The sequence below is a fragment of the Thalassophryne amazonica genome, chromosome 2, assembly GCF_902500255.1.
Source record: "Thalassophryne amazonica chromosome 2, fThaAma1.1, whole genome shotgun sequence".
Classification (NCBI taxonomy): domain Eukaryota; kingdom Metazoa; phylum Chordata; class Actinopteri; order Batrachoidiformes; family Batrachoididae; genus Thalassophryne; species Thalassophryne amazonica.
In genome coordinates this window covers 67,203,039-67,347,217 of record NC_047104.1, presented here as the reverse complement: position 1 = coordinate 67,347,217, position 144,179 = coordinate 67,203,039, and the positions used below count along the sequence as shown (strand labels likewise).

The 144,179-nt window shown below is 43.0% G+C and overlaps 1 protein-coding gene and 1 long non-coding RNA gene across 2 annotated transcripts; one reads left to right on the top strand and one right to left on the bottom strand.

Moving 5' to 3' along the window:
* The first annotated feature begins 43,316 nt into the window (after window positions 1-43,316).
* Window positions 43,317-133,839, top strand: LOC117525254 (proline-serine-threonine phosphatase-interacting protein 1-like). The gene is made up of 16 exons (XM_034187097.1): window positions 43,317-43,410; window positions 43,502-43,543; window positions 59,102-59,202; window positions 70,128-70,202; window positions 74,509-74,543; window positions 74,642-74,748; window positions 75,455-75,517; window positions 93,130-93,222; window positions 99,646-99,691; window positions 99,783-99,862; window positions 107,386-107,484; window positions 110,514-110,610; window positions 119,052-119,145; window positions 129,314-129,401; window positions 133,385-133,495; window positions 133,638-133,839. Exons 2-14 carry the CDS (start codon window positions 43,511-43,513, stop codon window positions 129,384-129,386), a joined length of 996 nt encoding a protein of 331 aa, XP_034042988.1. The 5' UTR covers window positions 43,317-43,410; window positions 43,502-43,510; the 3' UTR covers window positions 129,387-129,401; window positions 133,385-133,495; window positions 133,638-133,839.
* LOC117525303 lies at window positions 62,223-71,441 on the bottom strand. The gene is made up of 3 exons (XR_004565010.1): window positions 71,089-71,441; window positions 68,612-68,614; window positions 62,223-62,234 (listed from the first exon to the last, which is right to left on the bottom strand). It is a non-coding gene; the product is annotated as an uncharacterized LOC117525303 (long non-coding RNA).
* Window positions 133,840-144,179: the final 10,340 nt, after the last annotated feature.

Sequence of the window (144,179 nt, the reverse complement as noted above, 5' to 3'; positions counted from 1 at the left end):
ATGTGGAGTTGCGTCAGGAAGGGCATCCGGCGTAAAACCTGTGCCAATTCAACATGCAGATCCACCTTGGATTTGCTGTGGCGACCCAGAGTGCAAACAAGGGAGCAACCGAAGGGACTTACTATGGTCTAGTGGTTAAAGCACTGGGCTTGAGACCACAGGATCCTCGGTTCAAATCACAGCCTGACCGGAAAATCACTAAGGGCGCTTGGGCAAGGTCTTTAATCCCCTAGTTGCTCCTGGTATGTAGTTGGCACCTTGCATGGCAGCAGCCTCGCATGAGGATGAATGTGAGGCATTGATGTGTACCATTTACTGTAATGTAGTTCACCCTGGTGTGAACCAGTCTTCTCTTGCACACTTCCAACTTGTGCAAAATGCTGCTGCTCATCTTTTAACAAACACTTCCAGATGTGAGCATATTACGCCTGAAAGTGTTCATTAAAAGACAAGCAGCAGCTTGAATTATGATTGAAGCGTTATACCCCCATCACACTATAGTGTGGCCGAATGAGTGGACCGATTTTTAGTGGGGAGGACTGTTTGGTCCGTGACACTGGAAATGTCAAATGTTGAACACTTCATGGAGCGACAGCAAAGGAGATTAACCTGTTTTTCAGTATGTTGTTGTTGTTGCTATGGCATGTTTAATCTCTGTAAGGTTTTTGTATAACTTTTTGTTTGTCTCAATTAAAAAATAAATAAAAAAGACAAAGAGGAAATCTCGCCGGTATCCAGTGGAAAGTCGACACAGAAACCGGAAGTGTCAAATGTTGAACACTTCATGGAGCGACAGCACAGAAGATTAACCTGTTTTTGAGTATGTTGTTTTTGATGTGGTATGTTTATCCTCTGTCAGACTTCTGTGTAACTTTTTGTCTCAATTTTTAAAAAAGACAAAAAAGGAGATTTTGCACAAATACAGGAGATCTTGGAAGAATTCAGTGGACAGTCAACACTGAAACAGGAAATGCTAAATGTTGAGACGACACTAAAACTGGTGTTGCAGACTGAACGGCTCCCCCTTAAAAATTGGTTCCCCCCTTCCTCCACTGTGCATGCCTCATTTCTGAGCTCAGCAGCTTGTCTGAGACGGACTCTCTTCACCCAGTGCGATCAAATGGATTAATGGGATTATTAATCGTCTCATGACAAAGTAAAACCTTAAATCCTTCTGAAGTCAGTTTTAAGCAGAAACAAGGCCGTTTTAAGCAGATATGAGCCGATAATCTGTGATGCTTTGAAATAACAGAGGTGCAGTGAACGCAGCAGGAGCAGCTCGTCATGGGTGCTGTGCGCTGATCACTTCCTCCATCTTTTATTATGAAATAATCCTGAATTTATGTGGAAATATTGTTATAGAAAGCTTCAGATATCTGTCGATGAGATAGATGATGACTGGAGTAAAGTTTTACGCAGAAACGAGGCCATAATCAGTGAAATACTGCTGACAATCTGAAATGACGCATGCGTAGTGAAGCCAGGGTGGACCAATTTTTAGGGGGGACCGTTTGGTTTGCGACACCGGGAATGCTAAAGTGAGAGGCATCATGCACACTGATAGTTCATGAGGTCTGTCAGTGACTATTTAGTGTGTAAATTACATGAAGGTTTTTAGCCATGCTAATGCTCCCCAGAACTATTTTACTAAAAAAAAGTCTGAAGGACCTAAATGGCATTGTGAGATGGTGAAGCACTTCGCTTGTTCAGGTCGGCGACATAAGCATATTAAAATAAAAACATAGAAAACAATTACTTTCCAATACTACAGTTATTCCAGAAAACTGTGGACTTACTACAAAGCATACTTCATCTAACACACTGCTTGGATTGTCAGTAAGCCTCAACACAAAGGACGTTTGGAGGATACCCTATCAATCTTGTAACATTCTGTTTTGTGCAGTGATTGGACAGCTGTGCAGTGGAGTCATTTTTCCCTCTGGCTCACTGTGTACTTTTTCAAACTATTTGTAGATTTACAATAGAAAAACAACAATGCATAAGAAATCTGTATGCAAGCTCACACAATGTTATCCCTTCTTCTGCCATAATAGCTGGTTGATGTATTACAAGGTATATTGTGGACTTTCATGTGGTCCACACTACGGAAGTGGAAGGAAATTGGAAAAAGAAATTAGAGATGAGCCAATGGGCCATTTGGCCGGGTAAAAATGTACTCTTTTGCTAAGAATAGTCAAAAGCACATAGGTCAGTGGATAAAAAGCGGACCTGCAAATTTGTAGACCAAGGTTCAAATCCTGTTCATGCTACTTGTCTTTGTCTTTTGAAAAAGGCACTTAATCTGTATCATCTCACTTCAGCTGTGAAATGTGCAATAATACCTGCTACTGGCAGTAAGGGTTTACTTTTTATGTTCAAAAGAATCAAACGTACAAAGGCCTTTCTAGTCTTATTCACCTACGCCTGTATGATGTAACTCGGATGGAGGCCAAGTGCTTTAACACAAACACAATGTTTGCTTTGTAAAGTCTAAGTCACACTGTGACAAACTGAGGAATAGTATGAGTAACGGATATGAAATTTTGATATCCGCTCATATCCATTTTTACCCTGTACAAATGATTTTGTCATTACTTAAATGCATTCCTTGCCAGCTAATGTCTGATGAGTCTGTAAGAAAGTTTTGTATATGCTCAAAACTTTGAGTGGACATCAGACGAGTTTCCCCGGTAGTTGCGTGTTTGTTTACCATTTTATCCTGAACATATTTGTAGCTTGCCAGTGGATGTCCAGTAGATGTTAGTTTTATCTGTTTATTTTCTGTTCATCTTCCATTCATGTTGGGAAGCACTGCACACCCACTCATTCCATCAGAGCCCCAAATCCCCTGGACAGCTGAATTAGGCACTTTTCCCACCGGACAAATTATTTAAATCCGTTACTAATCAGTTTACTCAACTCCTCACATTGTGACTACACCCTAATATTTTGACAAAAAATAAATTTAAATTAATAAAATAAAATAGGAAAAATAAGGTAGTCAAATGACAAAGAGGAAGACATATAAGATGAGGCAGCTATGGCAATACAATTATATAGAATCACTGAAGTGGAGGATAAGGGCAGCTGAGAAGACAGCCCCTGCAAAACACTTCCAAACAAGTTGGTATGGCTAAATATGGCTAAATTCATTATTCTGAAAGGCCATGAGAGTGTTTTTTTATATGTGCACATATATTGGGTGTATTTGGCCCATCCAATGAATTTTTGAACATCACAGGTAAGTTCTGCAGCCTGATAAAGAAAAATGGAGAGGAGACACTAAAGGCTTTCATTTCAGATCAATGAGGTTTGTAGGATCTGAATAATGTAAAAACTAGATGAGAGCAGATACATAAATAGCTCAAAGATGATAATATGGCTGCATTTACTGCTGATGGCATGCAGTAGAATAATACACAGTACACAGATGGGCCATGGCACAAAGGGTGTCGGGTCAAAGCTACAGGCATGGAACTGGAAAATGTTGTTTACTGCATTTAAAAGAAGTAAAATCATAAGAAAATGTTGGTAAATGTATGGTTGTATGAAGCAACCCAAAAAGGCTCCAGGATTGTCCTTGCTCACCATCTTCTTGGTAGGTCTTACTCTCCCCCTTGCATAGGCACTGAGTGAGTAAATGGTCATCATTGATCAATATCCATTTCCTGCAGTGTCAGGTTTCAGAATAATGTCCATATTGAACCAATGTTTCAGCAGACTCCCAACACAGTTTTTTCTCTCTCAGCCGTCCACCGTTTCCGTTACTGAAGGAGAGAAAATCCCTACAAATTAGATTAAATGATGGTTTTCGGGCAAGCCATTGATCATCCATCTTGCTCTGCTGGCCTAACTGGGAGATCCTAACAGTGCAAACTGTGCATCTGAGAAGGGAATGTGCCTCTAATCTGGTTTGCAATTCCTGTTTATCTTGGACAGATCAGCAGTGATAATTCAATAGGTGGAAACTTCTGATCTCATTGGTACTCAAGACTGAAAGTCCACCCTTAAATACAATTCACATTATTCCAGAAATAGTGACGTTGCTTTTGATTTGTGACCACAACTGCCTTTTAAACTGGAAGCAAGAAACTACACTCTGTGATGTTAGAAAAATGTGTATCTCATACGTTAGCAGTGACTTATTTTATTCCACATTTGGCCGATTTTTGGCAATCTGGATTCTGACTAGGAGAAAGGTAGTTCCAAACTTACAAAGTAAGATGAGAGAAACAAGACATACATTTTACTAAAGGGCATATTTTCCTTTATAGGCTAGAAAATGGTAAATTGACTGCATTTCTGTTGTATCTTTCCATCTCAGAACAGATGTTGAAAGCACTTTGAGTCATATCAGTTTGAAAAATAGAGCAGGTCTAAAAAGTTCTCCATACTATACAATTTAACATTTCCCCAAGCACATGGCGACAGTAGTGAGAAAAAACCCTCTTCTAACAGGAAGAAACCTCAAGCAGAACCAGAATCTATGGAGAGACCGTCTCCTACAACTGGAAAAAAAATATTATTACAAAAGGCCACATTCATTCACATGCTCATTCACAGATTCAAGGATTTTAATTGTCATTTCAAAACATGTGGTACATGAGGAGGAACCAAACAAAGTACTGAGGTTCCAGTTTGGCCAGCAATACATTCAAATGGCATACAAAAACATTCACTCATCCATACACCCTCCATGCACGCCCACAATGTGAGCATGTGTGCACGCGCACACACACACACAGCAAGAGCTTCCACACAAACTGTTCTTACTTGCGGATCAGACACAGTTTGGGGTTCCGTGCCTCCCTCATCACATTTCAAAATACTGTACAAACAGGGAAGTAAATGCTGACCCTTTGGTTAACTTACGTATAACCTATTCCATCACCTGAGCCACCCTTACCCTCAGTTATGCTTTAATTTTCTGATGATGTATGGCCAAACTATAAAACTAACATCAACTGCAGTACACCATAGAGATCAATCAATCAATCAATTTTTTTATATAGCGCCAAATCACAACAAACAGTTGCCCCAAGGCGCTTTATATTGTAAGAGATGAGGAAATGCTAATTCTAGAAATTCATTCTAGCATACTGGGTAGACCTGGACATTTGGCAAGATATTGCCTTCTTGAGAGCTATTGTGTTCTCTATGTAGAGCTAATCAAAATATATCTAATGTCAAAAAGCTGAATAAAATCATGTTTCATTACTGCAAAATGTATTATCAGAATTAAATATTTGCTCTGAGAGCACAATACATGTGTTCTATCCAGCCATTTAATAAATATACAAATTAGCTTGCCTTGCAAACATTTTAATTAAATATGCTAGGCTACATAACTTGATAGTTAGCACAGCCAATGTACACATAATAACTTAAACATTACATGAAGAGAACATATTTGTATAACTCAGTCTGTTTTCCCAATCTGTTTCAATAACACAAAAAGATTTTATAAATTTGAAATATACGTGATAAGGCTAGCTAACATTATAGCCACCTTTTCCTAAACAGGTCCTTGTCCTTTGATTTGTGGTTTCTATGTCACATGAGATTCATTATCGCTCCCATTGTACAGTTGATGTCACTAACATGCATTTTAAGTACTTTTTTCAGTGTATTTCTGTCCCTTCCACAATACAAGCAAGTGAAATTTGCAGGGACATCTTATAGCGGCTGGAGAAGACCTGGGCAAGTTCTTGTTGCAATTTCCTACTGGAGTTAAGAAAGCACACCTGTGTTTCCAAACACTCCATTAAGCTCCTCAGGCCCTCTCTGATCAGTGGTGTTGCCACTGCTCTCTGATTTCTACTCTGAAAAGAAACACCTGTCTAATTTTAAATAAAACATTAATACAAAAAATACTGATGACGGATATCTGTTTTGGTGTCATACAACACAAATAATGAACATTATCTATTTGTGTAATGGAAAAAACTATTTTAATTCACTGAAAGATGGAATGCATGATTCAAGTCGGCTGATGCCTCATTAAATGCCCTTCAACCTAAGCAAATATTCTTACCTTTGCACTCACAAACATTCATTATTTGTATACTATTATGGACATGATTTACTTCTGTGACTTTAAAGGTTAGCTGCATCACAATGGCTTTGGCCATCAATGATGATTCATTTGCCAAATTCCAACAATATCTTCATGCATTATTCAAGCTGATATTGCCTCCTTAAAAAAATCAGCATGAATTCACAGATCACAACAAACTACATTGAAATGAAATTTGCTTAAAAAAAATTCCTGCCAAAATATAATGTGAGTGGCTCCTAAGAGGGGAGATGTGAGTTTCCCATTATTACCAGCCCACTGGGAAGCTTTATAGTCCTACAAACCAGCTTGTGTAAAATACATTTCTACATCAGTAAATTGAGTTATTATCCTTATGGGAATCAGAAGCCTAGAAACCATGTAAAGCATGAGTATGTCAATCAATGTACAGTCTGTGCTAAAAGCACAAATTGGGGGAGGTGGTGCTTACTTAAAAGCCTGCACTTTTACGCCTTAATCAATTTATGAGTGTATTGGTCATTCTGTTCAAGCCAATAAACTGGTGGATTACCTTGAAATACTGCTTAGCCCATTGACCTGCTCTGTTTATGATGCAACTTACCGAGGTGGGCTGTACATGCACACACTGTGTGTGCTGCCGATATTTTTAACTTGGTTAACACGGTGACTGGTACCTCGAATACCAGAGTTTCACAGAAATGGACAAATCTTCAGATTCTTCTGCAGAAGCAGACTGAAATTTGTAGGTAGGCTTGCACTGTGGTAAATATATGTCTTGGACTTCATTTATATTCATCATCCAGAAATGCCAACAGAATGTGGCTGCATGGTAGATCTGTCTGGAGCTGCCATTCTCAAAACCTGAGTGACTGTGTAAGAAGAAGACTAGTGATGGAAGACACCAAGACACCCGTGACAACTCTGAAAGAGGTACAGGCTTCTGCGGCTGTGAATGGAGCATAGTGCAATTTTTATCTGATGCATTATCAGTTACAGTTAAATCCACAAGATGCTAAACAGTGCCACAATTTTTATACCTTTATTTCTGTACATCATTATTATGGAACTAAAATGCTACAAAATAAGGGGTTTTTGTAGTGTATACATTTATACTTTATATACTTTATTCAAGGGGTTTCATAAAATTATTGCATTAACCATTTAGGAACTATAGCCATTTTTCAAAACAGACTCCTTATTTTAAAAGACCATAGTAACTGGAAAAACAAAATATATCAGTTTTACTGCCCGTTGTCTTTAGATGATCCAGGAGTGGATACATGAGTGTCTCCAAGTCACTGAACATTAACGTGGTAGAACTACTACATCTTCATCTCTGAGGTTTTGTGTTCTTATAAATACAGGTGAGGACCGTTGAACCTCATGTTTTGGGCCATGCTGGCATCTTTTATCATAATTTCCAGTTATTCTTATATATTAGTTTGAATAAAAATGTTACCACAGTAGTATACTTCTAGGCTTGTTCCCTTATGTGAAGTTGCAACATCTTGCATTCGTATGAGAATTATGAAGTCTTGTTTCTAAAAGCAAGATTCCTAGAGCCACAAAGGCCACTAGTGCTTTTGTGCACACTTGATGTACACTCAACAAAAATATAAACACAACACTTTTGGTTTTGCTCCCATTTTGAATGAGATGAACTCAAAGATCTAAAACTTTTTCCACATACACGATATCACCATTTCCCTCAAATATTGTTCACAAACCAGTCTAAATCTGTGAAAGTGAGCACTTCTCCTTTGCTGAGATAATCCATCCCACCTCACAGGTGTGCCATATCAAGATGCTGATTAGACACCATGATTAGTGCACAGGTGTGCCTTAGACTGCCCACAATAAAAGGCCACTCTGAAAGGTGCAGTTTTATCACACAGCACAATGCCACAGATGTCGCAAGATTTGAGGGCGCGTGCAATTGGCATGCTGACAGCAGGAATGTCAACCAGAGCTGTTGCTCGTGTATTGAATGTTCATTTCTCTACCATAAGCCGTCTCCAAAGGTGTTTCAGAGAATTTGGCAGTAGATCCAACCAGCCTCACAACCGCAGACCACGTGTAACCACACCAGCCCAGGACCTCCACATCCAGCATGTTCACCTCCAAGATCGTCTAAGACCAGCCACTCGGACAGCTGCTGAAACAATCGGTTTGCATAACCAAAGAATTTCTGCACAAAGTGTCAGAAACCGTCTCAGGGAAGCTCATCTGCATGCTCGTCGTCCTCATCGGGGTCTCGACCTGACTCCAGTTCGTCGTCGTAACCGACTTGAGTGGGCAAATGCTCACATTCGCTGGCATTTGGCACGTTGGAGAGGTGTTCTCTTCACGGATGAATCCCGGTTCACACTGTCCAGGGCAGATGGCAGACAGCGTGTGTGGCATCGTGTGGGTGAGCGGTTTTCTGATGTCAATGTTGTGGATCGAGTGGCCCATGGTGGCGGTGGGGTTATGGTATGGGCAGGCGTCTGTTATGGACGAAGAACACAGGTGCATTTTATTGATGGCATTTTGAATGCACAGAGATACCGTGACGAGATCCTGAGGCCCATTGTTGTGCCATACATCCAAGAACATCACCTCATGTTGCAGCAGGATAATGCACGGCCCCATGTTGCAAGGATCTGTACACAATTCTTGGAAGCTGAAAATGTCCCAGTTCTTGCATGGCCGGCATACTCACCGGACATGTCACCCACTGAGCATGTTTGGGATGCTGTGGACCGGCGTATACGACAGCGTGTACCAGTTCCTGCCAATATCCAGCAACTTCGCACAGCCATTGAAGAGGAGTGGACCAACATTCCACAGGCCACAATTGACAACCTGATCGACTCTATGCGAAGGAGATGTGTTGCACTGCATGAGGCAAATGGTGGTCACACCAGATACTGACTGGTATCCCCCCCAATAAAACAAAACTGCACCTTTCAGAGTGGCCTTTTATTGTGGGCAGTCTAAGGCACACCTGTGCACTAATCATGGTGTCTAATCAGCATCTTGATATGGCACACCTGTGAGGTGGGATGGATTATGTCAGCAAAGGAGAAGTGCTCACTATCACAGATTTAGACTGGTTTGTGAACAATATTTGAGGGAAATGGTGATATTGTGTATGTGGAAAAAGTTTTAGATCTTCGAGTTCATCTCATACAAAATGGGAGCAAAACCAAAAGTGTTGTGTTTATATTTTTGTTGAGTGTATATTGGTGTTCAATTTTCACATAGAGCACCGAAATAATCACTCTGAGATGTCAGGAGTTGAGGATGGTGTTCATGGCGCATTCTCTCCGTGCTGTCCTGAAGTGGGTGTGGGTGTGGCCAAAATAGCTGTTGAGTCCACTGAGCTTCAGAAAAAAAGAAAACAAAAAAAAATCCCCTCAGACTTTTATCTGGTTTTGTTGAGTTGTGTGCTAGCTCAAGATGACTCTGGCAAATATGTCAAGAACTGCCAGATGAGGCACACGGAGTTGTACCTCAGACTGTAACGACACAAAACAGAGTCAATGTTGGCAAGATGGGAGAACACACTAAAAGGTGAGCCTGTCTGCTTCGGTGGGAGCTACACATCGAACACTAATGAGAGAGAGTTCTGCCAGTAAGAGAGAGGGGGGATCACTTGTTCATATTCAGGTATGCACAGTTATTCTTCTGCATGTTTGCATGCAATGATAAAGTTCTCATGACGGACCAATACAACATTTTCGCATTTAATTACACAACTGTAAATCCAGTTCCTGTCTCTCTGTGGCACACACACACACATATAGTTTCAGTTGCGTTCCCTCACACTTCCCGTCTTCCTTTCCTGTCACCCCAGACTCTCACTTTCTCACACCCAGACTGACAGGAACAGACAGGTCAGGCCAGGTTATTTCAGGCCTAATTGGGAGATTGATGTTTCTCTGAAACCTTGCACCCTTGACATGCCCATCATCCTCTCTCATTCACTTCCTCCCAAACGGCAAGAGCAAGGCAAGCTGACAGCTCGCTGAGACACAGACAACTCTCCTTTTTTTGAGGACTTTTCTGCACCAATCAAACAATGACACAGATGACCCTGGAGAGATAACAGTGTTATTGTAGAGGAGGAACCACAAGCGCTCGGCAGGATCCTGACAAAAATGATTAGTGCTTGTTATCTAGTACTTACATCCATTATCTCGCTGTGATATCGTAGAGTCAAGCTTACGTTTTACTGAGGCTATAGTAACACTGAAATGAAGAGAGCATCCTTGAACGAGCTGGAAGAAAAGGGGCATCCGTCGAAGCTAATGGGCCTATTTGTGGAGAATGTCTGCTAGGGAACTGTGGGGGCAGTGGATCATGTCCCCTATCACCAGGCCTCATCGAAGCGCACTGTAACCTGAACCTGACGTCCACCACTTCTACAACACAGGCAACAAACAGCTGAAGCAGACAGGGACCAGTGGAGCCTGTCCTGTCCAGTGGTGTGCATTTAAACCCAGAGAGGTATGGAGCAGTTGCTCAATATGCTCAATATGAGGTAAAAAAGCACTTAGCATGTATTAATACACAGTAAAGAGCATGATTCAGTGCAGTAATGTTCTGTAAAGAGGGTTAAGCGAGCTTGGCCTGATGTCTACTAAGTCAAGCTGTCTGATTCAAGCTGGGATCATCTCTGACTGAGTCACCCTGAGAATGTTTCGAACTAAATTTGGTACGCTTCCTGAATCGCGACCCTTGAGCCTGGTACACTCATCAGGCACACACAGCATTGTAATCTAGATCAGCTGTTCAAGTTCACCGTGCTCAACAAACAACATAAGTACTTGTCAACCACCAGGCTCTGTGCTGACTGTAGCCTTTGATGAAGTTGAAAAATTCAAAATTAGTTATGGATGAGAATCAGAATTGTCTTTATTTATTTGACTCCGGTTTGAAGTGTACTCTCTCTGTACAAGCATTTATAAATATACACTAAACACTAAATTCACAATAACAAAATATGTGCAAATAAAATGTGCAGTAAAAAAATGTGTGCAAAGGATTGAAGTTGTACATACGTTTCCCACCTACAAAGAATGGAGAGGTCTAATTTTTATTATAGGTACACTTCAACTGTGAGAGACAGAATCTAAAACAAAAAATCAGAAAATCACATTATACAATTTTTTTTTAATTAATTTGCATTTTATTGCATTAAATAAGTATTTGATACAATAGAAAAAACCTTAATATTTGGTACAGAAACCTTTGTTTGCAATTACAGAGATCAGTTGTTCCTGTAGTTCTTGACCAAGTTTGCACACTGCAGCAGGGATTTTGGTCCACTCCTCCATACAGATCTTCTCCAGACATTTTAGGTTTTGAGTTTCAGCTCCCTCCAAAGATTTTCTGTTCCCTCGCTGGCATCTCCTGTAAATTCCATACAGAGCTGCTGCTCCTCCAACCAAAACATCTGTAAAACTCCCTGATTCAGTGAAAACTGGTGAAAAAGTTCCAAGTCCTTGCTTTGAGTAAGAGACCATGCAGCCACGCTCAGTTTACACAGTTTACAACAAGTTCACTCTCTGGCACGCCAGATTGCATGCCAGTGCGGGGATTAAATTCATGCACATGTCAAGGCACCTTTACAGAAGCTGGCTGGGATGGACTCACTCACCCATCTTCATTTTCATTGTTACCAGCACAAGGATTAATGGCAGGCTAATGCAGTTTGACAAAGGAACTTGACGAAGAAACTTGATTGACATCGAGATGATAGTGTGTTACTTTATGCATAAAAGTACATGTGTTTAATTAACCAGTACATATTTAAAAGCATAGGAGATGACCGTTAAGGAGTCGCCAAATGTCATGCAGTTCCTGTCTCTCTCTCTCTCTCTCTCTGGCACACACACACACACACACACACACACACGAGCTGCTTTCATACTGTATGGTGGGCTTATTAAAATGGCTAATTTAACGGTAGCTCATCTAGTTATAGTTAGCTTATTTTTGTGATTTAAATTTTTATTTTACATGGTGTCATTTTTCAATGATTCTTCGGTTTATGGGTTCTTCAATAGATATCAACATATAGTATCTGGGTTTGGGGTTTCAGTTAGAAAGCATATAGAATATGTATTTTGTCTTCCTAAAGTAAGCCAGCAGGGTGAACTTGAGATAGATACCTAAAACATATTACATCATAGCTTCTGTTTCTATAATAAAATAACCATATTTATAGCTTAGCCTACTAGCTATAATTTAATTTTACAACAAGTTTACAAACTACTGTAGGTATACGTATACTACAATCTTCTCCTCAGTGCCCGATTTACAGTTGTGGAGGCCCAGGAGCAAAGTGAGGTGTGGAGGCCCCTACAGTACGCGCGACCTAACATAACACATTAGTAACAGAACTTGAAAATGAAATTTTGCTTAAAAACATTTTTTATTATATACAAACACACATATCACTTACAAAACCTAAATCAAAACTCTTCTAGCCTTATGTTTAGAAAAAATTACATTTGGATAAAATTGTTTACCAGTTGGCGTAGTAATAGAACATTGGGGAATACTGACTTCTAGTTGAGATTATACTTGATGAATAAGACCAGAAGGTATTACTGTTTTGAAGCTATTACGGTGAAACTGTTACATTTGGTGTAACTTGTAAGATGTAATATTGCGAATTGGTAATGTCATCGATACAGTCGACGACACCGATTCGACGGTTTGTCATAGTAATAATTTTTGTGGAGGTGTTGTGAAAGTGTCGTGACACGGACCCACAACAGGGGGTGGTAATGAACGGACAATGGATAAGCCAAAAAGTAACAATTTAATGTTGTGAATCGCACAACGAAGTACAGACAATAACAATATGGTGGAATGTCAATTATACACAAGGTGACGTGTGGGCAGGCTCGAAGATAGAAGACGTCTGGCGAGAGAAGAGCCGGATCCCACACAGCTTCCACCACCAACGGATCTGAAGAACACCGGAGCCGCCAAGCCCTGCGCCCCAGGTGGCCACTGTCTTCAGCAGTCAGACCCGGTACTGCTGGCAGAGAACAGAAACAGTATTGATGAGTGCAAGTTCACACACTCAGTAATCCCACAGTCAGTGTTTAGTTAAGAGGGAGCACCTCCACCTTCAATCACACACTCGTGCAGCTCCTGTTTAACCACTTATCTGGTTTGGGGTGTGAGGCGAAGCCTTCGCTGATCACACCAAACGCCAATCCCACAGATAAGGAATCCGTCCCAGGAAAACGGCTGCAAAAGAGATCAGACTAATGCTCGATTAAGATTCAGCAGAGACGTTACCTGAATGGTAGCTGATTTCTCGGCGGGGAGGTGGAGTTGCAGGCCGGCCTTTATGGTGGTGGTGATGTGAATGAGTGACAGCTGGTGCTGATAACGAGTGACAGCTGTCACTCCCGGTTGCTATGACGCCCTCTCATGCTTGAAGCCCGCACTTCAAGCAGGGCGCCATCTGGTGGTGGTGGGCCAGCAGTACCTCCTCTTCAGCGGCCCACACAACAGGAGGCCCCCTATTTGTGGAGGTCCGTGGGCAACTGCCCACCATGCCCCTATGGTTAATCGGGCCCTGCTTCTCCTGTATGAATATTTAGGTTTTAGAAGCTACTCCTATAATATTATGTAGTAACTATATTTCTTGTATATGTTGTTTATTACCCTTATTGTGTAAGTATCACTTATATACATGATGTCCTTTTACTTGAGCCGCTTGGGTGGGTAGGGAGAGTTCCCATGGGATAAAAAAATCTTTTCAACCTACCATCCCTGGTTCTCAAGACCAGGCACCTAAGTGGCTCTACTCTACTCTAATCTACTCTTCTAGTCTACTCTTCTTTTTTAAATAGTTAGATATACCTTAGTATACACTAGTAGAGTTCTACCTTAGAATTGGAATGTATTATAGAAGACATACCTTACTGAATTTTCATGCATGTTTTAAGGACACATGCACAACATCTGACATGAAAACACACATGCCAAAAACTCAGAACATGGCACAATCAGGTTCATTCTAATCCAGAGAATGAGCACATGGAGGATTGTGAATGGAAAGGGTGAATGGTGGCATGCAAAATGCAGATGACAGAAGGTGTCAGTCTTCCAAAGCAGCTGTAGAGGAGAAACCAGAAAGAACCAGTGGAACAGGGGATAAGTACAGCAGTGTTGTGTCTGTAAATAAAGCATGCTTAGGATTGCACAGTGTGTCTATGTGGCGTCTGTGCCCTGTATGTGAACCCGTTCAATGAATATATGTGGCTTGGTTTGTCTGCCGTGTGTGTAAATGCACTTATCCCACTTGAATTTGAAGTGAGCTGATCCTACGTCGAGCTCCACATGCTCAAACTGAGCCCATGCAAAGAGATTAAAGGTCTGCTTTGTTTGGGATTCTGTCCAAGCGGAACCACCGAGAACAAATGTCCATCTGAAGGGCTACCATCTATAACTCCAGCATCACAGGCCACAGATACATGCCCGTCCATGATGAGATGGGCAGCTGAAATTACCAATTAGTTTACCAATTGGCTGCAGCGGATTCGATTGGTTTGTAATTAATTCTAGTTACTGGCCCGTAGAGCAGGACGGATGGCGCCATGCCTTTGTCCTACTGACACACTATCCCACAGAGCTGGGCCTCGGGAGGGTGGGGTGGGGGTAGGGGGTTAGAGGACATCAATACAGGGTCCTACCGCTACAGAACACACACATGCACATGCAGTTCTCCCACTTTTAGTCACACAATACCTCACACACTCCAACACACAAACAGACACGCAGACGGACCCCTTTGCATTGCTCGCCTGATTCCGGAGGAGACGAAACCTCAACCACCTGAGAAGGTGCTGACAACAAAGGCAACAGAGGTCTTCTGTTGAGACGCTGATCCCTGTTTGCACATGGGAGTTAAAAAAAACACCACAGTGCACCTTTCATATGTGGCAGAAATAGTTTTGTGTGTTGTTGTTGTTTCACACAGTAGGTGGTATACATGTATTTGTGCATGTAAAGCAGGTGCGTGTGTGTGCTGCATCGTATGTGTATTAGCGAGTGTGAGAGTGGTGCAGCAGCAGAGGTCACATGGCTCACTGATACCTCCCACACTGAAGGTCACGGCTTCTCCACCCTGCAGGAGGAGAGCGGGGAGGCTGAAACAGATCGATGATCCAGATAAAAATACACAGCACCTCAGCTCGTCTCCTTTATAAACACACAGACACATACATTCCAAAAAAAGAAAAGAAGTCACAAATGACTTCAACGCCACTACAAAACGATCCTGGCGTCCTTTTAATGAAAGTGATATCAAAGGGAGAGCAGTGACTGCTGGCTTTTAGGATAACGATACAGTAATGGAAGACCATTAAAAGATCATAACAGCTTAAACGATGAGGTCTCTATTGTTGCTCCAGCCTAAACCTCCAGCAATCAAATCACCATTTACATTCAATATAAGGGGGACAGGCCGGTGGCTAAAGTTACTCTTTCTTATAGCTGTGCTGGTATTGGCAGAGCGCTGCTGGGCACAGATGTGTGCAGGGTGAATGGGCATCAGTGAGACACTGGGAGTCGGTAGGAAGAGGGATGAGACAAAACCAGGTCTCAGACAGAGTGTGGCTCATGAAAGACAACGATGTGTGATTTATGGGAGCAGTGAGAGGAGTGGTAATTGGGAGTAAAGCTCCACAGTGCTATTAGTTAATGACAAGTCGACTAGAGAAAGATGTCCATGCCCGCACAACCCCCATGTTATGGATGTTGGTTAACAGTACGGAGTGGGCCGGGCCAGTGGACACACATCAGGCAATGAATGAACAGGCTGATGGAGAAAGGATCCAGTGCGCCCCAAAAAAATGACACATTGTGCATGATATTCCACCGGACTGTGTGTGCAAATGTCTGCGGAAATTACGTATGCTGTTTCTCATGAATGAATGGTCACATCTCAGGGACTTGGTCCCAAGTAGAGGCAAGATGGAGCGTGAGATTGATAGACAGATTGGGGCTGCATCTAAGGTTCTGTAGAAAATGTACTGGACCGTCATGGTGAAGAAACGGTTGAGCCAAAAGGTAAGACTCCCAATTTACCAGTCGATTTATTTACCTATCCTCACCTACGGCCATGACTTTTGGGTAATGAGTGAAAGAACAAGGTTGTGGATATGTGATAGAGGCCAGCAGGAGTCGCTGTGCATATGGTAGTCAGTAAACCTGACTCCCCAACACCAAAAGACGCTGTGGCCACAGACGCCAGGGTCTGTGGGATTTAGCCTCCTGGTTAGAGTGCCTGCCTCCTTTGCCAGAGATCAAGAGTTCACGTCCCAAGGTGGAGCGACGGAGTGGGGAGTACATACACAACGCAGAGGTTAATGATACAAGCAGCAAAAATGAGGTTCCTTTGTCAAATTTATGGGTTTACACTCAGGAACTGGCTGAACAGCTCAAATATGTGGAAGGGACTCATTGTCAAGCTGCTGCTTCTTCACAGCGAAAGGAACCAGCTGAGGTGATACAGGTATTGTAGAGGATGCCCCTGGTCATCTCCCTAGGAAGGTCTTCCAGATACATCCAAATGTTAGGAGGAACTGGGGAAGACCTAGAATATGGGGCAGAGATTATATGTTCCACCTGTCTTAGAAACACCACAGGATCCCACAGGAAGAATTAGAGGACAAAGGAGACAATGTGGGATGAGCTGCTTAGTCTGCTGCCACTGTGACTCGTCCTGGAGCAGCAGGAAATGAACAAATGAATGGTGTTTATATAGGATCAAATGCTACACTTCCATAAACGAAAGCTTTATGAACAAACAGCACTGTGGAATAGGAATCACTTGTACATAAGCATTCACAGTCTTTGCCATGAAACTCAAAATTGAGCTCAGGTGCACCCTGTTTCCACTGATCATTCTTACGATGTTTCTACAACTTAACTGGAGTCCACCTGGGATAAATTCAGTTGATTGGACATGATTTGGAAAGGCACACACCTGTTTACATATAAGGTCCCACAGTTGACAGTCCCCCTGTAGACCTCTGAGACAGGATTGTCTTGAGACACAAATTTGGGGAACGATACAAAAACATTTCTACTGCTTTGAAGGTCCCAATGAGCCAGTGGCCTCATCATCCGTAAATGGAAGCGCTTCAGATCCACCTGGACTCTTCCTAGAGCTGGCCGCCCGTCTAAACTGAGCGATTGGGGGAGAAGGGCCTTAGTCAGGGAGGTGACTAAGAGCCAGATCATCATTCTGTCAGAGCTCCAGCATTCCTCTGTGGAGAGAGGAGAAAATTCCAGAAGGAGAACCATCTCTGCAGCAATCCAGCAATCACACCTGTATGGTAGAGTGGCCAGACGGAGTTTTCCAAAAAGCACATGTAGGACTCAGACCATGAGAAACAAAATTCACTGGTCTGATGAGACAAAGATTGAACTCTTTGGTGTGAATGCCAGGTGTCATGTTTGAAGGAAACCAGGCAGTGAAGCATGGTGGTGGCAGCATCATGCTGTGGGGATGTTTTTCAGTGGCAGGAACTGAGAGACTAGTCAGGATTGAGGGAAAGATGAATACAGCAATGTACAGAGACATCCTGGATGAAAACCTGCTCCAGAGCGCTCTTGACCTCAGACTGGGGCGACGGTTCATCTTTCAGCAGGACAATGACCCAAAGCACACAGCCAAGATATCAAAGGAGTGGCTTCAGGACAACTCTGTGAATGTCCTTGAGTGGTCCAGCCAGAACCCAGACCTGAATCTGATTCAATATCTCTGGAGAGATCTGAAAATGTCTGTGCACCGACACTCCCCATCCAACCTGATGGAGCTTGAGAGGTTCTGCAAAGAGGAATGAGAAAAACTGCCCAAAGATAGGTGCATCAAGCTTGTAGTATCATATTCAAGAAGACTTGAGGCTGTAATTGCTGCCAAACTTGCATCCACAATGTACTGAGCAAATGGTGAATACTTATGTACATGTGATTTCTTAGTTTTTATTTTCAATAAATTAGCAAAAAAATGTAAAAAATAAATAAATAAATAAATAAAAATACTTTTTCCATGTTGTCATTATAGGGTGGTGTGAGAAGGCGTTCGAGGGAAAAAAAATGAATTTAATCCATTTTGGAATAAGGCTGTAACATAACAAAATGTGGAAAAAGTAAAGCGTTGTGAATACTTTCCAGGTGCACCGTATATGGACTGGGGTTTGATTCCAGGTGTGTGATCTAGGCTACCTGTCTTTGTGCTTGTGCAAAACACTTGATGTGCATTGTCTCACTCCACCCACTGTAAAGAGGAAGAAACCTGCAATGGACTGGCGTCCCATCCAAGGCAAGTTGTTAACTCTCTCTGCTTCATGCTACACTGGAGCATCTGGTATTAAAAAGTGTAGGTGACACAAAAAATGTGCACAAATAATCACTAACAATGATGACATGTTGATATTTTTAAAAATCCTGAACAATACAAGGTGAAGGATAAACAACAGCTGTCTGAAGCCTGCGCTCTATTTCAGCCCTTAGCCGTGGCCATATTGTTGCTACGTCATCACCAGAATGGCACCTGCTGATTCAAGCCCAAATCAGTTGTAAACACAGTGGAGGTTGAGCCGTTTTCAGACAATTTTTTTTTCCTAGTATGAAGCTTTTTTTTTAAGTCCAGTCTGAAGGTTTTTCTGAAGCAGCTGTGGGGGACACAGCATTTATGGTTTTGAGCCTTATTTAGATGACAGTAAACTTTGGAAGAAAAGTGACGATATTGGCAGAGGTCAGAACACAGAATGGTGATTATAAAAAAATAAATAAATAATGCAGGTGATTTCAGCATGAGTGGAGGTGATAAACTGTGTGTGTGTGTGTGTGTGTGTGTGTGTGTGTGTGTGTGTGTGTGTGTGTGTGTGTGTGTGTGTGTGTGTGTGTGAGTGTGTGTGTGTGTGTGTGTGTGTGTGTGTGTGTGCATGTGCGTGCGTGCATGTGCGTGCGTGCGTGTGCATGCATGTGCGTGCGTGCGTGTTTTGCCAGCTCTTTGGTCACAATCAACTGCTTAAAAAAATAGTTTTACTATCTGTGACATCAAAAAAAAAAACGATGAGGAAGTGTGATTTTCTTTTATTTGTTTTGTTTTCTTAGAAACAATTTCAAATCTGAAAAATGTCATGAGGGACTGAAAATATCACCTATTTTTAAAATAAATACTGTTTCCTTCTTGAATACATTTAATGTACTGTACATTAGAAACATAACACATTATTAGCGGGTGGTGAAGTCTGCACAGAGGACCATCGCATGCAGCTTACCACCCATTGGGGACATCTACATCTCAAGATGTAGAGACAAAGCCACCTGCATCCTCCAAGACTCCACCCACCCTGCGCACGGTCTGTTCACGCTCCTTCTCTCTGGAAGGAGGCTGCGCAGCATCTGGGCAAAAACATCCAGAATGAAAAACAGCTTCTACCCAAATGCTGTCAGACTGTTGAACAGTTCAACATCCACCACCAAACTGTGAACACTGCACTAACATGCACATTGTCACCTTCTTAATACTCTAACGCTGCTGCTGCTGCCGACCCTGTGCATTGTATATATATTCTATGGCCACAGGGGTGCGCATATTGTACATTGCAAAAGTTTATATTGCAAAAGTTTATACAATAGGTTAGGTTAAAAAAAATTGTCCCAGTTAACTACACCAAGACCTAGAGAAACTGCATTTCGTTCTGCCTGTAAGGGTCGAGTGACAATAAAAGTGAGTCTGAGTCCGAGTCTGATTATTAAATATTAAAACCATTCACACAAGAAGTAATTCATTAATATAGTCTTCCCTGTCCATTTCAGTGAGATCATCTGAAAACTTATCCACCTTTACAAAATGACATCTGAAAATAATTTAATTCCTTCTGTCTTGGTTGAAGAAAAGTCCATTTGTCACACAGGATGTTGGTGCCAGGTTCCAGCACCAGCTGTAACCTGTTATTGTGGCTGATGGATTGAGTCTCTGCTCTTAACGAGCCGCTTTATGCTACAAGTTAAAAGACTCACAGTGCCTCATGTGCTCATAACATGTCAGTCTGCACGCAACAACATTATCTCATGATCCAGAAAACAATAAAATAATCTGAAAAAACTCAGTTTTGTCTCCGTGTCGAGTGGAGAAGCCGTGTGTATGCGCTCATCAATATAAGTGTTCCACCTGCCATTCTGCCGGCAAAAATGAACCGTCCTGACACCGAAAACACGGTGTAGCTCCGACCCAAACCACTCGGTGGAAACGGGGCTGTCAGTAGGCTGTAAAAATCCATAAATTAATGGGAGTATTAAGATAATTGTTCCAGAGCTGATGCCACTTCTTCCTTCTTCTCCAATGTTGGTACTTGAAGGGAAGTTCCTGGTTTTTAGTGGTGCGCAGTTAAAAATCCAAATATGTATCTCTTCAAGAACTGCATACCAGGAAAGGATAAATTTCAAACTGTTGTTTAATTTTACTCTTAAATATTAATGAAAACATGGCATTACGTGTTACCTACACTTTAAGGACCAATTTGATGGGTCTCAAGGACTGTATAGGCCTTCTATTTGTTCTTCAGAACTCAGTATCACTGAGGATAGAAGGTAGAGCATGTCCATAATTTACTCAGTGACTCTCTATTTCTTTCTATATGTAACAATGGTCTTGAGTGGTCCCCAGGGCAACAGGGCTTCACAAGCAACGAACTGCCTTTTATGATCATTTTGTATGCTTAATGACACCAACATGGCCCGAAATAGGAGGTTCAGTGCTTATTACTGTTATCTATCAGAACCAAGATTTCCACAGCTGAATATGCAGTAATTTTGATCGAGTTACTTATAGAAATTTTGTGGCCCCACTCACTCACTGACTGATTTCAGTAATCCGATCCTTGCTGTGATAATCACATGGGATTCGCATCAATTCTGCATTTTACCTGGTAACCATTGAATATACCTGTTTTGACCTTTGACCACAATGGCTTGCTGTGTTTCATTAACAGATCAGCAAAGCTGCTCCACTTGAAAAGCTAAATATAACAGACTGTGATAAATTGCAGATCTTCCAAATGATGGTGACATAATACAGAAAGGAAATAGTTTATGTTGAAAATAATTTAACACTAAAATCAAGACTATAGAACCAGTCCAAAAACCTGCTTGGAGTGCGGACTGTGACAGAGTGGGTCAGGAAATATTCCTTAATGGTCATCTTGGCTGCCCAATAAAGGAACGTGCTAAAAATATTTGTCAGGTTTAAATGTCTATCAACAGAATATGGAAAAAAAAATGGATGCGTTTTCCTTTTGCTATGTATTCATTAACACTTTAGCCTCCGTCTCCTGCAGTATTCACTTGGGGGTAGGGGAAACATTTCACTGATAACAATGTTTGATAGAATTCTGCTGCTAAACAACAGACAGAATTCAATAACACATAGAGGAGTCTGAGTGATCTCCTAAGACAACCGAGTAAAGGAATGTTGCCTTCATCTGAGGAAATGAATGAGCAGCACATCTGATCTCACCGCACCTCTCAGCAGAGACAAATAAGTGAAATCGCCCAAGAGAATTAAAATCGATACAGTGACTATCTTTCACACTGAGAAAACTGCTGGTGTGATGCTGTTTGTTATTAGGACAAATAAGATCAGTCACGAGCTGAACGACCTGCATCAGAGCCGTAGACGGAAAAGTTCTCCTATATGTCAGGATATTGATGAGTGTATTTGCATCGAGTGTCTGGCAGTAATTTATGTAAGTGGCGGTCATTTGTACACAGTGAGAAGTGCCTCCTGTCTTATATTAATGTATGAAGTGGTATAAATCAACCACAGGAACAGACAGAGTTTGAAGAAAACTAATTAGGCATTTATGTTTTTGGGGTAAAGAGGTCTTTGTGTTATTCAAACAAATTCATTAATCACATTGCGAGTGTCACTTTAAATTATACTGACAGAAGTGTTATTGAGCTTATGCAGATTTTTTTTCTCCTTGTTTCTAAATGATGACAACAAAAACCTCAAACTAAAGGGTCCAAAATCTGTTAACAAACCCCCAAACTCAAATAAGCCAGCAATTACTGACAGTGGCACAAATTTTGTCAGAATCGACCCAGTGACCATGTTCTTGTGTGGTCAGCATTGCTAACTTTTTAAAGCTAAGTGAGAAACTAACTACAATTAAAACTAACTGAATATAGAGGTGACAAGTTAATGAAATTCACAACTAACTGAAAATACAGCTGTTAACAGAATATGAAACTGAAAAAAAAAAAAAAACAGAATACAAGGCTAAATTAATCTAAACCAAACTCAAAAGCTAAGAGATCTGAAATGTAACTAAAACAAATTGAATAAAGTTAAATGAATTTAAAGGTCATACAGTGCATCTGGAATGTATTGACTTTTTTTGACATTTTGTTATGTTACAGCCTGATTCTAAAATGGATGAAATTCATTTTTTAATCAAAATCCTACATATAATAATAGCCCATAATGGCAATGTGAAAAAGGTTTTGCTCAATACTTTGTTGATGCATGTTTGGCAGCAATTTCAGCCTCAAGTCTTCTTGAATATGATGCCACAAGCTTGGCGCACCTATCTTTTGAATAAGACTGACTGTAACATAACAAAATGTGGAACAAGCGAAGCGCTGTGAATACGATCCATATGCACTGTATAATTTAACACTAGGTGGGATAATTAAGCTAAAAGCAAAGTTAAAGCTAACTCAATTTAAAGTTAGCTGAAATGCTAACTAAAGAAAAAGACAAATTAAGCTAAGCTGAAAAGCTAAGTCAAATATGAACAAAGTTGCAAGATATGTGAATGTAAAACAATGTGAATAGCTAAAATGACTGCTAACAGGCTACAGTTGGAGCCTTCACTCACTTCACCTTGTACGTGCTTTAAGCCTGGATATTCCCCCCCCCCCCAAAAAAGTGTAATAAAACCACAATCAATATTTGCACTGTGTCGTGACAAGACTGAAGCACAGCCACGGTTAAATACGTTGCATGTTGAATAAGATGTCCCCATTCCAGCACCGCTGCACTGCAGCTGCTCAGCCTTGCAAAACATACGGACAGCGAGAAGAAGAAGAGGGGAGCGTGAGGGTGCTGGGAGCGCGCCTGTGGCAAATCTCCGTCAGATATTGTCTGTGTTTAGCACTCAGTTCCATCAAGAATTGATGAAGCTCTCTAGGACGCTCTTCTCACCGGCCTGGAAAAGAATCAGAGCATGGTGCATCTGCTGCCCCCGTGCATAGCTCCGCCATTTACAACACCCATCCATTAACTCCAGCCACGGGGCCCACGCCTGCACACGTCTTGTGTCCACTGAGGTGAGAGGGACAGGTAGGAAAAGAAAATGTACAAGACATATATGAAAATAAGTCAAAGGAAAAAGATGAACTAATATTTTGCTGATAAAGAAGATGGATCTTTTAATATAATATAAAAGTGAAAAAAACAACGTTGCTGAATATGCGCAGTGTCAGTGCTACAGAGCCACACGTTGGAGGCGCAACAGTCTAGTTTGGAGCCTGGGGCACCTCTCTAATGGACATTAACAGAGTGCATGCTGCAGATGTCAGTGTGTAAGCAGAAGAGAACAACAGCAGAAGGAAGAGACAAAGAGAAAAAAGAGGCGTGAGGATACACAGACAGACGCACACACACACACAACTGATCTTCTTACACTGCCTCGGCTGTCTGTAGCCTAACCACAATCCTGCTCCCTGCAGTGCTGACCGCAAAGCAGTCAACAGAGGCACACCGGGCCTTATCCTGCATGACACACTGGTCGATAATCATGCACACCACCGCATAGCACAACACCACTGTAACTGCGATACCTGGGCCTGCCCACTCGCCTCGCATAAACAAACACGGCTCGATGGAGCCATGAGAACAGAACCTCACCCAGCACTAATACACATCAGTTCTGAAATATATTAAGGTAGAAAGCTCATTTACCCATAAATAAGGGCAGGACAACACACAGTCTGACAGGTCCATAAGTATTTAGACAGTAAAACTGTTTGGACACACTTTATATTAGAGCACAGTGGAGTTGAAAGCAAACAATGCTGTATGTGCTTGTAGTGTAGACGTTAACTTTAATTCAAGGGGTTCAACAAACACATCAGTAATCATTTAGGAATTACACCCATTTGGATTTGGAGCCCCTCAATCTTCAGACCCCATAACAATCTAAATTTACAATCTAAATAATTAGATTATTGGGCATACAAATCATCACTTTTACAGCCAGTTTTCTTTATACAAATCAGGAATATATTTCCCAACTACTGAATATGTCTTGACTTAATTTATTATATTTTCTGGATTACAAATTGCATTGAAGTATTCATGGTGTTCATTTCAAATATGTTTTACATTTCCTTCTGTTGACATGTTCAAAATGGAGTAGGCACAAGTATACACTTACATATTCCTACCCCATTACATAACTCAATTTAAGAACCACTTTAACATATTTTCAACTATGTACACTATGTACAGTTATAAAACAAGGTTAAGTTTTGTTATTGAAAACAACAAACAACTTTGTCTTTCGGCTGTTCCCATTAGGGGTCGCCACAGCAGATCAATCGTTTCCATCTCACCCTGTCCTCTGTATCTTCCTCTGTCACACCAACCACCTGCATGTCCTCTCTCAGCACATCCATAAACCTCCTCTTTGGTCTCCCTCTTCTCCTCCTGCCTGGTGGCTCCATCCTCATCATCCTTCTCCCTATATACCCTGGGTCCCTCCTCTGCACATATCCAAACCATCTCGCCAATTCAAAGAACTCAAACATCATAATTCTCAGTATTAATTCAAAAGGAATAATAGGAGTATTTATTACTGTACATTTTGAAGTTAAAAAAAACTTTTCTTATTGGAAAACTTGTAATTAAAATTGATTTAATTAAAAAATGTTCATCTGTAAATTAAAACCATAACGTATCTGTTGTTGTTAAGATCATTTCTTGATTAACAAATATAAGGAACCTTGGGGTTTTATTTTTAGACAAATAAAATAGTATAAAAAGTAATGTGTACATTTTTATAGGTACTTCATAACAGAAATGGTGTGGTTGGAAAGAGCCTATAGAGACCTTCAAAATGGTGTTTAAATATTTGTTCTATGTCACATATAGAGAAAGGTATGAGCATTTGAAGGTCGGAAGATCTTGGTAATTTACGTCTGCATGCTCAAGGGAAAAACACCAGAAAGGTGTGACCGGTGTCTCATTGTTTACATTTCAGAATGATGGTACTCTGTCAAACCTAATTATTGTCTCATTTGCATGTGTGATTTGCAACGATCCACTGTAGAAACATTGTTTTCTGACAGTAGTTTAGAAGCTAAAAAACCAGTTATTTCGCCATGTCTGCTGTCTTGCTGTCTTGACACCGGTTTTGCGGATCATAAAAATATGCATGTGAAGGCTTCGATCACCACCACCAAACTTCACAGAAAAGTACATAATCACATGCATTAAATCTTCTATATTATTTGAAAACTGATCTTACTCACCTTTTAACAGCAAATGTTTTTGACACAATTTTTCAATTCAATTTTTCACAGAATTTCCTAAGTTCCAGTCATCACAGGAATACCATTTGTGGGAGTATTTCATTGACGTCATCAAATAGGGAGATTCCCGACTGTCAAAAAATAAACACACTCCTCGAAGAGCAAAATCAGCACTACTGCCTGGAAAGTCTCACAAGCCAGGTGCAGCTGATACAGCCACAACAGCGGACACCATATTTAGGTCATACGTGCATACCTAATTTTTAAGTCTGGTAGATTCATTCAGCAAATGTTGAAATGTTTCTAATGTAGAACAAGAAATAGATTTCTTAAAATATAAAGAAATATGAAACAACACTGCTATTTTCTTTGATTGCTTGATAGTTAAAAAAAATTAAAATATAAAAAAAAATCTGTTATTTAAACTTGAGACTTTTCTTGTAGTTATGGCAGTAACAATTAAAAAACGTGTAGTTTTATTTAGTAAAAATAAAAAAAGGTCGAACAATTTACAAATATAAAATGTACACTCAGCTCGACAGTGATTGATTTAACATCCTGCAGCTAAAAGTTAACTTTAGCTGATAGACTTAACGTCATGTATTATTGTCAATTACTCACTCACCTCAGACAAATTTTTATTCGTTGCTCAAACTCATTATTCTTGTGGTTATGACTCGCATACTGAGAGTTAAACTCTCATCTGTATGCTAATGGTGTTAGAATTTTTACCAGATGGACGCTTCACCCTTTAGCTCCACTTAATGTATCATTACAAGTAGAAATACACAGCTCATAACTTTTAATGTCCACAACAAAGTAAACCAATAGTAAACCACAAATATGACTTAATAAACTCCCAAAACCCAAAACAAAATAACCCCTCTTCTTCTTTGGAGATTTTTGGTGGTTTGCAAACCAACACAGCGCATTACTGCCACCAGCTGTTTGGGCGTGGAACTGAATGAATGGATTCTAATGTAGGTTATCAAAAATAACTCGGAAATGTTCACCATGTGAGTAAAAACCCGGATTTCCAGTAATTTCCAGAAACTTTCATCACTGATAATTAGTGTGTCCAATTATTTATGGCATACACTACATGCACATCCCAACTGTTTTCATTTCATCTCCATCCTGGTTGTGCACAGCGATAAAAATACAAAAAGTGTGCCACCATCCAGATACACAGCTGACTGTGTGTGTGTGTTTATAGATAGATACCCTTACCAAAAAGTAGTATATGCATATATGTTTCAAGTATACTTCTAGTTTACTTTTTATATACTTATCAGTACTATTGTTTGGTAAGGGTAGGTAGGTAGGTAGGTAGGTAGATAGATAGGTAGATAGATAGATAGATAGATAGATAGATAGATAGATAGATAGATAGATAGATAGATAGATAGATAGATAGATAGATAGATAGATAGATAGATAGATAGATAGATAGATAGATAGATAGATAGATAGATAGATAGATGTAAACCTGTGATGTCCATGGTTTTATCATCCAATAAAAAAATCTGATGGAGCATCTCAACCAAATATAATACTGCTCACTGCATCACAGTATCAAAGACAAACTGACACATGAAGCTGTTGGTGACATGAATGTCAGATCACAGGAGATGTCCATTTTATTCTGTACACATTAGGAGACTAACAGGGTATTCCTTATGTGGCGGGGGCCCTGGCATGAGGAGGTTTTCTAGGTGTGGTGTCACCTGCAGTTCCTACCCTGCATGTCTGATCTCCACTGATATCATGGTAAAAATATCCAACGGGGCAGCACGGTGGTTTAGTGGATAGCACTGGTGCCTCAGAGCAAGAAGGTCGTGGGATCGATTCCTGGCCTTTCTGTCTGGAGTTTGCATGTTCTCCCCGTGTCTGTGTGGGTTTCTTCCAGGCACTCGTGTTTCCTCCCACAATCAAAAAACATGCTTATTTAGGGTCTGCTCCTTTCTCTGCCCCTGTCCAAGGCAGCGCCTACATCTGGAGTTGGTCCCCAGGCGCTAGAGTGCCTTGATAGAGAGTAGCGACATGATGAGTAAAAAAAAAACAAACAAAAAAAAAACGGTCATGTGACTCATGGTGCCATCTTGTGTTCAAAACAGCGTTTTGCTGTTAATCTGTCTGCATGTAAATCCAGCTGTTTTATGTACCTGTACCTGGATGTGTTGCTGTATGTGGTTAAATGATTTTTTAAAATGTTGAAAACATTAAAGGTTCATTCAGTAGTTCAGTGCAGTTAGACCCAAAATGGCGCCATGTTCTGAGTTGACGCCACTCTCTCTATCAAGGCACTCTACTGGGCGCCAGACTGTGGCTGCTCACTGCTCCTAGTGGTTGGATTGTGTCTAACTGTAATTAGGATGGGTTAAATGCAGAGTTTCGTTGTATGTATATATGTGCAATGACAATAAAGTTTCTATAAAAATCAACTGTACCAAATACCCCATACAAGGGGGTGTGGGGCAGCCAGTGGGCGCTGGGGGAGGCCTCTTGCAGGGGGAGGGGCTGTACTCCCACCTATGGGGATGGGGTGCCTAGGGGTCAGGCCAGAGACCTGCTGACATATGTTTGGGATTCTCTGGTCATGCCTTTGGGTGCCCCCAACATCTCCCCAGGTACTGGCTAACAGCGTGGGAGTGGGTGCATGACATGGATGCTGGTGGTGCTGATGTTATCCTGTGGACCTATGACGGGGTGGATGAAGTTGCTGCATAGAAAACGTGATTTGTTTTAAGCCTCTTGATTATGTTCATGCAGCACTTGTAAATCATGGAGGAAACCAGGATATTCAATATGCTTTATAGTTTCACTTCAGAGCCTCTTATATAAATCTGGCAGAGTGAATTCGGTGAGAAAAACAAATGTCTTATTGTTGGTAAGTATTGCTACAGTGCCTTTGAAAAAGACAACTGTTGCTCCTTTGGTGCATCTCATACTAACAGCACTATAAGCTTCCTGGATGAGCGTGTGAAAACGTCTTCAGTATCATGTTCAGTCCGTTTTTATTTTTATTTTTGTAGAAGCATGAAATACACTTGAACGGTGTGAGTGCGGGGATCCCTTGTGTTGTTTGACATGTGTGTCTGAACAGTATTTACTTGTGGTTATCAGTCTTCTCTGGGTGCTGGTTGAGCTGCAGAGCGGCTGGTGATAATTCTCTCAGCAGAAGGCCTCACCAATCTCAGTGAGACTGAACAGAAAAACAAAAGGAATGTGGAAGAAAACCCGATGAATGTCACACAACACGTTTAGAAGCTCAACAGCCCCACCTGCAGTTTACATGTGCCAAGATTTGGCATGTAGGTGCTTAGGGCACATGCTTAGAGCATGAAACAGAAGGAGTATGGACAAAAAATACATAAATAAATAAACAATAATGTGAGGATTGAACATCAGTAAAACTGTCAACATGACTTGGTGACAGATGCTTTTCAAATTCATCAGGCTGCTGTGTGACTCAAATGGGTTTAAGATTTGATTTAAAGCCACAGTATGTAGGATTTAGTGTCATCTAGTGGTGAGGTTATAGGCTGTATTATGCTGCCACCCGTTACAGTTTTGTTTCCGTTCTCATTTTTGTTTCGTTGCTGACAGGGATTCATGCTTCCTTGCCTTTTTCTTGTGATAACAAATGTATAAGCCTCCATTTCACACATTTCAAACTTGTACACCTGCAACACTGATCGCTCTTGCTTTTTAACTCAAACTTCTGGCTCTGCAAAATGAAAAAGATGGAGAAAGTGTGTTCCTTTTGGGCTTACTCTATCAACATGACAGCCTCCATGAGGGGGCCCGCCCTCAGGTAGATATGAAGGCCTCATTCTAAACTCATGAAAACATATTGATTTGTTGGTGCAGGTAATTATATACTATAACAAATGGTTATGAATGCTATATTCCATTTTATTTCCAGTTTCATAAATAACACCAGAACTGCATGCTGTAAGTAATCATAAAATGCAAGATTGCGTTAATGGATTAATACAATGCAATTTTAATTTTTTTTGTTTGTTTGTTTGTTTGTTTTTAAGGACCTTAAGTTCATTTAGAACTCATTGGTACTCTTTGTACTGCCTTTCCTGCTATTTTTAAGACAGAATTTCTCTCATACAACATAGCTGTCCACGGTAAGTAGAGCCCTCAGGGGCCTGATTTTTGGCATCTTTTTAACATTGTTATGACTATAAAAAAGTGATCTAAAGGAGACCTCAATGAGACCTATTATATGCATCATAAGGGAACATCAGCTGTGACACTACAGCTGTATGCTGGTTTTCACGAGCACGGTGGATTAGTGGTTAGCACTGTTGCCTCACAGCAATAAGGTCATAGGTTCGATTCCCACCTGTGGCCTTTCTGTGTGGAATTTGCATGTTCTCTCCGTGTGTGGGGGGGGTTTCCTCGGGTGCTCCGGTTTCCTCTCACATTAAAGACGTGCAGGTTAGGTGAACTGGAAACGTCTCCCTTGCAAAAGAGGTCTAGATCTCAATGGGACTAAACTGATTAAATAAAGATTAAATTACATGAAGCAGCACAAATCTAACATAGATTTTTTTCTGAAGATGCAGCACATCTGGATGTTCATTCATTCATTCATTTTCAGCCACTTGTCCGGGAGCTCATTGTACACTTTCCTATCCTTGACCAAATGCTTTAACTCTTGCTGGGGGATTCCAAGACATTCCCGAGCCAAAGCCCATGACCATAGGTGAGGATAGGAGCATAAATCAACTGGTAAATAAAGAGCCTCACGTTCTGGCTCAGCTTCTTCTTCACCACGACGGTCTGGTACAACGTCTGTACAATTTCAGACGTCGCCCCAATCTGTCTATTAATCTCCCTCTCCAATTTACCCCCACTCATGTACAAGACCCCAAGGTACTTAAACTCCTCCACTTGGGGCAATAATTTCCCTCTAACCAAGAGGGGACAATCCACCATTTTCCAAGACAGGACATGGTCTCAGATTTGGAGGTGCTGATTCTCATCATCATCTCATCAGTCTGGAATGTGTTTTGCGCAGTATTGCAGTTGGCCAACTTACAGAAGTGGACCCAAACCATATTGAAATGCTGCTACTGTACAAGACTTGAAAAAGTGAGCAAAGCCGTTGTGTGTCCCACTGAATGGAAGCAGACAAACTCAAGGACACAATGGGATGTTGATAAAGCTCCAATACCAACCCAACAACTGAGTCCATGGTGGAAGAGCACTCACAGAGAGAGCTGAAGTGCCAAGTGTAACATGGAGTTGCATTTGGATTAGCACTTCAGCAAGCTGTAGAGCTTTGGATTGCCCAGTTGCTCTACAGATGTCAATCACATGACTGGAATGAACAGAAGAATAGCAGCTGTACAATTCAGGTAGAGAAAATTATATGCAATATCGCAAGGCAGCTTTGCAGATTTGGTCCACCTTCCAATAATGTGTAAGACAACCACACGTTTTTGGCTGTGGGCAGCAGCTTCAAACTGAGATGAGTTAATGTGGACGTAGTCTCTGAAAATGATGTGGACAGGAGTGTCTAGTATCAGGCACACCTTTACATCAGTCATTTGAAATCGTAAATCATAACATTAAAATGCTTTTTAGAACTTTGCTGACGACTTGAGTGTTGATGTTGTGAAGTGTAGTGCACACAATCCAAACAAAACAACCCCAATACCTATAATCAATTTGTCCAGTCACAGGCCAATTTTCACTTTGTAGCTTTTGAAGCCCAACTGAGACCACATACACATAATGCAGCATGTTTTGGCATTATTGCACGCGCGCGCACACACACACACACCATTTACTCCCACTGAACAAACAACTACACACTTACATGCATGACCCCTTACTCAGACACACTAAAAGAATCCATTTGTCCCCTTTGAACAGAAACAACAAAGCAAAGCCACTTCAGACAGAGCGGCCTGCTTCTGGACACACTGTCCACACCCCCTGTGGCTCCAACCAGAGATGTGCACGAGTTAATCTCAGTCCTCAGTCAGGTGAATTAAAAAATACTTTTTACATTACACACACAGTGCAAATGCACACTAAATGCACACATACTGTACATGTGCATGCACACCTGCAGAAACACACTTGCACAGACACAAGCGAGAAACAGTGGTAATGAGAGAGTCAGGGAAAGAAACATGCATAGGCAGGTGATAGAAGGTGAAGAGAAGGAGCAAAAAAGAAGAAGGGAGGAAGAGGGAGGTGAGAGGATGTGGGACATGATGACATGGACAGAAGGTGGATGTAGAGGTGAAAGGTTTGACAGTATGTGAGAGGAGATTTTCAGGAGCAGGAGGGTACATCTCTGGAGAAGCTGCTAGGTAAATTAACGTAACACTGAAGTTCAATGTGTAGAAGGAGGAAAAGGAAGAGCAGGACAAAGGGGAATTGTCTTTGGTACACTTTTGTTTTCTGGGGTCACCTCCAGTACACGCTAACTCCTATGTTCAAGAACACAGTTCTCTCCACAGAAATGTGCATGATGCCCGAGTGTAACAATTGCATACTTAGTGCCAGTAGTGGACATTGTTCTGCTAATCTGCTAACTGCTAATTAGCGAAGCTAACTTTTTGTTATTGGATTAGCTTTTCAGCTAACTTCAAAAACCATCAGCAGACCAATTAGTTTCAGCTAAATTTAGTTCCACAATTTTTTTTTTTTTTTTTTGCTGGCATAGCTACTAATGATGAAAAACATTTGTATTCCCCAAAATCGTTGGTTCCTGTCTGCTATGTATTTTGCAGCACTCAGGCAGCTGTGAGGAACTGAGCTCAGCTCTACCCCAGCAGAAGGGGCCTGGCTGCTACAAAAAAAGTAATTTACATTCACATCAGCATACAGTGGTCCAGATGTGAGGCAGAAGTCCTGAAAAGGAAAGCAGGTTTGACTTATGGTTTTGATTCATAAACCAAATTAATCCAGATAGTTTAACTACATTAATGTCAACTATGTCATTTTTGATCATCTTGATCCAGGGCAATCTCCAACCCAGACACTCTGATTCATCACTCAACTTCTCCACTGCAGCAATCAGAGTATCCATTGATTCTGCAAAGATCACATCATCGTCTATGAAGTCAAGGTCAGTAAACCTGTCCTCCCCAACAAAACCACCCGAATCACTGGTTCCCACAATCTACCCAACACCCAGGTATTGCACAGTGTGGGAGCCAGAACACACCTCTGAAAATGACTGTTTGCGGTGACGTTTCCCTTTTGCTGAATCTTTCACTTAGGCTACAAAGCAGGTTTTTCGACTTTTGATGTAGGTAATACAATAATGGTCCTTCAGTTTATTTCAGAATTTGAGGTTCAAATGCAAAAGAGATAAACAGAATGTGAGACCCTATTCCCACTTCATATGCATCCAAGAATGTTACAGCTTCAAACAGTGTCCATACCTTGGAAACCCTCAGAAGGGCCTGGGAGGGTGTCCATGATGAAGCAGAATATTCTGTCACTGACTACATTAATATGGACAGCAAAAGACTATTGACCATAATTATTAAATCAGACAATATTTTGTTCATAGTCTTTACATGAGTTGTTTATAAAAATTCTATTCCTACTTTCATTTACGTGATACTGTACGGTCGATTAATGACTCACAGCCACATTATGTCCCCTGAGCTGTAAGTGTCAAAAAATGCTGTGAATGCTCCAACAGAACACCAGAGTCTATCTACAGTGCACTTCAGTAATCCCACTAAGAGTCAGAATACTCCACATCTTAATTATTTAGATTAAAGTAATCAGAAAATTATGTTTGCACAGCAGTGTCTTAGTCAGGTTATTGTCATAATATTGCTGTGTCAACATAGTCATTGTGCTGAGGTCTCGTTTGAACCATGATTTGCAAGATGTTGTAAAAATTCACAAACTTTGACATATTTTAGCAATCTCTTGCATTTCCATGGAGCCTGTATTATCATCACATCCCCCAAGGATGTCATAAAATCATCAGCGTTTATTTATTTGTCTGTCTGTCCATTAGCAGGATTAGGTCCAAACTACTGCACTGATTTTGACAACATTTTCACCACAGGTAGATATTAGGCCATGGAAGATGCCATTCAAATTTGGAGGTGTTCTGGATCCAGGTCAACACTTCACTTGATATAAAGAGTTTTACCGATATTCAGCTTATAAAATAAGCAAAACAAAAGGGAAGTGACTACATATATAAAGCATAACAGGTAACACACACACACACACACACACACACACACACACACACACATATATATATATATAATTTTGAAATCAATCACAAAAATAGCCATATAGCCAAAACAGAGATGTGACATCAACAGGGATAAGTATTTATACAAAAGATGGTCTACACAGGATGCACAGAAAGGACACGGCTTACCTCCCAGTGTCCAGAGAGTCACATCAGGGAATAACGGACACACAAGGATCAAATTGATTAAGGCTACTGTAATACTGCGGATTAAGACAGCTAATAAATATTTCATTTGAAGCCAGATGCAGATCAAACGTGAGAAATGCCTCTGGCCTGCTCTCAGGGGTTAGATTGTGCTTTTTCTTTCTGCTCCGCCTCCCTCAGCTGTTGGTTTTCAGCTGTATTATGACAGCTACTACAGAGCGTCTCACTACCAACTACAGGCTGCACCCCTGTGCCGACACAGCATTAGCTCTGCATCTGTCAGCTTCCCAACAGGTTCCCAGTAATGCAGACAACAGGCAGCCAACAGGCAGTAAAGTGAGCACCACCATTCCGAGCCTCTGCTCTATCCACTCCCTCTGATCCTGCTTTCTCCTTCTATCCCTCTTTTCGTCTTTCGACTTCTCTGCTTGCTCGATTTCTCTCCTTGCTACGACTCAAACCCTTTCCCCAGCGTATCTGGTGAGATCCAGAGCCCAGTACCAGTGGTCAACAAGGGATTAGCGAGAATCGAGGATGAAGAATGTGTGAAAACCAGATCATTTGCACACACTCTGGACGCCAGACTCACTCTGTCACTCACTCGCTAACACGCATTTGCAGTTGCTCTCTCTGGCACACTGTTTGTTTTGAGCTGCATGTACATGCAAAAGAAAATACAAACGCTCACACTTTTGAAAAGTGCGTAAGAATGCAAAGGAAGATGTAGTGGCTTATAGTGGCGATGGTGACACTGGTCCTGGTAAATGGGCGGTGTGGCCGTGTGTGTAACTCTATCTGTGGAAGGGGAATACAGCAGTGGTTGGGTAATGGAAAGGTCATTTAGTCAATCCCCCAGGTAGGGGGGCTGGTCTGACACGGCTCGTTTGTCACAGTTCAATAACTGCCACTCCGGGGAGTGTGAGGGGGGCGAGAAAGAACGAAAGGCAGGAAAGAAGCTGACGCACACGTGTGTGATCCTGCTCAGACGTGGGCAGCTGATTCCCAGAGTTTACCCTCCACTGGAGGCCTCAAACGGGGTCATGGCAAAGGCCAACCAATGCAGACTCGGTCATCTCAAAGGGAACATTTTTAAGTCTGATCACTTCTCGTGACCTAGCTGAACATTTATCGTTCAGTCTAACTGGTTCAGGTTTGGTGTTCCAACTGGAAAAAAGTGAATCGTATCCTCTGTTGTTTTTTCAATATTTAACAAGAAAATGATGTAGTTTGAACCATCAGATATTTTAAAATGAAGCAATTGTGACAGACATACAGGGGAAGCCGGGGCACAGTGGAATGTTGTCAGAAATGTTGTTTTGTGGCAGCATAAACACATTATGCATAGGTTTAGGTCATTGTATTGTGGATTTAATACAGAAAGTTATTGTTTTGTGAGGCTGTGTTATTTATTTCTACCCAAGTGTAATTTACAGGTGTTTAAAATCGATTTTAAAATTTTGATTCACTGTGCCCCGTGAATTAGTGTCCGGGGCACAGTGAATCAACTTAGAATATAGTGAAAAAAACACATGATTATAAAGAATTCTTCAAAATTATGTATAAGCTATAATCCAGCGAACCAGCTAATGTGTGAGTGTCTTATATAGTGATATAAGTCCTTTAGAAACTATTATAAATACAACTGTCATAATTTCTGTTCATATGTGAAAACAGTTGTTCATATACACAAATTATAGAAATAATTCATGGAAAAATAAATGTATAAGCTTTAACAAGTAATATTTGTCATCCATTTGATACGGGCTTAGTAAATCACTTTCTTGACTGTGCCCCGATTCACTGTGCATGATAGAATAGCTGATAGTCTGGAGAAGACATAACACATGCTCATCAGTTAGACGGGGTAGTCTTCTAATGAGTAACAATTTTTTGGGCCACCTTTCCTCTGTTGTGAGAAATAAATACAAAAACACTGACATCCACAAAATTTACTTTTGATAGGAAAAAAAACTGACTTCACTTGCCACTTAGTTTAACCCTTAATGTATCCAAAAACAAAACACAAATTTATAAGGGGGATGTCTTTATGCATAAAAATATGGCATAACTGCTGCAAATATACGTATATGTAGTTTTACAGATATACCTACTGATTCACCGTGACCTGGTTTCCCCTATTTGTGGAATTTGTTATAAAATTTGATTTTTATTTTTGCTATTTGAGTTAAAACAATTTCAACTGCACTTTTTAGAAGAGGACATGTTTTACACAGTTTTTAAGAATGTTGTTGTCCATTAGGCTGCTCCTGTTTTTGTTCAGGGTCGCCACAGCGGATAGATCCGCATTGGTATTGGCACAAGTTTTATGTTGGATGCCCTTCCTGACACAACTCCAGTTTTACCTGGAGAAACACACACAGCTGCAGGTGTTCCAAAGAGGTCTCCCATCCAAGTACTAACCAGATGCCGCACTGCTTAGCTTCTGAGATCTGACGGGATCAGGTTGACACAGAGCAGACCGGCTGCACACAGTTTATAAGAATAAAGGAATATTTTTCAGCCAATTTGTCTGCAACTTAATGTGTTAAAAAAATCAGGACATTCTTAGAATGTTCCTAAGGGCCCCTTCACACATAGTGCGAATTTGGTCGATATGCACATAATGTGTGCATGAAGCAGGAATCGTGTGCAAAACGTGTAAAATCACAGCTGCCTCATACACCTGTTGCTACAACTTTTTGCGCACACCAGCAGCTGTAAGAGTGTGTGCTGTGTGAACCCATCAAACCTTCTCGCGGCAGTTGTCAGCCAAATTACAGGTGACACACATGAACATCTAACACTGCTCGCATGGCCATGTTCATTGGGACCTTCAAAGCAGCAGAAATGTTTCTGTACCCTTAACCAGATTTGTGCCTTGAGACAATCTTGTCTCAGAGGTCTACAGATAATTCCTTTGACTTCATGGTTGGTTTGTGCTCTGACATGCACTGTCAACTGTGGGACCTCATACATAGACAGATGTGTGTCTTTCCAAATCATGTCCAATTAACAGGTGGACTCCAATTAAGTTGTAGAAACATCTCAAGGATGATCACTGGAAACAGGATGCACCTGAACTAAATTTTGAGCTTCAGCGCAAAGGTTCTGGATACTTATGTACATGTGATTTATATATATATATATATATATATATATATATATATATATATATATATATATATATATATATATATATATATATATATATATATAACTTTGCAAGAAACTCAAAACAACTTTTTTCACATTGTCATTATGGGGTATTCTGTGTAGATGTTTAAGGGGAAAAAATAATTTCATCCATTTTGCAATCAGGCTGTAACATAATGAAAAGTGGAAAAAGTGACGCGCTGTGAATACTTTCTGGATGCGCCGTACTGACTCCATGGCAGTGTTAGTTTTGAGACCATATTTTCTTATTTAGTCTTAACTAAAATGTCACTTAATTTTAGTCGAATGGAATTTGAAATGTTTTTGTTTTAATCTACTTTTAGTTGACTAAATATGAGACTTTAGTCAACTATGCGTCCTGTAGATTTAATCAACTATAAATCATTGCAATTTGTTGAAATATGGAAATTAAAAAGGGAAGCAATCTATTCTAATTTTGTTAGATTTATCTGATGCCATACAAATCACACATTTTTTTTTTATTTTCATAAATTAATTTATGACTGAGCACCCTTTCTTTTCCTTCAGGTGGTGAGGGCCAAGTATTTGTAAATGCTATCAATTTGATGGAATATGGCATATTTACAGGATAAAATATAGGCCAACCAAATACAGGAAAAACTAATTCTGTAACACCTTCCCGTATCAGATTTCTTCTCTGATCAACTAATCACTCATGAGAAATGTGTTGAGGGCTGCAAATGAAAGTCATTCCATTTAAACAAGTGAACACTAAGTGAATAAAACCCTACATGATTATAAAATGAAACAAAAATAACAATAATAAAATCTTCAGGAGACAAATCCGCATGGATTCATTTCATCCCTTTGAGGTGTCCTTAGGTGTGTGACAGGATAAGGCAGCTTTGTGGGAGGACCAGAGATGGTCTCAGTGAGCAGCTGCTGACAGACACCACCCCTGTCCTCCTCACTTTGATAATCAATAATAAGCTTCTGTGCACTCATTCATGCTCCTTCGTGTCTTCACAAGTGGCCTGAGGCACAGATTTGTGTGAGACCGGGTTGGATTTAGAGATTATGGATTCATATCAGACCTCCCAAGTGAGATTTAAAAAGTGAGATTAAAAAAATTCTAGTGACTAAGTGCATTGTGTTAGGTTTGATTTTATAATAACCTGAGGGCTTTGGTGATGTCATGTTAGATGCTTGGAAAGGTCTCTGGCTCCCCCTTCTGGGCATCACATTTGCAAAACAAAGTCTTTTTAAGGTAAAGGAAAAAGTATATATATATATATATATATATACATATATGTATATATATATATATATATATATATATATATATATATATATATATATATATATATATACATATATGTATATATATATATATATATATATATATATATATATATATATATACATATATATATATATATATATATATATACCACTGCCATAAGTTTCAGCATGAACCTCTTTGATTGAGATCTGCATGTTGATTTGGCACCACATTCTAAAAAAAAATGAGCCGCTGTCTCAATGTGAAAAAGTGATGTAACAATTTTTTAAAGTTATTTCAACTTAACTAAAGTTATTTTAACTTAACTAGAGATGTCTTGCGGCATTAACTCAGTTGAAATAACTTTTTTTTTTTTAAATCTATGCAAATTGTTACATCAGTTTTTGTTGTTGAGACAGCAGTTCCTTTTTTAGAGTGCAGATGGCCTTCCACGGAGAATAGGTGGTCCTGAACCAGGAACCTCCTATTTTGAAAGCAAGTGCATAAATCACTTGGCTGCCACACTGCCAACCAAACACTGCAGTCTTGTACCCAAATTCCCTGAAAGCCTCTGTTTTAGGTTCAGCCAAATGTCTTGGAAGAGCCATAAACACCCAAAAAATTAAGATGGACTCACCATAACCCACCTATATTCAATATCTGAGCAGATCTGACCATTTTACAAAGAATCATATTGTACATATAATATCTGATACATTTCAGAAGTTTGAATGTGAACATGGAGGCCAGTAGGAGTCAAAAACGCATTCTAATCCAATTACATTTGTTCCGCATATCTGATGATGACACTGTTGCTACAGTAAGCTTCGCCGACCAAATTACTTTCAGAAAAATAAACTGTGCAAACAATGGAACTGGATTAGAATGGAAATTACTCCCTTGTGTCTGATGATTTGCGGACGTTAATGCTGGATTACGGTCGCAAATATCCGTTTTACTGGTGTCGCCGAATGAAGGCAGGGCGGACCAATTTTTAGGCGCGGACCGTTTGGTCTGCGACACCGACTCCACTAACGCATCACCAGTATTTTTACCGTTTCTGTTAAACTCAATGTGCGGACGGGTCCACGCGTCGGGACGCAGCCAACGCAGCGCGGCGGCACAGGAAAAACACCTCCGTGTTGATAACCATTTGTTAAAATCCAGTTGGCTTTTGATGGCTTTCAGTGGAGTGAGTATATGAGAAATTGTTTATCAGCTGGAGATGTTCCAACTTGTCCTCAAGGCTTCCAACAGAGGTGTTTTTCCTGTGGCAGAGCGTCGCGGCGGCTGCGAGCCGACGCTGCAATCTGCCCGCACGTCTTTCATTAAAAAAATCTCCTTTAACAGTGGAATATCCGGATAAAATGCTGAAACCGACTTCTTCTGAAACTTCTCTGTTCTCTCACGACGTCCTGGATCAACAGAGCCTGAAATGTGGAGGTTTTAAGCTTGAAACAGGCTGATGACGCTGCCTGGGAGCGCTGCGCGACGTCTCGCACCGTGAAAAGTCCTTAAAGCGACAGAATCACCTCAAAATCTCTCATCAGCTGTTAAAATTTTCACTGAAGACCAGCTTAATTTTTCGAACCATGTCCACTTCGATGTGTCTCACAGGTTTAGAAAAAATTTTGATCAAACAAAGCGCCAGTCTCTCAGCAACTTCTCAGACAAAGGAATTCCGACGAGGGGCTGGACGACTCCTCCCACAAGGAGTGCTCACAGGCGAATGACGTCACCGACAGGCGTGGAAAAACTCACGCATGCGCACGAGGGTTCAAGCATGTCTGACGTAAAAACATATGAATGAAATCCATATAGTTTTTGAAAAAAATAAAAAGGACCTATACTTTACGGACAGACCTCGTATATATATAGTGAGGCAAATAAGTATTTGATCCACTGTGGATTTTTCAAGTTTTCTGTAATTTGTATCATAGGTACACTTCAACTGTGAGAGTTGAATCTATGGAATCAATCAAATCTAAAAAAAAAAAATTAAATCACATTGTATGATTTTTAAATAATTAATCTGCATTTGATTGCATGAAATAAGTATTTGATACAATAGAAAAACAGACCTTAATATTTGGTCCAGAAACTTTTCTTTGCAGTTACAGAGGTTAGATGTTTCCTGTAGTGCTTGACCAACTTTGCACATTGCAGCAGGGATTTTGGTCCACTCCTCCATACAGATCTTCTCCAGATCTTTGAGGTTTTGAGTTTCAGCTCCCTCCAATGATTTTCTATTGAGTTCAGGTCTGGACACTGGCCAGGCCACTCCAGGAACTTGAAATGGAGCCTCTTGCATCGGTGGTCTCTCACCACTGACTTATTAGGTTTACATTTACGCTTCCGCGTTTAGTGGCGCAAAAACCAGAGGTTTGGAATGGAAATGGCATAGCTCCAAATTAGATGTGTTCCACCTTGCATGGCGTGATGCTATCTTAGAGTATAAGCATGCAAAATTGGCTACAAAGCGGGCTGGTTACTCTGATTTGATCAACAAAAACAAGCATAACTCAAAGTTTTTGTTTGACACAGTTGCAGTTCTCATTCATGGAGAGCCACCTGTTAGTCGCTCTCCCTTTTCAGCACAGGACTTCTTGAATTATTTCGAGAAGAAAATAGAAGACATTAGGTTGAGCATATCTCAGCATGCCTTGGCCCAGCCACTGCACCCTGCTGTGGAGGTGGGTGCTACCACTGAGGTGTTACCTAGATTTACAGAATTTGATAGTATCTCACTAGGCGCGCTGTCAAAACTTGTGACGTCTACAAAAAGCACAACCTGCTTATTTGATCTTACACCAACAAAACTGTTTAAGGACCTGTGGCCTACTGTGCTGGATGTTATTAATCTGTCATTAACCTCTGGATCTGTTCCTAAATGTTTCAGATCTGCAGTGATTAAACCATTATTTAAGAAATCTAATCTTGACCCTGGTGTATTAAAAAACTATAGGCCGATATCAAATCTATCATTTTGTTCTAAAATTCTGGAAAAAAGTGGTTTCACAGCAGCTTGTGGACTACCTTACTGAGAATAATCTTTTTGAGCCATTGCAGTCTGCTTTTAGAAAATATCATTCCACAGAGATGACTCTCAAAAAAGTAGTGAATGACCTTCTGCAAGCAATGGACATTGACACCACTATGGTTTTTGTGCTGTTAGATCTTAGTGCTGTGTTTGATAGAGTGGATCATCATATTTTGCTCGATAGGCTGGAGAATCATTTTGGGATTACTGGAAGTGCCCTTGCATGGTTGACGTTATACCTGTCCAGTTGTTCTCATTGCATTTTGTATAATAACAATACTGCTACCCTTAGTGACATGAAATTCGGGGTTCCACAGGGATCTATTTTAAGCCCACTGCTTTTTTCCTTTTATGTAGCACCCCTTGGGCATATACTGCGGCGTTTTGGGATTGACTTTCATTGTTATGGTGATGATACTCAATTGAACATGGTGATAACTGCTGGTAATCTCACTCACATAAAATCTTTAGAAGATTGCCTTGCAGCAGTGAGAAGCTGGATGTCGAGTAACTTCCTACTTTTAACCTATAAGACTGAAATGATGGTTCTTGGTCTGGCAAGACATCGGCATCAGTTTGACCAGTTACCGCTTAGTTTAGGTTTGTGTGTTATACATCATGTGGATAAAGTGAGGAACCTTGTGGTAATTTTTGATCCTACTTTGTCCTTTGACTTTCACATTAGAGACATTACGAGGACTGCTTTCTTCCATCTGCAAAATATAGGGAAGATTTGTCCCATCATGTCTATGGCTGATGCAGAGATTCTGATTCATGCATTTATCTCTTCTTCTATTGCATTGCTCTATTTTCTGGTTTACTGCAGTCCAGCATTAGGGGTCTTCAATTGGTTCAAAATGCTGCTGCCAGAGTTTTGACACGAAGCAGAAGGTCTGACCACATTACACCCATTCTGGCATCCCTTCATTGGCTTCCTTTCTGTCTGAGATTGGATTTTAAGGTGCTGTTACTGGCCTATAAAATTGTTCATGGACTGGCACCTCCCTACATGCCGGCTTGGGCCTTGTGTTCGCAGGGTGTAGGACTGCTGTGTGTTCCGAGGGTGAATAAAAGTCTGCGGGTCACAGAGCCTTTTCTTATTGTGCCCTGGTGCAGATATGGCAGTCGGACTCTGTGGAGATTTTTAAGTTTAGATTGAAGACCCATTTTTTTCCCCTGTTTTATCATTAGTATTTTATGTTATTGTGGGGTTTTTAAAATTCCTTTTTTTTATGTTTTTATTCTTTTATTATGCTTTTTAATCTTTTAATTCATTTTGTTCTGTTTTTCAAGTTGTGTTGTGTGAAGCACCTTGAGGCGACCATGTTGTGAATTGGCGCTTTATAAATTAATACATTTAATTTGAACTATCCCCTGAATGGGACGCCAGTCTGTCACAGGTAACTTGTCCAGCCAAACCTATAGCACTCATTAACAGCAGGGTAGCGCCTGACAGGTACTGACAGGTAGCGTAAGTTGGAATCAAACCCAGGTCTACATGTTGCCAGGTCAACTCCTTACCTACTCAGTGATGTTCTGCCGTGAACATGGCATTTGGACGTCTGCATTTCAAATGGATTTGGCTGTGTTCACATGGTGACACTTTGCTTCAGTATCAGTTATAATAAACTGAGCAAGAGTGACTACATTAAAAAAGTAAACCATCAAGAGATAAAAGAACAAGAACTATAAATAGGTATATGGTGTCATCACTCATCAGCACTGTACCTTATGTGTTTGGAAGGTGATTATTGTGGTGTCCTCTTCAGTCAGCCAAAAGAAGTTCTCATGCTGTCTCACAAACAGGCTGAGCTGTTTGTGGTCAGTGACATCATGGTACAAAACTTCTTCCTCATTTAAAATGACTCACTGACACTTTGGCCACTCTTTGTTTTAAACACCGTTAACTTGCCTGATTGTCCCACAAACGTACAGTAAGTCTATTTATTTAGGTTTTTAGTAAATATATAGAGAGTACTATGTGAGACGTTGACACTGAGGACAAATACTGTGTTCCCTGTTAAGGAAGTAACAATGGCACCGTTGATGTTTAAAGATGCTTTCTGGGTAAGTCTTTAAGTCTTGTGCTTTGCCGAGTTGATGTTATGTCACACGTTAATGTCTTTGAATTGTCAAACACGGAAGTCACATCAAGAAAAGTGTAACCTGATGTATTGACTATAATCTGAATGCTTGAAAACAAACATTTGTAGATCATTTATGCCTGAGACAGAAACTGTTTTCACTTCACTATTTTTACTTTGCACATTTGTGAATCGGCAACAGCAGGATATTATTTTCACTGGTGTGTGTGTGTGTGTGTGTGTGTGTGTGTGTGTGTGTGTGTGTGTGTGTGTGTGTGTGTGTGTGTGTGTGTGTGTCTCAGTGGGCAAAATAACTCAGAAACACCTGGACAGATTTCCTGCAAATTTGGTGGGAATATTACTTAGATGAGTATCAAGAGATGATTTTATTTTTAGTAGTTTGTCAAAGGTCAAAGGCCAAGGTCAAGGAAAACACTGTCCAAAAAACAAAAACTACATTTTGTTTTGTATAGCGCAACAACTAAGGGGCCTAGCTGGATCAAACTTGGTGGGAAGTTTACTTGGATAGATATCGAGAGGTGAATAGTTTTTGAAGTCGTTTGGTCAAAGGTCAAGATCAAGGAAAACATGGAAATAAACACCTTTTTGTATATCTCAACAACCGAGATACCCTCATGGATGATCTACAGTATATATTGGCCAGTGAAATACTTTTTAGTGATTAGTATGAATTACTTCATAATGAAGTCACACCGAAGTAATAATAATTTAATTTAATTTAATTTAATTAGCTTATAATGCGCCAAATCACAGCAAAAGCTGTCTCAAGGCGCCTTACATAAAACAAGTCAACATAAAATTGAATAAATAATTAAAAATGAATAAAAAATTCAAATACATAAATAAAAACAGAAGTAAAAGAATAAAACAAATAAAAACTATCCATAAGAAAGAGAATAAAAATAGGTTTTGAGTCTTGACTTAAAAATGTCCACAGACTCAGACTGCCTCATGGTCGCAGGAAGACTGTTCCACAGGGTGGGTGCACGATACGAAAAGGCTCTTTGACCTGCTGACTTCTTCTTCACCCTGGGAACACAGAGAAGTCCCGCATCCTGCGACCGCAAAGCCCGGGCCGGCACGTAAAGTTCCACCAGATCAGCCAGATAAGATGGCGCCAGTCCATGAACAAACTTATAAGTTAATAACAAAACCTTAAAATCTGCTCTCACAGCGACAGGGAGCCAGTGCAAAGATGCCAAAATGGGTGTGATATGTTCAGACCTTCTGCTACGTGTCAGAAGTCTGGCGGCAGTGTTCTGAACCAGCTGAAGACCCCTAATGCTGGACTGTGGTAACCCTGAAAATAGAACATTACAATAATCTAGTCTAGAAGAAACAAAAGCATGAATCAGGGTCTCAGCATCAGCCATGGACAGGATGGGGCGGATCCTCGCTATATTTCTCAGATGGAAAAAAGCAGTCCTAGTAACATCCCTGATGTGGAGGTGAAAAGACAATGTGGGATCAAAAATTACCCCAAGGTTCCTCATTTTGTCTGTATGATGTATTACACAGGAACCCAGGCTGAGCGCCAGCTGGTCAAACTGATGCCGATGTCTCGCTGGACCAAGAAGGAATAATAATAATAATATAATAATAATAATAATAATAATAATAATCCTTTAATAATAAAGGATTATTAACTGAGTGCAAGATCTGTACGGGAAAATATCAGACTGAGGTGTTGACAGTACAGACCATCTGATATTCCCGTACAGACCAAGCAGGCGAGGTTAATAATTTGTTTATTATATGGCTATTATATATATATAAAAACATGCTAACTTACGATAGCGCCCGAATATGAAAGCTGCTGACACTTTTGGGCTCGTAGTCAGAGCAGTTCGCTTCACCAAGAACTTGCTAACAAATGGTCCGGTTGTTAGCTGGTAAGCTTTCAATCTCTGTTTTTTCCAATGCTGTTTAGATATGTATGGAGTATGTTCATGTCCGACTTGGTTTTTCTAATCATGTTTTTAGCTTTCTGGTTTGTAACAAATGTGATACGTATTCCAGACCAATTGTCATGTTAACCGGTCTGATATGGGAAAATATCAGATCGAAAATCAGCCAGTCAGAATGCCCGTAGCATCACAACCATATAATAATACGTCATACACCATTACATCAAACACCATTACAGACCTATGTATACAGTGCATCTGGAAAGTGTTCACAGCGCTTCACTTTTTCAACATTTTGTTATGTTACAGCCTTATTCTAAAATGGATGAAATTCATTTATTTCCTCAAAATTCTACTCACAATACCATGTAATGACAATGTGAAAAAAGTTATTTGAGATTTTTGCAAATGTATCAAAAATAAAAAATTAAGAAATCATATGTAAATAAGTATTCACAGCAAAGGCCGTGAATATTTATGTGTTTATTTATACTTACCTTATATAAGGTCCCACAGTTGCCAGTGCATGTCAGAGCACAAACCAAGCATGAAGTCAAAGGAATTGTCTGTAGACCTCTGAAACAGGATTGTCTTGAAGCACAAATCTGGGGAAGAGTACAGAAACATTTCTGCTACTTTGAAGGTCCCAATGAGCACAGTGGCCTCCATCATCCATAAATGGCAGAAGTTCGGATCCATCATGACTCTTCCTAGAGCTGGTCGCCCGTCTAAACTGAGCGATTGGGGGAGATGGGCCTTAGTCAAGTAAGTGACCAAGAACCTGATGGTCAAGAGCTCAAGCATTCCTCTGTGGAGAGAGGAGAACCTTCCAGAAGGACATCCATCTCTGCAGCAATCCACCAATCAGGTCTGTATGATAGAGTGGCCAGATGGAAGCCACTCCTTAGTAAAAGGCACATGGAAGCCTGCCTGGAGTTTGTCAAAGGCCACCTGAAGGACTCTCAGACCATGAGAAACAAAATTCTCTGGTCTAATGAGACAAAGATTGAACCCTTTGGTGTGAATGCCAGGCATCATGTTTGGAGGAAACCAGGCACCATCCCTACAGTGAAACATGGTGGTGGCAGCATCATGCTGTGGGGATGTTTTTCAGTGGCAGAAACTGGGAGACTAGTCAGGATTGAGGGAAAGATGAATGCAGCAATGTACAGAGACATCCTGGATGGAAAGTTGCTCCAGAGCGTTCTGACCTCAGACGGGGGTGATGGTTCATTTTTCAGCGGGACAATGACCCTAAGCATACAGCCAAAATATCAAAGGAGTGACTTCAGGACAACTCTGTGAATGTCCTTGAGTGGTCCAGCCAGAGCCCAGACCTGAGTCTGATTGAACATCTCTGGAGAGATGCTTGTGGCATCATATTCAAGAAGACATGAGGCTGTATTTGTTGCCAAAGATGCATCAACAAAGTACTGAACAAAGAGTGTGAATAGTTATGTACATGTAATTTCTTACTTTTCTTTTTTATAACAAAATTGCAAAAAAAAAAAAAAAAAAATCTAACAAAAAAAACAACAATGAAAAATGTTTTCACATTGTCATTATGGGGTGTTGTGAGTAAAATGTTGAGGGGAAAAATGGATTTACTCCATTTTGTAATAGGCTGTAAACCAGTGGTGGGCACCCTTCCGATAACAGATAATTATCGAAGATAATGTTTTCATTATCAGATTATCTTTTTAGATAAATTTAAAAACCATCATCGGACTAATTATCTTCCGATGAATGATAATGTACTAAACTAAGCTGAACAGTGAAAAACATTCTCAAAACTGTTAAGACCTACCTGTTAAAAGTTTCCTAATAAGCATGTTGTTCTACCCTCTAAAAACAGAAACCACTCTATCATCTATTAGCAAAGAAGAACTGATCAAAAAAAAAAGTCATTTCCTTTAACACCATACTAATATAATCACAATGTCACCAAGTCATCGAGAGGCATACATGTTTAACTTATGGTTCAAATTTTAACCACTCATTTTAGACAAGTTATTTAAAATTATTGTCATGTCTGATGTTTATAAAGTGAAAATATCAGATATATGTTTTCGTTTCAAAGTAATGTGCTAATTTTTAAGGTTTTGTGAGCACATGCTGTGCCAGGCAGCAATGCATTATGGGTAGCATAAGGTAATCTCAGACATTCACGACAGGACAAATGCATTTCTGTTCAGGGTCCACAGATAACAGCATTAAACTCTAGTGCCTAAAACTCTCGTGAATATATTCTCTGGGTTTATAGACGTTAGTGTATTTGTGTTTGTTAAATTCCACGCATCTTAAATGTAGCAGACACGGATTATCTGGAATTTTGTTTGACATTTTTTCAAGGCCGCTACTGCCATCTACTGGCCAGGAGTGTTCATGGCAGTATTAAACGTCTGGGTACCTGGCTGCTGTCAAAGTGTTGGTATTGTCCATTGTCCAGGCGCTTTTTGTGTGCATATATTTGTTAACTTTGTATTCTAAAACTACAGTTAGAAGTAATTCCGACTCCTTATCGGTCCACACGAACGAGGTTGGCGCCATGTTTTTAGTTTTTGTGGAAGTGACGACAAGAGAATAAGGCTCCTGATTGGATAGAATTTTAATCAGTACCGCCACCCAAAGGTTTGGCAGACTATTTACAACACATTTATACAGTTCGATGTGGATGGATTTTTTTTTTTAAACGACGTAGTTTGGATGAAGTTTTTTCCCCAAACTGAAAGGGTAAGATATTCGGTTTCACAAATACCCGACAACGTGTGTACATGGCCTTATGTCTGTGAAAGGCACTATATAAATAAATTTACTTACTTACTGATATTGAGTGCACGTTTTACAACATCATAAAAGTTTTAAAACATGCAATTGCGATGACACTTCCAGGGCTCCGTAAAAATCCCTGTTTTTACAAATAAAAATGGAATATTTTACAAAAGCACATTTATCTTTAAACCAACACACGACACACGTCACATTAATGTGTTGGTTTACATAATGGATTACTGAACCAATCACTGTTTAGCACTTTTACCCAGAATGCTTTGCGGTCTGTGTTTGTTACAAAACCTCAGAATTAGTGCCTTATTCAACATTAAAAGATATATGTTATATTTTAACTTTGTACAAATGACAGAATTGACATTAATGGAGTTATTCTATCAGTATTTTCAAAAAACCATAAGTTAGTATGACTTTATTTTTCAAGACCTCCGCCTGACCGGGGTTGAAATTGATAAGGAGCTGGTTTTATGGCTGCTGTCGGTGTGGCTCTGTGGTGGGGGCGCTGTTGTAAACAAGAGCTTCCAGCGGGGGTAGAATGTTGAAAGAAAAATGATTATGATTATGATTAGTAAAGAATTGATTTTGTGGGTGCTCTCAGGATTTGTCTGTGCTGTTTCCTGCAGGAGGCAGCATGGTCAAACATTCTTGGTTATTCTTTAGATCTTTTACCACTTTTAATGCTTTTAAAAGCGATTGTGTTAAAAATCAATTTCAGCTCTTTAGTAACTGCAAATGTCCCATAGGCAACACCGGAATTTATGGGTTATTGATTATCTGTAACTTTGGGTGGTTTATCGGTTTATCTTTATCAAAGATAACTTTTCAGTTATCTTATTATCTGTTATTGAAGTTAATTTTTGGTTATCTGTGCCCACCACTGGCTATAACACAATTTAGAAAAATTGAAGTACCGTAAATACTTTCTGGATGCTCTGTATATTTACCTGTACATTTATATTCTGGCGTGTAGAGTGTAAAAGTATGCATCAGCCCTCTCATGCCATTTATTCAAAATTGTTCAACATTTAGACATATCTGACTCTTTTACATTAAAGTGATAACATTACATATAAATTGTCCAAGGTAAGCATTAGTCTTGTGCTATGAGTTGTCTCCAGTGTACAAACCATGGTAATATAGTGAACCACAAATGTTTGCAAAAGAAGCCACATGCTGTCAGAAAGGTGCAAAGTGGTCAAATTTGCATCCATGCACAGTAGCACGTGGGGTCTTGTTTCCCGTCATGCATGCAGTGGCACTGCAAGGGTCTCATGGGGCCCCAAGCAAAAAATTCCAAGGGGGCCTTCTGACTGCAAATTAACATTAAAAAATTACATAATGAAAAGGAAATGAAAGTGTTTAATTCCTATTCTAAAAATTGTTGCGGTCTAAGTTTCTAAAAACATTCTGGACTCACACGCCTTTCCAAGCTGTTATACAAGCTTTGCTTAACTTATTACCGCCCTTGAAAAATGTCAGCTACCTTTTTTATAAACTCTACCCAATCTAGAGTCCATGGATCCCCACGAGCAACACGCTAGTAGAACTTTAGCTCAAAAACAACAACAATAAACACCTTGGTTTTATTTCCAAAGTGCACATTTGCATTTTTTCAATGTAAACATTAAATTTGCAATTTAAAATAGAAATTCTGAAAAGTAATAGAACAATCAAAATTTAAATAAGTTAACAACAAAACAGTGCAAAGTTGGCATGATTCCCTTTGTGCACTTACCAGTGATGCTTATGAGCCTTGGCTTGTGCAAAGGCTGTTACCATGTCATCCAAATCCAAAGACCTTCTCACTTTGAAATGAGGGCAAGTCCTGAAAGTCTCTCCTCGGACATGGAGGACCTGAGGCAAGTTTTTATGAGTTTTAGGGCTGAGAAGCTTCTCTCCCCAGAGGCTACAGTAATTGGAAGAAATAATAGCAGATGAAAGGCAATGCTTGGGTGTCTATATAGATCCAAAACTGCTCCTTGTAAATGTAGTTCAGCATTTCCCATGGGGAGGTTATATTTAGTCAGGAAAGGCATAACAAGCAGCTCTGACCTCTTTTTATGTTTGTTGCTGATGACAGTGTTCTGAGTCTTTTTTGCAGAGAGATGGTTTGAAGGGTAGACAGTGCCTATATAATGTCTGGTAGGTGGTAACGGACTACTTTGATACTATTATCCTGGCTTCCTGGTCAGTCAGAGAGATTGGACTGTTATAGTTGTTTTACATGATGCTGTAAAACTGCCCAGTGTTGAACAGAGGAACTGAAATGGTTGTATAGCCTCTGGAGAACACCAAAAAAGGAGATAGATATCACTGAGGATATTGCTGCATCTGCCAGAATGAGGGCCTTCTCATTAAGATGTAAAATTGCTTGGACACCTTGCTCATGACCCATCATGCTAATGCCATTGTTCAGCTCAGTCTCACGGTTTATTTTTTTTTCATGCTCCCGTGACAAAATGAGTTAAATTTTTGTGACAGGGTTTTTTTTAACTCACGATTACTAACCCTACTCCTACCCACAACCCCAACCTTAACCATAACCTAACCCTACTCCTTCCCCTCACCCTAACCATAACCCCCCAACCCCTCCCACTTGACTTTTAATTTCATGCAGTCATCACAGAATTAATTAGAATGAATTTGTGCTGCCGTGACGTAAATGAAGCGTTTTTCGTCACAATATCACGAACCACTAGATTAATGTAGATTTCGTGCTGCTGAATCATGACTTGCTGTGATACTGGGTTGCATTGTCATAAGACTGTCCATGACAGTTTGCAAGGTTAAAGTTAAACATGGCCAGTCTTTTCAACAGGGTGTCACATAGACCCTTTCCAGTAGTGTCTTTTACATCAATAAACCCTACAAAATGTTCAGTTATTGATGCACTCACTGATGACTCACAGTTTACTACCCTCAAGACAATGGAAAGTTGTTCAGTGTGGCTGGTGTCAGGGGTACAGTCCATAATAATGGAAAACTACTTAGCTTCTTTTACCCTTCTGACTATTTCGCACATGATTTTGCTTCCAATTAATTCAGTTATTTTGTTTTCAATTTGGGAAGTCAGGTAATGCACCTTTGTCTCTTTGTGCTGAATTCTCATCACATGTTCATTCATCACAGGGTCAAATTGTGCCATTAGTGCCTCCTGTGATAAGAAATGTCCATTCTGGGGATCATACACATACATACACACAGTGAGGCAAATAAGTATTTGATCCACTGTCGATTTTGCAAGTTTTCCCACGTACAAAGAATGGAGAGGTCTGTAATTTTTTATCGTAGGTACACGTCAACTATGAGAGACAGAATCTAAAAAAACTTCAACAATCTCATTGTATGAGTTTTAAATACTTAATCTGCATTTTATTGCATGAAGTAAGTATTTGATACAATAGAAAAACAGACTGTAACATTTGGTACAGAAACTTTTGTTTGCAAGAGATCAGATGTTTCCTGTAGTTCTTGACCAAGTTTACACACACTGCAGCAGGGATTTTGGTCCACTCCTCCATACAGATCTTCTCCAGATCTTTCAGGTTTCAAGCTTCAGCTCCCTTCAAAGATTTTCTGTTGAGTTCAGGTCTGGAGACTGGCTAGGGCGAGGCCACTCCAGGACCTTGAAATGCTTCTTATGGAGCCACTCCTTCGTTGCCTTGGCTGTGTGTTTGAGGTCATTGTCATGCTGGAAGACCCAGCCGTGAACCATCATCAATGCTCTTACTGAGGGAAGGAGGTTGTTTGCCAAAATCTCGCGATACATGACCCTATCCATCCTCCCTTCAATACAGTGTAGTCGTCCTGCCCCCTTTGCAGAAAAGCACCCCAAAAATGATGTTCTACCCCCATGCATCACTGTTGGGACGGTGTTCTTGGGGTTGTTCTCATCCTCCAAACACGGCAAGTGGAGTTGATACCAAAAAACTCTATTTTGGTCTCATCTGACCACATGACCTTATTCCATGCCTCCTCTGGATCATCCAGATTCAAGTTCAAATGAGCCTGGACATGTGCTGGCTTGAGAAGGTGGATCTTGCATGTCCTGCAGGATTTGAAACCATGACGGCGTAGTGTGTTACTAATGTAATCTTTGTGACTGTGGTCCCAGTTCTCTTCAGGTCATTGACCAGGTCCTCCCATGTAGTTCTGGACTTTCTCAGAATCATCCTTACCCCATGAGGTGAGATCTTGCATGGACTCCTAGACCGATTGACAGTCATCTTGTGTTTCATCCAATTTCTAATAATTACACCAACAGTTGTTGCCTTCTCACCAAGCTGCTTGCCTATTGTGCTGCAGCCCATTCCAGCCTCTACAATTTTGTCTCTGGTGTCCTTAGATAGCTCTTTGGTCTTGGCCATGGTGGATAGGTTGGAATGTGATTGATTGAGTGTGTGGACAGGTGTCTTTTATACAGGTAACAACTTCAAACAGGTGTAATGAATACAGGTAAAGAGTGCAGAACAGGAGGCTTCTTAAAGAAAAACTAACATGTCAGAATTCTGGTTGGTAGGTGATCAAATACTTATTTCATACAACCCCAATTCCAATGAACTTGGGACGTTGTGTAAAATGTACAATGATTTGCAAATTCAGCTGAATACAACCACAAACACAAGATATTTAATGTTCAGAATGATAAGCTTTATTGTTTTTTGGCATTTGGAAACTGAGGACACTAATTGTTGAAGCTTTGTAGGTGGAATTCTTTCCCATTCTTGCTTGATGTATGACTTCAGTTGTTCAACAGTCCGGGGTCTCCGATGTTGCATTTTGTGCTTCATAATGTGCCACACATTTTCAATGGGCAACAGGTCTGGACTACAGGTAGGCCAGTCTAGTACCCGCACTCTTTTACTACGAAGCCACGCTGCTGTAACACGTGCAGAATGTGGTTTGGCATTGTCTTGCTGAAATAAGCAGGGACATCCTTGAAAAAGACGTTGCTTGGATGGCAACATGTGTTGCTCCAAAACCTGGATGTACCTTTCAGCATTGATGGTGACATCACAGATGTGTAAGTTGCCCATGCCATGGGCACTAACACACCCCCATACCATCACATATGCTGGGTTTTGAACTTTGCGCTGGTAACAATCTGGATGGTCTTTTTCCTCTTTTGTCCGGAGGACACAACGTCCATGATTTCCAAAAACGATTTGAAATGTGGACTCATCAGACCACAGCACACTTTTCCACTTTACGTCTATCTATTTCAAATGAGCTTGGGCCCAGAGACGGCAGCGTTGTTAGTGGATGTTGTTGAGGTATGGCTTTGGCTTTGCATGGTAGAGTTTTAACTTGCACTTGTAGATGTAGCGACGAACTGTGTTAACTGCGAATGGTTTTCTGAAGTCTTCCTGAGCCCACGCGGTAAGATCCTTTACACAATGATGTCGGTTTTTAATGCAGTGCCGCTTGAGGGATCAAAGGTCACGGGCATTCAGTGTTGGTTTTCGGCCTTGTCGCTTACGTGTTGAAAGTTCCCCAAATTCTCTCAATCTTCTGATTATATTATGGACTGTAGATGATGGAATCCCAAAATTCCTTGCAATTGAACATTGAGAAACATTGTTCTTAAACTGTTGGACTATTTTTTTCACACAGTTGTTCACAAAGTGGTGATCCTCTCCCCATCTTTGCTTGTGAACAGCTGAGCCTTTTGGAGCTGCTCCTTTTATACCCAATCATGACACTCACAATTAGTGTCCTCAGTTCCCAAACACTTATTGAGTGTTGTTAGAAGGAAAGGTATGTAACACAGTGGTAAACATACCACTGTTCCAGCTTTTTTTGAAACATGTTGCAGGCATCCATTTCAAAATGAGCAAATATTTGCACAAAAACAATAAAGTTTATCAGTTTGAACATTAAATATCTTGTCTTTGTGGCGTATTCAATTGAAAACAGGTTGAAGAGGATTTGCAAATCATTGTATTCTGTTTTTATTTACATTTTACACAACGCCTCAACTTCATTGGAATTGGGGTTGTACAATAAAATGCAAATTAATTATTTTAAAATCATACAATGTGATTTTCTGATTTTTTTTTTTTAGATTCTGTCTCTCACAGTTGAAGTGTACCTATGATAAAAATTACAGACCTCTCCATTCTTTGTAGGTGGGAAAACTGCATCTGGAACTCATGTCAACTTTTCATATTTGTCATGTTGTTCATCTTGTTATTTTTTCAAAACTACGAGGTCTGTCCGTAAAGTATCGTACCTTTTTATTTTTTTCAAAAACTATATGGATTTCATTCATATGTTTTTACGTCAGACATGCTTGAACCCTCGTGTGCATGCGTGAGTTTTTCCACGCCTGTCGGTGACGTCATTCGCCAGCTCTCCACAAGTTCTTTTATACTCACTGGGCTGGTAAGCACTGAAAGCTGAGATAGACATGTCCCAACTTGTCCTCTAACACTCCGAAACGTAGGTGTTCCTTTGTCTCGCTTCATCAGCGAATCGGTCGTGACGCGCGAAGCCTCCGCGCGGCTTTCCATGACAAAATCTCTTGTTAAAAGTGAAATCTGCCGGAAAATGGCTGATGTCCAGGTCTTGTGATAACCAGAGAAAGAGCACACGACGGTCTCGTATCCACAGAGCCATCAGCTTAGAAATGATCCAGTGGTTTGTGCCGCATCGTCGCAGCTCGCAGCGCGGCGCACCGACCGTCCTTTAAAGGGGTCCTTAAACCTGTAGTTAAAGTCCTTATTCTCTGTGAAGCCCGTAAAATTTTCACTGAAAGCCAAATAAATTTTTCTAATGGTTTCCAGGTGCCAGTCTCTAACAGCTTCTGAAAAAATTCTGATGGAAAAAAAGTCCTTTTCATTCCGCCATTTCCAGACAATGAAAATCCGACGAGGGGGCGGGACCACTCCTTCCACAAGGCGTGCTCACAGGCGAATGACGTCACCGACAGGCGTGGAAAAACTCACGCATGCGCACGAGGGTTCAAGCATGTCTGACGTAAAAACATATGAATGAAATCCATATAGTTTTTGAAAAAAATAAAAAGGTACGATACTTTACGGACAGACCTCGTATATGGATTTGAATCATGTGCGCTTGCATCAGCCAAGCTTGAACCTTCGTGCGCATGTGTGAGTTTTTTCACGCCTGTCGGTTGCCTGTGGGCAGGCTTTGAGTGAGCACTGGTCCAGCCCCCTCGTCGGATTTTCATTGTCAGGGAAATGGCTGAGCGACTGCCGCTTTGCTCCATGAAAATTTTTTCAAAAACTGTGTGAGACAGCCAGGTGGAAACCATTTGGAAAATTCAGATGGCTTTCGGTGAAGATTCTATCAGCGTCACACAGATTAAGGAGGATTACAACCAGTTTAAAGACGGCGCACAATGGCGGAGAGCGCGCCGCGCTCCGAGCGGCCATCGACAGGCTGAAAAGACCAGATCATTTCCAAAGTGAAGGCTGTGTTGATCCGGGACGTCATGTGACTACCAGAGAAATCGCAGAAAATGTGGACATTAGCACTTTTGCGGCACATTCCACTGTTACAGGAGATTTTGTAATGAAAGACGTGCGGAGGAATTCGCGCGTCTGGACGGGCCACTCATGGCGCACAACAAAAAACACCTCCGTGTTGGAAACCATTCAGAAGATTCAGACGGCTTTCGGTGGCTTTTCAGTCGAGTGAATATCCGAGAAATTGTGTAACAGCTGGGCCTGTCACAAGATGTCCGGTGAGACTTCCAACACGGAGTTGTTTTTTGTTGTGCGCCATGAGCAGCTCTGTCCCGACGTGCGAATTCCTCCGCATGTCTTTCATTACAAAAACTCCTGTAACAGTGGAATGTGCCGCAAAAGTGCTGATGTCCACATTTTCTGCAATTTCTCTGGTAGTCACACGACGTCCCGGATCAACACAGCCTTCACTTTGGAAATGATCTGGTCGTTTCAGCCTTTCAATGGTCGCTCGGAGCGCGACGCACCCTCCGCCGCTGTGGGCCGTCTTTAAACCGGTTGTAATCCTCCTTAATCTGTGTGATGCTGATAGAATCTTCACCGAAAGCCATCTGAATTTTCCAAATGGTTTCCACCTGGCTGTCTCACACAGTTTCTGAAAAACTTTTCACGGAGCAAAGCGGCAGTCGCTCAGCCATTTCCCTGACAATGAAAATCCGATGAGGGGGCTGGACCAGTGCTCACTCAAAGCCTGCCCACAGGCGAATGACGCAACCGACAGGCATGAAAAAACTCACGCATGCACACGAAGGTTCAAGCTTGGCTGATGCAAGCGCACATGATTCAAATCCATATAGTTTTTGAAAAAAATAAAAAGGTCGGATACTTTTCTAACAGACCTCGTATGTTTTTGAATACTCTTGATCTTTTAAATGGCCTCCTAGGTTCTTCCAGTTTCTAACCCCTTTTGTAAGTCCACTGACCTGTCTACCAAAACGTTTACATGCATAGCAAAACACTGAGTCTGTGGATGTGGAATAAATAAGCTACGTTTGCTGTATTTTTTTCCTCATTTTCCATGACCATTTGATAGTTCTCTTTTGTAAATCTATGTGGAGGTTTCTCATCATTTTGTGCGAAAATTATATCTTTCATATGAAGTGGTCCTTTTGTTATAAGTGAACACATTTCACTGTCACTTGGTATGTCTGGCCATTGTCCAGGGTTCATCTGATATCAAATCTCTTGTAGCTGTAGATCTGGTGGGACTGGCTTCTTGATGAGATGATGCTGTGTCCATAGATGTTACCTGAGCTAAAATCCACAAAAAAAGAAATGTGCACCACATTATTACAAATACACTTTAGAGGCTACAGTATCTGTTGTCAATTTAAGATGAAGTATTCTAAGATGTTAGAATGCACACCTGAATAGGATGTTTGTGATGGTGTTCTCCCCCGCTGATCAAGGAAGCTGGAAGTTGGCATGTCTGTTATTGTACTTCTGGTTGATGCTGACTGGCCACTGATTGTGGATACATGTAGGGTAGTAGTGTTTGAAGTACCAGGGATGAGGTAGTGCTGCTTGAAGTACCACGGATGGAGGTGGTGCTGCTTGGTGTACCAGGGATGGAGGTGGTGCTGTTTGGTGTACCAGGGATGGAGGTGGTGCTGTTTGGAGTACCACAGATGGAGGTGTTCCCTTTGTCTGCCCTCTGGGGCTCCCTGAAGGGCTGAAGGCCCCAAGGAATTGCCCGCCCTGCCTATTGGCACCCAGCACCTCTGAGTAGGAATGACAGATGCATTAAGATGAGATTACATCAAGGATCGGCTCTGGGCCCTTTCTTGTTTGCAGTGTGATGGACAGGTTGACAGATGAGATCAGACAGGAGTCTCCATTGATTCTGATGTTTGCAGATGGCATTGTGATCTATAGTGAGATTATAGAGCAGGTTGAGATGAGCCTGGAGAAGTGAAGTTATGCTTTGGACAGAAGGGGAATGAAAGTCACTCACAGCAAGGCTGCATTATGTAAGATGCAACTTTTCTGTGTTGTGATTTTATTAATGTTGTATCAGGGCAATTCCATGAAAAATGGGACATGACCAGGCAAAAAATATTTTCACTTGTAGATGCTGAAAAAGGGTGCCACTTATTTATGACACCCCCCAACCTTATAATAAAAGTTGAATTCATTGGGAAATATCCCTTTCCCATATGAATTTTGTAAAAGGATTAGTTAAATTGGTTGGTTATCAGTTTTTTTTTCCAGATTTTTACTTTTTTTTTTTTTACATCTGTTCTTATTACATGTATTGCTAGAAAGGCATGTAGGGGGAGTGGAAACAGTCTGAAAGTGTTTTCTCCTAAAACTTTTTAAACCCAGAAATGCATGAAAGGGTGTAACAATGTAAACTTAATACTTCCATTATTTCATCTTTTCCTAAGCAAATCAGTAAAATACTTCAAACATGTTATTATCTGCAAGTCATGCAGCTGGTCTGCTCTGTGTCAACCTGATCCCGTCAGATCTCAGAAGCTAAGCAGTGCAGGATCTGGTTAGTACTTGGATGGGAGACCTCTTTGGAACACCAGCGGCTGTGTGTGTTTCTCCAGGTAACACTGGAGTTGCGTCAGGAAGGGCATCTGGCATAAAACGTGTGCCAGATGCCAGTGTGGATCTGGCTGTATTTGCTGTGGCGACCCTGAACAAAGGCAAAAAAAAAAAACAGGAGCAGCTGAATGGACAACAACAACATTATCTGCAAGTCATGTTAATGAATCAGATGTAATGCCTATCATGTAACGTCCGTCACATGGAATTTTTCACAACCCTGAAACCAGTGCTGTCAAGTGTCTCACTATTTGTCCTCCACTGCAGTCACTATATTAGCAAGCCTACTCCCACTATATATGGAGTTAACAATCATGAATCATTGCTAGCTTTCAGAGAATTTTTAAATGAAGTTTAAGGAAATTTTTTTATGTCTTTTTCTTGTAACATCCATCACACTCATTTTTGTTTTCATAAAAAAAACAAAAAAAAAAAACAGAGGCATTGCTGGATATCTTTTCTTCCCTGCCTACAACACCTTATCCATGCCCACAAACAAGATTAGAGACTTACGGCTTCAACTTTTAGTGTGACACTGGTTGAAATGGCTCAAACTCCTTACAAATGTATCGTCAGTCACAGTGGAATTGTCCATCTGTTGTTTTGTGTTTTAAACAATGCTGTATCAGTTTTCTTGTGTCTTCTGTTACTTTCTGCTCTGCAGTGTGTAACATGCCCAAGAGAAATTGAGTCAGGATTGACTCAATAGCATGTTGCAATAACTGTGCAACACTGTTTAATGCAATATTTATCTCCAGATCTTGAACTGTTTCATTGCAGGGGACTGATTTCACTTGTCACGCTGGCTATGAAGCTATGATCCAAAGGCTGAGGGATGGACGACAAATGTGCAAAGATGTGGAAGAACTTTTCAAGATGAGGTTGCATAAGACTGTATTTCTAAAAACCAACACAGTTCTGTAAATTACACACATTTCTGAAGTCACTGTGCTGTGTACAAACATGACAAACAATACAGTAAGTACTGTGCAAGTGCTGTGCAAAAGTCTTAAGCACCCCAGTGTTTTGCTAGTAAAAGGCCAAATTTGAAATATCCAAATATCAATTGTCAAGATAAATACAGTGTATTTTATCTATTAACAGGTGCATCTCAAAAATTAAAAGACAGTGAAAAAATTCAATATTTTTTCACTCTCTTTCTCTGTCTTTCAGGTATTGCTGAAAATGAAAATGTCAAGCATTTTTTTCCAAGTTTCATTTAGATAAGTATAGCGTACAGTTCCAAAAACATAAAAAAGTATCTCAAAATAGACTGCTTTATTTCAAGTTTGAATAACAGAATTTATTTGGCATGAATACCATAAATCTCTCAGCCTGGTTCCGTACACACAACCATAGTCATGAGGAAGATTGCTGACTTAACAGCTGTCGAGAAGACACTCACAGACTACGTTTACATGCAGCCAATAACCCTTTCATAACCGGAATATTAGCAATAACCCGGTTGCCCACGGCCATGTAAACACTCGCAAAACCCAGAATATGCGCATATTCTGGTTTTTAAAAACCTGAATATGACCCCTGGTTTACTCCTTTTCTAACCCGAATATCAGGTCATAACGCGCTTCGAAAGGAACATTATTTTGTGTTCTGCGCATGTCCTATCCGCAAGGAATCTTGATCTTTTGAGTACGGCAACTACTTGTATGCGGCGCGCGCAATCCACCGGACACCACAGAAGCAGATGTAAACAGTGCATTGTGTTCTGCGTCCTTATCAGGCGGGCCGGTCGCGGCACCGGTCGGCATCACCACAATTGCTGTCACTGCCCCCGATGCGCTTACTGAGTCTGCGGGCTCGGTAATCGCCGCAGCGGGCCACTCACACCACCCCCCTCTGCTGTGCGGAGCTGCACCAACTCTGGCAACAGGTCCAGAGACTACGCTCACTGTTTTGATGCGGAGCGCTCCGGCAGTCTGCAAGGATAGATTTCTTGTGGAAAAATCCACAGCGCCACAGGGTCCATGGCCATGACTTGGATTCTTTGTGGGTCCCACATCCGTACCCCTGGAGGCAGTGAGCGATGGGAGAGCATGTGCATTGTGTTCTGCGTGTGTCTGTTTTTAATCTTCTCGCCCAGAAGAAAAAAGAGAGTGTTTACACAGGAGAGAAAAGTGAGAAAATGTTAATTCCTGTTTGAGAAAAGTGTAGTGTGTAGTGAGGGGTTTTACAGCCTTAAAACATCTATAATAATTGTAAAAACTAACGCTGACTACTTCGCAGATTTCACCTATTGCGGGTTATTTTTAGAACGTAACTCCCGCGATAAACGAGGGACCACTGTACTTCATTAGTATCGTGAAACACATGAATATAATGTCTTTTATTGATGGTAGAAAGTATCGAGATAGCGACATTTACAAGAAGGTGGCCAAAAAGTTACACGAAGCAGGCCTTGCACGAACGCCAGATAAATCAAGCACCGGTGGAAGACGTGTGTCGCTGTTTAGATGGGGATATTCCAAATCACTCGGGAGGAGCTCGGAGTCGAGCCACTGCTCCTCCACGTCGAAAGGAGTCAGTTGAGGTGGCTCGGGCATCTTTTCCGGATGCCCCCTGGACGCCTCGCTGGAGAGGTGTTCCGGGCACGTCCCACTGGGAGGAGGCCCCGGGGAAGACCCAGGACATGCTGGAGGGACTACATCTCTCGGCTGGCTTGGGAATGCCTTGGGGTTCCCCAGGAGGAGCTGGAGGAGGTGTGTGTGGATCGGGAGGTCTGGGCGGCTTTGCTTGACCTGCTGCCCCCGCGACCCGACTCCGGATAAAGCGGAAGAAAATGGATGGATGGATGGATGGATGGACCAATGACCATGTATACAGGAGTAACTCTGTCTGCTTAAGCATGTAAACGGGTTATTCCTAATGATTCAGAAACCGGAATTTTGACTTTATCCCAAATATTAACGGCATGTAAACGTAGCCACTGACACCCTCCACATAAGGGTAAGGCACAGAAGGTAACTGCTGAGAAGGCACAAAGTGATATATCAAAAAAATTTTATGGAAACTTGAAGGGAAAGTGTGGGAGGAAAAGATGCACAAGCAACAGGGATGACTGCAGCCTTGAGAACTATGTGTAGCAAAGCTGATTCAAGAACGAAAGTCAGCTTTTTGTCACCTATCTGAGTTACCTGTTCTACACACGGGTAATAGAGAAGAATTTTAGCCATGTCATTGTATACTTTAGTTAAGGTGTAGTAAGTTGCATTGCATTGTGTGCATGTTGTCATTATTAATTTTCACAGAGCAATTTGTGACATTCATGAGACTCAAGTGAATGATGATAAAAAGGTGATAGCATGTCATATCATGGCAATGGTCTGGGATATACAATGTTCTTAGTGTCTCTGCAGATGTTTCCCCAGCTGTATTACATTTCATCTGTTTAGCACTTGGGGTTTTACAACCTCGTGCCCCTCACTTCTTGGGAGGCATATCGACAGTCTGCATGCTGTACACAGCAGGTACATTTTAAGTAAAAAAGCACGTGCCTTAACTCGTACACGGTGCGCATTGGCCCATTCGGATTGTAATTAAAGTGCGCCCGAGACCATAGTAAGTAAACTGCATAGTAAGTAAAGTGTGATGTTTGCTAGCTGACCTGAGTACCATGTGACAGACCCGGCGCCAGAAAAAAAATATTAAGGGGGCGATGAGTTTATCACAGGCGGTGGGGTCACCCACCCCCCCAAAAAAAGTGCGCACCGGAGGGGACGTGCCTCTGAACGTGCGTAATGAATTGCGTGCGCTCCTGGAAAGCTCGTGTATTTAGGCTACACCGTTGTAAGAGACTAACTGAGTAAGAGTAAAGAGTGATGACAGTATTTTTTTAATTATTATTTGAACATATAGACCCTCGGTCAAGTGATCTCCTGCATACCACACAGAGCCACTGTTCTGTCGAGATGAGGTGCGTCAAAACATTAACGTGTGACAGGACTGCTCATTTATAGAGCAGTTTTCTATAAGTTTTATATAAGCAGTTTTTTTGTTGTTGCTGTTTGTTACCTCAAAATTTCTGATTACTGTTAAAAAAAAGTTTAGAACAGTTGTAATTAAAATAGCTAAATAAATCAATAAATGGTTCTTTAGAAATCTTTCATCTGTAAATTAAAACCACCTGTTATTTCAGATTAGATCATTTCTTGTTTAACACAAGGAACCTTGGACATTTATTTTTAGACAAATAAAATAACATGGAAACTTGTACATTTTTTTAAGTCTGGTAGATTATTTATCTCTTTTCAACCAGAAAAACAAACACTAAATAAATACAAATGTTTATTATAAATGCAACAGGAAATAATTTAACAATGACTGCAGTGTGATTGTAAAATAGGATTTCTGTGACCTAAACCTCATGATGAATTTTTTTTAATGGTCATTTCAGCTTGTAATTTCGTCAAAATATGTAACTGCCTGAATTTGAGCACAATAAGTGGAGAGCTTCTACCTGTGCAAATGTCTTTTGACTTTGATTCGTGGACATTTTTAATGATCCGTTCATTTATTGTTAAAATATAAAATGAAAGTTTTTTTTTTTTTTAAATAATAAAATAGTTGCTGTTGAAAGAGTCTTTTATTTAGAAGCAGGTGATGTTCTGCTGGATTCTTGGGACCAGATGAAGGTCTCTTCTGCAGTTTTGAACTCTGGTGGTGTTGCTGAAAGACACTTTTGTCCTATTTTGAAGAGCAGAGATGTTTTCTTTCGACTGGACTTCGTGGTGTTCAGCTCATCAGTGGAAGTTTGGTTGTCTGCACAGCAAATGTTCCTGAATGGGACAAATAAAAATATTTCTTTAAATATAAAGAAACACTAAACAGTTTATACATTAAAAAAGGGAAAAAAACGACAAAAAACACCCAAAAAATAAGTTATTTAAAGTTGAGCTTTTGTGGTGTCTGAAAAAAGCTGTAGCTTTATTTGATAAAAATAAGAAAGACTGAACCATCTACAAATTAAAGCGTTCACTCAGATCAACTGTGCTAAAAAGCTAAGCTAATGTTAGCCGATCATTAAACCTTCACAGCAGTGCAGAAACGTCACATTTTACTTTTATTTTATCCTCACCTCGATAAAGCTGCAGAACTAACCTCCGTTGGGCAAACTGGGACTTCGCATATATCCAAAAAGTGGGAGATTTCGGACTCAGTGGGTTTGCTCCATCACCCCGGCGGCCTGCCTCGGTCTGCCCAGTGATGATGCCTGATGCCGGCTTCTCCGTGCGGGTCGGCCCACTGTCGCGGTTCGATCGATATCCCACCAAATCGTCAGTCCTCCCTCGATCGGCGTCACTCCGAAAAGAAGCTGAAAAAAGCTTCTCCCAGCAGGGTGATGGGAGAATCGTTCTACTGCTGTTTTTTAAAGGTTTTTTGTGGTTCAGGCGACGCAAATTCAAGATGGTGATCGCTGAACTTTTTTCAGGTTGTGGAAACAGCCAGAGTGTGACGTGGCCGCAATCTCTGCCCCCTTGCCGCTTCCGAAGCGACACGTCTGATGTTACGACGTGTCTCATGTCACGACGTGTTGGAAACGCACTGCCCTGGCGTTACGACGCTTTGGGAAGCATTAAAGTGTCGCGCTGAAGCTTGCAGTGTGAAAGGCCCTTGACACTGCTTGAATAAATCGAGCTTGCCCTCTGCTGGACTGACAAGCGCAACCCTCAACCCATCAAATCGCTTGAACACAAACACACGCCATATCCGTTTGTTTTAAAATTAATTACTTAAGTTAATTAATTTGGTTTATTTGCTAAATACGTGATATTATTGAATAACTAATATTTTGCTACATTTTCCAGTATTTCTTTTTCTTTCTTTTCTCTTTTTATTTTTTGATAACTCTAACATCTGAGGGGGGCGAGGTTGATGATGTGAGGGGACGTCGCCCCAAACGCCCCCTCGTGGCGCCAGATCCGCCATGTGAACTGTGAAAATAAGGGCTGCAGTGAACCAGGTAGTGATCTAATATATAAGGCTGACTGTGTGTGTGTGTGTGTGTGTGTTTGCGCACGTGTACTTTCAACCTCAGGGCCAGTAACCAGTAACCTGTCCCCTTGGTGCCCCCAGCCACCATAGCAAGTTTGGTGTCAATTGCTTAATTACTGTGGCTGTGCATAGCAAACACACACGCACACATGTATGCACAGTCAGCTTTATATATTAGATACCATATGTACCGCACAGAGTTGAAATTGCAGCACTCTCTGAGCTTCACAGTGTAAGTGATAATAATAACAACTTGACCTGCCAGCAGGTATACACGGTGTTCAAGCCCTCTTTGCGGCCGCCTCCCAATGCCTGACTGCAGACCCACATGAGCAGCGGTACTGTCACACCAATTTTGCTGGCAAAAGGACTAATTTTAAGACGTCCATACTTTTTCAAGGCATCCACTGAATCACAGCCGTTCCTCCACCATGTGCATGAGATACTGTGCATAAAGGTAACTATGGTGTAACACAGTCTGTCAGTCTACATTTGTCAATATTCAAAATCACACCATTCACACCCTTTGCTCAGTACTTTGTTGATGCACCTTTGGCAGCAATTACAGCCTCAAGTCTTCTTGAATATGATGCCACAAGCTTGGTGCACCTATCTTTGGGCAGTTTTTCCCGTTCCTCTTTGCAGCACCTCTAAAGCTCCATCAGTAGCGTCAGTGCACAGACTTTTTCAGATCTCTCCAGAGATGTCCAATCAGATTCAGGTCTGGGCTCTGGCTGCACCACTCAAGGACATTCACAGAGTTGTCCTGCAGCCACTCCTTTGATATTTTGGCTGTGTGCTTTGGGTCATTGTCCTGCTGAAAGATGAACCGTCGCCCCAGTCTGAGGTCAAGGGCGCTCTGTAGCAAGTTTTCATCCAGGATGTCTCAATACTGTGTATTGCCCCTTTAATATCAATGACAGCTGGGAGTCTTTTGTGGTTGTGGACGAGGCTCTCTGATGGTAAAGCTGCCACTGAATATATCTTGGACTTTATTTACATCAATTACGAAGAAATACACACAGTATGACACTCTACAGTAAATCTGCATGTAGTATATAGTTCTCAAAAACTGAGTGACTGTGCAAGAAGGAGAAGAGTGAGGAAAGCCACCAAGACACCCAGACAACCCAGAAGACTTTACAGGCTTCTGTGGCTGTGATTGGAGAAATTGTGCACAGTGCAAGTGTTGCATTTTGTATCCCCAGTTATACAGCTCCATGATGAAGCGGTATAGAGGAGGATGTTCTTAAGCAGAAGGCCTGAAAGTTCAGCTACAAAGGTACATCTGAGATGCAAGCCTGGATTTGATCTGTTTTGGTGAAAGATAATCCTTCTCTGCTCTACTCCACTATGAAGCCAAGAGTAGTGATACAAACTGCAAAATTTGCGCAATTTCTCCAGTCACAGCCACATGTGTTGTCTTGGTGGCTAGTATAGTATAGTATAGTATAGTATAGTATAGTATAGTATAGTATAGTTTGCACCGGGATACCAATTAAACAACTGCAAATTATACAATGTTCATACGGCCGAAGGTATTTTAGCATTGTGTTATATTTGGAGCTATAGGCCATAATTATCAAAATTACAAGAAAAATGCTTGAAACATTTTTGTGTATATGTCGTTGTTATGGCAATATTTCAGGGGTGAGGAAAATTGTGTCTTGCTCAATTCCTGGGCGGTATGATGGACGTGGACATGACTGAACAGATCCTGTCTTAACACGAACCGTTCCTTACAAGTGCTTCACCTGATTGCTACGGCAAACTTCTGCCAGTGAGCTTCTTGCTCTCTCCTATGTAATGAAGTCTACAATATATAAAATTTTCACTTTCTGAAAGACATGACAAAAAATGTTGAATTTTTTCTTGATATTTTATTTTTTTGAGATGCACATGTAAAGCAATGTACTAAATAAGAGGTTTCATATTAACAGACCTATGCACAATTCCATAAAAACAGAGCTCTAATAATAAATTAACTGATCAACATGATGCTCACACTGAAAGCCAACCAAAAGAATTCTGTTTTAAAGGTACAGAGTAACCACAAGATGTTTTGTTTTTAGTCTTAAATGCTTTTCATATTTCTTTTTGTAGCATGTTTGCATGTGTGTGTGTGTGTGTGTGTGTGTGTGTGTGTGTGTGTGTGTGTGTGTGTGTGTGTGTGTGTGTGTGTGTTGTCTAAGATTTTTGTATATTTTTTGTATAATACTGACTGGGCCCTATCTTGTACCTGGCACAATGTAATTGGCATTGCACAACAGTTGTCACAGCAAGCGCAGATGTAGAAACAGACAGTCCAATTGCATTCATTTGTGCTCCTATCGGCATGTTGCCCAAAAAATTACATGAGATCAGGTGCAGTGCTGATCCATTGCTGTTGTGTAAAATCAAAAGTGATTAAAGTCCCACACACTTTTTTCTGCTATTTAAAAACCATAATATACAGAACTGAAAACAAAAATTAACAAGAAAATAAACGTAAAAACAAATGGTTTGTACATGCAGTACTATGTACTATGTACTATGTGGTTTGTACATGCAGTGGTTGTTATTCGCCCTATTGACGTATCCCATAATCTCCTGCGTGCCATAGAGTCGCTGCAGTCAAAACAATATAGAGAATCCACATGATGACAATTGTAAATGAATATTATACTACAAAAATTTAATTTTTTATGCTTTTCATCACGTTAATAAGAGACTGCTGCATGATACCCTGAAAACTTGCTAAAACAATTCTAACAAATAATCTGTGTCTGCTATGTTCAATCTGCATGGAATTTAATAAACACAAACCAAAATTTCAGACATATTATATATATTAGTCTGAAACAAAGAGAACAAACAGTGTTGTAAAGAACAATAATCAAGAGCAAACTTCACTTTCCCCCAGAACGACCTGATCAGGAAGCGATTGTAGCTCACAGCAGCTCCTATTGAAAATAACGGAGAGACAGCCTGTGATTCTCACATGTTTACATAAAACAAACGCAATAACGTCTATAAACCCAGAGAATATATTCACGAGAGTTTTAGGCACAAAATAAAAATAGTTTTTTGTTGCGATGTTAATGGTGTTGTCCGTGTGCAGCGGTTATAGTGCAGCGTGATCAGAACGTCTCAATGCAGTTCTCAATGCTACTGAGATCTCACAGCGCGGCGACCTCTCCGAGGTTTTGCAGGATTTGAAACCTTAATAGGGCGAATGCAGTGTTCTTGGTTCCCGTTTTGGCAGGTGGGCAGCACTTTAAACATGGTTCAAAATTAAAACAGATGGCTGAGAATACATCACTAAGATGCATAACAACTATAATACAACAACACATCAGAAGGTTGAATCACCAACTTTAACCTTTATGGAAAAAAAATCCTCACTCACTCCATGTCTGCACCAGTGTGCGGCAGACAGTGCACTCCATGCCTGGATGTCACAAACACTTTCAACACTTTCAAACTGTGTCAGAGTAAACAGTTTTTATCTTACCATTGCAGAAGCTACATGAGTCTCAGTGTGGCATCTCCTGAGGACCTTATCCTACCATGTGTGGTGTGAGGTCTATCTCAAAGACCAGATGAACCAGCTGCACTTTACTTGCATGGTGGATGGACTGCTGGAGGTCCTTGCCAGAAAACCTCTGACTTCTGAGTTTGCCCTCTGAATAGCAATGAATGTGACACCGGTGCACCTACTGTATGTCTTAAAGGCAATGACAAGTGAAACTAATTATTTTGTTTCACGTTATGCAAAAATAGAAAAACAAAGCCCACACATCATACACTGAGGAATAAGACATGTCATAGAGGAAGTAAAGTTTCAAAGCACCCACCCTTCCTCAGACAAGGAGCACTGAAAAAAGGATGCACAACATAGGGCCCCTTCACACATAGTGCGAATATGTACAACTCCAGGGCGACTCACAGCGGTAGAGCTCATGTGAGCACACCACAAACATTGCACTGACTGGCAGGCGTGCACGATGCCGGTGCAATGGTTTGTGTACGCAGGAACACAGTGTCAACAGCTGTGTGATGTGGTTACACATCGTGCAGCTGCTGTAAAAAAAAAAAAAAAAAAATACATGCTGCAATGGTTCCATGCATGCAAATCACAGCAGCTTTTCACAGCAGCTGTGCGATGTGATTGAAAATAAAAAATAAAATAAAAATTACATGCCACCCACAGGAATCAAACCTGCACCTTCCAAAACCTCTGATTTCGGTCAGAAACTTTACTACTGAGCTTTCACAGGACATCGCTGTTCTGTGGAAAACTGCCTGATATCAGAAAGGACATGGATGTATTTTTTAACAAAACCCACACACCATATAAAAACACCACATTTATCAAGTGGGCAAGACAAATATGATCCATCTGTTCCTCTGTAGATGACCCATGGTCACTGACGTACAGTCATGAAATGACATGAATGAGAAGCATTGTGCTCTGATCATGTCCATATCTGCTGGCGTGTGTCCAGCTGGGCCGCGTGCCGCAGGACTTGCACCGCATCATGTAAAACAGAGCTTACCTGGGTGACGTGACAGTCAGATCACCTGCTGTGTGTTATCATCTGACGGTTTCAACCTGGGGCAGCCTGTCAGTGGACTGCAGTGTGCACTCGCTTGCTCACTGCTGCCCATCGCCAAGCGATATATGTTTTTATTTATGTCCATGTGATGACAGCAAGCAGACACGTGCATCACAGTGGGCAGTTGTTAGTCCATGTCCATCCAAACACAGTACGTGTTGTCCAGCTGGGATGTCCAGATTGACAGATTTTTACAGCTGCTTCTGTTGGTGGCCACACCTCCTGTCAGTTCAGCACACACACCAAAGCCACATTCATGGGGTACTTAGACAAATTTCACTGCCAGCATGACAGTGATTGTCTGCTGACTGATGTTGTGTTACTGTAATAGTATGAATGGCCATACATTTTCTAAGTGCCATGCAAGTGGTGTTAGATGTTTATGTGTGTCAGCTGGAATTTGGCCGGCACCTGCTGTGAGAGTGTTTGAAGGGTTCACACAGCACACACTCTGTCTTTCAGCCACTGGTGTGCACAAATAGATGTAGCGACAGGTGTACAAGGCAGCTACAACACGTTTTGCACACAATTCCTGCTTCATGCGCACTTTATGCGCAAATCAACCAAATTCGCACTATGTGTGAAGGGGCCCTTACATTTCCACATGATCAGAATGTGTTCAAATCACATTATGTGCAGCATGTGGTAGCAGTAAATTTAGGAGAACAACTAGGATCTGGTGTGAAGGCTTTTTTTTCCTGGTTTTTGCTTTTACCACTCAGTCCAGCACAAAGAATTTAATCCACTGGATGTGCCCAAAACACGCCATTAACTAAATCCAACCAGAGGTCAGACATGCCACAAAAGCATTTGGACTATACACTGTAGACTGTGTGCAACAAGAGTCAAGATAGGGCCCTAAATCTCAAATCAAATTCAGTTTTACTAAAAACTAAAATATATGCAAGTAAATATAAAATATTTTACTATCAACAATGACAACTTCATTACTGAAACAGAGATTAGAGATGTGAGGATTTTGATCACTCAGCTTTTCTTTATGTGACAAAATCTCCACAATGCCTTCTGAGATGTGCATAAGTCAGTATCTCTATATAGCTCTCATAAGCTAATACATAGCATGCTTTATTAAGGTTACACACAACATGCGTTTACCCCAATTTGGTTTTGACAAAGTAAAGCACAAAAACGTACTTTTGAGCTGCAGAATGATGTACATGTTTATTTATGATGCACAGGGCTCAAGCAGAGGAGAAATACGGGAAGGAACTGGTGACTATTGCTCACAAAGCTGCCGGACACGCCGAGATTGGGTAAATACAACTGAATTAGACTGTAGTTGTAAGAAATTGTTTAGCTACAGACAAGAAAGATCACTGGAAATAAGTATTCATATGATTTTCAAACAGCGTTGCACTTGCATTCACAGCATACAGCAGCACACAGTCATGAGCCATATTTTTTTCCAAGAACATTTTGAGAAGTGCTCAAGAGTACATATGTGCACATCTTTGTGCACCACTGTAAGTGTACAATAGGTCATCATGTGTTTTCAGTTTCCTGTTCCTATATCAGCATCATGCCAGATATTTTTACTTTGCAGACTACAGTGAAAAACAACTACACAGGCACTCAGTAGAGCACATTAATCCACCAACACCAGAGGCCTTTCCTTTGTGATATCCAGAATGGGTACATTTTTGAGTAATCCTGGTGACCAAAAAAAAAAAAATCTAAACTGATGTGGCTTACAGCCATAAAGGAATACTTCTCTAATTAAATGTTTGGAGCTTTGTGCTGTATCACAAATATTATGTACAGTACATTTCTATTAGAGCAGTACATTTGTTCATGAAAATCAAGCAAAGGCTGGTGCCGTGCTTCACCACACCCACACCACCATGGAACCGCTTTGGATCCTGGATGACAACCACCCAACCAGAGAACTGTTCCATCTAGAAAGTAATTTATTTGCCACAACCAAGGTGAGACATGGGTATCTCTTTGGCCTCATCCAGCCACTGGGGTCCTCAAAACTCAGGCACCTATGTGCTGGATCATCAAGGTTGGGTAGTATTACTTTGAAATGTAATCCAAAAGTAATCAGATTACAAGTAATCCAAATGTATGTACATCCATACATGTAATCCACATGTATTCTTTCAAAGTACTCCTACCCAGCCTTGTGGAGAGAAACACACCACATGACCAAAATATTGAAGCTGGTGCTCCCTCACAATGGAAGTGATACACCTCATCTTAGTCTTCCTAAGAAATTGGTTGTTTGATACAAAGTCGTTACAACTGTATCCAAGGATCCTCTGAAGAAACCCAGTACCAAAGTCATTCAGTCACTGTTTCCGTCACTGGTTAGCAGCAAAGTCTCACAACCGTACAGTAAGTCAGGAAGCACACGGGCCCTAAAGACGTGGACTTTCGTTTGCCTGCAAAGATATCGGCATCACCAAACACTTCTGTCCAGCGACCTCATGACTCCACAAGTTCTTCCCAGGTGCCTCTCAATCTCAAAGGCTGAGGACCCAGAGACATGAATATAACTGCCAAGATACAGTAAGTGAATGTCTCTACATTCATTTGGCAGAGTCCAGGAAATCCTTAAAAGCCTGGATCTTAAGTCTTGACGTGGGACAGTCTTGATGCTGGATAATTGCAAACCCACACACTCATCTTCTCAAGCTCTGAAACCAGGGTATCTATTGATTCCACAATGATCAGAGCATCGTCCTCAAAGTCAAGGACAGTAAACCTTTCCTCACCAACAAAAGCACCTAAGTCATCGGGTTCCACAACCCTACTCAACATCCAGTCCATGGAAGCACAGAACAGAGTATAGGAGCCAGAACACATCCTTGATGAACACTCCGAGCCTCTGTCTCTTCTCTGTACAGCACTCACAATATCTGTATGTAGGTTGTCTATGATGTCCAGCAACTTTTTGAGGATCCCACAAATTCTCAGGATGTCCCAGACAGCTCAATCAACTGAATCAAATACTTTGCAAAAGTCAACACTGGCTACAAAAAAAGCACTGCCAATATTCAAGCTTGTGTTCCATGAGTATTCACAGAGCTAGAATGCCTGACATGTTGGGCAGAAAGTCAAACCACTCAGGTCACTGAGTAAAGCAAGAAACTACAGTTAATGCTATTAAAAAACAATTCCTGCAAGCACCAGCAAATGTGAGGCATCATTGTAAAGTACTTTGAGCATCTGATAGATGGAAAAGCACAATAACAATGTAGTCCTCATTCTTTTTCTTCACCTCCTCTGGAACACAGAGCAGTGTGACACCCCTGTAGTTACTTTAATCCATGCAGTCACCCTTCCCTTTCCACACTGAGACAACAAGTCTTTTCTTCCAGTCCACTGGGATGATGCCAGTCTCCCAGATTGAAACAAAGATTGTTTGCAATGCCAGGAGAAACAGCATTTCTACCCCTCTTGGTGGAGCTCAGTTCTGATGCCACAGATCCCTGGAGCTTTCCCTGCCCTCAGCTGTTTCACAGGCTTTACAATCTCACCAGCATTTAGATGTTCACAGTTGACTGGACAATCAGCCACAACTGCTCAAAGTAGGTTGTCCTATATGACAGTAGAGCAGAAGCATATGTCAGAACTGAGCCATCTTCCATCGTAACTGCAGTAGAACAAGTTGTAGGTTTGGAGGAACAAAGTGCTTTGATTCCTCTGCAAGCAGGCCGAGGGTTACTAGACCACAGATGATGAATCACCTGATCACAGATTCCTAACAAAAGCCTCCTTGCCCACTGTCAGGGCCATCCCACAGCCCACTTTCTTAGGTCCCTGTACAGTCAAGAATTTCCACAAAATCGCATTCTACAACTCCTCTTTGTGATATTTAGCATGCCCTCAGATATGAAACAGCTCCTCATATGGACAAGTGTGACTCCAATACATTCCTCAGGAACTTTCAAGGTGTGGTTGAGGAAGAACTTCCACACTTATTTTGGATTGCCAGGTGTGTCTATGTCTGCAAGGCCTGAGGTCAGAGTGTGTGCACATTCCTGAGAAACAGTCTAATCTTCAACTCTAGCCATATTTAATCTTGAGCACTGAGCAGGCAGCAGTCTGTGAGACTTTATCTGAATCCTCAGCAAAGCCACAACAAGTCTGTGGTTGGAATTCACAAACTGGGCATCTCTATAGACCCTGCAATTCTGCAGAATTCATCGGCATTTTCCCATAAGGATATGGTCAATCTCCTTGGCAACAATTCCAGTGTCAGAATATCACATTCATCAGTGTACATCTGAACAGTGAGACCAGGATCTACTAACTTATAGCACCTGATTTTCTTGCAAAGTCAACACCATTTTCACCATGTTTACCAAATCCATACATACAAATGCAGTCCTTGTCACCACCTCTGTTTGTGCCCGTGGTCACACTGAACTCACCCATGCCCCAGTAAAGTGTCATCTCAAGTGCAGTCGTCAATCACCAAGCAAAGCTGCAAATAAAAGGCCTCCCTCAGACATTTCTCACTGTAGTTGGAGCATTGACTGACACAGACACAGTGCCCTATCACTGCTTGAGCCTGAGCATCATAATACGGTCATTGACATGGTTCACATCTGATAATATTAGTAAGAGCTGGTCTGCCACAGCAACTGCCACTCCCTCTGTTGACCGACCAATTGGGAAACCACACTGAAAGTATCTACTCACAGAGATCTGGCCACTTCCTGATCTTCATACTTCAGACAACACACCCACTGCCAGGTAAAGTCTTCTATGCTTTCTCAACAGCAGTGTAAGATGGTCATACTTACTGAGAAAAAGGATGTTCCAGGTGCCTCAGGTTTGGACCTGGGAACTGTGGTGCACTGGACAACCCCTCAGCACTGCACTACACACCGCCCTCCAAAGATAAAACTCTTGGTGCTATCCCGTGGATTCTTCTTGTTGGGAGATGAGACTCCAAACAGCTCTCTCCCATTCTCTTCATTGTGTGTGTGACTCTTCCAAGGGGATCTTGAGGCCTCCCCAAGCCAACTGGGAAACGTAATTCCTCTAGCATGTCCTGTATCTTCCCCGCGGTCTCCTCCCTGTTTGACATGCCTGGACAACCTCCCAAGGGGGGTGACCACAGGGCATCCTCACCAGATGCCTGAACCACCTCAGCTGGCTCCTTTCGATGCAAAGAAGTGGCTCCACTTAAGCATAAAGCATAGAAAACATAAAAGCATCATGGCCATTGACTCATAAGGAGTTCATTCACCCTTTGACAGGTCCTGTTTTTCATCCTGCTAGGCATGGTGCCATCCTTCCCACCAGAGTGCATGGGACCACCTGGCCATGTTGTACTGGGCTACAATGTTACTAGTAGCAGGATCAATGCTGAGCCTGACCTGTTCATGAAACAACACATGCAGAAAGATGTTTGTGCAGGAAAGTCTGGGTATTTGAGTCATAACGCTGGTTCACAAAATCAGAATGGATTGAGTTAATGAAAAATAATGTAGCTCTAAACAACGACTAGTGAGGTGTCTATGATTTGTATTTAAGTGAACATCGGGGCTCTCGAAGCAAAATGTTACCATTAACTCTAATATTAACCATGATATATTTTCCCAGCACCCTGAGAGCATCCTTTGATCAACTTAAAACACGTAAGTTCATTCATTTGTTATTGGGACTAATACACTGAGGTCTGTTGGTGTTTTTTTTTTGTAACGTGTGTTGTGACTCTCTTTCATTTTGGCATCAGAAATTGAAAACATAGGGAAATTTCACATCCAGCTCTCTGACACACTGAAAGAGGAGGTGAAAAAGATTGAGGCATTAAGAGAGCATCAGAAAGAACAGAGAAAAAAGGTACTGTGTAGTTTTCGTTTGACACATTTCTTATTCTACACACAGACTATGTAAGATGTGAGAAAATCAATAACTGAGGTTTGATGACTTACTTATAAAATAGAAAACGTGGTCCTGAAATCATGCACATTTACTCACAAATGTGCACTCACAAATGGCGCTCATTTGACACGAGTGCCAACACATCAGTTGATTGGGTACCAGAGTTTATATAATGCTGGAGAATTTACTGTGAACTCAAAACTAGTCTGAAATTGCACATTTAAAAATCTGAAGACAAACATAATTTGACTTCTTTAGCATTCATCACATTGAGAAATACTGCTGTTTTTCTGCAAGTACGTTTGCACTCTGTCAGTTTGCCATTGTGCTGTTTTCTGTGTTTGCTCTGAGTGATGTCACCCACCGCCAAATGGCGATACATGCCAAGTTCAACATTTTGCAAAAATGTACTTAAACAAGACGTCCTTCAGCGCAACGATCATGACCACATGTGCATGGATAGTCTTACAATCACAGCGCAACGATCATGACCACATGTGCATGGATAGTCTTACAATCACAAATACATTGATGCTGAGTTGTTGTCCGGCACATCAAACAATATAGCACATGTACTTTAAGATCACTATGGATATTCAAAGGAGGAAACATTAGAAATAATCATACACGTGATGATTTCCACTCATTTTATATCTCTTTGCAGTGTGAAAGCATCATGGAGAAGGTGCAGAAGAAAAAGATTTCTTTCTTTAAAAAGACACTGGAGGTATGGTAACACCACCACCATACATTGATTTTCTGATCCCATGTTGTTTTATTACAGGATTATGAGGTGCTGAAACCTATCCCACCTCACACTTGCTCTAAATGAGCAACAGATTTGTATATTCTTTTAAAAATGTTCATTCACTTTTTACATTTACATAAAGGCACTTATTAAAACACACATATCTCCACCACGGATCATGATTCAACATACGAGGTCTGTTAGAAAAGTATCCGACCTTTTTATTTTTTTTTTTCAAAAACCATATGGATTTGAATCACATGTGATTGCATCAGACAAGCTTGAACCTTCGTGCGGTTGTGTCATTCGCCTGTGAGCAGGCTTTGTGTGAGTACTGGTCCACCCCTCTCGTCGTTTTTTTATTGCGAATAAATGTCTGAGCGATTTGGAGCTTTGCTGCCTCAATTTTTTTCCAGAAACTGTGAGAGACCTCCAGGTGGACACCGTTCGGAAAATTAATATGGCTTTCAGGGATGATTTTATGGGGATTATACAGATTAAGGAGTGTTACTGCCGCTTTAAGGATGGCCCACAACTGCTGAGAGCGCAGCACGCTCTCAGTGCCGATCGACATGCTCAGACCCCGCTGAAACAACCAGATCATTTCCAATGTGAAGGCTTTGTTGATCCAGGACCTCGTCTGACTTTCACAAAAAGGCAGAAGGCATGGATATCAGCACTTTTTTGGCACATTCCACTGTTACAGGAGTTTTTTTCATGGAAAGAAAAGTGGAGGGACGCGCCACGGAGCCGTTCATTACGCGGCACAAAACCACCTCCGTGTTGGTCTCACAGGACGGCTTTCAGGTGGATTTCAGATGGATTCCAGTTGCTTTTCAGTCGTTCAATTGTCTGATTGTGATTGTGCATGAGCTGGACATGCCCCAACATGTCCCAGAAGGCTTCATCACGGCGTTGCTTTGCGCCATGCGACTCCACCGCGACGCGCGGAACTCCTCCGCACGTCTGTCTTAATGTGCTGTAAAAATGCTGATGTCCACATCTTTTCACAATTCCTGTGCTAGTCAGACGACATACCGGATCAAGACAGCGTCCAGTTTAGAAATGAACGGCACATTCCACTGTTACAGGAGTTTTTGTCATGGAAAGAGGAGCGGAATTCCGCGCGTCGCGGTGGAGCTGCATGGCGCAAAGCAACGCCGTGATGAAGGCTGCCGGGACATGTTGGGGCATGTCCAGCTCATGCACAATCACAATCGGATAATCACACGACTGAAAAGCAACCGGAATCCATCTGAAATCCACCTGAAAGCCATCCTGTGAGACCAACATGGAGGTGGTTTTGTGCCGCGTAATGAACGGCTCCGTGGCGCGTCCCTCCGCTTTTCTTTCCATGAAAAGAACTCCTGTAACAGTGGAATGTGCCGAAAAAGTGCTGATGTCCACGACTTCTGCCTTTTTGTGAAAGTCAGACGAGGTCCCGGATCAACAAAGCCTTCACGTTGGAAATGATCTGGTTGTTTCAGTGGGGTCTGAGCCTGTCGATCGGCGCTGGGAGTGCGCCGTGCTCTCAGCAGTTGTGGGCCGTCCTTAAAGCGGCAGTAACACTCCTTAATCTGTATAATCCCCATAAAATCGTCCCTGAAAGCCATATTAATTTTCCGAATGGTGTCCACCTGCAGGTCTCTCACAGTTTCTGGAAAACAATTGATGCAGCAAAGCTCCAAATCATTCAGACATTTATTCGCAATAAAAAAACGACGAAAGGGTGGACCAGTGCTCACACAAAGCCTGCTCACAGGCGAATGACGCAACCGACAGGCGTGAAAAAACTCACGCATGCTCACGAAGGTTCAAGCTTGTCTGATGCAATCACACATGATTCAAATCCATATGGTTTGTTGTGTGGGCCGCTGAAGAGGAGGTACTGCTGGCCCACCACTACCAGTCGGCGCCCTGCTTGGAGTGCGGGCTTCAAGCATGAGAGGGCGCCGAGACAGAGAGTGACAGCTGTTACTCATTTACACCAGCTGTCACCAATCACCTGCATCTCTACAAAAGCCGGATCATTACTCCACCTCCTCGCCGAGAAATCAACTACCGTGAAGGTAATCTTCTCTGCTGTGATTATTGTCTGAAAACAGAAGGTCTGTGTGCAGCCATGTTCCTGCGGGGTCTATTGAAGGCTGGATTGGCGGACAGTGAGAGGACGACGGTCTTCGTCTCTCACTCCATCCAGGAAGAAGACCAACAGGAGCTGCACGGGTGACATTGTATCTGGAGGTGGAGGTTTTCCCTCCTTGAAGATCTGTAGAAAAAGGATTACTGGGTGTGTGGATACACACTCACCATTAACTGTTTTTTCATCTTCTGCCAGTAGTACCAGGGTCTGCAACAGAAGACGGTGACCACCTGGGGACTCAGGACTTGGCGGCTCCGGTGTTCTTCAGGCCGTTGGTGGTGGAAGCTGTGTGGGTCCCGGCTCTCCGATCGCCAGAGGTCTCCTATCTTCGAGCCTGCCCGCACGTCACCTTGTGTTCAATTGGCTTTATCTTTGTCTGTATCCAGTTGTGCATTTCACAACATTAAATTGTTACTCTTTGTCTTATCCATTGTCCGTTCATTTGCACCCCCTGTTGCGGGTCCGTGTTACGACACCTTCCCAACAGGATTTCTCGGCCATTCGTCATGGATCCTGAGGGGCGTCAACCACAGCTTGAACAGCCAATGGGAGAACAAGGAGCGCAGGCGTCAGCAGGAGGCGTGGTAAGTGATCTGCAGCAAATCCTTACTGCTTTCACTGCTCAGTTAAATCTGGTAACCGAGCAGAATGCAGTCCTCAATCGGAGGGTGGAGGCTCTCACCGCCAGAGTGGAAGCGTGCGACTCGAGCGCTGCTGCAGTGACTCCTCCTGCTGGCTCTGGGCCACAGATAGACGTTCCACTGGCCGTTCAACAAACCCCCCCACTGTCCCCTGAAGCTTACATAAGCCCTCCAGAACCGTACGGAGGCTGTGTCGAAAGGTGCGCAGACTTCTTAATGCAGTGTTCACTCATTTTTGCACAGCGTCCAGTTATGTACGCATCAGATGCCAGCCGGGTGGCTTATGTGATTAATTTGCTTCGAGGTGAGGCACGCGCCTGGGCTACGGCGCTTTGGGAACAGAATTCATGGCTCCTGACGTCATACGCTGGGTTTGTACGGGAATTCAAACAGGTGTTTGATCATCCCAACAGAGGCGAGACCGCCTCGAGCGTGCTGCTGTCAATGAGACAGGGGCGCCGAAGCGCAGCTGATTATGCAGTCGACTTCCGCATCGCGGCTGCGAGGTCTGGCTGGAATAATGTTGCGCTCCGCGCTGCCTTCATAAACGGACTGTCTCCAGTTCTGAAGGAGCATTTGCTGGCTAAGGAGGAACCGCAAGACTTCGACGGGCTTATCAATTTGGTTATACGCTTAGACAACCGGTTGAATGAACACCGTCGGGAGCAGGCCGGGGGGTGTGGTCGGGCTCAAGCCGTCCCTCTCTCCTCCGGGTCCGAAAGGGTGTCGTCTTCCCCACGTTCCACTGCCAGAGGGCTCCGTGTGGCAACAGCTCCCCCTGCTGACGAAGCTATGGACACGAGCAGGGCCAAATTAAAATCAAATATCAGACAAAGGAGGCTGGCCCGCGGGGAGTGTTTTTTCTGTGGCTCTTGTGAGCACAGGTTAAAAGACTGCCCCAAACGATCAAACTCCAACGCCCATCCTTAGGAACTGGGTTAAGGGTGGGCCATAATATGTACACGGGGAAAACCCATAAATCTGCACGAATCCCAGTAACAATCCTGAGTGGGGATTTAACCCTTCACGCCCCAGCACTGGTAGACACGGGGTCAGAAGGGAATCTGCTGGATAGCAGATGGGCCAGGGAAGTAGGGCTTCTTCTGCTGGCTCTGCCTTCACCACTGAAGGTGCGAGCACTAGATGGCACTCTACTCCCGTTAATTACACATCAGACACAGCCAGTGACCTTGGTTGTGTCTGGGAATCACAGGGAGGAGATCGTGTTTTTTGTGACACCTTCTACCTCCCGAGTGATTCTGGGATTTCCATGGATGGTGAAGCACAATCCCCGGATTGATTGGCCGTCTGGGGTGGTGACACAGTGGAGCGAAACCTGCCACCGGGAGTGTCTTGGATCCTCGGTTCCACCCGGAATCACAGTTAAAGAGGAGGTCAAAGTACCCCCCAATCTGACGGCGGTGCCCAAAGTGTACCACGATCTTGCTGATGTCTTCAGCAAAGATCTGGCACTCACTCTACCCCCACACCGACCGTACGATTGTGCCATCGATTTGATTCCGGGCACTGAGTACCCGTCCAGTAGATTGTACAACGTCTCACGTCCTGAACGCGAATCGATGGAGACCTACATCCGGGACTCCTTAGCCGCCGGGTTGATCCAGAACTCCACCTCCCCGATGGGTGCGGGTTTCTTTTTTATGGGTAAAAAAGACAGCGGACTCCGTCCATGCATTGACTACAGAGGGCTGAACGAGATTACGGTTCGCAATCGATACCCGTTGCCCCTGTTAGATTCGGTGTTCACGCCCCTGCATGGAGCCAAAATGTTCACCAAACTAGATCTTAGGAATGCGTACCACCTGGTTCGGATCCGGAAGGGAGACGAATGGAAGACGGCATTTAACACCCCGTTAGGTCATTTTGAGTACCTGGTCATGCCGTTCGGCCTCACTAATGCCCCCGCGACGTTCCAAGCATTGGTTAATGACGTCTTGCGGGACTTCCTGCACCGGTTTGTCTTCGTATATCTGGATGATATACTCATCTTTTCTCCGGACCCTGAGACTCATGTCCAGCATGTACGTCAGGTCCTGCAGCGGTTACTAGAAAACCGGTTGTTTGTGAAGGGCGAGAAGTATGAGTTCCACCGCACTTCTTTGTCCTTCCTGGGGTTCATCATCTCCTCCAACTCCGTCGCCCCGTCTCCGGCCAAGGTTGCGGCGGTGAGAGATTGGCCCCAACCAACAAGCCGTAGGAAGCTGCAACAGTTCCTCGGCTTTGCAAATTTCTACCAGAGGTTCATTAAAGGTTACAGTCAGGTTGTTAGCCCCCTGACTGCCCTGACCTCCACTAAAGTCCCCTTCACCTGGTCAGATCGGTGCGAAGCCGCGTTTAGGGAGTTGAAACGCAGGTTTTCGTCTGCACCAGTTCTGGTGCAGCCTGATCCTACTCGCCAGTTCATAGTGGAGGTGGACACCTCTGACTCAGGGATAGGAGCCGTTCTGTCCCAGAGCGGGGAGTCCAACAAGGTTCTCCATCCATGTGCCTACTTTTCCCGCAGGTTGACCCCCGCTGAACGTAACTATGACGTGGGCAATCGGGAACTCCTCGCGGTGAAGGAGGCTCTTGAAGAGTGGAGACACCTGTTGGAGGGAGCTACGGTGCCTTTCACGGTTTTCACGGACCATCGGAACCTGGAGTACATCCGGACCGCCAAGCAGCTGAACCCCAGGCAAGCCCGCTGGTCCCTGTTCTTCGGATGCTTTGACTTCCGGATCACCTACCGTCCCGGGACTAGGAACCAACGATCCGACGCACTGTCCCGGGTGCACGAAGAGGAAGCCAAGGTCGAGTTGTCAGACCCCATCGAGACCATCGTTCCCGAGTCCACTGTCGTGGCCACCCTCACATGGGACGTGGAGAAGACCATCCGGGAGGCCCTGGCAAGGAACCCGGACCCGGGGAACGGTCCTAAGAACAGGCTTTACGTCCCACCAGAAGCCAGGGCTGCCGTCTTGGACTTCTGCCACGGATCGAAGCTCTCCTGTCATCCCGGAGTGCGTAGGACCGTGGCAGTAGTCCAGCAGCGCTTCTGGTGGGCATCACTGGAAGCCGACATCCGGGACTATGTGCAGGCCTGCACCACCTGTGCTAGGGGCAAGGCGGATCATCACAAGATCAGGGGCCTCCTCCAGCCCCTGCCTGTGCCTCATCGCCCCTGGTCTCACATCGGCCTGGACTTCGTCACGGGCCTCCCGCCGTCCCAGGGCAACACAGTCATCCTCACGATAGTGGACCGGTTCTCCAAGGCGGCCCACTTCGTGGCCCTCCCGAAGCTCCCGACGGCCCAGGAGACAGCAGACCTCCTGGTCCACCACGTCGTGCGTCTGCATGGGATACCATCGGACATCATTTCGGATCGTGGTCCCCAGTTCTCCTCGCAGGTCTGGAGGAGTTTTTGTAAGGAACTGGGGGCCACCGTGAGTCTCTCGTCCGGGTATCACCCACAGATGAACGGCCAGGCAGAGCGGGCGAACCAGGAGTTAGAACAGGCCCTCCGCTGCGTAACCTCCGCGCATCCGGCGGCTTGGAGTGACCATCTGGCCTGGATCGAGTACGCCCACAATAGCCAAGTCTCATCTGCTACCGGCCTCTCCCCTTTCGAGGCGTGTTTGGGGTATCAGTCCCCATTGTTTCCACTTGTGGAGGGAGAGGTCGGGGTCCCCTCGGTCCAGGCCCACCTGCGGAGGTGCCGCCGGGTGTGGCGGACCACCCGTTCTGCCCTGTTGCAGGCCCGGACGAGGGCTAAGGCCCATGCAGATCGCCGGCGTTCCCCGGCCCCTACATACCAGCCTGGGCAGGAGGTGTGGTTATCCACTAAGGACATCCAACTGCAGGTTGAATCACAAAAACTCAAAGACCGGTTCATCGGACCTCAGCCTGGTCGCAGTGAAGTTGAAACTCCCAGCTTCACTGCGGATTCACCCAGTGTTTCATGTCTCCAGGCTAAAACCATACCACGCCTCACCACTCTGCACTCCTGGACCCGTACCACCTCCTGCCCGTATCATCGACGGGGAGCCGGCATGGACTGTTCGTTGGCTCCTGGACGTCCGTCGGAAGGGCCGGGGTTTTCAATATCTGGTGGACTGGGAGGGGTACGGACCAGAAGAACGCTCCTGGGTGAAGAGGAGCTTCATCCTGGACCCGGCCCTCCTGGCCGATTTCTACCACCGACACCCGGACAAGCCTGGTCAGGCGCCAGGAGGCGCCCGTTGAGGGGGGGGTCCTGTTGTGTGGGCCGCTGAAGAGGAGGTACTGCTGGCCCACCACCACCAGTCGGCGCCCTGCTTGGAGTACGGGCTTCAAGCATGAGAGGGCGCCGAGACAGAGAGTGACAGCTGTCACTCATTTACACCAGCTGTCACCAATCACCTGCATCTCTACAAAAGCCGGATCTTCGTCTCTCACTCCATCCAGGAAGAAGACCAACAGGAGCTGCACGGGTGACATTGTATCTGGAGGTGGAGGTTTTCCCTCCTTGAAGATCTGTAGAAAAAGGATTACTGGGTGTGTGGATACACACTCACCATTAACTGTTTTTTCATCTTCTGCCAGCAGTACCAGGGTCTGCAACAGAAGACGGTGACCACCTGGGGACTCAGGACTTGGCGGCTCCGGTGTTCTTCAGGCCGTTGGTGGTGGAAGCTGTGTGGGTCCCGGCTCTCCGATCGCCAGAGGTCTCCTATCTTTGAGCCTGCCCGCACGTCACCTTGTGTTCAATTGGCATTATCTTTGTCTGTATCCAGTTGTGCGTTTCACAACATTAAATTGTTACTCTTTGTCTTATCCATTGTCCGTTCATTTGCGCCCCCTGTTGCGGGTCCGTGTTACGACACCTTCCCAACATGGTTTTTGAAAAAATAAAAAGGTCAGATACTTTTCTAACAGACCTCGTATTACAATCTTACATTTGATTCAATTCTACAACTGCTACAATATTTTCATTTGCCGTTAATATGTGCAATTTTTCAATGAATGAATTAGTTGTTTGTTCCATAAAATGACAGAAAATTGAGAAAAAGTATTTATCAGTGCTTCCCAAAGCCCAAGATGACATCCGCAAATGCCACATTTTGTCCACAACCCATACACAAACCTAGGCCACCGCACTCATAGAGTGCAAACCTCTGCCAACACGAGTTTCCAATTCCACAAATTTTTACCTTGGAAAAAAATTTCAGGATCAAATTCCTGTTAGAGGTGGCTTAGATTCAAATTCAAATTTATTAAATTGTATAGCCCCAATTCATAATAAAATCACCTCAAGGCACTTCACACAACACAGAGAACACAACAAAGAATTAAAAGATAAAAACATTATAAAAAAAGCAACCCATAAAAAAGTACAAAAATTAGAAATATAATATACATAATGCTTACATACATAAAATACTTATGATAAAACAGGCGAAAAAGTGGGTCTTGAGTTTGGATTTAAAGTCTCAACAGTGTCTGACTGCCTTATGTGGAGCGGGAGATTGTTCCACGGGGTAGGGGCATGATACAAAAATGCTCTGTGACCAATAGACTTTTTATTCACCCTGGGAACACAATAGCACCCTGGGTGCTACATACAGGGGTGCTTAGATGTGGTCAAATGCCAGGAGTATTAATTTAGTTCATGCACTGGAATCAAAATAGTTTTGTTGTGTTGTCAGGTTTTTATTTTTCAACTTTTTCTGAATTATTTTCCAGATAATTTTCACAGAACATTGGATATCTCTGCTATGTACAGTTTGTTATTGTTTTTTGGCACTTGGTTTCTGACTGATAACTGGAAGACAGACAAAGAGGCATAAAACTGGAATCTCTGTCCAATTTTGGTGGTGTAGGTAAATCCATAACAAAAAAAATGAGAGTCACTGAGGCACTTTTGATTGAGATATAATGCAAAATGTACACCAAATGATTTAGATTCAATTTATTATTATACCTTTGGGTAAATTTGGTTTACAGTGAGTGAGTTATCTTGTTTTGTAAACACAGAGAAACACAGAACAAGACAAGGTGACGACAGTGCTAAGGCTAAAAGAACAACAAGGACGCCCCAAGATAAAATAAAAAGCAAGATGAATTAAAACATCAATAGATAAAAAATCTAAAAACATGTCATTCCAAGCCAAAGGATAAAAAAGTAAATAAAATGTGCTGTTCATAAAATCAAGGTAAAAGAAATTATACAAAAAATAAATACATAAGTTATATTGGCGTTTCTGTTACTTGTTACCAGCACTGATGGTTGCTGGTAGAAAGCTGTTTTTGTAACATTTGGTTTTACAACCAGCTATCCTCTGTACCTGTTTAGTATACAAGGGATTCTGGCTGAAGCTGAGACTCTTCAATTCGGTTTAAACATTTTTTGATTTTGAGGGACACGCTTCCAAACCACGAAACAAGACAAAAGGATAAAACTATAAAAGCACAATAAAACAAGATCAGCATGGTTCTTGGGCTTTTCAATATTAAATCCAAATGTACATAAAATCCAAAATCCAGGTCAAACTTTGTCAGGCAATAGTGAGTGCCAGTCTGCACCTCACTTTCAAATATGAGTGTGATTGGGGCACGTTCGATTAAGATATAATGTAAAATATACATTAAATGGGATTTTCAATGTTAAATTTAAATGGCCAAAAAACCTGTAATCTGGATCAGATCCCGATCAAACATTGTCAGTTGAGAAAGGATACCATGCTACATAATGCTGTCAAATATCATTTTTTGACAGGGTTATGAATTTTTGAAAATTCATTCAATATTAAAGGATAGAGAGTTTTTCAATAGTTTTCCTGACTTTGACCTTTGACCTTGAAAATTGCCTATCAGGATATGAATCCTCTATAAAAAAAAAGTCATAATGATCTATGAAACATTGTGGGTTCCAGGCTGTTCACAAACAAACAGGGACAAAAAATACAACCTTCTTCATCTTTGCTGAAGGAGGTAGTAATTTAATAGATTAATTTTATAAACAATGAATCTGTTGGGGAAGTGTCGTGACACGGACCCACAACAGGGGGCGTTAATGAAGGGACAATGGAATAGCCAAAAAGTAACAATTTAATGTTGTGAAGGTGCACAATGTAATACAGACAGATACAAATATGCGTTATATCAATCCGACAAAAAGGTGACGTGTGGCAGGCTCGAAGATAGGAGACGTCCGGTGAGAGAAAAGCCGGAACCCACACAAGCCTCACCACCAACGGACCTGAAGAACACTGGAGCCGCCAAGCCCTGCGCCCCAGGTGGCCACTGTCTTCAGCAGTCAGACCCGGTACTGCTGGCAGAAAACAGAAACAGTTCTGGATGAGTGCGAGTTCACACACTCAGTAATCCCACAGTATGTGTTCAGTAAGGAGGGAGAACCTCCACCTCCAATCACACACTCGTGCAGCTCCTGAGATAACCACTTATCTGGGTGGGGTGTGAGGCAAAGCCGTCGCAGTCCACACCAAACGCCAACTCCGCAGACAGGGTATCCGTCCCAGGAAAACGGCTGCAAAAAGAGATCAGACTAATACTCGAATTTAAGGTTTAGCAGAGAATTACCTGTATGGTAGAAGATTTCTCGGCGAGGAGGTGGAGTTGCAGTCCGGTCTTTGTAGTGGTGGTGATGGGTGACAGCTGGTGTTGATAGATGACAGCTGTCACCTCCAGCGGCTCCGACGCCCTCTCGTGCTTGGAGCCCGCACTCCAAGCAGGGCGCCATCTGGTGGTGGTGGGCCAGCAGTACCTCCTCTTCAGTGGCCCACACAACAGGACCCCCCCCCCTCAACGGGCGCCTCCTGGCGCCCGACCAGGTTTATCCGGGTGCCGGGCGTAGAAGTCGGCCAGGAGGGCCAGGTCCAGGATGAAGCTCCTTTTCACCCAGGAGCATTCCTCGGGACCATACCCCTCCCAGTCCACCAGATACTGGAAGCCCCGACCCTTGCGACGGACGTCCAGAAGCCGACGCACGGTCCACGCCGGCTCCCCGTCGATGATCCGGGCAGGAGGTGGTGCAGGTCCAGGGGTGCAGAGCGGTGAGGTGTGGTATGGTTTGATCTGCGACACATGAAAAACAGGATGGATCCGCAGTGAAGCTGGCAGCCGTAGCTTCACTGCGGCTGGGCTGAGGACCTTGGTGATGGGAAAGGGTCCGATATATCTGTCTTTCAGTTTCTGTGATTCCACTTGAAGTGGGATGTCCTTTGTCGACAACCATACCTCCTGCCCAGGCTGGTATGCAGGGGCCGGGGAACGCCGGCGGTCTGCATGGGTCTTGGCCCTCGTCCAGGCCTTCAACAGGGCAGAACGGGCGGTCCGCCACACCCGGCGGCACCTCCTGAGGTGGGCCTGGACCGAGGGCACACCGACCTCTCCCTCCACAAGTGGAAACAATGGGGGCTGGTACCCCAAACACACCTCAAACGGGGAGAGGCCGGTGGCTGACGACACTTGGCTGTTGTGGGCGTACTCGATCCAGGCCAGATGGGTGCTCCAGGCCGTCGGGTGTGCGGAGGTAACGCAACGGAGGGCATGCTCCAACTCCTGGTTGGCCTGCTCTGCCTGTCCGTTCGTCTGGGGGTGATACCCGGACGAGAGACTCACGGTGGCCCCCAGTTCCTTGCAAAAACTCCTCCAGACCTGAGAGGAGAAATGAGGGCCACGGTCTGAGACGATGTCCGCTGGTATCCCATGCAGACGCACGACGTGGTGGACCAGGAGGTCTGCTGTCTCCTGGGCCGTAGGGAGCTTCGGGAGGGCCACGAAGTGGGCCGCCTTGGAGAACCGGTCCACTATCGTTAAGATGGTGGTGTGGCCCTGGGACGGCAGGAGGCCCATGACAAAGTCCAGGCTGATGTGGGACCAGGGGTGATGAGGCACCGGTAGGGGTCGGAGGAGTCCTGAGGTCCTCTTGTGGTCCGCCTTGCCCCTGGCGCAGGTGGTGCAGGCCTGGACATAGTCCCGGACGTCGGCTTCCATAGATGCCCACCAGAAGCGCTGCTGGACTACTGCCATGGTCCTGTGCACTCCGGGATGACAGGAGAGTTTGGACCCATGGCAGAAGTCCAAAACCGCAGCTCTGGCCTCTGGTGGGACGTACATCTTGTTCTTCGGGCCAGTCCCTGGGTCCGGGTTCCGTGTCAGGGCCTCCCGGACGGTCTTCTCCACGTCCCAGGTGAGGGTGGCCACGACAGTGGACTCGGGGATGATGGTCTCTGGGGGGTCTGACAGCTCGGCCTTGGCTTCCTCTTCAGTGCATCCGACCATTGGTTCTTGGTCCCGGGGCGATACGTAATCTGGAAGTCAAAGCGCCCGAAGAACAGTGACCAGCGGGCTTGCCTGGGGTTCAACCGCTTGGCGGTCCGGATGTACTCCAGGTTCCGATGGTCCGTGAAAACCGTGAAGGGCACCGTTGCTCCCTCCAACAGGTGTCTCCACTCCTCAAGAGCCTCCTTCACCGCCAAGAGTTCCGATTGCCGACGTCATAATTTCCTCTCAGCCGGGGTCAACCTGCGGGAAAAATAGGCACAAGGGTGGAGGACCTTATCGGACTCCCCGCTCTGGGACAGCACGGCTCCTATCCCTGAGTCAGAGGCATCCACTTCCACCGTGAACTGGCGAGTAGGATCGGGCTGCACCAGAACTGGTGCAGTCGAGAACCGGCGTTTCAACTCCCTAAACGCGGCTTCGCACCGATCCGACCAGGTGAAGGGGACTTTAGTGGAGGTCAGGGCTGTCAGGGGGCTAACTACCTGACTGTAGCCCTTAATGAACCTCCTGTAGAAATTTGCAAAGCAGAGGAACTGTTGCAGTTTCCTACGGCTTGTTGGGTGGGGCCAATCCCTCACCGCCGCAACCTTGGCCGGATCAGGGGTGACGGAGTTGGAGGAGATTATGAACCCCAGGAAGGACAAAGAAGTGCGGTGGAACTCACACTTCTCGCCCTTCACAAACAGCCGGTTCTCCAACAACCGCTGTAGGACCTGACGTACATGCTTGACATGAGTCTCAGGGTCCGGAGAAAAGATGAGGATGTCGTCTAGATACATGAAGACAAACCGGTGCAGGAAGTCCCGCAAGACGTCATTAACCAAAGCTTGGAACGTTGCAGGGGCGTTTGTGAGGCCGAACGGCATGACCAGGTACTCAAAGTGACCTAAGGGGGTGTTAAATGCCGTCTTCCACTCGTCTCCCTTCCGGATCCGAACCAGGTGGTACACATTCCTAAGATCGAGTTTGGTGAATATTTGGGCTCCATGCAGGGGCGTGAACACCGAATTCACGTTCCGGACGTGAGAGGTTGTACAGCCTGCTGGACGGGTACTCAGCGCCCAGAATCAAATCGATGGCACAATCGTACAGTCGGTGCGGGGGAAGGGCGAGTGCCAGATCTTTGCTGAAGACGTCAGCAAGATCGTGGTACTCACATGGCACCGCCGTCAGATTGGGCAGGACTTTGACCTCCTCCTTAGCTATCTCACCGGGTGGAACCGAGGATCCTAAACACTCCCGGTGGCAGGTTTTGCTCCACTGCGTCACAACCCCAGACAGCCAATCAATCCGGGGGATTGTGTTTTCAACACCCATGGAAAACCCAAAATCACTCGGGAGGTAGAAGGTGTTACAAAAAAACACTATCTCCTCCCTGTGATTCCCAGACACCACCAAAGTCACTGGCTGTGTCTGGTGTGTGATTAATGGAAGAAGAGTGCCATCTAGTGCTCATACCTTCACAGGGGAAGGCAGAGCCACCAGAGGGAGCCCTACTTCCTTTGCCCATCTGCTGTCCAGCAGATTCCCTTCTGACCCTGTGTCTATAAGTGCTGGGGCGTGAAGGGTTAAATCCTCACAAAGGATTGTGACTGGGATTCGTGCTGATTTTCCGGGGTTCCCCCCGCGTGCGTGTTATGGCCCACCCCTTAGCCCAGTTTCTAAGGATGGGCGTTGTAGTTTGACCGTTTGAGACAGTTCCTCTGTATGTGACTTTTAGACCCACAGAAAAACACTCCCCGTGGGCCTGCCTCCCTTGTCTGTCCTTTGATTTCATTTTGGCCCTGCTCGTGTCCATAGCTTCATCAGCAGGGGGAGCTGTAGCCACACGGGGCCCTCTGGCTGTGGAGCGTGGGGACGACGGCACCCTTTCAGACCCGGAAGGAAGAGGGACGGCCCGTGCCCGGTCACGCCCCCCACCCTGCTCCCAACGGTGTTCCTCTAACCGGTTGTCTAAGCATATAACCAGGTCGACAAGCCCGTCAAAATCCCGCGGTTCCTCCTTAGCCAGCAGGTGCTCCTTCAGGACCGGAGACAGCCCGTTTATGAAGGCGGCGCGGAGTGAAACGGTATTCCAGCCGGACCGCGCAGCCGCGATGCGGAAGTCGACTGCATACTCGGCTGCACTCGGCGCCCCTGTCGCATTGACAGTAGCACGCTCGAAGCGGTCTCTCGCCTCTGTTGGGATGATCAAAAAACCTGTTTGAACTCCCTTACAAACCCAGCGTATGACGTTAGGAGCCGTGAGTTCTGCTCCCAGAACGCCGTAGCCCAAGGCGCGTGCCCTCTCCTCGAAGCAAATTGATGACATAAAGCCACCCGGCTAGCGTCTGACGCGTACATGACGGGGACACTGTACAAAGTGAGCGAGCATCTGCATTAGGAAGTCCGCGCACGTCTCCAACACAACCTCCGTACGGCTCCGGAGGGCTATTATGCTTCAGGGGATGGTGGCGGGGGGGTCGTTGAACAACCAGTGGAACGTTTGTGTCTGACAAAGGACCAGCAGGAGGAGGTGCTGCAGCAGTGAAAGCGGTCAGTATTTGCTGCAGCTCCCCTAACACGCCTCCTGCTGGCGCCTGTGCACCTTGCTCTTCCATTGGCCGTTCAGGCTCGAGTTGACGCCCCTCAGGATCCATGACGCTGGCCGACAAATCCTGTTGGGGAAGTGTCATGACACGGACCCACAACAGGGAGCGTTAATGAAGGGACAATGGCATAGCCAAAAAGTAACATTTAATGTTGTGAGGTGCACAACGTAATACAGACAGATACAAATATGCGGTTATATCAATCCGACAAAAAGGTGACGTGTGGCAGGCTCAAAGATAGGAGACGTCCGGTGAGAGAAAAGCCGGAACCCACACAAGCCTCACCACCAACGGACCTGAAGAACACGGGAGCCGCCAGCCCTGTGCCCCAGGTGGCCACTGTCTTCAGCAGTCAGACCCGGTACCTGCTGGCAGAAAACAGAAACAGTTCTGGATGAGTGTGAGTTCGCACACTCAGTAATCCCATAGTCTGTGTTCAGTAAGGAGGGAGAACCTCCACCTCCAATCACACACTCGTGCAGCTCCTGAGATAACCACTTATCTGGGTGGGGTGTGAGGCGAAGCCGTCGCAGTCCACACCAAACGCCAACTCCGCAGACAGGGTATCCATCCCAGGAAAACAGCTGCAAAAAGAGATCAGACTAATACTCGAATTTAAGGTTTAGCAGAGAATTACCTGTATGGTAGAAGATTTCTCGGCGAGGAGGTGGAGTTGCAGTCCGGTCTTTGTAGTGGTGGTGATGGGTGACAGCTGGTGTTGATAGATGACAGCTGTCACCTCCAGCGGCTCCGACGCCCTCTCGTGCATGGAGCCCGCACTCCAAGCAGGGCGCCATCTGGTGGTGGTGGGCCAGCAGTACCTCCTCTTCAGCGGCCCACACAACAGAATCAGTTAATTATTGTGACTATAAAATTCATCCTAAAATGTCATTTTTATTATTCTAACCCTCACCTCTATCACTATATAGAAAAACAAATTGTTCAAATAGTATGTATGTAAACTAAGAAACACAAACTGTTGGAAAATATGACCACTGTAACAACAGCTTTATTGACAAATGCCACTTGGCACAAATGAAATAACCACCTTAAACATTACAATTTATTAGTTACTTCACTGAAAGAGGTTATGGGTTTTCTCTGAATCTGTTTTTTGTTTTGTTATCAATAAAAAGGAAATTATGAAATTATTCACATAAAAGCTGCAAAGATTGAGTCTGAAATACAAACATTACATTTTGATGCACAACTGGATTAAGGGTGGCACTAAGAAATAAAAGCCCGTAAAAGGCAATTCAGACCATAGCAGAAAGTTGTATTCTTGCACAAACTTTACACTTTTATAAGCTGAGCATCAGTATAAACTAACTACATAAAGTACTGTGCAAAATGCCAGCCATAGTTAATGTACCTAGAATTTATAAATAGAACACAATGATAAAGTGCCATTAGACTGTATGAGCATGTAATTGCCATCTTTGAACTTGTCCAAGGTCTGTTTCCCAAGAGTGTTCCCTGTGAATTTGAAGGCCCTGGCAGTAATAGGACTGGACTTATGCTGAGCACAGACAGGCAGACAGATGGACTGACTGATGGATGCAAAGTCTTCACAATACCCAATGGCCACATTTTGGCCATCGGGTAAAAACAACAAAAAGATGCTGACTTTCATATTTTTAAAATGTCTTTCCAATTTTCATCTTCAATGCAAATTTTCTTCTAGGTGATAAACGTTTGTGGCTGGAACAAAAAGAAAAGGATCTGTTTTATTACATATTTGTAATGTTTTATTATTGGATGATTACCAGCAACTATTATGTACAAGCAGGACACGTATAAAAAGTAACGGCGGGGGGTGCTTGATAACCCTGTTGTGTCTGATGACTTGCAGACATTTATGCTGGTTATACAGTCACAAATAGAGCATTAAAGGAGTTTTATGGCTATTTGTGACCGTATAACAGCATGAACATCTGCAAATCATCAGAGGGGGTTATTTGCATGGTTTATTTTTCTGTAGGTAATTCAGTCGGCGAGGCTTACCATCAAGCCGAGGCAACATCGTTACAACAGCGGTCAGGGCGCGGAGTAATCCATCAAATGTGAAAATCCATCAAATCCATCAAATGAGGTGCAGCTCCATCCAGAGATGGGAGTTGTATTCGTGTTGGTGATCCTCCTGTCCTGTGCGCCAATAGCATTTCTTGTATATTCGTCTGTGAATTGTTCTGTAATTTATGTTTATAGCATGGCCCAAGCAGAGGGTCACCCCTTTGAGTCTGGTCTGTTTGAGGTTTCTTCCTCAGAGGGAGTTTTTCCTTACCACTGTTGCTCTGGGGGTTGGTAAGGTTAGACCTTACCTGTGTGAAGGGCTTTGAGGCAACTCTGTTGTGATTTGGCGTTATATAAATGAAAATAAATTGAAATTGAATTGAAATGTGAAATGGTAATTCTGTATCGGAATCCACATCAGTACTTTCGTATGTTATCTTAAATTCACCCATTTCGGGGGCGGCGTCGGTACTCGACTTTCTTTCACTCTCAGCTCACAGCGCTAACAGCTAGCAGTGCACGCAGCCGGAGTTCTGTCGAATTGTTCATCTCCTGGCATAAATCGACAGTTCCGCGTCCTGACTATATTGCACATGCACAGCTGCTCGGAGGACAGGCAAGACAGTTGACAGGAATGACATCTCGTCAGAACACCGGTCAGGGCGCGGAGTAATACATCCAAATGTGAAACGGTCAAACATTTTGCCACCATTACCCCAATATGATAAAGTCTGAAATCTCACACGATTAACCAATCAGATTCATGGAAAAGAATGTAATTGGATTATAATGGATTTTTTAATAGTCTGAAAATCTACTTTTTGTATTCTTACTGTTGCTTCTGAAATACACTATGACACAATGTCAATTCTTCCTGTACTTTGGGGAACTTGCATAGTTCTGTTTTCTCCGTTGCAGTCGAAGAAGAACTACGAGCAGAGATGCAGGGAGGCAGATGAGACAGAACATGTGAGAGAGAAGACAACCTGTACAACCAAACAGTCAGAGAAGGTGCAACAAATATGCATACGACACTACTTAAGATAAGATAAACTTTATTGATCTCACAGAGGAGAAATTCACGTTACATCAGCTCTTAAAAACACACACACACACACACACACACACAAGAATGAGTGCAAGTAGAGGAAAATGTTCATCAAGCAGCGTGTGCAACAATAAGCAATAATAATAATACTTGTAACAGTACAAGACATAAGAAAATGAGGTAGAAATAGAATATATATACGAGGGCTGTCCGTAAAGTATTGGTCCTTTTTATTTTTTTCAAAAACTATATGGATTTCATTCATATGTTTTTACGTCAGACATGCTTGAACCCTCGTGCGCATGCGTGAGTTTTTCCATGCCTGTCGGTGACGTCATTCGCCTGTGAGCACTCCTTGTGGGAGGAGTCGTCCAGCCCCTCGTTGGAATTCCTTTGTCTGAGAAGTTGCTGAGAGACTGGCGCTTTGTTTGATCAAAATTTTTTCTAAACCTGTGAGACACATCGAAGTGGACATGGTTCGAAAAAATTAAGCTGGTCTTCAGTGAAAATTTTAACAGCTGATGAGAGATTTTGAGGTGATTCTGTCGCTTTAAGGACTTTTCACGGTGCGAGACGTCGTGCAGCGCTCTCAGGCAGCGTCATCAGCCTGTTTCAAGCTTAAAACCTCCACATTTCAGGCTCTGTTGATCCAGGACGTCGTGAGAGAACAGAGAAGTTTCAGAAGAAGTCGGTTTCAGCATTTTATCCGGATATTCCACTGTTAAAGGAGATTTTTTTAATGAAAGACGTGCGGGCGGATTGCAGCGTCGGCTCGCAGCCGCCGCGACGCTCCGTCACGGGAAAAACACCTCTGTTGGAAGCCTTGAGGACAAGTTGGAACATCTCCAGCTGATAAACAATTTCTCATATACTCACTCCACTGAAAGCCATCAAAAGCCAACTGGATTTTAACAAATGGTTATCAACACGGAGGTGTTTTTCCGCCGCACCGCGTTGGCTGCGTCCCGACGCGCGGACCCGTCCGCACATCTTTCATTAAAAAAAATCTCCTTTAACAGTGGAATATCCGGATAAAATGCTGAAACCGACTTTACGGACAGCCCTCGTATATGAGGTCTATTAGAAAAGTATCCGAGCTTATTATTTTTTTCAAAAACCATATGGATTTGAATCACATGTGATTGCGTCAGCCAAGCTTGAACCTTCATGCGCATGCATGAGTTTTTTCACGCCTGTCGGTTGCGTCATTCGCCTGTGAGCAGGCTTTGAGTGAGGAGTGGTCCACCCCTCTCGTCGTTTTTTTCATTGTTTAGGAATGGCTCAGAGACTGCCGCTTTGCTTGATCAAAATTTTTTCAGAAACTGTGAGTGACATCAAAGTGGACACCATTCGAGAAATTCAAATGGTTTTTGGTGAAAGTTTTATGGGCTTCAAAGAGATTACGGAGTGTTACTGTCACTTTAAGGATGGCCCAGAGCGACTGGTGGTGCGCCGCGCACCAAAGCTGCCATTGACATGCTGAGCGACCATTTCATTTCTAAACGGATGGCTGTATGGATCCGTGACCATCGTGTGCAATTTCTCTGGTTATCACAAGAGCTGGACATCAACCATTTTCCGGCAGATTTCACTTTTAACAAGAGATTTTGTCATGGAAAGCCGAGCGGAGGCTTCGTGCGTCACGATGGATTCGCTAGTGGAACGAGACAAAACCAACTCCGTTTTGGTCTCACAGGACGGCTTTGAGATGGCGTTCAGACAGCTGTCGGTGGTTTTTCCATCGAGTGATTATCTGAGAAATTGTGGATGTGCCTGGACATGCCAGAACATGTCCTGTGAGGCTTCATCACGGCGTTGCTTTGTGCCATGCGCCGCGACGTGCGAAGCCTCCGCTCCTCTTTCCATGACAAAAACTCCTGTAACAGTGGAATGTGCCGTTCATTTCCAAACTGGACGCTGTGTTTTATCCGGAATGTCATCTGGCTAGCACAGGAATTGTGAAAAGACGTGGACATCAGCACTTTTTCAGCACATTGAGACAGATGTGCGGAGGAATTCCGTGCATCGCGGCGGAATTTCTCGGATAATCCACAATTTCTCGGATAATCACTCGATGGAAAAACCACTGACAGCTGTCTGAACGCCATCTCAAAGCCGTCCTGTGAGACCAAAATGGAGGTGGTTTTGTCTCGCTCCAGTAGCGAATCCATCGTGACGCGCGAAGCCTCCCCTCGGCTTTCCATGACAAAATCTCTTGTTAAAAGTGAAATCTGCCGGAAAATGGTTGATGTCCAGCTCTTGTGATAACCAGAGAAATTGCACACGATGGTCACGGATCCAGACAGCCATCCGTTTAAAAATGAAATGGTCGCTCAGCCTGTCGATGGCGGCTTCGGAGCGCGGCGCACCACCAGTCGCTCTGGGCCATCCTTAAAGCGACAGTAACACTCCGTAATCTCTTTGAAGCCCATAAAAGTTTCACCAAAAAGCATCTGAATTTCTCGAATGGTGTCCACTTTGATGTCCCTCACAGTTTCTGAAAAAATTTTGATCAAGCAAAGCGGCAGTCTCTGAGCCATTCCTAAACAATGAAAAAACAACGAGAGGGGTGGACCACTCCTCACTCAAAGCCTGCTCACAGGCGAATGACGCAACCGACAGGCGTGAAAAAACTCACGCTTGCGCATGAAGGTTCAAGCTTGGCTAAGGTTGGATACTTTTCTAATAGACCTCGTATATATATATATATATATATATATATATATATATATATATATATATATATATATATATATATATATATATATATATATATATATATATATATACACACACACACACACATCACATACATAATTACATATATATGTATATACACATACATACACAAACACATACATACATACACGCATACACACATGCACACACATACCTATACACATACAATATACATATGCATATCTATATGTACATACATATATAAGTACATATGCATATATCTAAACATGATTGGGATTGAAAAAGATAGGAGCATCTTATTTACAATATGTGTAGTGGAATTTAGATGTGATAAGGTGACATTAGTGCAGGGATTTGTAAATGAGTTGTTATTGCACATGATTTGTGGACATATTAATGTTGCACGTGATTTGTGGACATATTATTTATTGCATGTGGTTATTTTACAGTGTTATTGTACAGCCTGACAGCAGCAGGGAGGAACAACCTGCGGTATTGTTCCTTCTTGCACTGAGGGTGCCTCAGTCTGTCACTGAACGAGCTCTTCAGCTCCACTACAGTCCGGTGCAGAGGGTGAGAGGAGTTGTCCATGATGGATTTGAACTTGGTTAACACCCTCCTCTCAGCCACCTCCTCCAATGAGTCCAGAGGACAGCCCAGGACAGAGCTGGACTTCCTGACCAGCTTATTCAGTCTCTTTCTCTCCCGCTCTGTGCTGCCCGGAGCCCAACAGACGACAGCATAGATGAGAGCAGAGGCTACAACAGAGTCATGGAAGGTCTTAAGCAAAGGCCTGCTCACTCCAAAGGATCTCAGTCTCCTCAAGCGGTGGAGGCGACTCTGGCCTTTTTTGTACAGGGCGTCATTGTTGCGAGTCCAGTCCAGTTTGTTGTTGAGGTGAACACCCAGGTATTTGAAACTGTCCACAGTCTCTATGTCCTCCCCCTGGATGTTCACCAGTGGGTGAGGTGGTGGTTTCCTCCTGAAGTCGATCACCATCTCCTTCGTCTTACTGGTGTTGAGACACTATTCCACAAAGTCTGTGATGACCGACCGGTACTCCAGCTCGTTCCCCTCAGACACACGACCCACAATAGCGAAGTCATCAGAGAACTTCTGGAGGTGACAGCTGTCCGTGTTGTAGGTGAAGTCCAAGGTGTAGAGGGTGAAGAGGAAAGGCGAGAGGACGGTGCCCTGGGGGGCCCTGGTGCTGCACCTTACCACCTCAAACTGACACCGCGCAGCCACACGTACTGCGGGCGGTCAGTGAGGTAGTCAATGGTCCAGGCAGCGAGATGTCCATATCCACACCTGCGTCCTCCAGCTTTCCCCGCAGCAGCACCAGACTGATGGTGTTGAAAGCACTGGAGAAATCAAAGAACATGACTCTCACAGCGCTTCCGCCGGTCTCCAGGTGGGTGAGCACTCGCTGCAGTAGGTAGGTGACAGTGTCATCTACCCTGATGTTGGGCCTGTAGGTGACCTGCAGTGGGTCCAGGATGTCGCTCACCACGGTGCGGCGGTGAGACAGGACGAGCCGATCAATGGTCTTCATGAGGTGGGAGGTCAGGGCAACTGGTCTGTAGTGGGCCGATTCCTTGGCGTGCTGTGTTTTGGGAACCTGGACCACACAGGAGGTCTTCCACAGGGTGGGACCACCCCCAGGCTGAGGATCTTGGTGAAAATGTAGCTGGACCTCACAGAGCTCATCTGCACAAGTCCTCAGCAGCCTCGGGGGGATCCCATCAGGTCCTGCTGCTTTCCTCTGCTTCAGTAGCAGGAGCTGGCCTCTCATCTCGTTTGGAGTTACAGTGACGGGGGAGGGAGGGGGAAGCTGAGGTGTGAGCTGAGGTGGGCTGGTGCTGAGTATAGTCCCGGGGACGGAGGGACAAGGTCCGGGGTGCAGTGGAGGTGACCGGGGTGTAGAAGGTGGGGGGGGTCAGAGGGACTGGGGGGCTGGCTGCTGGAGACGAGTGGAGAGCTGGGAGCAGGTGGGGGGCAGGTGTTGAGGAGCCAAAACGGTTGAAGTAGCTGTTTAGCTCCTCTGCAAACCGAGAATCTCCCTCTGCAGTCCTGCTGGCACCCTGTCCAAATCCGGAGGCTGTCTTGAGGCCTCTCCACACGTCTCTGACATTGTTCCGGGCCAGCTACTCCTCCATCTTCCCTCCATACACCTTCTTGGCTGCACGGATCTTCCACTGGAGCGCCTGTTGGACTCTACACTGCTCCTTTCTGTCTCCCGATTTGAAAGCCCTCTTCTTCTGGTTCATCAGGACCTTCAGCTTGGGGGTCACCCAGGGGTGGTTGTTGGGAAAGCACCGTGCCCTCCGGGTAGGCACAGTGCTCTCCACACAGAAGTTCATGTAGTCAGTGACACACTGGGTCAGGCTGTTGATGTCTTCACCATAAGAGTTCTGAAACATGCTCCAGTCTGTGGTTCTGAAACAGTCCCTCAGCTTCTCAGTGGCCTCTTCAGTCCAGAGTTTCACTGACCTTTTCTGCACTGGCTCTCTTCTCACCCTGGGTGTGTATTGGGGGAGCAGATAGATGAGATTATGATCCGAGCGTCCCAGCGGGGGGGGGGGGGGGGGGGGGGGGAGGTGTAGGCGTCGTCCACATTAGGATAAAAAAGGTCCAGTATTCTATTGTCCCTGGTTTTACACGTGATGTACTGGGTGAACGTGGGGAGGGTGGCGGAGAGGGAGGCGTGGTTAAAGTCCCCGGTGATGAGGAGGAGGCCACGTGGGTGATGTGTCTGCAGCCGCGTGACTGTACTGTGGATCCGCGAGTAGCTCCACGTCCGAGGAGCAGATCTGGTCTTTCACGTGAATATGAGTTGCGCTGCACCATCTCTCACTCACAAAAATGGCGAGCCCCCCTCCTCTCTTTTTTCTGCTCTCCACCAGCATCCTGTCCGCGCGGATGAGTGTAAAGCCATCCATGTTAACGACCGAGTCCAATAAATGTTCATCCAACCATGTCTCCGTGAAGCACATGAGACTGCAACCCTTATACAGCCTCTGGAAACGGGTTAGCACTGCTAGCTCCTCGGTCTTGTTGCGGAGAGATCTTACATTCCCCATGACCACAGACAGAATATAAGTCCTTCTCCGCTTCATCTGTCCACCTCTGCAGCCTCGCCGTCTCTTCTGTATGTCTGCAGGAATTATGTCCAGGTGCTCAGCATAGCAGGGACCCGGCCCACTGAACATTGAGTCTCTTAGTCCAAGCCGCTGATCCCGGCTATAAACAATGGGACGTCCAGAGCTGGAAACAAAGGGATTTCCCTGCGCTGCCTCAAAAACTGCCGAAAGAAGCAGAAAGCTAAGCACAAGAGTTACAAAAGTCCCCGGTGATGATGAGGAGGGCGCGGGGGTGATGTGTCTGCAGCCGTGTCACTGTACTGTGGATCCGCTCACAGGCAGTGGCGGCGTCTGCAAAGGGAGGAGTATACGCGCAGAGCGTAATCACACTTCCAAACTTCACTAAAATATTTATTTTATACCTGTCTTTGAAGAACTCACCACTTTTTAAATGGCATTTTATAGTATTTGGGTTCACAACAAGACTTCTGGATAGCTTGTTGGGGGGGGGGGGGGGTATTCTTTGTACTTCAGTTTTTATTGCCACCTGAGGCAGTGAAGTCCACTTGTCACTTAACTGTCAAATAAATTTGATTTTCACAGATACGTCAAAGAGCCGAACACTGCAGACAGGCAGCAAGTGAAGCAGGTACAAGTCAAAATTACATCTGAGCAGAATTTTTTTTTCCAATACTGATCAGTTAAATCCACAAGTAACACTAGACTGTGATCTCTCACAGAGAAGTTGTATTCTGCCAATATTGTGCAACTAGAACATGTTCGCCAAGACTGGGAAGCGGCACACAAAGGCACGTGTGAGGTACTGTTGACTCCACTGATTATCTAATCTTTTTCGAGCACAGCCCCCACCCAGAACAGCAGCATCTAACCACAAATGCAACATCTCACACCACATCCCCTGCAACAGTACTGTGTACAAGAAACTAACAAAATGATGGGTCACAACACCTGCAAGCTACATAAGATAGCCCCCATGCCCCCTTTCCCCATTCATGTCCTCAGCTCCTTGTGAAAAGATCACAAGGTGTCCCCTGGAAAGGTACAACAGTGTTTTAGGGCCTCATTGACTTTGAGAATAAAGTCGTAATTTTATGAGACAAAAACTCATAATTTTATGAGAAAACAACACGTAATATTACGAGAATAATGTCATAATATTACAAGAATAAAGTCGTAATTTTATGAGAAAAAACTCATAATATTATGAGAATAAAGTCATAATGTTATGAGAATAAAGTCATAATTTTGAGAAAAAACTTGTAATATTACAAGAATAAAGTCAAAATATTACGAGAATAAAGTCATAATGTTATGAGAAAAAACTTGTAATATTGCGAGAATAAAACCTAAATATTACGAGAATAAAGTCTTAATATTATGAGAATAAAGACATAATTGTATGAGAGAAAAACTGCATCTCAAAATGAGATCTGTGGAGCGCTTCGTTAAATTGTACTTCAGTATAGGTTGTACAAATAAGGAAATACTTCATCTTTTGGCCCATCTGCACCACATTATCATTAGTACTTTGAAAAGAATATGCAACAAAATGTGTCTATTCTGGAGGTGGAACCAACCAGACTTCACCTGTAGTTCCAGCGATTAGTAGCTCAGGAAATCGGCTCTTTCATGGAGGAGGAGATGGCTGGAACTGGCAGTCTGCAGGGTTATCTCTTCTCATATAAATACAACTTTATTCTTGTACTATTATGACTTTATTCTCGTAAATTATAACTTTACTCTCATAATATTATGATGTTATTTACGTACTATTTAGAGTTTGTTCTTGTAATTTACAAGTTTTTTTCATAAAACGACTTTATTCTCATAATATTATGACTTTATTCTTGAAGTTTAAAAAAAGAAACTCAATGTGGTCCTAAAACACTGTCGTAATATACGAACCCTCAAATAAATAAATTAATCAAATCAAATCAAAGACAGGCTTATAAACTCAAAATGCAGGTATCTATTTAGATGGACAAAATGTCTCAGCTGATTACTTTTAGTGGCAAAAATAAAAATCCTTCAGTTTGTTTTTGGCTGCCTGCCTCTATCATCTCATTCTTATGATAAATACACAGAGTTTACACTGGGGATAAGGGTTGGAACAAGAAAAATGTAAATTGATGGTTTTGCCTTTCCCGCTCAGCCTTGTTGTTTTCACTGAACGCAATCTCACACTCTGGCCACACGATTTTCGTGACACGGTTTTTTATTTTGCTGTTTCTAATCCTCCCTTTCTCCTAAATCTAACCATGACCATAGCATAAGTGGCTACCCTCCCCGAACCCTAACCATAACCCCCGGCCCCCAGACACCCCCCCCCCCGTCACCCCACATTTCATGCCTCTGTCATGAAATGAATTTGTTACCCCATCACGAAAAGCACCCCATTTTCATGCCCCGTCACGAACCCATAGATTCATGTACTTTTCATAATGCCGCCACAAACTGCCGTGAGACGGGGTTGGTTTCAAGAGCATCGACATCCCACATTTCCACAATGCCCCACACAAGGACAGGGTAATTAGCCTTCTTCCAATCCACTATGCAGTTTTCTGAAACTCTAATGATCTGTGAAGGACTCTCACATGTGCCCTGGATATAAGGTTTGACATTCATTACATTCTGGTATCTGTCATAGGTGTTCCTAGCTGAAGCAGTGTGAAATTGCATAGCTGACGTAGACTTTCCAGTCCCCATTTGAAAAATTGGAACCAACAGCCCCACTGACCAGCCTACAGAGTCCACATCTTCCACGTGACATCAAAAATAAGGGCCAACCAGGACACCCCAAGAATAATCAGAGTTTTCAAACTCACAGAGTAACTCACATCCACTCCTGGTTCATAGCCACATGGATGATCAACTTCATCCATGTGGCTATGAACCAGGTTTCAACCTGGGTTCAACCTGCTCTTGATCTGAGCCCTCACCTTGGCCAAATCTGCTTTAATCATTTAACCCAACCACAGGCTTCTGCTCACATTAACGCATTGCCCACAGCCACAGTGGCATACTGTGAGGAAAATAAATATTTGAACACCCTGTGATTTTGCAAGTTCTCCCACTTAGAAATCATGGAGGGGTCTGAAATTCTCATCTTAGGTGCATGTCCACTGTGAGAGACATAATCACAATGTATGAGTTTTTTAATAATTTATTTGTATGTTACTGCTGCAAATAAGTATTTGATCCCCTACCAACCAGCAAGAATCCTGGCTCACATAGACCTGTTAATTTTTCTTTAAGAAGTCCTCTTATTCTGCACTCCTGTATTAACTGCACCTGTTTGAACTTGTTACCTGTATAAAAGACACCTCTTCACACACTCCAACCTGTCCACCATAGCCAAGACCCAAGAGCTGTCTAAGGACACCAGGGACAAAACTGTAGACCTGCACAAAGCTGGGATGGTCTGGGATTCCATGCAAGATCTCACTTTGTGGGGTAAGGTCATAACTACACAGGAGGACCTGATCAATGACCTGAAGAGAGCTGGGACCACAGTCACAAAGATTACATTAGTAACGCATGATGCTGTCATGGTTTAAAATCTTGCAGAGCAGCAAGGTCCCCCTGCTCAAGCCAGCACATGTCCAGGCCTGTTTGAAGTTCACCAGTGACCATCTGGATGATCCAGAGGAGGCATGGGAGAAGGTCAAATCAAATCAAATCAATTTTATTTATATAGCGCCAAATCACAACAAACAGTTGCCCCAAGGCGCCTTATATTGTAAGGCAAGGCCATACAATAATTACGGAAAAACCCCAACGGTCAAAACGACCCCCTGTGAGCAAGCACTTGGCAACAGTGGGAAGGAAAAACTCCCTTTTAACAGGAAGAAACCTCCAGCAGAACCAGGCTTAGGGAGGGGCAGTTTTCTGCTGGGACTGGTTGGGGCTGAGGGAGAGAACCAGGAAAAAGACATGCTGTGGAGGGGAGCAGAGATCAATCACTAATGATTAAAAGCAGAGTGGTGCATACAGAGCAAAAAGAGAAAGAAACACTCAGTGCATCATGGGAACCCCCCAGCAGTCTAAGTATATAGCAGCATAACTAAGGGATGGTTCAGGGTCACCTGATCCAGCCCTAACTATAAGCTTTAGCAAAAAGGAAAGTTTTAAGCCTAATCTTAAAAGTAGAGAGGGTGTCTGTCTCCCTGATCTGAATTGGGAGCTGGTTCCACAGGAGAGGAGCCTGAAAGCTGAAGGCTCTGCCTCCCATTCTACTCCTACAAACCCTAGGAACTACAAGTAAGCCTGCAGTCTGAGAGCGAAGCGCTCTATTGGGGTGATATGGTACTATGAGGTCCCTAAGATAAGCTGGGACCTGATTATTCAAAACCTTATAAGTAAGAAGAAGAATTTTAAATTCTATTCTAGAATTAACAGGAAGCCAATGAAGAGAGGCCAATATGGGTGAGATATGCTCTCTCCTTCTAGTCCCTGTTAGCACTCTATCTGCAGCATTTTGAATTAACTGAAGGCTTTTCAGGGAACTTTTAGGACAACCTGATAATAATGAATTACAATAGTCCAGCCTAGAGGAAATAAATGCATGAATTAGTTTTTCAGCATCACTCTGAGACAAGACCTTTCTAATTTTAGAGATATTGCGCAAATGCAAAAAAGCAGTCCTACATATTTGTTTAATATGCACATTGAATGACATATCCTGATCAAAAATGACTCCAAGATTTCTCACAGTATTACTAGAGGTCAGGGTAATGCCATCCAAGGATCTGGAGTAAGGATCTGGTTAGACACCATGTTTCTAAGATTTGTGGGGCCAAGTACAATAACTTCAGTTTTATCTGAGTTTAAAAGCAAGAAATTAAGAGGTCATCCATGTCTTTATGTCTGTAAGACAATCCTGCAGTTTAGCTAATTGGTGTGTGTCCTCTGGCTTCATGGATAGATAAAGCTGGGTATCATCTGCGTAACAATGAAAATTTAAGCAATGCCGTCTAATAATACTGCCTAAGGGAAACATGTATAAAGTGAATAAAATTGGTCCTAGCACAGAACCTTGTGGAACTCCATAATTAACCTTAGTCTGTGAAGAAGATTCCCCATTTACATGAACAAATTGTAATCTATTAGATAAATATGATTCAAGCCACCGCAGCGCAGTGCCTTTAATACCTATGGCATGCTCTAATCTCTGTAATAAAATTTTATGGTCAACAGTATCAAAAGCAGCACTGAGGTCTAACAGAACAAGCACAGAGATGAGTCCACTGTCTGAGGCCATAAGAAGATCATTTGTAACCTTCACTAATGCTGTTTCTGTACTATGATGAATTCTAAAACCTGACTGAAACTCTTCAAATAGACCATTCCTCTGCAGATGATCAGTTAGCTGTTTTACAACTACCCTTTCAAGAATTTTTGAGAGAAAAGGAAGGTTGGAGATTGGCCTATAATTAGCCAAGATAGCTGGGTCAAGTGATGGCTTTTTAAGTAATGGTTTAATTACTGCCACCTTAAAAGCCTGTGGTACATAGACAACTAATAAAGACAGACTGATCATATTTAAGATCGAAGCATTAATTAATGGTAGGGCTTCCTTGAGCAGCCTGGTAGGAATGGGGTCTAACAGACATGTTGATGGTTTGGAGGAAGTAACTAATGAAAATAACTCAGACAGAACAATCGGAGAGAAAGAGTCTAACCAAATACCGGCATCACTGAAAGCAGCCAAACATAATGATACGTCTTTGGGATGGATATAAGTAATTTTTTCTCTAATAGTTAAAATATTATTAGCAAAGAAAGCCATGAAGTCATTACTAGTTAAAGTTAAAGGAATACTTGGCTCAATAGAGCTCTGACTCTTTGTCAGCCTGGCTACAGTGCTGAAAAGAAACATGGGGTTGTTCTTATTTTCTTCAATTAGTGATGAGTAGTAAGATGTCCTAGCTTTACGGAGGGCTTTTTTATAGAGCAACAAACTCTTTTTCCAGGCTAAGTGAAGATCTTCTAAATTAGTGAGATGCCATTTCCTCTCCAACTTACAGGTTATCTGCTTTAAGCTGCGAGTTTGTGAGTTATACCACGGAGTCAGGCACTTCTGATTTAAAGCTCTCTTTTTCAGAGGAGCTACAGTATCCAAAGTTGTCTTCAATGAGGATGTAAAACTATTGACGAGATACTCTATCTCACTTACAGAGTTTAGGTAGCTACTCTGCACTGTCTTGTTATATGGCATTAGAGAACATAAAGAAGGAATCATATCCTTAAACCTAGTTACAGCGCTTTCTGAAAGACTTCTAGTGTAATGAAACTTATTCCCCACTAAATGTAAATGTTATTAAGAAATGATCAGACAGAAGGGAGTTTTCAGGGAATAAGTCTTCCATTTCCATACCATAAGTCAGAACAAGATCTAAGATATGATTAAAGTGGTGGGTGGACTCATTTACAATTTGAGCAAAGCCAATTCAGTCTAATAATAGATTAAATGCAGTGTTGAGGCTGTCATTCTCAGCATTTGTGTGGATGTTAAAATCACCCACTGTAATTATCTTATCTGAGCTAAGCCCTAAGTCAGACAAAAGGTCTGAAAATTTACAGAGAAACTCACAGTAACGACCAGGTGGACGATAGATAATAACAAATAAAACTGATTTTTGGGACTTCCAATTTGGATGGACAAGACTAAGAGTCAAGCTTTCAAATGAATTAAAGCTCTGTCTGGGTTTTTGATTAATTAATAAGCTGGAATGGAAGATTGCTGCTAATCCTCCGCCTCGGCCCGTGCTACGAGCATTCTGGCAGTTAGTGTGACTCAGGGGTGTTGACTCATTTAAACTAACATATTCATCCTGCTGTAACCAGGTTTCTGTAAGGCAGAATAAATCAATATGTTGATCAATTATTATATCATTTACTAACAGGGACTTAGAAGAGAGAGACCTAATGTTTAATAGACCACATTTAACTGTTTTAGTCTGTGGTGCAGTTGAAGATGCTATATTATTTTTTCTTTTTGAATTTTTATGCTTAAATAGATTTTTACTGGTTATTGGTGGTCTGGGAGCAGGCACCGTCTCTACGGGGATGGGGTAATGAGGGGATGGCAGGGGGAGAGAAGCTGCAGAGAGGTGTGTAAGACTACAACTCTGCTTCCTGGTCCCAACCCTGGATAGTCACGGTTTGGAGGATTTAAGAAAATTGGCCAGATTTCTAGAAATGAGAGCTGCTCCATCCAAAGTGGGATGGATGCCATCTCTCCTAACAAGACCAGGTTTTCCCCAGAAGCTTTGCCAATTATCTATGAAGCCCACCTCATTTTTTTTCATGATCATTTTCATGGTCATTTTCAGGTCATGTGGTCAGATGAGACCAGAATAGAGCTTTTTGGACTCAGCTCCACTTAACATGTTTAGATGATGAGAACAACCCCAAGAAAACCATCCCAACCGTGAAGCATGGGTGTGGAAACATCATACTCTGGGGGTGCTCTTCTGCAAAGGGGACAGGACGACTGCACTGTATTGGGAGGATGGATGGGGTCATGTATTGCGAGATTTTGGCAAACAACCTCCTTCCCTCAGTAAGAGCATTGAAGCTGGGTCATGGCTGGGTCTTTCAGCATGACAATGACCCCAAACACACACCCCAACACGCAACAAAGGAGGAGCTCCGTAAGAAGCATTTCAAGATCCTGGAGTGGCCTGGCCAGTCTCCAGACCTGAAATCAATAGAGAATCTTTGGAGGGAGCTGAAACTCCAAACCTGAAAGATCTAGAGAAGATCTGTATGGAGGAGTGGACCAAAATCTCTGCTGCAGTGTGTGAAAACCTGATGGAAAAACTACAGGAAACATTTGACCTCTGTAATTGCAAACAAAGGCTACTGTACCAAATATTAACACTGATTTTCACAGGTGTTGAAATACTTATTTGCAGCAGTAACATACAAATAAATTATAAATCTCAATACAAATAAATACAATAAATCTCTCACAGTGGACATGCACCTAAGATGAAAATTTCAGACCCTTCCATGATTTCTAAGTGGGAGAACTTGCAAAATCACAGGGTGTTCAAATACTTTTTTTCCTCACTGTAAATGTCTATGCTATGATACACTACGACAAGCCAGCAAATCTCAGAGATCACTGTGCAGATTGTCTGTTAAATTTAAGGTCATCATAAACTCCAGCATATCAGCCACATTCATCAGCACATACATAACAAACTGTGAGGAATGGACAAAATAATCATACCTCTGTAAGTTCCAGATTACTTAGTGCGCCCATGTGTGTGTGTGTGTGTGTGTGTGTGTGTGTGCGTGCGCATTTGTTTCCAGATATTCCAGCAGCTGGAGAGAGATCGTATCAGCATGGTCAGATGTACATTATGGGACCACTGCAACCATTTCTCCATGCAGTGTGTCAAAGACGATGACGTGAGCTCACTATCTGTCTTTTGTAGTTAGTTAGGTTAGTATCTCACTGGACGCGACTATTGGAGAGTAGCTGGAGACGTTAATTAGCAACCAAACATGCAAATGAGAGAAAAATTCGCAGTTGGTATCTCACTGAGGTGCTACAAACAAAGCGTTCCACAGGAAGTGCTCAGCTGCTATTAACCTGATATAATCCATGTGAAAAGATGCTGTGGAAATTCCCCTGAGAGGAACAGCACTGTAAGTAATAATAAAAACAATGCCTTTTTTCTCTACTGAGGACAAAAAATACAACCCCAATTCCAGTGAAGTTGGGATGTTGTGTAAAATGTAAATAAAAACAGAATACAATGATTTGCAAATCCTCTTCAACCTATATTCAATTGAATACACCACAAAGATAAGATACTTAATGTTCAAACTGGTAAACCTTATTGTTTTTGTGCAAATATTTGCTCATTTTGAAATGGATGCCTGCAACACGTTTCAAAAAAGCTGGGACAGTGGTATGTTTACCACTGTGTTACATCACCTTTCATTCTAACAACACTCAATAAGCATTTGGGAAATGTAGGTCGAATTCTTTCCCATTCATGCTTGTACGACTTCAGTTGTTCAACAGTTCAGGGTCTCCATTGTTGTATTTTGCGCTTCATAATGCACCACACATTTTCAATGGGCGACAGGTCTGGACTGCAGGCAGGCCAGTCTAGTACCTGCACTCTTTTACTACGAAGCCACGCTGTTGTATCGCGTGCAGAATGTGGCTTGGCATTGTCTTGCTGAAATAAGCAGGGGCATCCCTGAAAAAGACATTGCTTGGATGGCAGCATGTGTTGCTCCAAAACCTGGAAGTACCTTTCAGCATTGATGGTGCCATCACAGATGTGTAAGTTGCCCATGTCAGGGGCACTAACACACCCCCACACCATCACAAATGCTGGCTTTTGAACTTTGTGTATGGAGGGTCTTTTTCCTCTTTTGTCCGGAGGACAAGACATTTATGATTTCCAAAAACAATTTGAAATGTGGACTCATCAGACCACAGCACACTTTTCCACTTTGCGTATATCTATTTCAAATGAGCTCGGCTCAGAGAAGGCGGCGGCGTTTCTGGATGTTGTCGATGTATGGCTTTCGCTTTGCATGAAAATTCAGTAAGGTATACCTTATATATTATATTCCAATTCTAAAATGGAACTATGCTAGTATATAAAGGTATATCTAAATATCTAAAAAGGAAGCATAAAACAGGAGAGTAGAAAAGAGTAGAGTAGAGCCACTTAGGTATGGTAGAGTTTTAACTTGCACTTGTAGATGTAGCAACGAACTGTGTTAACTGACAATGGTTTTCTGAAGTGTTCCTGAGCCCACACAGTAAGATCCTTTACACAATGATGCCGATTTTTAATGCAGTGCCACCTGAGGGTTTGAAGGTCACGGTCATTCAGTGTTGGTTTTCGGCCTTGCTGCTTACATGTAGAAAGTTCTCCAGAGTCTCTGAATCTTCTGATTATATAATGGACTGTAGATGATGGAATCCCTAAATTCCTTGCAACTGAATGTTGAGAAACATTGTTCTTAAAGTGTTGGACTATTTTTATACGCAGTTGTTCACAAAGTGATGATCCTTGCAACATCTTTGCTCGAACATATTTTTGATCTCTGTTCTTTCCACTATGAGGATATGACTGGTGACAGGATAATCATAAGCGTATTGGTGGCTTCCCTGACTAGTCTCCTTCCAGTCTCCAAACATTACCACAATGTTTGTCTTTCTTAATGATTGATATGAAGTCCAGGAGATATGTACAATCGCTTGCAAAAGCATTCATACCCCTTGGTATTTCACACATTTTAATTTGTTTATGGCATTTCAAACAGGAGGGTTTTCTTTCACAAAAACATTAAATTTAGGCTTGCATCTCAGATGTACCTTCTGGCAAATTGTAGCTGAACTTTCAGGTCTTCTTTTTAATAAACTCTCCTCTGTACCACTTCATCATGAAGCTGTATAACTAATGATACAAAATGCAAAAGATGCACTGTGCACAATTTCTCCAATTACAGCCACAGAAGCCTGTAACTTCGTATGGGTTGTCTGGGTTGTCTTGGTGGCTTTCCTCACTCTTGTCCATTTTGCACAGTCACTCAGTTTTTCAGAACTGTCTACTCCATACAGATTTACCATAGAGTGCCATACTATTTGTATTTCTTCATAACTGATGTAAATAAAGTCCAAGACATATTCAGTGACTTGGAAATGTTCATGTATCCATCCCCTGACTTGTCTGAAGAAAACTGGCAATTAAACTGTTTACAGGTATTATACTAAAGGGGCTGATTACTTATGCAACCCATCATCTTGGCTTTATATTTTAAATTAATTTATATCACATTGCAAAGATTTACTTTCAGTTTGGGTCTAAGGAAGATAATTTAGACATTTTTATATCAAGAAGCCTGATTTTCTTTTTGTATTTGAAATGCCATAAACAAATTAAAATGCGTGAAATACCAAGGGGTATGAATTCTTTTGCAAGCCACAGTATTTAGTGACTTAGAAATGTTTATGTGTCCATCCCCTGACATGTCTCCGGAAAAATGGCTGTGATTAATTGCATGAAATATTATCCTTATATTTAGTGTATCTAATGACTTATGGGCTGTGAAAATTGAGAGACTCTATAAATGGCTGAAATCCCCAAATGGTTCATGCATATTTTTGTTAAACCTCTTTAATTTTAGCAGAAAGTTGACAGCAAAGCCACGTCGTGACTGTTTCATTTCTACTCCACTGTGGCGGTGCACAGACAAAATTACAAAAAAAAATAAAATAAAATGTGTCACTATCGAAATACTTATGGGCCTGACTGCTGAAGCACATGGCTTGCATATTGTTTTGCACCACATTGATGGTCAGCATGGTGACAGCAAAATGTAACAGAAATCTCTGCATACTTATTAAGTTAAACATGAACATTACCAAATAGTGCTTTCAAATGCATTGTTTGCTTTTCTAAAATCAGTCTTATGAAGAGGCGAGAGAGTGTCTGGAAATGTGTGACATCACTGCAGACAACAACTGTTTCATAGAGACAAAAACAACAGGTTCAAGGCCACCAGGTAAGCCAACAATGTGAAAGACACTCACACCAAGAAAAAAAAAAATACAATTGTATGCAAACATTTGGGCACCCCTGATAATTTTCATGAATTTCCTTTATAAATCATTGTTTGTCTGGATCAGAAATTTTATTTAAATTTTATTTAAATGTTTGTCTGCTATATTTCATATAGCAGACAAACACACTGATATTTGAGAAGTGAAATGAAGTTTCTAGTATTCACAGAAAGTGTGCAATAATTATTTAAACAAAATTAGGCAGGTGCATAAATTTGGGCACCCTTGTCATTTTATTAATTTGAATACATTTATCACTAATTATTGGAACACAAAATTGGTTTGGTAAGCTCACTGACCCTTGACTTCCTCACACAGGTGGATCCAATCATGAGAAAAGGTATTTAAGGTGACCATTTGCAAATGTTTCTCCTCTTTGCATCTCTTCTAATGAGTGGCAACATCGGAGCCTCTAAACAACTCTCAAATGACCTGAAAACAAAGACTGTGCAACATCATGGTTTAGGGGAAGGATACAAAAAGCTATCTCAAAGATTTCAGCTGTCAGTTTCCACTGTGAGGAACATAGTGAGGAAATGGAAGACCACAGGCACAGTACTAGTTAAGGCCTGAAGTGGCAGGCCAAGAAATATCTCAGATAAGCTGAAGCAAAGGATGGTGAGAACAGTCATAGTCAACCCACAGACCTGCTCCAAAGACCTACAACATGATCTTGTTGCAGACAGTGTCTCTGTGCATCATTCAACTATACAGCACACTTTGCACAAAGAGATGCTGTATGATGCTATAATGCAGAGGAAGCCTTTTCTGCATACACGCCACAAATGGAGTCGCTTGAGGTATGCTAAAGCACATTTGGACAAGCCAGCTTCATTTTGGCATGAGGCGCTGTGGACTGATGAAACTAAAATTGAGTTATTTGGACATAACAAGGGGTGGTATGTATGGCGGAAAAAGAGCACAGCATACCAAGAAAAACACTTGCTACCTACAGTAAAATTTTGAGGCGGTTCCATCATGCTGTGTGGCTGTGTGGCCAGTGCAGGTACTGGGAATCTTGTTAAAGTTGATGGTCACATGAATTCCAGTCAGTATCAGCAGATTCCTGAGAACAATGTTCAGGAATCAGTGACAAAGTTGAAGTTGCACTGGGGCTGGATCTTTCAACAAGACAATAACCCTAAACACTGCTCAAAATCTACAAAGGCATTCATGTAGACAAACAAGTACAACGTTCTGGAACGGCATCTCAGTCCTCAGACCTGAATATTATTGAAAATCTGTGGTGTGATTTTAAGCAGGCTGTCCATGCTTGGAAACCAACAAACCTGAAATGTTTTGTAAAGAAGAATTGTTGTGAAAGTGTCGTGACACGGACCCACAACAGGGGGCGTTAATGAACGGACAATGGATAAGCCAAAAGTAACAATTTAATGTTGTGAATCGCACAACGACGTACAGACAATAACAATATGGTGGACTGTCAATTATACACAAAGTGACGTGTGGGCAGGCTCAACATTAGAAGACGCCTGGCGAGAGAAGAGCCGGATCCCACACAGCTTCCACCACCAACGGAGCTGAAGAACACCGGAGCCGCCAAGCCCTGCGCCCCAGGTGGCCGCTGTCTTCAGCAGTCAGACCCGGTACTGCTGGCAGAGAACAGAGACAGTCCTGATGAGTGTGAGTTCGCACACTCAGTAATCCCACAGTCTGTATACAGTTAGGAGGGAAAACCTCCACCTCCAATCACACACTCGTGCAGCTCCTGTCTAACCACTTATCTGGTTGGGGTGTGAAGCAAAGCCGTCACTGATCACACCAAACGCCAATCCCACAGATAAGGCAACACCCACAGGAAAACGGCTGCAAAGAAGTTCAGACTATTAGTCAGTGTTAAGTACAGCAGAGAATATTACCTGAATGGTAGCTGATTTCTCGGCGAGGAGGTGGAGTTGCAGTCCGGCCTTTATGGTGATGGTGATGAGATGAATGAGTGACAGCTGGTGCTGAGGATGAGTGACAGCTGTCACTCCCAGTGGCTCCGGCGCACTCTCGTGCTTGAAGCCCGCACTCCAAGCAGGGCGCCATCTGGTGGTGGTGGGCCAGCAGTACCTCCTCTTCAGCGGCCCACACAACAGGACCCCCCCCTCAACGGGCGCCTCCTGGCACCCGACCAGGCTTGTCCGGGAGCCGGGCGTAGAAATCGGCCAGGAGGGCCGGGTCCAGGATGAAGCTCCTCTTCACCCAGGAGCGTTCTTCGGGTCCATATCCTTCCCAGTCCACCAAATACTGGAACCCCCGGCCCTTTCGACGAACGTCCAGGAGTCGGCGCACAGTCCAAGCCAGCTCCCTGTCGATGATCCGGGCAGGCGGCGGCGCCGGTCCAGGGGCACAGAGGGGAGAGGTGTGGCAGGGTTTGAGTCTGGAGACGTGGAATACTGGATGTATCCGCAGTGAAGCTGGCAGCTTCAGCTTCACTGCGGCTGGACTGAGGACCTTCACGATGGTGAAGGGTCCTATAAATCTGTCCTTAAGCTTCTGGGATTCCGTTTGTAGAGGTATGTCCTTTGTGGATAACCAGACCACCTGCCCGGGCTGGTATGCAGGGGCCGGGGAACGCCAGCGGTCTGCATGGGCCTTAGCCCTCGTCTGGGCTCTGAGCAGGGCAGAGCGGGCGGTACGCCACACCTGACGGCACTTCCTCAGATGGGCCTGGACCGAGGGCACCCCGACCTCTCCCTCCACTAGCGGAAACAATGGGGGCTGGTACCCCAAACACACCTCAAACGGGGAGAGGCCGGTGGCAGATGAAACTTGGCTATTATGAGCGTACTTGATCCAGGCCAGATGGTTACTCCAGGCCGTCGGGTGCGCGGAGGTCACGCAGCGGAGGGCCTGCTCCAGTTCCTGGTTCGTCCGCTCTGCCTGCCCTTTCGTCTGGGGGTGGTACCCAGACGAGAGACTGACAGTGGCCCCCAGTTCCCTGCAGAAACTCCTCCAGACCTGGGAGGAGAACTGAGGACCACGATCCGAGACAATATCCGATGGAATCCCATGCAGACGCACGACATGGTGGACCAGGAGGTCTGCAGTCTCCTGGGCCGTCGGGAGCTTCGGGAGGGCCACAAAGTGGGCCGCCTTGGAGAACCGGTCCACTATCGTGAGGATGGTAGTCATGCCCTGGGACGGCGGGAGGCCCGTGACAAAGTCCAGGCCGATGTGAGACCAGGGGCGATGAGGCACGGGCAGAGGCTGGAGGAGGCCTTGGGCCTTGTGGTGGTCGGCTTTGCCCCTGGCACAGGTGGTGCAGGCCTGGACATACTCCCGGACGTCGACTTCCATAGACGCCCACCAGAAGTGCTGCCGGACTACTGCCACGGTCCTTCGCACCCCTGGATGACAGGAGAGCTTGGAACCATGACAGAAGTCAAGGACCGCAGCCCTGGCCTCTGGTGGGACGTACAATTTGTTCTTCGGACCTGTCCCCGGGTCCGGGCTCCGTGTCAGGGCCTCCCGGACGGTCTTCTCCACGTCCCAGGTAAGGGTGGCCACGACAGTGGACTCGGGGATGATGGTTTCAGGGGGGTCTGACAGCTCGGTCTTGACCTCCTCTTCATGCACCCGGGACAGGGCGTCAGATCGTTGGTTTTTTGTCCCGGGGCGGTAGGTGATCCGGAAGTCAAAACGCCCGAAGAACAGTGACCAGCGGGCTTGCCTGGGGTTCACACGCCTGGCGGTCCGAATGTACTCCAGGTTCCGATGGTCCATGAAAACCGTAAATGGTACCGATGCTCCCTCCAACAGATGTCTCCACTCCTCAAGAGCCTCCTTCACCGCAAGAAGTTCCCGATTGCGGACGTCATAGTTCCTTTCAGCCGGGGTCAACCTGCGGGAAAAGTAGGCACATGGATGGAGAACCTTGTCAGACTCCCCGCTCTGGGATAGCATGGCTCCTATCCCTGAGTCAGAGGCGACCACTTCAACTACGAACTGGCGATTAGGATCGGGCTGCACCAGAACTAGTGCAGTCGAGAACCGGCGTTTCAACTCCCTAAACGCGGCTTCGCACCGATCCGACCAGGCGAAGGGGACTTTTGTGGAGGTCAGGGCTGTCAGGGGGCTAACTACCTGACTGTAGCCCTTGATGAACCTCCGGTAGAAATTTGCAAAACCGAGGAACTGTTGTAGTTTCCTACGGTTTGTTGGTTGGGGCCAATCTCTCACCGCCGCAACCTTGGCCGGATCAGGGGCGACGGAGTTGGAGGAGATTATGAACCCCAGGAAGGACAAAGAAGTGCGGTGGAACTCGCACTTCTCACCCTTCACAAACAGCCGGTTCTCCAACAACCGCTGTAGGACCTGACGTACATGCTTGACATGGGTCTCAGGATCCGGAGAAAAGATGAGTATATCATCTAGATATACGAAGACAAACCGATGCAGGAAGTCCCGCAAGATGTCATTAACCAACGCTTGGAACGTCGCGGGTGCATTGGTGAGGCCGAACGGCATGACCAGGTACTCAAAGTGACCTAAGGGGGTGTTAAATGCCGTCTTCCACTCGTCTCCCTCCCGGATCCGAACCAGGTGATAAGCATTCCTAAGATCCAATTTCGTGAATATTTGGGCTCCATGCAGGGGCGTGAACACTGAATCCAACAGGGGTAACGGGTATCGGTTGCGAACCGTGATCTTGTTCAGCCCTCTGTAATCAATGCATAGACGGAGTCCGCCATCCTTCTTGCCCACAAAAAAGAAACCAGCACCCATCGGGGAGGTGGAGTTCCGGATCAACCCGGCAGCTAACGAGTCCCGGATGTAGGTCTCCTTTGATTCGCGTTCCGGACGTGAGAGGTTGTACAGCCTGCTGGACGGGTACTCAGCGCCCGGTATCAAATCAATGGCACAATCGTACGGACGGTGTGGGGGCAGCGTGAGTGCCAGATCCTTGCAGAAGGCGTCAGCAAGGTCATGGTACTCGGCTGGCACCGCCGCCAGATTGGGGGGGACTAAAACCTCCTCCTTAGCTGTCACACCAGGTGGAACCGAGGATCCTAAACACTCCCGGTGCCAGGTTTCGCTCCACTGAACCACAACCCCAGACGGCCAATCAATCCGGGGATTGTGTTTCAACACCCATGGAAAACCCAAAATCACTCAGGAGGTAGAAGGTGTTACATAAAACACAATCTCCTCCCTGTGATTCCCAGACACCACCAATGTCACTGGCTGTGTCTGGTGTGTGATTAGTGGAAGAAGGGTGCCATCTAGTGTCCGCACCGACAATGGTGATGGTAAGGCCACTAGAGGGAGCCCAACCTCCTTTGCCCATCTGCTATCCAGCAGATTCCCCTCCGACCCCGTGTCCACCAGTGCTGGGGCGTGAAAGGTTAGATCCCCGCTCAGGATCGTGACTGGGATCCGTGCAGATCTTCGGGGTTTCCCCGCGTGGGTGTTGTGACCCACCCTTAGCCCAGTCTCTAAGGACGAGTGCTACTGTTTTGACCGTTTGGGGCATTCTCTCTGTGTGTGCTCGGTTGAGCTGCAGACAAAAACACTCTCCGCGGATCAGCCTCCTTTGTCTCTGATCTGATCGCTTTTTGGCCCTGCTCGTTTCCATAGCAACGTCAGCAGGGGGAGCTGTTGTCACGTGGAAAGCCCTGGCAGTGGAGCGTGGGGAAGTCGGCTCCCTTTCGGACCCGGGAGGAAGAGGGACGGCTTGTGCCTGACCACGCCCTTCGTCTCGCTCCCGTCGGTGTTCTGTTAATCGGTTGTCTAACCGTATAACCAGGTCGATAAGCCCATCTAAATCCCGCAGCTCGTCCTTCGTCACCAGGTGCTCCTTAAGGACCAGAGACAGTCCGTTTACAAAGGCGGCGCGGAGCGCAACAGCATTCCAGCCGGCTCGCGCTGCCGCGATGCGGAAGTCGACTGCATACTTCGCTGCGCTCCGACGCCCCGGCCATATGGACAGCAGCACGCTTGAAGCGGTCTCGCCTCTATGAGGGTGGTCGAACACCTGTCGGAACTCCCTCACAAACTCAGTGTAAACCGTTAGGAGCCGTGAATTCTGCTCCCAGAGCGCCGTAGCCCAGGCGCGTGCCTCTCCTCGAAGCAAATTTATAACGTAAGCCACCCGGCTAGCGTCTGACGCGTACATGATGGGACGCTGTGAAAAGACGAGCGAGCACTGCATCAAGAAGTCCGCGCACGTCTCCACACAGCCTCCGTACGGCTCCAGAGGACTTATGTATGCTTCAGGGGAAGGTGGGGGGGTTCGTTGAACGAACAGCGGAATGTCTGTCTCTGGCACACGGTCAGCAGGAGGAGGTGCTGCAGCAGCGCCCTGAGCATGCGCTTCCACCTGGGCGGTGAGAGCCTCCATCCTACGATTGAGAACAATGCTCTGCTCGGTAACTAAGTCCAACTGAGCGGTAAAGGCGGTTAAGATGTGCTGCAGCTCACCCAACACGCCTCCTGCTGGCGCCTGTGCACCTCGCTCTTCCCTTGGCTGTTCAAGCGATGGTTGACGCCCCTCGGGATCCATGACGCTGGCCGAGAAATCCTGTTGTGAAAGTGTCGTGACACGGACCCACAACAGGGGGCGTTAATGAACGGACAATGGATAAGCCAAAAGTAACAATTTAATGTTGTGAATCGCACAACGACGTACAGACAATAACAATATGGTGGACTGTCAATTATACACAAAGTGACGTGTGGGCAGGCTCAACGATAGAAGTCGCCTGGCGAGAGAAGAGCCGGATCCCACACAGCTTCCACCACCAACGGAGCTGAAGAACACCAGAGCCGCCAAGCCTTGCGCCCCAGGTGGCCGCTGTCTTCAGCAGTCAGACCCGGTACTGCTGGCAGAGAACAGAGACAGTCCTGATGAGTGTGAGTTCGCACACTCAGTAATCCCAGTCTGTATACAGTTAGGAGGGAAAACCTCCACCTCCAATCACACACTCGTGCAGCTCCTGTCTAACCACTTATCTGGTTGGGGTGTGAAGCGAAGCCATCACTGATCACATCAAACGCCAATCCCACAGATAAGGCAACACCCACAGGAAAACGGCTGCAAAGAAGTTCAGACTATTAGTCAGTGTTAAGTACAGCAGAGAATATTACCTGAATGGTAGCTGATTTCTCGGCGAGGAGGTGGAGTTGCAGTCCGGCCTTTATGGTGATGGTGATGAGATGAATGAGTGACAGCTGGTGCTGAGGATGAGTGACAGCTGTCACTCCCAGTGGCTCCGGCGCACTCTCGTGCTTGAAGCCCGCACTCCAAGCAGGGCGCCATCTGGTGGTGGTGGGCCAGCAGTACCTCCTCTTCAGCGGCCCACACAACAGGACCCCCCCCTCAACGGGCGCCTCCTGGCACCCGACCAGGCTTGTCCGGGAGCCGGGCGTAGAAATCGGCCAGGAGGGCCGGGTCCAGGATGAAGCTCCTCTTCACCCAGGAGCGTTCTTCGGGTCCATATCCTTCCCAGTCCACCAAATACTGGAACCCCCGGCCCTTTCGATGAACATCCAGGAGTCGGCGCACAGTCCAAGCCAGCTCCCTGTCGATGATCCGGGCAGGCGGCGGCGCCGGTCCAGGGGCACAGAGGGGAGAGGTGTGGCAGGGTTTGAGTCTGGAGACGTGGAATACTGGATGTATCCGCAGTGAAGCTGGCAGCTTCAGCTTCACTGTGGCTGGACTGAGGACCTTCACGATGGTGAAGGGTCCTACAAATCTGTCCTTAAGCTTCTGGGATTCCGTTTGTAGAGGTATGTCCTTTGTGGATAACCAGACCACCTGCCCGGGCTGGTATGCAGGGGCCGGGGAACGCCGGCGGTCTGCATGGGCCTTAGCCCTCGTCTGGGCTCTGAGCAGGGCAGAGCGGGCGGTACGCCACACCTGACGGCACTTCCTCAGAAGTTCAGACTATTAGTCAGTGTTAAGTACAGCAGAGAATATTACCTGAATGGTAGCTGATTTCTCGGCGAGGAGGTGGAGTTGCAGTCTTCTACCTTCAACTAGAATCCAGACTCTCATTGGAAGCTATATGAAGCTTTTAGAGGCTGTTATTTCTACAAAAGGGGATCTATTAAATACTGATGTATTTTTTCTGTTGGGGTGCCTAAATTTATGCACCTCCCTATTATTAATTATTCTGTAAATCCTATAAACTTAATTTCACTTCTCAATGTGTTTGTCTGCTATATGATATATTTAACTGAAATTGCTGATCCAAACCACCAGATTTATAAAGGAAAATCATGGAAATCATCAGGGGTGCCCAAACCTTTACATATAACTGTAAATAAATCAGAACTGCATCAGTGCCATCAAGTCAGTCTTTCAGAGAATCTACAGACTGAAAGCGAAACCTGTTCTCACTTCCTGAATGCACAGTTTCTCTCTTCTTTTCAGAGTCCATAGTGTTTGAGAGTTACTACCAGACACAGACATCAGGGGACAGCAATGGGCAAGCTCATTTTGCAGGAGGAGGAAACATGATGAGGAGGTAAGGCACAAGCTGCATGGGAGGAGGACACGGTGCTGTTACATCCTCAATCATCAGGTCACTTTAGCACAGCAAACACTACAGAAGGTGGTTAAAAATAAAAGGTTAAAACAAAAGCGCTGTGACATTTTTGCAACAATAGTAATGAAAAATAAAATACTGTCTCCTCCTGATTCATCCTTCACAACTGTAAATATTCACTCATGGGAACACACATGGTGAAACATGCAGCAGATACCAACCAAGTGTCTCATTCTTCTATCAATACCACAGAGATGAATTTATCATTTGGGTTTAAAGAGGGTCTTCATCGATCAGGGTCCCTTCACACATAGTGCAAAGTTTGGACGAAGTGCACACTTAGTGTGCAAGACGCAGGAATCATGTGCAAACTGTGTAATGTCATCCCTGCCTCCAATGCCTCGTACATCTGTTGCTACAAAAATTTGTGCACACAAGCACCTAAAAGACAAAGTGTGCGCTGTGCGAACCCACCGCACCCTCTCGTGGCAGGTGCCAGCCAAAATCCAGGTGACACACACAAACATCTAACACCAATCGCATGCCAACTAGAAAATGTGTGGCCAGTTGCACTCTTGGCACAGTAACAGACTGCAGACAATCACTGTCGTACAAATAGTAAATTTTGTCTCAGTGTCCCACAAGTGTGGCTTTGGTGTGTGCGCTGAGATGACAGAAGGTGTGGCTATGATAGAAGCGGCCGTGGAGATCTGTCATTCTGGACATTCCAGCTGGACACCACGTACTGTGTTTGGATGGACATGGACTAACAACTGCCCACTGTGATGTGCGTGTGTCTGTTTGCTGTTATCAAGTGGACATAAATAAAAATATATATCACTGTGGCGACATGCTGCAGCGAGTGAGTGCGCACACATGGACAGGCTGCTCCTAGGTTGAAACGGACCATCAGATCAGAACACGCAGCAGGCGATCTCACTGTCACGTCACCCACGTGAGCTCTGTTCTACATGACGCGGTGTCCTGCGGCGCATCGTCCACAAGACGCACGCGGCCGGTTGGAGATGCACCAGCAGATGTGGACATGAATGAGATGAGCGGACTGCTTCTCATTCATGTCATTTCATGACTGTATGTCTGTGACCATGGATCATCTACAGATAAACAGATGGATCATATTTGTATTGATCTCTTGATAAATGCGGTGTTTTTATATGGTGTGTGATTTTAATTTTTTTTGTAATACTCCCATGTCCTTCCCGATATGAGGCAGCTTCCCACAGCCTTCAAAGAACAGCTCCGTAGCTCAGTGGTAAAGTTGCTGACTGGCAATCAGAGCTTTTGAAAGCTCCGAGTTCACGTCAGGGGGGTGGTGTGTTTTTTCTTTTTTCTTTAAAATTAATCCACATAAGCAGCGCGATGTGGTTCCACAGGTAACGGCTGGTTTTTATTTTTTATTTATTCCACATAAACAGCACGATGTGCTGCACCTCGCACTATTCCTGCTTGAAAGACACCAGCGCGTGCATGAACTCTTGCACCGGGTTCATGCACGCCTGCCCGTCAGCGCGATGTTTCATGGTGCTCTAATTTTGAACTGTTTTGCACTGTTTCGCTGTAATCGACCAGACGTCAACCAAACTTCGCACTATGTGTGAAGGGGCCCTCAACACTGACCACAGGATAGAACTCATCAACAAAAACAGACAGGGCTTGAGTTGTGACCAAAGACATTTCTAGACATTTCTCAATCTTCTTCAGAACAAGATATAAGCAAAAACAGTGAACTGGTCAAATAACCTCCAACCTCCTCTGGCAACTACTTCTGCTTTGAATTTCAGTGGCTCCCCATTTGGGGTTGCCACAGCACCACACCAACCACCTGAATCTCCTTCTGCATCACAGCCATAAACCTGCTCTTTGGCCTCCCTCTTCACCTCCTGCCTGGTGGCTCCATCATTAGCCTCCTACTCCTGATATATTGCACATTCCTCCTCTAGATATGCCTGATTCATCTCACATCTCTGACTTTACCTCTAAACTGTCCAACCTGCTCTGTCTCACCCACACAAAGGTATTTTTTTTCTTTTCCAGCCAAATTATGGCTTCCTTTACTTGCATTAGTACCTCTCTCAACCTCATATAGAGAGCTGCAGTGAAGAGCGATGCAAATTCAAGAGTTGGAATCAATACTCAACCTTTTATAAGGCTACAGCTGGAAACTGAAGGGACTGTGTATAAAAACAGCTTCATATTGCAAATGGTTAATGCGAGAATTTGCTCGTCTCATTGACTTCAACCAGAAAGTGTGCCATACACTCACATCTTGATTAATTTCAGCCCCATTGCAGTAGTATTACAGGTATAAAGTGCATCCAGAAAGTATTCACAGTGCTTCACTTTTTTGCATTTTGTTACGTTACAACCTTATTGAAAAATGGATACCCCCCCCCCTCAAAATTGTACACACAATAGCCCATGGTGACAATGTGATGTCAGGGCTCGTGATGGATTGACACAGGAAACAGGTGGAGACCAATGCAGACTCTCAGACATGGCTGGTTGTGATGAGTAAAGGCTTTATCTGGTAACCAGGCAGTAGAGTTGGTACACGGGTAATCAGATAAAGAGGCAGAGGTATCAGACAGGGGTACAGGCTGGGACGTGGTCAAAAATACAAGCTGAGGTCATACCAGCGGCGTTGACTTCAGACTTCACACTTCAGACAACTTTATTGATCCCAAAAAAGGGCAATTATGTTTACACTCCAATTACCTCAGACAAGATACAGCAATTAATCCACAATTATTACTTGTTTACTGTAATAATGGCACACATCAAAATGAAAGACAACACATATACATTTGACATTGTTTATGTGCACTAAACTTGAAGCAGTCCGTCATCCGAATTGAGGCAAAGTGGGTGAAGGCCGCTGCAACTGTAAGTCGCACCGCCAGACCAGCTTGAGAAAGGATGAGGCCTGCCGCTGGGGGGGAGGGGCAGAGAGTGGTAAGAGGAGAGGCTGGAGCATGCTTTGGTCCATGTGTAAGTCTGTTAGTTTATTGTCCTTGTGGGTTGAGATAAGAATGGAGCCAAATAGTCTCACCAGAGCCTGGATAAATTCCTCTGGAGGTAAACAGAGGGCAATTGACCTTGATACCTGTAGTGTTGCAGCCGAACAGTGAAAAACACTTTTTTTTTTATAGATCCACTCACTCAGCCAAATCCCAATTATAAATTAAGAATATTCCTAACTTTGAATTAAGAATATTCACCGGCCTCCGAAATCTTCAGCTTCAACTGCAAGGCACACATCAGCTCCAAGGTGTCATCCAATTTGCGTCTGAGTTCAAAAGTCAACACAGTCTGAGAATGCACTGCCTTGCCGACCTCGTTAATCATGACGGACAAGTGAGAGGCTGTGGTTCTTGATGCCGCCGTCTTGCCAATTTTCCGGCAGATCACGGCAGCACATAATCCAAAAAGTACCAGCCCTGCTACCATAAGACCAAAAATGAATAGGTCTTCGACGTCCTCCACAGAGAAAGGCGCCAAGCATGCCACACTCCAGGAACTCCAGGAGTCGAGGACATAGCCCGCAGGATACGTTCCATCTGGGCAGGCAGGATCCCCCGGTCCTGACCTTCTTGTAGAAAAAATGGCGTCAATAGCGTTCAGAGACCAGGTGATCAATTCCATGGTTGATCCAATAGTAGTACAATAGATCCAGAATCCAATATAGTTTTGAGGAATTCACAAGTCTGGTGAAGTAGGGACTTGAAGGTTAAAAGCAGAGAGATAAGGGAGAGTGGAGGAGATATGACCGCCCTCGTCGGAGTCCCAATAGCTTGAGGAGTATCACAAGCACAAACAGAGACAGAGTGAAAGTACAAGCTGAGTTCAGGATTAAGGCAAGGCGGAGGTCGGAGCAAACAAGCAAGGTCAAAACACTAAGAAGCAAACCAGACATGAACTCAAGGTGAGAGAGTGAACAATCGGGCAGTGAACTGTGGAACTGTGAGGGTTTTATAAGGAGCAAACTAATCAGGTTGATGTGAAGCAGCTGTGTGGAAGGTTCTGGAAAGAGGTATGGTTTAGTGAACAAAGAAGAGGAAAGAAAGGCAAGAGTGCGGGAGGGCAAAACAAAGCAGTGCAAAACAAGAGAAGTGAGTGACAGAAAAACTAACTGAGAAACATGACGTGCTCAAATAATTAATGTGAGCAAAACAAAGGGGCAAACAGAACTAATGTGACAAGTCAAAAAGGAGAAAACAAGAAAACTAATGATTAAAACTAAAACTAGAATGGAACTGTTATTGACTGATATAGAAAAGTGAATACAATAAAAATGGCAAAACAAACTACTGGTTCAACAGAGAATAAGTGATGATCAGAAAACAAAACCAGTGACTACTGAATAATGCAATAAACAACAAATAGAACATAATCTGATGAGCAACAATGAAGATTAAAAATTAAAACCTGTGACTAAGCATTATACAACAAATGTGATAAACAGAACTAAACTAAGACTAAAGTAACTTAAAAGACCCAGAGTGAACAAATACAAACTGCACAATAAATGATAAGCAAAGAATGAACCAGTGACGAAAGTATAACACAAGGAAAAGCAACAAATAACTGAATGACTGCAAACTAAATGATGAGGTGCTGAATGAAAACAGTGACTAAACTAAAATCACAAAAGAAATACGCCAAGGGCTAAGACCTATAACTAGAGCTGGGGCTGAGCATGACATGTGAAAAATGTTTTCTTGAGATTTTTGGAAATTTATTTGGAGAAAAAAAAAAAAATCACATGTATGTAAGTATTCACAGCCTTTGCCATGAAGCTCAAAATTGAGTTCAGGTGCATCTTGTTTCCACTGATCATCATGAGATATTTCTACAGCTTAATTTGAGTCCACCTGGAATAAATTCAGTTAACTGGATATGATTTGTAAAGGCACACAGCTGTCTACATATAAAGGTCCCACAGGTGCCAGTGCATGTCAGAGCACAAACCAAGCATGAAGTCAAAGGAATGGTTTGTAGACATCTGAGACAGGATTGTCTCAAGGCACAAATCTGAGGAAGGGTACAAAAACATTTCATCCCAATGAGCACAGTGACCTCCATCATCCATAAATGGAAGAAGTTCAGATCCATCAGGTCTCTTCCTAGAGCTGGCGACCCATCTAAACTGAGTGAGGGAGAAGGACTTTAGTCAGGTAGGTGACCAAGAACCCAATGGCCACTCCGATGGTCACTCTGTCAGAGCTCCAGCATGCCTCTGTGGAGAGAGGAGAACCTTCCAGAAGGACAACCATCTCTGCACCAATCCAACAATCAGGGCTGTATGGTAGAGTGACCAGATGGAAGACACTCCTAAGTAAAAGGCACTTGGCAGCCCACCTGGAGTTTGCCAAAAGTCACCTGAAGGACTCTCAGACCATGAGAAACAAAGTTATTTGGTCACTTGGTCAATGGTGTTATTTGAGTGGCCCAGACCTGAATTCAATTGAACATCTGTGGAGAGATCTGAAAATGGCTGTGCACTGACGCTCCCCATCCAACCTGATGGAGCTTGAGAGGTGCTGCAAAGAGGAATGGGCAGAACTGCCCAAAGATAGGTGCACCAAGCTTGTGGCATCATATTTAGGAAGACTTGAGGCTGTAATTGCTGCCAAAGCTGCATCAAAAAGTGTTGAGCAAAGGGTGTGAATACTTATGTACATGTGATTTCTTACTTTTTTATTTTTCATAAATTTGCAAAAATTTCAAAAATAAAACTTTTTTTCATGTTGTCATTATAGGGCGTTTGTGAGTAGAATTTTGAGGGAAAACTTAATTTACACCATTTTGGAAAAAAGGTGTAACATAACAAAATGTGGAAAAAGTAAAACACTATGAATACTTTCCAGATGGACTGTAAATACAACAATTGTGACACTGTACAAATACTTATGTACTTTGGGAGTAGGAGTACTGCTATAATCAGTGGTGTCAGAACAACAGACCTATCTGGATCTGGGGAAGGTGGATTTGCTCCGTTTTCTATTCAGACCTTCGACTTTATGTAGGATGTTGATGTTTTCGAGCTCCAGGGTGCCTGGAATGCAGCCACAGTGTGACTTATACACTGACAAATGGGGGAGTCCCTACCTGTCCATTATTATTTCTTAACTAATCTTAGGAAAAGCAAATATTAGCTTTGTATAGCTAATGTCAGTGTAATTTAAGGCAAAAGTTATAAACTAGGCAACAGCTGTCCCTGAGCCTGTTTGACCTAGTTTTGATTGACTATATGTCAGTTTTGATTGACTATAAGTCAATCAAAACTGACTTATATAGTCCTGACTTATAGTCAATCAAAACTGACATATAGTCAATCAAAACTAGGACAAACAGACTCAGGGACAGCTTTCTCCCCAGAGCGATCACTGCACTGAACAATAACAAACAACATTAATCTGCACTTTTCAAAGTTTCTTGTGCAGTATCTGTACCCATGTGTAATATCATTCCACAGTTGTACATAATTTCTCATTTTACTTTTTATATTTTGTTCACATTTTATTTTTAGTTGTACATACATTTAAATCAAGTACATCAGGCGATAAGGTGTGGTCAAAAAACACAAGGTGGCATGTAGGACTAGGAAAACACAAGAACAGAGCTGGAAGTGAAGGCATAAAGCACAACAATCTGGCAGAAAACTAGTGCAACCAGTGAATCTTATATACACCCTGGTGATGAGCTACAGATTAGAAACAGGTGTGTGGAAAGCTCCTGAATAGGGCATGGCCCAAACATTTTGCACCCCCCACCATCAAGCACCAAGAGAGACAGACAAGAGAGCTAAGGAAAGACAAAGCCCAAGCAGGAAAACCCAGCACGAGCAATCACACACTGGAAAAACAATCAAACCTAAGCTAAGCAGAACCAACAGAAAAACATGACACACAAAGTCCAGGGGCCTCATGTACAAAGACTTGCATTGACTTTCTACTAAACGTTAGCATGGCATGAATAGGCATGAATCCACACACATTCGGTTTGTACATCCCACTGAATGTGGAATTTAGCACACATGCACACGCACCAAACTCCTTCTTGGACATGCCTCCATCTGAATATGCAAATGTATTCAAATAGTCTGGTTGTGTCGTGCTGATGGCACCATAAGTGTAGAGTGTTGTGTGTTTGTGACGTCAGCCGTTGTCTCTGAGTTGCTGTGTGTAAAAATTAAAGAACTTTTACAGACAGCCTGCAAAAACAACGAAAGCTGTGGTTTGATCGCCCTTCTGTCAGCTCTCTGTAATGTAAAATGGAAATGAAATAAGTATGTTTGTGTGTGTAAATGCTGAATTGAGCTGCGTGCAAACACTGAAGTTAAAAGATATTAAGTGCACAGCGACAGTGTGTGACACTGACATTACACATGCTTTTATTGACAAATACTGAACACAGTCGGGGGCTTGTTAAGAGGCTCTCTAGTTCCACCATCAAGAAAAAGAAGACATACTAATAAAAAAAAAAAAAAATGAATGCGCACATGCCCAAATGTGTCCGCATTTGCGCACCATACATAATTTGAACACTGATGGAATGAAAATGTTTCCTGTTAACAAAAACAAATTCACCATGTGATGGCGCCTTCATAGCAATATGTGTGCAGTTAATAGCTCCGATTACATTCGGAAACCGGCTCTCGCTGCAACATGTGCTGTAATGTTGGAATGTACCTGGATGACATTCAGATGATTGCATTCCACACAGCTGGCATGGCTCAGCGCAAGGTTGACTGGCACACTCCTGACCGATCAGCAAGCGCATGCTGGAATGCCCATGATGCCGGGAAGCCCAGCGTGGTCAGCACCTGTGTGGGCACAGACAAAACCCTGGCTCCTCCCCATATTGCACTCTGGGCCGGCCGCAGTTCTGTGCGCAACTCCAGTAACAGTGGCCTTGGCAATCAAAATTGGTTTATGAGGCAATTATCATAATTTGAAAGTAAACCCTCCCATTCCCTGAGTACACACTCACGTTGGATTGCACCATTTACAAGGTGCTTTAAAAACGCTAATGCAGCCACTGTTCATGCCATTTTATGCCTCACTTTGCGTATGCTTTTATATCCATCCATATAATTGCAAACACGTGGGTGCGTTAATTTCTCATCACTGTGTCGCTGATGTGCACATCACTCTGATGACCTCTTGTTTTCACACTATTAACGGCATCACCTTTACATGTCCACAGTGGAACAATAGCTGTAGAAACATGCATACACCAGCTAGGATTTTTGCGTGACGCACTGCACATTTCCAAGGTCATTTCACTTTTGATACATCTGAACATTGGCGTGGAGACGTACGTACACCAGGTTTTTGTGCATAAGCATGCTTTGTACATGACACCCTAGACCATGACAATTTTATCTTAAATAGTTTTGGATTAGAGGTTAAATTTTATGAAACACATAAAAAGTAAGGAAATTTGAACAATATTTCCATTTCAGTATCATGACTTTGTGCACATCTAGGAGTTTTGCACAGTAGCGCAATTCCAAGTCCAATTTGGGAATATTTCCAATTCACAAAGTACAGACATAAATACAGACACTTGACACAATATAATTCAGAACTTGATAAGAAAGTACAGTATATGAAACAAGCTAGATAGTGCTTTACAAAAGTACTGGAACACTTAGTATTTCACACATTTTATGTTTATGCCATTTGTTTATGCCATTTCAAATACAAAATAAATAAATAAATACAAAAAAAATCAATATTTTGAAAATTATCTCCCTTAAACTCAAAAATTCAGCCACATGGGGTGCGCAGCCAGTACACTCTGAGTGCCAGTCCCAAGCCCAGATAAATTAGTAGGGTTGCGCCAGGAAGGGCACCCAGCGTAAAACAAGCCAGCCCAACCATGCAGAATAAAAATCAAATTTCCATATTGGATCGGTCGAGGCCTGGGTTAACAATGACCGCCACTAGTGCCATTGCACAACAAGGTGCTGGTGGAAATTGGGCTACTAGTGGTTGAAGAAAAAGAAGAACAGGAGGAGAACGTGTTCACAGACAACGGGAGAAAAGGAAAACTAGAAGGGTGGAAGTGAGTCGGGACTGACTGATACGATGGAGAGGAGAAAGGTAGACGTGTTGTGTGTGTAAGAGACCAAGTGGAAGGGAAGTAAGGAGCAGTAAGAGCATAGGCAGTGGGTTCAAGTTGTATCATGGTGTGGATAGGAAGAGAAATGGTGTTGGGGTCATTTTAAAGGAAGAGTACGTTAAGAGTGTGTTGGAGGAGAAATTGAAGGGGTGATGATGAATATAATCAGTGCATATGTCCCACTAGTTGGTTGTGAGACAATGGAGAAAGAAAATTTCTGGAGTGTGTTAGATGAGGTTGCCGAGAGTGTGCCCAAACATGAAAAATGGTGTTAGGAGCGGACTTCAGTGGCCATGTTGGTGAAGGGAACATAGGTGATGAGGAAATAATGAGATGATATGGTATCAAGGACAGGAATGTAGAAAGGTAGATGGTAGTTGATTTTGCAAAAAGGATAGAAATGACTGTGGTGAATATGTTATTTAAGAAAAGGGAGGAGCACAGGGTAACATATAAAAGTGGAGGAAGGTGCACACAGGTGGACAACATTCTTTGTAGGACATGCAAGCTAAAAGAAAGCGTCCGGTGTACAGGAAGATGGATGAGACAGAAGGGCATCACCAGGAGCGTGAGGATTAACTTGACTCAACACGGAAACCTCACCCGGCACGGACACGGAAAGAGGAACAGACTGATCGCTCTTTTGCTCTCACCGGGTCCTGTATGTGTTAATCTCGCGTTCTTAGTTGTGGAGCGATTTGTCTGATTAATTCTGATAACAAACAGAGACTGGGGCATGCTATCTAGTTACACGGCCCCATGCGGTCAGTGTCATCTTCTTAGAGGGACAAGTGGACTTCAGCCACACAAGCAATAACATCGGCAGTTGTGGCAGTAGTGAAGAAGAAAAGCAGACACGGCAAACTTCCAGACCTATTGTTTAAGCCTGCAGTAAACTGGTGCTTGGGTCCCCTGTCCTTGACCTGAAGCGTTATCGGCTCTCTCAGGCATGTACACTTGTAACGGTGAGATGGCTTATTCACATTGACTTTTTCAGAGAATCTGATTTCCCCACACGGAAGTTCAACAATCTGCGAGGTGAGAGTCTCCAAACGCACACGCAGCACTGACATCTACTGGACAATGTAAGTACTGCGCATTCTTCACAATTAATTATTTCTGTAATATTTATCTTGATTTTTTCTTTGTTTAAAGTGAATACCCACATTTGACTTTAAGCTTTGACCTTTTAACACTCAACAGCAGACATTAAACATAAAATTAATGAATATTGCTCTGCTGTTAATGCTCTGTGCTCTTCCTCCACACACACACATACACACACACACTAATATATATATATATATATATATATATATATATATATATATATATATATACACACAACCTCAATTCCAAAGAAGTTGGGACATTGTGTGTAATGTAAATAAAAACATAATACAATGACTTGCAAATCCTCTTCAACCTATATTCAATTGAAAACACCACAAAGACAAGATATTTAATGTTCAAACTGATTAGACTTTTTGTTTTTCTGCAATATTTTGCTCATTTTGAAATGGATGCCTGCAACACATTTAAAAAAAAACTGGGACAGAGGCCAACAAAAGACTGGGAAAAGTTGATGAATGCTCAAAGAACACCTAATTGGAACACCTGTTTGGAACATCCACAGGTGAACAGGTTGATTGGAAATAGGTGAGTGTCACGATTGGGTTTAAAAAGGGCATCCCCAAAAAGGCTCAGCCGTCAACAAGCAAAGATGGGGTGAGGACACCACTTGTGAACAAACTGCATGAAAAAAATAGTCCAACAGTTTAAGAACAGAATTTAGGGATTCCATCATCTAGCAGTCCACTATATATCAGAAGATTCAGAGAATCGGAGACTTTCTACACATAAGCCGCAAGGCTGAAAAACCAACACTGAATGCCCGTGACCTCGACCCTCAGGTGGCACTGCATTAAAAACCGACATCATTGTGTAAAGGGATCTTACTGCGGACTCAGGAACACTTCAGAAAACCATTGGTAGTTAACACGTTCATCGCTACATCTACAAGTGCAAGTTAAAACTCTACCATGCAAGCGAAAGCCACACATCAACAACATCCAGAAATGCTGCTGCCTTCTCTGGGCCCGAGCTCATTGAAATGGACAGATGCAAAGTGGAAAAGTGTGCTGTGGTCTGATGAGTCCACGTTTCAATGTTTTTGGAAATCATGGACGTCGTGTCCTCCGGACAAAAGAGGAAAAAGACCATCCAGATTGTTATCAGCGCAACGTTTAAAAGCCAGCATCTGTGATGGTATGGGGTAAGTGCGTGTAAGTTGCCCATGGCATGGGCAGCTTACACCTGTGATGGCACCATCAATGCTGAAATGTACATCCAGGTTTTGGAGCAACACATGCTGCCATCCAAGCAATGTCTTTTTCAGGGACGTCCCTGTTTATTTCAGCAAGACAATGCCAAGCCACATTCTGCACATGTTACAACAGCGTGGCTTCGTAGTAAAATAGTGCAGGTACTAGACTGGCCTGCCTGCAGTCCAGACCTGTCACCCATTGAAAATGTGTGGCACATTATGAAGCACAAAATACAACAACAGAGACCCCCGGACTGTTGAACACTGAAGTGTACATCAAGCAAGAATGGGAAAGAATTCCACCTACAAAGCTTCAACAATTAGTGTCCTCAGTTCCGAAATGCTTATTGAGTGTTGTTAGAAGGAAAGGTGATGTAACACAGCGGTAAACATACCACTGTCCCAGCTTTTTTGAAAAGTGTTGCAGGCATCCATTTCAAAATGAGCAAATATTTGCACAAAAACAATAAAGTTTATCAGTTTGAACATTAAATATCTTGTCTTTGTGGTGTATTCAATTGAATATAGGTTGAATTTGATTTGCAAATCATTGTATTGTTTTTATTTACATTTTACACAACGTCCCAACTTCATTGGAATTGGGGTTGTACAGTATATGCATGTGTCATGTACATCATATATACATATCATTTCTTACATTTCTATAGCACCTTTTAAGGAACCCAAGGTTGCTTAATCTGCCAGAAACTGATCGGAATTGGAAGCGTTGTAGTTACTGACATAATTTTAACACATTTGTTATTCAATGTTTCTTTGAGTATAATTGCATTGGGTAATAAACAGATACATTACTTTTAGTGAACAGGCTACTACATTCACTTCAGAAAAAAAGCATGTGAAGGAGGTTCTCGCAGGTCCTCCTTCCTGTTCAGACTGTATAATCCCAGTAAGTGTTATGTTTACTTATAGCAGTGTTCACAATAGTGCTATGTGACTAAAAAAGATTAATCCAGGTTTTGAGTATATTTCTATTATTACATGGGAAACAAGGTACCAGTAGATTCAGTAGATTCTCACAAATCCATCAAGGCCAAGCATTCATTATATGCACACTCTTAAGGCTATGAAATTGGGCTATTAGTAAAACAAGTAGAAAGGGGGTGGTCACAATAATAGTAGTGTGGCAATTCAGTCAGTGAGTTCATCAATTTCGTGGAACAAACAGGTGTGAATCAGGTGTCCTCCCTATTTAAGGATGAAGCCAGCACACTGTGAACATGCTTTTTCTCTCTTTGAAAGCCTGAGGAAAATGGACATTCAAGACATTGTTCAGAAGAACAGGTAGTTTGATTAAAAAGTTGATTGGAGAGGGGAAAACTTATACTCAGGTGCAAAAAAATTAATAGGCTGTTCATCTACAATGATCTCCAATGCTTTAAAATGGACAAAAAAAAAAAAAAAAAACAGAGACGTGTGGAAGAAAACAGAAAACAACCATCAAAATGGATAGAAGAATAACCAGAAGGCAAAGGCTCACCCATTGATCAGCTCAAGGAGGATCAAAGACAGTCTGGATTTACCTGTAAGTGCTGTGACAGTTAGAAGACGCCTGTGTGAAGCTAATTTATTTGCAAGAATCCCCCGCAAAGTCCCTCTGTTAAATAAAAGACGTGCAGAAGAGGTTGTAATTTGCCAAAGAACACATCAACTGGCCTAAAGAGAAATGGAGGAATATTTTGTGGACTGATGAGAGTAAAATTGTTATTTTTGGGTCCAAGGGCCGCAGACAGTTTGTGAGACAACCCCCAAACTCTGAAATCAATCCACAGTTCACAGTGAAAGCCGGTGAAGCATGGTGCTGGAAGCATCATGATATGGGCATGTTTCTCCTACTATGGTGTTGGGCCTATATATATCGCATACCAGGTATAATGGATCAGTTTGGATATGTCAAAATACTTGAAGAGGTCATGTTGCCTTATGCTAAAGAGGACATACCCTTGAAATGGGTGTTTCACCAAGACAATGACCCCAAGCACACTAGTAAACAATATTAATGCCTTGCAGATGTGAAGAAATAATGAAAACTGTGGTTATACAACTAAATACTAGTTTAGTGATTCACAGGATTGCTAAAAAAAGCAGTTTGAAACATAATAGTTTTGAGGTTGTAGCGTCAACAGCAGATGCTATTATTGTGAACACCCCCTTTCTACTTTTTTGTACTAATAGCCCAATTTCATAGCCTTAAGAGTGTGCATATCATGAATGCTTAGTCTTGTTGGATTTGTGAAAATCTACTGGTACCTTGTTTCCCATGTAACAATAAGAAATATACTCAAAACCTGGATTAATCTTTTTAGTCACATAGCACTACTATTATTCTGAACACTACTGTATGTATATCCTAGGTCAGCTGTGCAATGCTTGCTGAATCTGTTTTACTGTGCACACTGGAATCATTCCACCCATTGCATATACTGCATTTGTGTTTTGCTTACAATGTATATAGTACTTCTCAATTTTTGATTCTCTTGTGCCATGGCTGTATTTACCCTGCTTTTTATTTGGACACTGCCCTACTGTTGCACAATTAGTTGCTAGTGCTGCTGGGACACTACAAAGTTCCCCATGCAGGAGTCATAAAGGAATATCTCATTATTCATAAAATGCAGTTTGAACAAATGCATGAATATAAAGCTCTTGCAGAGCTGAAGTTAAATGTCATGTGTTAAAATATCACTGATGTTGTAACACTTGCATGTAACTGCTTTGCTGTAGCTGAGGTTAAAGAAGGAGATATGCTTCCATACCGGCCGCCAGACAGCTTCCTCGAGCTCATAACTTTCAGCTGAGAATGTCTACATCGTGCTTTATGACTACACTGCACAGGTGATACCTTCGAGTGTGTCATTCTATCACAGTTACTGACTCAAAGACTGAAGACGTCCACGGGTTAAAATAGAGTACATCGACCAGTAACAGTGCAGTCACATGTAATGGTCATCTGTGTGTGTACCGTGACTGTTCAGAGGAGCGGATGAATTGTCTGTGAGCAGAGGTGATGTGCTGCGGCTGCTGGAAGAGATGCCACGACGGCTGGTGGACTGTGGAGATGAACGGTCAGACTGGACTGGTGCCAGCAATTATCTGGCCAAAGTCTGAAAACAGAAATGGTGCAGACACCTACCAAAACAATCCAGGCAACACCTCATCCACATATTCCAACAGGCATTGTCGAACTGGATCGTCACAAACTTCTCAGGTGTATAGAAGTACCATCCTACTTCTAATGCACAGTAAAAGCATTGTTACAATGACATTCAGCAGACTTATTTCCAAATGCATATTTAGCTGTTACCTCGTGTGTTGGATTGCTGGGATTCTCACATTCTTCTCACAATGCATTTATTAATGGTTTTCCAATAACCTTATTTGAAAAATTGAATGGCCAACACTGAAAATGTCTTCTTGTTAAGTTTCTCTGCAAAGGTTAAAATTTACAATTTTTAACCCCTTAAACTATAAACTGTGTCATACACACGGCCGACTAATTTGATCTCAAAGATCAACATTGTGCTCACAGATTTCATGCACAGCTCCAACAGAAATACATTTTTCATTTGTTATCCTCCTGAGACCTTGCATACACATACAATGCTTAATTTTTCCAAAACCTAATTCCTCTTTAAGGATAAAATTGAGAGTTTGAGCAATGGCTGATGGTTCATCTCAAAGGAAATAACATCAGTTTAAGTGCACAACATTTATTGGACAGGCAGCCATCACGTGGTGTTCTACAGGGAATTTGACCCTGAATATAGCAGTTTTTACAAAATATTTAAAGCTCCAATGTGTAGGATTTAAGGGTATTTCCTAGCAGGAATGGAATGCAGCATTCATAACCTTCAACAACAAATCAAGGTGTTTTCACAAGCTTAGAATGAACCATTCCTATCTACAGGGGACTGGGCCCTCTCATGGAGGCTGCCATGTTGCGCTGCCATGTTGATACAGTAGCCCAAAAGGGACACACTTTATCATTTACATTTTGCTGCACTGCAGAAGACGGGGGGGATCAGTGGTTTTTCGCCTATACACGAATTACTGTTCGCTCGTGCAGCATAACAAGCTTGAGATCCCTCATTTTTGTGAAGTACAGAGTAATACATATCACAAGAGAAGGGAGCATGAATTCCCACCACCAAAAAAGCAAAAGCATGAATGTAAATAAAATTATGACTGGTGATGGCATAATGCAAACTATAATCTCACCACAAGGTGGCACTAAATACTGCACATGGTAAGCTTTAGTCATACAACCCTATTTCCAATGAAGTTGGGACGTTGTGGAAAATGTAATAAAAACAGAATACAATGACTTGCAAATCTCTTCAACCTATATTCAACTGAATACACCACAAAGTACAAGATATGTAATGTTCAAACTGATAAACTTTTTTTTGTGCAAATTTGCTCATTTTTGAAATGGATGTCTGCAAAAACATAAAAAAAAGGCTGAGACAGTGGCAGCAAAATACGGGGAAAGGTAATGAATGCTCAAAGACACCTCATTAGAAAGAGTGAGTGTCAGGATTGGGTATAAAAGGAGCCCCCAAAAGAGCCGTTCACAGCAAGATGCGGCGAGGATCACAACTGTGTGAGCAACTGCGTGAAACATAGGTCCCAACACTTTAAGTACAATGTTTCTCACATTCAGTTGCAAGTATTTAGGGATTCCATCATCTACAGTCCATAGATAAATCAGAAGATTCAGAGAATCTGGAGACTTTCTACACGTAAGCGGGCCCGAGCTCATCTGAAATAGACAGACGCAAAGTGGAAAAGGTGTGCTGTGGTCTGATGAGTCCACAGTTCATTGTTTTAGGAATCATGGACGTCGTGTCCTCCGGACAAAAGAGGAAAAAGACCATCCAGATTGTTTTCCAGCGCAACGTTCCAAAAGCCACCATCTCTGATGTATGGGGGGTGTGTTAGTGCTCTGTGGCATGGGTAGTTTACACATCTGTGATGGCACCATCATGCTGAAATATATATCGTTTGGAGCAAACATGCTGCCATGCAGAAAGCAACGTCTTTTTCAGGGACGTCCCTGCTTCTTTCAGCAAGACAATGCCAAGACCACATTCTGCACATGTTACAACAGCGTGGCGTCATAGTAAGGAAGTGCGGTTACTGAGACTGGCCCTGCCTGCAGTCCAGACCTGTCACCCATTGAAAATGTGTGGCCCATATATGAAGCACAAAGATGACAGAGACCCAGGACCTGTTGAACAACTGAAGTCGTACATCAAGCAAGAATGGGAAAGAATTCCACCTGCAAAGCCTTCAACAATTATGTCCTCAGTTCCCAAACGCTTATTGAGTGTTGTTAGAAGAAAATGGTGACGTAAAACAGTGGTAAACATACCACTGTCCCAGCTTTTTGAAACGTGTTGCAGGCATCCATTTCAAAATGAACAAATATTTGCACAAAAACAAGTTTATCAGTTTGAACATTAAATATCTTGTCTTTGTGGTGTATTCAATTGAATATAGGATGAAGAGGATTTGCAAATCATTGTACAACCCCTGGCAAAAATTATGGAATCACCGCCTTGGAGGATGTTCATTCAGTTGTTTAATTTTGTAGAAAAAAGCAGATCACAGACATGACACAAAACTAAAGTAATTTCAAATGGCAAACTTTCTGTCTTTAAGAAACACTATTAGAAATCAGGGAAAAAAAATTGTGGCAGTCAGTAACGGTTACTTTTTTAAACCATGCAGAGGGAAAAAAATATGGAATCACTCAATCTGAGGAAAAATTATGGAATCATGAAAAACAAAAGAACGCTCCAACACATCACTAGTATTTTGTGCTGCACCACCTCTGGCTTTTATAAACAGCTTGCAGTCTCTGAGGCATGGACTTAGATGTGACAAACAGTACTCTTCATCAATCTGGCTCCAACTTTCTCTGATTGCTGTTGCCAGTATCAGCTTTGCAGTTTGGAGCCTGTCATGGACCATTTTCCTTCAACTCTTCCACCAAAGATTTTTCAATTGGATGAAGATCCGGACTATTGCAGGCCATGACAGTGACCCTATGTGTCTTTTTTGCAAGGAATGTTTTCACAGTTTTTTGCTCTATGGCACGATGCATTTCATCTTGAAAATGATTTCATCATCCCTCAAACATCCTTCAATTGATGGGATAAGAAAGTGTCCAAAATATCAATGAAACTTGTGCATTTATTGATGATGTAATGACAGCCATCTCCCCAGTGCCTTTACCTGACATGCAGCCCCATATCATCAATGACTGTGGAAATTGACATGTTCTCTTCAGGCAGTCCTCTTTATAAATCTCACTGAAACGGCACCAAACAAAAGTTCCAGCATCATCACCTTGCCCAATGGCAGATCGAGATTCATCACTGAATATGACTTTCATCACAGTCCATCCACAGCTCCACGATTGCTTTTCCTTAGCCCATTGTAACCTTGTTTTTTTTCTGTTTAGGTGTTAATGATGGCTTTCGTTTAGCTTTTCTTATGTAAATCCCATTTCCTTTAGGCGGTTTCTTAAGTTCGGTCACAGACGTTGACTCCAGTTTCCTCCCATTCGTTCCATTTGTTTTGTTGTGCATTTTTGATTTTTGAGACATATGGCTTTAGTTTTTCTGTCTTGACGCTGATGTCTTCCTTGGTCTACCAGTATGTTGCCTTTAACAACCCTTCCCATGTTGTTGGTATTTGGTCCAGAGTTTTAGACACAGCTGACTGTGAACAACCAACATCTTTTGCAACATTGCCGTGATGATTTACCCTCTTTTAAGAGTTTGATAATCCTCTCCTTTGTTTCAATTCACATCTCTCGTGTTGGAGACATGATTCATGTCAGTCCACTTGGTGCAACAGCTCTCCAAGGTGTGATCACTCCTTTTTAGATGCAGACTAATGAGCAGATCTGATTTGATGCAGGTGTTAGTTTTGGGGATGAAAATTTACAGAGTGATTCCAAATTTTTTTCCTCAGAATTGAGTGAGTCCATATTTTTTTCCCTCTGCTTGGCCTAAAAAAGTAACCGTTACTGACTGCCATTTTTTTTTTCCTGATTTCTTACAGTGTTTTTTTTTTTTTTGAAATTATTTATTTATTTAAGGATAGTGGATTACAACATATATCTCACAAGTACAAAAAGGTTTTCTATACATTCCACCACCTGTTGATTTATATATATATATATATATATATATAGAACAAACATTTTGGAACTTAAAGAACTCAAAAGGGAGAGAGACAATGCACACCTATACTTTAAATATTGCCGGGAGGAATGGTAAAGTGACCGATGAGAGTAGAGAAGGGGAAGAAGAAAAAAAAAAAAAAAAAAATCTGTTGCCCTCAGTTAAGTTGTACCTCCACAAAGTCTGGTTGTAGAGGTTTAATGTATTTGTTTAATGTATCCAGCTTGACCATAATTTAACAAAAGCAGATTTTTTCACCCTGATAGAGTAAGTAATCGCTTCCATTACATATATGTCATTCACTATTTTGATCCATTCAGATATGGTGGGGGGATCCGGAAGTAGTCATCGTCTTGTAATTGCTTTTTTAGCAGCTGAGATCAGAATAGCAACAAGATATTCGTTTTTAAAATTTACGTTGTTAATTTGGCCAAGGAATAGATTTGAAAATTGGTATGGTATTTTAATCCGAAAAAGTTTTGATACCGTTGTGTGGAACTCTGCCCAAAGTGGTGTGATCTTTGAACAGGCCCAAAATATATGCCAATGGTCAGCTTCAGAAGCCCCCACACTGTCTCCAGCAGGCTGCATTTCCTGCTCCAAAATGAACCTTCTGCTTGGGAGTAATAAAAAAAATCGCATTAGACATTTCCAGCTGAACTCACGCCATGAATGTGAATTTGAACATTTCCACTGAGATTCACATATGTCCAGCCAGTCATCAGGGGATATTATGTTTCCTTCATTCTCCCATTTCTCTTTAATGTAAGTTGTGGAGTGAGTTTTATTGTCAGAAAGCTTTTGTAAATACTACTAATGACTCCTTTAATATCAGTATTTTTGTATGCTTTTAAGAATATTATCAATAATGGATCTTGAAGATCTGTTTTGACACTAATATTATGTTCAAAGTAATTCCGCAGTTGTAGGTACCTAAAAAAGTCGGAGTTGTCAAGCTGAAACTCAATCTTCAATTTATTAAAATCTTTCAATTTTACGCTTTCTGTGAGGGAGTGATACGTGGTAACTCCTTTTGAAATCCAAAGTTTAAAAGTGTTATCCATTGAATTAGGCTTAAATCCAGGATCGAATGCACACCATGTATTATTTGTATTTTGTCATCTAATTGATATTCTTTTTTCACTTTACTCAATTTTTAATTGAGTTTTAATCCATGGATACATGTCTTTGATATAATCTAAACTTCAGTGGGCCAACACTGCCTGTATAGAGGGTTTCATAATTGAAAGTTCTATATCTTTCCATCGAGCATAAAATTTTGAGGAACACATATTTAGAAGTGGTTTATTTGAGCTGCATAAAAATATCCTTTAAAATACGGTAAGGCCATGCCTCCCTCTCCCTTTGGTAATTGTAGCGTTTTATATTTAATCCTAGGCCTTTTTCCCTGCCAGATAAACCTTGAAATAATTTTATCCAGTTCTGAAAAATCTTTTTCAGTAATTTCCACTGGAAGTGATTGGAACAGAAAAAGATATCACGGGAGTATGTTCATCTTTACACTTTCAATTCTGTGACTAAAACTAAGGAAAGATACTGTGTTCCATCTCTTGATATCATCTTTAATTTTTGTTAATAAGGGATCATAGTTTATTTTTGCTAGTGAAAAATATCTTTGTTAAAATGAATTCCTAAGTATTTTAATAATTGTTGATCCCAGTTAAGAGTGTATTTATCTCTAAGTTGTTTTGAGGGTGAAAAATTAAATGTAAGCAGTTGGGTTTTTTGTATGTTTAATTTATAACCTGAGTATTGACCATACTTATGTAATAACTTCATCACTTCTGGGAGTGTATTATTTGGGTCCGATAAATAAATTAGTACATCGTTGGCGTATAAGGCAACTTTATGCTCTTCTTGATTTATAGTTATACCTTTGATGCTTTCTGTCTGTCTTAACCACTGTGCTAGAGGCTCTATGTATAATGCAAACAGGATCGGTGATGACCCGCAGCCCTGTCTTGAGCCACGCTGAAGGGTGAAGGATCTAGTAAGATTACCATTAATTTTAATTTTAGCAGAAGGTTCACTGTACAACGTATGGATAACGTTAAAATTAGAATGTATACCAAATCGCTCCAGCACTTTATACAGAAAAGCCCAGTTGACTGAATCAAACGCTTTTTCCACGTCAAGGCTCACTAAGAGGGCCTCAAGACTATTATGTTGAATGTGATTTAAAATATGTAACGAGCGTCTGATATTATCATGAGTTTGTCTCCGCAAAACAAAACCAGTCTGGTCTGTGTGGATCAGGAAAGGAAGTATCTTCTCTAATCTTTTAGCCAAAATACTTGTGAATAATTTATAATCAACATTTAGGACCGAAATCGGCCTGTATGAACCACACTCCGACCGGTCCTTGCCTTCCTTTGGGATGACAGAGATAACTGCTTCTTTCCATGAAGGTGGCATTTTTGATTTTTTAAAAACTGTATTGTTTGCTTTGAGAAGACATGGCATAAGTTCCTTTCTAAATGCTTTATACCAGTCTGGAGGATATCTATCTGGCCCTGGCGTCTTATTTGCCTTTAACCTGGAGATGGCGCTGTTTAGTTCCTTTTCAGTTTCCTCAGACAGAGAAGGCAAGTTAAGAGAAAACAAAAGGTTTTCAATTTCTTGTTCACCTTCTACAGGTGGTTGCGAGTACAATTCCTGTAATATTTTTCAAATGCTTCTTGTAATTGTTCCTGTTTAAACAAAATGGCTCCAGAATTTGGATCTTTAATTTTATATATTGTGCTTTCTTCTCTCTTTTTGTAACCGTCTGGCAAGAATCTTAGCTGCTTTGGGACCGGCTTCATAATGTTTTCTGATTTGCAAATAAACTTTTTTCAACTTCATTTGAGTATAACAAATTAATTTCATTTCGGATTTTCTTAATTTCTTCTAAAGGTTTTGGGCATTGATTAATTTTATGTTGTCTTTCTAAATCCTTCAGTCTCCTATTGCAATCATTGTATTTAAGTTGTTTTATCTTCTTATTATGTGAGCACTATGAAATAATTTTACCACGGACTGCTTTTAAAGTGTCCCATACTATAGTTGAGTCAACCTCTCCTGTGTCATTTAATTCCAAAAATGACTATTTCCTCCCTCACCTCGTTCACAAATTGTGGGTTGTTTAAAATGCTTGTGTTAAGCCTCCACAGTGTGTTCCTTTTAGTTTCCTCAATATTCAAAGAACAAGAAACTGGAGCATGGTCAGAGAGGTCAATAGAGCCAATATCACAGCTGTTCATTCGATTACAGTCCCTTTAAAAACAAAAAAATAATCTAATCTTGAATACGTATAGTGAGGATATGAATAGAAGGTGTAATCACAGCCTGAGGGATAGAAGTCTCTCCAAAGGTCTAATATGCCCAGTTCCTCTATTAGATTGTTTACTTTTTTGTGCAATGTTGTAGTTGGTACCTTTTTAGATGTGTCTAAATTTGGGTTCAAGCGAAGGTTAAACTCTGATCCGCAGATTACAATCCCCGATGCTCCCGCCATCAAATCAAACATAGTTCTATAAAAGGAAAATTTACTTCCAGGTGGAGCATAGACATTATAAAGGGTAATTAATACATTATTGATCCTTCCTGTTATCACTATGTATCTCCCTTCCTTGTCTGACTCCTCAGATACATATTCAAAAGGTATTTTTTGGGATATTAATATAATGACCCCTCTTCTTCGTCCATATTATATGAAGATAATAAGCTCTAGTGTATCCCATTCTTTCATCTTCTCATGTTCTAAATTTGAGAGGTGAGTCTCTTGTAATAGTACAATTTGGGCTTTTACTTCTTTTGGCTGGGCTTGAAATACCCTTCACGTTAAAAGAGATTATTTTAATGTCCTGTATATTCATGTACTTTAAATATGCTACAAAAGGTTATTTCCCCCCCAGTAATATATAATTGTCATAACCATTCTAAGTGCATTACAAAGCTCTGTCCATAGAACATGTTAACTGGAACAGTAATAAAGAAAAGGTTTCAAAAACAACTCTGCAAAGTTCAACAGGCACTTCCAAGGCAGAGGCTCGTGTTAGAGGAGCCCTACATGGTGATGGGTGATGTAGGTCCCGAAAGGGGAAAGTCCCACTTCTTTGCAGGAATGGGGCCCTATGACATGTCCGCATACTAGCTGGATTCTTAACTAAAAAGCATTTTAAGCTAGCTTGTACCCCGACTTTTTTTTTTTTCCCAAAATAAAGTGCATTTAAAAATACAAAACCTTTTATTGTTCATAACGTTACCTTTATAGCCACGGTTTATTCTTTGACAATAGTAAAGTAAGATAGTTTTCCATCCAAATGGACGATCTTCTATGGCGCTCTTACAGTCATCGTGCTGCTTCTTCTGAAACTCTGGCAGTTTTTCTATGAGACGGGCGTGTGGGTCCTCCAGCCGCTGCGCGTCATCTCCCGCTGTGCTCTGCTGCTGACCTCCGCTCCACGTGCGTCGTCCGCTCACTGGTCTCCAGTTGAACAAAAGCTGGATCTCTTGTTGATCAGGGGTGACCGTAGGTTTGACCACATTGACTGCAAACCCCCGGGAAGCCAGGTCTCTTGTCGCCTCGGTCGCATTTTGATAGAGACGAGTCCCAACTTTAAAGAAAACCCGCACCTTGGCTGGATACGGAGTCTGGAATTTGATACGATTTTCCTTGAGCACTTTTTTGGCCTCCCCATATTCATTACGTTTCTTTATCACTTCAGTGGGGAAGTCGTGGTCTACAAAAAGGCGCTCATCGTCACAAAACACTTCTGTCTTCTGCCATGCTCTCCATATGACCTCTGCTTTGATGCGATAGTTGGCAAATTTCACAATAGATCTGGGTTTAGCTTGACTGCTGTTGTTCGGTTTAGCCACCAGGGCGCGGTGCGCTCTTTCGATTCCAAGTACTTCATCTCCGGGAAAGTCAAGGGCTTTTTTCAGCATGTTTTCCAGAAAAGTCACCATGTCTGATCCTTCCTTCCCTTCTTTTATTGAATAAATGCGGAGGTTGTCCCTCCTGCCTTGCCCTTCTTGATCCAGCAGCCTCGCCTCGAGGTTAGCTTGGCGCTCAGTTAGCCTCCTGATTAGCGTGGATGCTGCTTGTAGCACAGTCTCCGTTTCATCAATCCTCCCTTCTGCTTCGTCCATTCGTTCATTCACCCTTCTTAATTCACGTTTAATGTCTGAGTATTGTTCACTGCTGTCTTTTCTGAAATCCTGTAACTCTTTGAATATAATCCACAGTGAAGGTTCAGCGACAACTCCGCCTTGTCGTGCTAACGTTAGCTGTGAGGAGCCTTGGTCACCACAGGTTTTATCAGCTTGTCTTCAGTCAAATTGGCACTTTCATACTTCTTGTTAAAACTCCCGTATCCATCTTCAAAAATTCTCAGAGTTTGTAACATGAGTAGCTGTGGGAGCTTGAATTACAAAAACCGTCGGGAGCAAACTGCTTATGCTGCCATTCTCTCACTTGCTGCACCGGAAGCCCCTTACAGTGTTTCTTAAAGCCAGAAAGTTGCCATTTGAAATGACTTTAGTTTGTGTCATGTCTGTGATCTGCTTTTTTTTCTACAAAATTAAACAACTGAATGAACATCCTCCGAGGCCGGTGATTCCATAATTTTTGCCAGGGGTTGTATTCTGTTTTATTTACATTTTACACAATGTCCCAACCTTCATTGAATTGGGGTTGTAAATGCTAACAATGTGGACGTAGCAATGTCGTTGAAACGTTTTTTTTTCCACAGTTACACACGTTGTTGCATTTATTTGGTTTGATGGAGTAAATGTACTGTAATTATTTAGTTTTTTGTTTATGTTTAACGCTTGAAGTTAAAAGAGAAATACACCTTTTAGCTAAAAGTATTAGTTTCACCTGTGACTGTATAAATGGATCAAATTGTTACTGATGCAGTTAAACTAATTTTTGTGGAAAAAATATAAAATGATGGGTAATTAATGTATAACATGTTAATTTTCCACTTCAAACCACCACAATTAAACAGTCAAGTTAAAATAAGTTTATTTTGTTTCTTGTATTTACGCTGAACTAGTTGAATAACTGAAGTTTGTTTTAAAGAATTGAAAACAACAAATTTTCACAAAAACACCGATTGAATTATACTGTTTTGGGTCTACACAAATACTGAAGTGATTGAGCCACTTTCAAACAGTGGAGAGGGAAAGGAAAAAAAACTACACACATTTTCTGGTTACACTGATACAAATCTGAATAATCGTATTGGGGACTAAAAATGTGAACCGATTTACAATTTCTATATGGGCGATGACTCCCTGGTGAAGGATAATTT

Bases quoted from the DNA above. Each gene is read 5' to 3' on its own strand.
- LOC117525254 (XM_034187097.1), top strand. From the start codon at position 43,511: ATGGCACCGTTGATGTTTAAAGATGCTTTCTGG. The intron at 74,749-75,454 runs GTACTGTGTAGT...ATCTCTTTGCAG, and splicing joins AGAAAGAACAGAGAAAAAAG to TGTGAAAGCATCATGGAGAA. The intron at 119,146-129,313 runs GTAAGGCACAAG...TGACTTTTTCAG, and splicing joins GGAGGAAACATGATGAGGAG to AGAATCTGATTTCCCCACAC.